We start from the raw sequence: 143,822 nt of genomic DNA on the forward strand, positions 1-143,822 counted from the left end.
GTTCATTTCCTCTTGATCACTTGGGAAGGTTAGGAAAAGGGACATATGTGTCTGTAAGCCCTCTAAAGTACACATTTTCTTCTCTTTTCTTCTCACTACGCGAAACACATACACATTCTTATTATCCTAAAGTCACTTGAAAAATACGGTGATTGCTTACAAATAGTGGAAAATACCAATAAGAGGCAAAGAAATGAGCACTTTACAGAGACAGAATTTGATGGGCTTTAACGTGAACCGTTTTATTTAAAACAGGGATCCATCCGAGGTGGTGAACTATCAGGGTCAATGTTCTAGAGCATGGCACGGATGGATGAAAGGGAATACTCACCAGCACCTCACACGGGACTAAAAGACAATGTCAGCAACACACCACGGAAGGAAAACAAACAAAATGGAAAAGGCACCTGGGGGGGAGGGGCTGCGGTGAGCACTGCCTCTCGGCAGGTCCACGCCTGTGCACTGTGGATAAGTCTGGACAAGCGACATTGGAAAGGGAACAAAAAGGTTCCGATCTGAAGCCCAGGATCCTACGTGGGTAGCTAACCTTTCCTCAGCCTGGTTTCCACCCACCGCTGTGTAGTTTCAGGTCCTAAAAAGGGGAGAAGGCTGCTAAAGTGTAACACAAACTCTCCCCCCCCCTTTTTTTCTCTAGGAAAAGAAAGAGAAACCTCCCCCAATTCAACCTCAGAGGTGGCTTCTGAAGGCTTGTAAGCATCCTGACATAAAAAATAAGAAACAACAAAATAAAAGACAGGTAAGTGGCCTGGACTTAAACCAGTCAGTCAAACGGAAAGGCAGATTCAGAAAAATAAAACCTGGTGACCAGTCCGTCAGCTGTCTGGTTGGCGCCCTGCCTGACTGAAGATGTTTAAACTGCATCCACAACACACGCACGCAAGCACAGAACTGCTTCTGGCAACTGAGTAAATAGCTACCCTCTCCTTTGAGCACGGTCCTGCTACCGGTGACCACGTGCCAAGTGCTGAAGTTACAAGAGACACCCGAGTGGCGAAGGACGCCCAGCAGTGGTCTGCCCCGTGTGGCCGGGTCTGTGGGCAACAAGACTTATGCTCTCAAATAATGACCCCTCCCAGCCCCCACTCCTTCCCGTTCACGCTATGCGTTTCGACCTCCCCGCAGGGAGGTCCAGCCGATTCCGTCCCCTCCCGGTTTGAGGCACTCCCTGGAACATCTTTGATTAACCAGGGTCCTTCATTTCTTTCCAACTCCGTTGGTGACTTTTGACTTGGAATGTCGATTCCTTCTTCTGGAAGAATGGCTCTCGTTGTTGCCTGGATGCTTGGGTGGGCCATCTTCAGAACCTGGCCAAAGGAATCGGGACACACCGTCACCGTGGGCTGTGGGCTCCCGGCTCGGGGCTTCTGAAGCCTCTGATTCTGGTTCTCCCTGCCCGGGCCGCCCCACCGCTCCTCCACTGGTCCTTGTGCGCCATCTAGTGGCCTCGTTAATGAATCAAGGCACAGAAGCCCCGGCACTGAGCTAGCACAGCCGGGGCCAGGGTGTGCAAGCCATGGCTCCACAAAGACAGGAGCGTCCTGAGGATGTTTACGTTCACACCGTAGGGCGGATCGTGGTCATGGTGATGGGGACCAGAAGTGAGAGCACAAATAACATCGAAGCACAAAGGAGGGACAATTAAAACAAACCACATGGGTGTCGAGTCTACCTTAGCAATCAAAGGACGCATCAACTAGTTGTCCACACCTTGACCTGCTACACACCATTGTTTCTAAATCCCTAAATGGGAATGGATTCTTGACTTGGCAAAAATCAAAGATATTACATGCCCTCAATGGTTTGATCTGGAAGCCACCTTTACAAATCTGCTGCTCATGACAGGCAGCCCCGGAGCCATACACTGAAGATGCCACATGCCCTCAAGAAGCTCACGGTCTGCTGGGATGGTGTCGTCTGTCACGCTCTATCATTTGTGTGGGAGCTTAGAGAAAGACGTCTACATTGGCTGAGTGCTGGGCAATCATCAGGCATCAGCCAGGTGGAGGGTGGAGCCAGGGCAGTGGTGGGGTGAGGGTGGGCATTCCGGGTAGGGGTGTGTAAGGCCTGGAGGGTCATCGGAACTTTCTGGCATTAGGCTGGCTCTGCCCTCGGGCTGAGAACATGGAAAACCTCTGGCTTAGCAGCTAAGCCAAAAGGTTCTCTGCTCCAGGGCTCAGATTTTTTTTTTTAAGCTGTCTACCTTTCATTTAAATATATCTCTACCATTGCTTGTTTCTTTTAGTCTTTTCAGTGGAGAACCCGGAATTGCCATGGACTGATCTCTAGGATGGTTCTGAATAAGGGAGCCCAGGGGAACCCCTGTGCCTACCTCCATCAGCATTCCATAATAGGTTGCTGATTCAGGAGAAATCATCTCAGGGTGACCAGCACTCGGTGGTGTTTTCCCCAGGGACAGCTGTGATCAGCTTCACCCCAAAAGAACTCAGGAGAGCAACTGCCTCAGCAGTGTTTTCCCCTCCCTTGTCCCCGCTTCTCTGAGCAATTCTGTGGGTTAAAATTCATGGTCTCTGACATTCAGTTCTCTTCCTTCAGTCAAGCCCACAATCAGCTCATAACTGACATGGAATTACTATCCAGTGGAGCCTCCTCTGGGTCATTGTTCTACGAGTCAAATTCTTTAAGATAACCAGGTGGCCTCAAATCTTTCCAAAATGCTCCTTGGAGAGAGGCCAGTGGGAGATCCCTGACTACACTGTTGAGATCCCTCTCATGCTGGCCCATCTCTTGAATGAACACGATTAAGTCGATCCACCTCTTCGGAAAGGTTTCTCCTCCTGGCACACAACTCTTCCTAATGCTTTTCACTCACAGTGAAAGCCAAGAGGAGGAACATCCCCATCAGGATGCTTGAGACAGTGGGATCTTGTTACGTTTTCCTGTCTCAGAAAAGGCAGAACCACGTGGCACCTCTTCTTACGAAGCAAGTTTCTTGAGCAGAACCTGTGAGCACTTTGCATGTTTCTTAGTGAGTAACAGGAGACATGCGATGAGTAGGTTTGAGACCCTTCAGGGCATATATTTATCAACATTCGGAAGATAAATACTGATGCTAAATCCCTTTACTGGGCCTTGGGAGGGAGAGGACCCAGGAGCGTTTTTAACAATGAGCAAGAGAGAGATACCTTTTGTACCTTTCCTGTGAGGCCAGGAGATGTCAGGGCTGTAGGTGCCATCTTCACACTCTGAGTAGGTCTAGGGAGAGAGGCAGGCTTAGTGGTGGAATTTCAAGTGCTCCCGGGAGGAGGGAGACCAGCAAACAAGCGAGGCTGCTCAACCCTGGCCTCTCCCGGGCTGGGGGTCCCCACCAGCAAGTGCAGGATCACCTCACGCTTATGCTCTCAGCTATAAGATCAAGGCTATATCCCAGGTGATGCAGATTACATCTTCTAGGAAGCGCCTTTAGCGCCTTAGACTAAAAGTATGAATAAAGGATGAAAGCTGTTATTTTTACTTAAAAATAATTACAGTTGACAAGACTGCTACAGCATTTTAAGCCCACTCACATCTATCCTCTACCTTAATCTTCACCTACTATGAAGTGGGCAGGGCAGGAGTTTCCAGATGGGAGCCCCAGGCTGGGATACAGGTAGAGGCCTGGACAGAGTGAAAAACCTAGCTTTTCAAAAACTGCTCTGGGGCTTGCCATGCAATTAAAAAAAAAAAAAAAATATATATATATATATATATATATATATAAACAAATAATTAAGCTTTAACCCCCTTAAGAAATGAGGATAAAAGTCCTGACCTATTGAATAGGGCAGTCACAAGTAAGGATGGCAACTGATAGGAAGTGAATTCTGAACTGGCTATGTTTCTAAAGCAGGGAGGCTGACACCCGGCTCTCACTGTGCCATACATGCCACATCCTCACGTGAATGTGGTCTGGGCTAAAGCGCTAAGCAGGACGTGGTTAGTTTAAATAAAAGGCCATCTCCACCTTCCCTTCTATACCTTTTCTCGGTGACCATAGTGCTCTGCATACCAAACCATGCCGTACAGACACAGGAAGGTAGTGAAAGCCTGGAAGAGAAAAACAAGCACAAAACCATTTTATAAGTGAGGGTGCACAAAAAAATGCCATTTCCCGGAACTTCAGGGTTTCAATGGGAATTCATACACGATGGCTCGATGCATTTCTGCCTTCTCTCCCGGGATGCCGGTTACAGAATGGCTGGATGCAGCAGAGGTGAACCCCGGGGGGCAGCACCCCTAAAGCTTTCGGCAAGAAGAGTTCCGATGAGGCCACAGTTACCACTGTGACTCCACTGTCAGAGTGAAGATCATTTCTAGATGTGGGATCAGGTGGGATGCATTTTCTGAACAGCTTTGCAGGTTCTGCCTAAGAAGACGTATAGGACTCCACATTGTATTTCTTTTTTTTCTTTTTGGCCTGATTTTCACAGCCTATCCTCTGCACCCTGCCGCCCATCACTGGAAAGAGTTAAAAGGACTTAGCTTGGGCTTCCCTGGTGGCGCAGTGTTTGAGAGTCTGCCTGCCGATGCAGGGGACACGGGTTTGTGCCCCGGTCTGGGAGGATCCCACATGTTGCGGAGCAGCTGGGCCCGTGAGCCATGGCCGCTGAGCCTGCGCGTCTGGAGCCTGTGCTCCGCAGCGGGAGAGGCCACAACAGTGAGAGGCCCGTGTACCACAACAAACAAACAAACAAAAAAAAAACGACTTAGCTTGTCAGCTTCTGAGGGGAAGAGGATTTCTGAATGAAAAAGCAGTTTCATTCAGTCTGGGGTCACAGTGGTGCCGGAGGGCATTGAGGACACACACCCACGTGTAGGTGGCAGACCCCAGCAGGGCACCGCTGCCCTGGGCTTGGCGCTGCTTTTTAGTCTCAGTGGCCCGGCTCTGACCCCAGCTCTGGTTGCTTTTGTTTTTCTCAGTTAAGTAGATAGGAAACTAAAGCGAAAATAAAAATGTCTTGTGAGCCCTGGTGTGAAAAGAGAAGGGCGTGGTCCACGGGTACCCAGAGGCCAGGATCACCTCCGCTTCCCCCCCATGTGTGCCCCACTGGCCCCCCTGCACCCTAAATTATACTCTAATTTAAGGAAAAAAATAGCACCTAAGAATCCAAAGTTTAAAAATGTGTCAAAAAACTACAAGTCGGGGAAAACTTCCTGGCTGTTTGGACTAAGCAGTGTGTTGGGCCAGGTCCTCCGGCCAGGCCTCCCCTTCCCCTCGCGACTGTAAGTGGATCACCAAAACCCAACCAAACCAAACTGCCCGTCCTGCCATGACATTTCTTCAGAATTCCTTGATTTAGGAACCCACTGACAGTGAATTCTCTTCAAGGATTCCTAACCTCCATCTCTTCCACTGCATTTCCTCTTGGGGACCTGTCACCTTGACCCAGTCATGGGAACAGTTGTGAATTCATGATGGACTCTTCCCTTCTTGAATAATTTTAATTCTTTCTAAGAATCATAACTTTAGATCTAGAGGCATTGCCTCAGAGATCGTTCATTTCAATTCCCCTCATTTCACAGCAGAGGAATGAAGGCTCAGAGGCGACTGCCTTCTCAAAAGACACACAGCTAGAGTGTGGCAAGACTGAAGCCAGAACACAGGTCTCTTTATATCCCTGGATCACATTTCAGGGATGGCTATCGAGATAAATACTGATTTTATGTCTACACATCTTTATATCTCTATTGATCTGTCCACTCATCCATTCCTGGAGGAAGCAAAACATCATGGGAAGAGCCAGTCCCATCCCATCCCTCTGCACAGCCCACAGCCTGGAGGGTAGAGCCAAGACTGCAGGGAAGGCTGGGCTGTGCGTTCTCATCACGGCAGCTTGTAGTCCAGCCCCGGCCCAGTTCCTCAGGTCAGTGATGTTCACTGAGTGTCTGCTGGGCGCACAGAGTCACCTTAAGTCTCAAGAAAGAAAGGAGTCCAAGCGCTCCAGCTGGCCATTCTCCTTCTACATCAGTGAAGTGTGAATAGCAGCATGGTGGAGAGGTAACATGAAATATAAGAAGACCCACTAGTTCATTTTATATTAAATCCATATACAAACTGGTATAAATTAGGAATTTTTTTTAAAAAGCTCATATCCCCCCATGAAAAAATTACGCAATGAATGAATATATTCAAATTACAGAATGAAAACTACTTCTAATCTTTAACATATTCCAGTACTTGTTCAGATTTCTAATATACAACCACCATTGAACGTACGATTTTCACGGCATGGCAAGAGTGGGAAGACTAGAGCATCCGCAGTGTGTAAACCTATGTATATGTCAGCTCCTTGACAAAGAGCAGAACAGGTCGGCCTAGGTTTCACAGGGAGGGCAGGGAGGACAGGTTCCACCTCCATGGACCAGTCAGTGGCTGCGGCGGGGGTGGGGAGTGGGGGCAGCGCCGCGCCGCTAGACCATGGGAGCAGTCAGGGCTGGGCTGACTGTCACTGTGCAACCCGCCCACCAGAGGGCAGGCGTGTGGGGCTCTTCCTCTTCGTCCCCCAGCTTCCTCCCTTCCCCTGGGAGGGCAGGCGGGCAGCTGGGGCTGCTCCAGCAGCAGACAGCTGAGCAGAGGTGGCTTTGCAGCGGGGCAGGCAAACACTGGCAGGTGCTGGGAGACAGATGCTTATCATCACGATCGCCATGCAAAGGGCCTGCCGCAGCTGCCAAGTTTACCACTTCACCTGGGTACAAGAGGCCCCTTTTTATACACTTGTCCCAGGAGACAAAAGCTTGTAATTTATGGGTTTGCAATCACACCTGTGGAAATCTAGGCACGTACCCACTTAAAATGTCAAGGCCTGGATTTAAAATGACAGTTGTACGGATTTTGTTTAAATAAAAGGAAGAAAGAAAGAAAAACGTGAGGGCTGAGAGCCAAGGCAGCACACACACCCCCGGTGTGGCTTCCACGCTATGGTAAGGTGTGCTCAAATTCACCCAGACTGATCAGACAACTGGTGCTGGGGCAGCTTATTAACCAGCATATGGGAGCTTTACTTCCACACTGATCTCAAATTCCGTGTACGTTCTCCTACCGGGCAAGGCGAATAATTGGGGCCTTTGTTTCTCTTAGTGTGGAGGCCTGTGTAACGCAACGCTCTCTTACTCGATAATGTTTGCCTCACTCCTAAGATTGAGAGCAATCTTGATCTCTAGTAAAGGCCATGATTATAAAAACGTGCCAGGACCTTATTTCCACTCTTTTTCTCTAACTGGTAAATGTGCAAGGCAGTGGGGACCCCTAATCATCCCAGCCAAAGGCCTCTTTTCAGGCCAGGTCCCCCTGCATGGCACTCATCACTGCTAACACCAACTGGGGGATTCTGCTTATCTTCAAAGTCCTCTTTCCTGTGGCTGTTTCTTGCCCTTGGCCTGGCCTCTAAAATGTGGCTGCTCCCCAGACGCCATTCTCAGCCAGCTTCTCCTTCCCACACTATGTTCCCCGACTCTTACCGACCCAACGGCTCCAACCATACCCTACAAACAGGTGCCTCCCACCTCTTTCACCTCCAGCGCCGACCGAGTCTTTCCAGTGCTACTGGACAGACCAGAATTTCCAATGACACAAGACACCTTCACCTGTAAAATCTAAGGGTCCCTCACACCTAACTCATCTCCTTTCGAGGGGCTTCTCTGATATCCTCCAACCTGTTACTAGCACCAAAAGCCACCAGTGGCACAAACAGGAAAGCCTGGAGTTGCCCTCCCCAGCTCTCAGAAGAGGACAGCGTCTACCGAGTTGGGCTCTGGAGCTCTCAGATCCAGCCCTTTCTCTGCATCTTCAAGGCCGCTGCCTTGGATAGGTTCTCACTGAGGTCCCTCCAACACCCTCAGGCTCAACCCTTCTCCAATCCGCCCCCCGCCATACTCTCCCACCCTCCAGTTGCCCCATGAGACAGTCATTCCTCTGAAAAACCTTCGAATCTCCAACCAAGACACACAGAGCCCATCCTACGCAGACGACCCCCTCTGCCTCCAACTCGCTCTCCTTCTTGCTCCCCAAACAGGTCGCCGTCCTCTTGTGACGCTGGCACGGGCATGGCTTTGAGTCTTTGGACGTGCTTGTCTCTCAACCTGCCTCGGTGTGTCACGGTCTTTGTCCCTTGACCTCAGTCTCTTCTCCTCCCTGCGTGTGCCGAGTGCTTCCTGTGCTAGCGTCCGTGGGGACAAAAGGACAATGGAACCTTATTCTTTGTGAGCAGGAAGTGCCACGTGGAGGAGACCGATATAAATACCCCAAATTACATCACACTGGGGCTAGAACTAAAAGAAACATGTACCAAATGCGACTGGTCCCCCGAGGAAGGGTTGTCTAGTCTGCCTCGCAGGTGAGAGCGTATTGCATGCAGGACACGGATTTAAGTTTGGTCTTGGCATTAAGATTCACCAGGTAGAGAACGCAGGGAAAAGCACTCAGATCGGGCAGAGGAAGCCTCCTGGGTGAAGGCAAGACAAGTCGGGAAGGATGGTGGGTTGAGGTAACTAGGAATAGTTTGGCGGAGCCCGAGCACAGGGTACAGGGGGTGGGTGTGGTGAACGATCCAGAGAATGACGGCCCTAAACACACAAGCAGGACTTCCTATTTCAGCTGGTAGGTCTGTGGCGGGGATGCGGCTTCCTTCTTGCTGTTTCTGTCTACACAGAGGGAGCTTCCCTGGTATAACACTCCTGCTTTCCCTCACCCCTTGCCCCTTCCCCAGGGAGGCAAGTATCTTAACGGGGTAGGGAATAACAGATAAGGAAGCTGGGCGTCTCCCTTCTTTCCCTCTGGGTGCGAGGCCACCAGCGCAATGTGGGGGGCCTGCTTCCTGGGGCTGCAGAGGAAGCGTGTCTGCTTCTGGGGTTCACTAATCCGAAGCCCCTTGCTGGCACGCACCTGAAGCTGATACTGAAAAATGTGGACTCTCAGTAGTAAAGCTGCCGTTCTGTCTCCATAGCCGTCGTCCATCCTGACTATCTCTAATTGCTCTGAACCTGGTGGGGGGAAATGCTGTACTGTTAGACCCTCTAGGCCCCAACGATAGGGAAAATGATTCTACGCAGGGCAAAGGGGTCCCGATCGGAATTATGGAAGATCACTCTGGCAGCAGTGTAGGGAATGGAGGTGAAGGGCAGAATGGAGAAAATGGGTGTCTAGAGGGCAGAGGCAGTGGGAACAGAGAGGAGGGGATGGAGCTGGGCCACCCGGGTGAATGAATAGAGCCGGAGGGCTGACATGGGGGCTGACAGAGGAGAGGAAGCAGCCGCCTGGGTCTTAGGCTGGGGCACCTGAGGGATGGGGGAGCCGTTCACTGTGATCCTTTGTGATCCTGAGCACACATCACCTCCAGGAGCTTCACCCCAGCTTGTCTGCTGCTCTCTCTAGGGCTCCTCTGGCTCCGTGCACACACATCTTTCTTTTTGTTTTTTGCACACCTTTATTGGTGTATAATTGCTTTACAATGGTGTGCTAGTTTCTGCTTTATAAAAAAGTGAATATAACAAAGTGTATCAGCTATACATATGCATATATCCACATATCTCGTCCCTCTTGCGTCTCCCTCCCACCCTCCCTATCCCACCCCTCTAGATGGTCACAAAGCACCGAGCTGATCTCCCTGTGCTATGCTTCTGCTTCCCACTAGCTATCCATTTCACATTTGGTAGCGTATATATGTCCATGCCACTCTCTCACTTCATCCCAGCGTACCCTCTCCCCTCCCTGTGTCCTCAAGTCTGTTCTCTACGTCTGCATCTTTATTCCCTGTCACTAGGTACATCAGTACTGCTTTTTTTAATTCCACATATACGTGTGAGCATATGGTGTTTGTTTTTCTCCTTCTGACTTACCTCACTCTATATGACAGATTCTAGGTCCATCTACCTCACTACAACCCAAACATCTTTTATGATATTTGCAATATAAGTAGTTTGCATGTGTAATTCCCACGTGGACTTGGAGATCCTCCGAAGGGGGACACCTGTGGAGGGGGAGCAGGAAATCTCCAGCCAGACTATCTGGGTTTGAGTCCTGGCTCTGCCACATGCTACCTGTGTGACCTTAGGTAAGTTAGTGAACCTCTCTGCGCCTTTATCTATAAAAGAGGGATAATAAAGTACCTCCCCTCAAAGCGTAAAGATCAAATATGCAATTCATGAAAAGTGCTTCAAACAGTGTCTGGCACCTAGTGAGCATGAATAAATCTTCACTATCACCTAGCTGTGTGGCTCCAGCACCAGGGCAGCTCTAACAAGAACGTGGCAACATGACAGACTTATAAGGGACTATGCTAAGTGATACAGAGACTGAGAAATGGGTCATGTCCTCAAAATAAGTTACTGTCACACAGACACCAAGGCAGATCAAAACTCACCAATGTAAGGAGGTATATGCTAAGTGTCTAATCAGTAAAACAGAGTGAAAGTCTCTAAAACTTAGAGAGAGACTGGAGGAGCCCCACCGGCTGGGTGACCAGGGATCGCTCCTTGGACACGCCCTTGGGGAGACCTTTCTGGCTGCTGATGCCCCAGGGGGAGGCCCACAGTGGGCCGTTGTGAGGAGGGCCTTTGGCCCACGTCCCAGGAGTCCCGCCTGCCTCAACCTCCCTGTGGTCCCAGCGGCGCCAGGTGAGGGCTGCACCCACACCTGCCCACTGCCATGAGTCACGCTACAATTCACAGAGCTGGGGTGCCCACGCCAGACAGAAATGTGAGGAGCGCATGGTGAGATCTCCTGGCCCATCTGACACACTGCCCCAACCAATCTTTATATCTAGTCACACTGCAACAGAAAAAATACTTCTGAGCGTTAATTCCGGAGCCTGAGTACAAAGGAGATCATTATTCCCTTTCATTGTTCAAGATAAAACAGGATAGAACAGGCTCAAGGTGCCCTGGCACAGTTAGGATTTCTAGCAAGTAACCCTAAAAATAGACACCACAAAAGGCAATAAGAAACACTTTAAAAATGCAGAGTTTAGGGGCTTCCCTGGTGGCGCAGTGGTTGAGAGTCCGCCTGCCGATGCAGGGGACACGGGTTCGTGCCCCGGTCCGGGAAGATCCCACATGCCGCAGAGCGGCTGGGCCCGTGAGCCATGGCCGCTGAGCCTGTGCGTCCGGAGCCTGTGCTCCGCAACGGGAGAGGCCACAGCAGTGAGAGGCCCGCGTACCACACACACAAAAAAAGAAATACAGAGCTTAGTTTTGCTCCCCGCCCCCCACCAATTAGACTTGAATCTGATTAAGCCTCTACATCCAGCTACCGATTTACAGAAAGTACAGAGGACAAAGAAATCTGTTAAGTTACAGTAAGGATGGAGTCAGTAAAACCAGACTGAGGGAAAATCTAGAAGACAAAAGAGCTTGTTTCTTCAATGTAAAGGAGAGAGCTAGAGACAGAGGGAAAACTGTAGATTAAAAGAGACCTTTTATTAAAAGGCATGCCAACCAATTGCAATCAGTGGGTGTTGACTCAAATAAACTGCTAAAAAATACAAAATGTAAGGAAACATTAGAAATGTGAACGTTGATTAGCTATTTGACAGTATGAAGGAATTAACTTTTTCAGGTGTGATAATGGTACGGTGGTTGCACCAACCAAAAAGCATTCTTATCTTCCTTAGAGATACGCCCTGAAATAGTAAAGTGGGTCTGCTTCAAAGTAACCCAGGGTTGGGGATAGTGAGTATGGAATATAAGGACATAAGACTGCCCATGGGTTGATAATTGCTGAAACTGGATGATGGGTGCATGAGGGGTGAGCGACCCCCTATCTACTTCCACATATGTTTGAAATTTTCTATGATCATTAAAAAAAAAAAAAGCCCGAGTTAATTTTCTGGACCAAGTAAGTAAGAGGGAAGAATCTTAAATGTAAAATAAGACTCTTCCCCAAAGTAACAAAACAAATTAAGAAGCGCAATCACAGAATTTTAAGCTAGGCAAGATCTTGCTTCATTTGAAAGAGGAGGGAAATGTCCCAGGACAATGGAGCTGGAGGCCCCCAGGGCTCTTCCCTTCCGAGAGGAAAACACATCCTTCACAGGCTTATAAAGTCGACAGCGGGGAAGAAACTGTATGGTCTGATTACCTCCAAAAACACCTCACCCGGCCTATAAACAACAGTCTGTCATTTTGTACATAAACCCTTGGACAGTAATACATATGTTACGGGGCACTGGAACTATCCTTATCCCCTCATGGCAGGCCTGACATTTTCAGCAAGTGTAGATGAATTCTCATAAGCGAAATAAATGAGAGTACGATGCACCTGCTGAGGGCATTTGACCAGAACCTGCAAAGGTGACCAATTTTAGGTGCCATGTGGTCCTATGTATTTATTCTTGAACTTCAGACTAGTGGCCAATCTTGCGTTACTACAGTAGAATGTCCTGTCTATAAATTTCTAAGGAACCTTGGTACACAAGAGTGTTTTGTTTTGTTTTGTTTTAGAAGACACCATGGGGACTTTAACTAACACTTTGGGGTAAAAAAGTAATGACTTACCACACAAAGAAGCCAAAGTACAACATAGAGTATTTGGGTCTTAGAGAAGAGATCTTGTCCAAATTTTATGCAGACAATAGCTTCCAGGAAACCAATGACCCTGTTAGACAGAACAAGAGGTTAGATACGAATTCATCTTATCAGAGCATTATGCATTACCAGAAATATGCATAATTCCATCAAAAAGTTCAAGTGGTCATAAGATTTCTGCCCCAAACACTGGAAGCAGGTCCCCTACAAAATGACACTGTACTTTCTTCAGGAATAATATATATTATTATATATACATACATATTTAGATTTAATTAAAAGTTTATTGTACTGTTACACCTCTCTTCTTTTCTGCAGACTGTATTTTTTAGAGCAGTTTTAGGTTCATAGCAAACTTGAGAGGAAGGTACAGTCACTATACCCTCTGCCCCGACACATGCACAGCTGCCCCCACTGTCAACATGTGTCACAAGTGATGAACCTGCATTGACATCACCCAAAGTTCATAGGTTATGTCAGAGTTCACGCTTGGTGATGTATATTCCATGGGTTTGGACAGATGTATAATGACATGTGTCCACCATTAGAGGGTCATACCGAATGGTTTCACTGCCCTGAAAACCCTCTGTGCTCTGCCTCTTCATCCCTCCCCAGAAATAATCAAATATTCTTTACATCTTCCTTCCTCACAGACTACAATCTCAACTCGTACGTCTTCATAGCTGGAGGCTGCCTGGTATCTAAGTCGGAGCTTATCACAACGGGTGGACAGTCACCCCCTTGGCTGGAGCCCTTGCAGGGCCAGGGAACCTACTGCCTCTGTGGGCAGCTGCCTCTGCTGCCCAGTTTCTTTAGCTGCTGGGAAGTCGTTCCTTGTCTCAGGCTGGTACCTGCCTCCTTCCACCCCTGGTCCTAATTCTGCCCTCCGCAGTCGAGTCTTTCAGTAACTTGAAGGCAGCAATCACATTCCCTCCTAGCCATCTCAGAATTTCCAGATCTAATATGCTCCAGTTCTGCTGATGATAAAAACCCTTTATCCTCTGCATCTGTAAGCAATTTTGCTAAATCCAAAAACGTTGGAAAAAATAACTTCCATGCTTTCCTCTTTAATTAAAACATTAGAGAAAAAAGCCAACCTTGTATAATACAACTTCATCTATGAATATTAAAATCAGACCTTTATTAAGGTTCAGAGCTTGAAGGTAAGAACGGATGAGGTGAGGGTAACATAGCCGGTCACGTGATCCCAAAGACTGCCCAGGAACAGCGATTTCAGATAAGGCCACCTTAGGTGTGCCTCGATCACAACGGAATCTGGAGGGACTGGTCTTGTTGCACAGATAATCTCTAAAAAGGCAGGAAGAGGCCCAGAAGGCCCCCGGTCCCCTCCCTACTGGCAGACAGAGGTCACTGCCATGGTCAAATGGATGGACGGCTCTAAACAACGGAATGCCCAGAGTCAGAGCCACCTGTGCAAAGCAGAAAGTCTCCTGGACACGCCTCTAAAGAATCTGGAGCTGTCTTGGCCCACAGCCCCAACGAAACAAGGTTAGGATTGGTTGCCTGAATCTTTACAGAGCACCCCCTCTTCCTCCCCAGCTCCCCGCCACAACAAAGGCTGGCACGTTGGAGAGCAGGGCTGAGGTCCACTGTCACACTGAAGTCGAGGCTGTCAGTGAAGCAGCGAGGGCAAGGGCGCCTGCCGGTGGACACACAGAGCATGTGCAACCTCTTGCTGGGACGTCTTGCTGGGTTGCAGAAGGACTGCATCAGAAACTGTTAAGCCCTGGAAAGAAGTGTGCCTACCTGCCCTTAAACCAGACAGAACACCCAGAGCTTACTGTGAGAGGTTTCTGGGTATTCAAGCCGACTGAGGCAGCTTTCAAGAGCTTGGTGACCAGCAGACTAGAGCTGTTTCTCCAGCTTCTGTGATCTGAGACCCACGGCAGGAAGCCTATTTTTCACTGTGGCCCAGTACACAGACACACGCGCGCGCGCACACACACACACGACTGAAACAAAAGTCACACAAAACAACCGGCCCCTTGCTCTGACATCTTCCGACTCTATTTGATTTTCAGAAAATGCTGTTCAGGACCCACTCAGTTGACTTCGTAACGAAGCAGAGAAGAGACTGGAGGCCGCGCCTCCTGTTTCACCGTCATGGGCTGACCGTGCTGACCGCCCAGAGGCAGCTCCTGCCCAAGTTCACGCACCAGGCAGGTCTGCCTTGCTTCACTTATGAAGAGGGACTTGCTCGTTTTCAGCATGGCCCACTAGTTCTCAAGGTTCACTAACCTTGATGTCACCATCCTGGGAGGACTCGAGTCTCTATAATAAAGCATCCTAAATTAGCCAACTGACCTCTGCATCTCAGATCATTTGCGTTTTACTTTCTTTTACCACTTTTCAGCAAGGCGCAGCTTTCCGGAGTGGCGTTTGCCACCATTCTCTGCCCTTGCTCCTCTCGGCCATTTCTCCCTCCACGGTGATTATAGTTTCAGACCGCCTGATCAGAAAAAAACTTTGTTGTAACACTGCCTCTCTCTCTGATCCGCCATCTCCTTTTCCTCAACAGGTAAGTAGAGAGTTCTGTGGAAAATATACCCACTCTCCGTAGAGTAAGACGCTGGCAAGGACTTGTAAACGTGAAGAGAAAAATGCCCGTGGAAAGAAGAGGCATGTGGTGAAAGAAGGAAGTGCGGGAAAGATCCCCAGTCCTCGGACAAGACAGTAGGAAGGCAGACCACCTTCCTCCTTCCTGTGACAGAAGTATATTAGAAATCTGGTAGATGTGTGAATTCTCTCTCCCGCCAGATCAGTAATCAGTGGAAATCCATCCTATCCATAGGATGGAAATTGAGTCCATCCTATCACCCTTTAAGCTACCTTGGGTAGGAAAATCAGCTTACATCACAGAATTTATGAGAAACAGTGACAACGGCCCTTTGTCTTTTGGAAAGAAGGCGGTGGGAAACTTGCCTAGATCAAACTTCACTAACTCCCCAGAATCTGGAGTGAGAGCTCCAGACACACACACACACACACACACACACACTTGGAATGAATGACAACGCAACATAAGCAGCAAGTATCTCTATCTAAATAGTTGATGTCTTTGGATGATGTTTCAATACGCATGTAATACAGGGAAAAAAAGTTACTCTGTTTAAAAATCTGTTAGGGTTTTCATCAGATTTTCTTTATGCTGTCACACTCCATTTAGAACCTAGGTTAGGTCCTGAATGTCAGCTCCCTGAGGGACTGAACTTCACCTACAGGTGTGCTGGATGTCTCTGGAACTTCAGTTGCTAAATGGCATGGTGAGATGTTGATGGTATTGAAGCAGAAGAAGCACTTATCTGAGACACTGAAGAGTATCTCACATTTAATATTGGGGGTTAAACTGGGTAACCTCTGCTTTCTTTCAAATCATTTAAATAATTGTAAATTCAGATACAGCATTTGTATCTGTAATGAGACAATAAATTGTCACCATGTGTTAGTTTTCTTTGGGACAATAAAATTAGACCCTGGTAGACAGCAAGCAGCCGCTTTGTGGGGTCTTTCTGGTGTGAAAGTAACGTAAAATGTGGTTAAGCCCATCACGATATGTTGTCCCAAACTCACCATCAATTTCACGGGGAATTCATATAACTCATTTTCTGATTTATTTCAAGAAACAAGGTCCCCAAGTTCTACATGGGAATTATTTTTTGATTTCCTAATATTTTTTTAAAAAACAGTTTCTACACCCTCTTTGTGTAACTTGCCAATTAACTCCTCTCAATTTAAATCAGAAAAGGAATGTTAAAAATGAAAGACACACAAAAACAAAACTGCACTGAGGGGCACTTAATGTAGGGTTAAGAAATAACCCAAGAAATTCAGAGGCTAAAGTGGTTTTATATGTCCACGATAAAAGATTACTCACCCAAACACCCAGCACTGGGTTCCCACACGCTTGCACTGTGTGTCGGTGAGGTAAGCATAGTACTGTCTGAAAGAACAAAGGTGGAATTCACTGAGAGCTTCTGGAAGACCAGCAAGTCAATATAGAATTAAATCACTTTGACAGCGTGAGTATAAAAAATGTCTGCCTTGTTCCACATACTTGGGCTGCCTGGTCTAGTTCTATTTAAGGGAGTAGGAAGCCAGTGCCTGTTGAAACCTTCCTGTAAGAGGCTAAGAATTTGGATTGGGTTGGAGGGGGATGGTTATTGGAGCCAGATTATTGGCAAAGGCAGTCTTGATTCAGACACAGACTCCCACAGCCTTGAGCCAAAGCCACCCCAGGTGGGTGCCTCAGTTTCCCTCCATGGAGGTGATTCCAGAAGGTCTCCTGCATGGTCACTGTCTCCTCTGGCTCTTTCCAGGATAAAGGTTGCTGATCGTAACCAGGCAATAAATATATACATTTGTGGCTCTCAGAAACTGGAATGGGACTGTAGCTGCACCTCACTGTCACTGAGGCCAATAACTTTGAATGTTACTGACATGATCAGAAAAGAGGCGATGACATGGAGGTGAGAGGCTCAGTGCAGCAACCATGCAACAGAAATACAGTATGAGCCTTAAATGCAATTTAAAGTTTTCTAATAACCGTGTTAAAAAAGTAAAAAGGAACAGATGAAATTCATTTTAATAATTTATTTATATATAATCCAATGTATTGAAAACATTATAAAGAAGCATTTTATATTGTGTTTGCACTAAGCCTTCAAGGTCTACACGTACAGCACATTTCAGGGTGACTGGCCACACTCCCAGTGCCCAGTAGCCACACATGGGAGAGGCTGCCTGTGGGACAGTGGAGGCTTAGAGTCTCATTACTGCCCCTAAAACTTAACTCATCGTCTTCTGGGGGGTAGGTGTGGAGGTGGGTTACAGACTCCTTTGAGGGTTTGATGAAAGCTATGATAAAGGCACATAAAACATGCACACAGAATTTTGCATTAAACTTTGGGGGGGTTCATGGATGCCTAAAGCTCATCCATAAACTATCACCTCTGTACCCCAAAGTGAAGAATTGTAACTATAAAGAATTCAGGTTTTCCTCTAACTTCACATTTTCATTACCTAATTTGCTTTTGCCAGTTCAGCTACTTTATTAATGCTGTCCATGTCCTACACTGCACATTATATTATCAGATTAAAAGAATGTTCACTCAAATATCTTCTCAAAGTAGAGTCATGTGAAAGTCTAAACAGGAGATCTGAAAACGGAGAGCTGGTATGTATGTATGATTTATACTGAAGCCTATGAGCTTTCTCTTCCTTTTAGGGCCTGGCATTTGCTAACTGGGACCTAAAACCCATCGGAGTACTTCCATCTTTCCAAGAAGCTTGTCAAACCATCTCCTTACATATGAATAGCCTCAAGTGGTGTAGGAGCACAGAAAGTGGCTAAGTTTTAAACAAAAAAGAATTGTGTGGAAACCCATAGGGTTTGGCAAAAATTTTAAGGAGCTCTCTAAAAGTCTGAACACTGGATTTTTAGTCTCTGGTCTAATCTCTAGTTTTTGTTGTGAAATGTTTAACAATATTAAAATTTTCATGATAAATCACATGTGATTTGCTGTTCTGTTTTATAAGACATTTCTTTCCCCACTTATTGACTTTGTTGATTGCTCGTAATTTTATGAAGAAACTGCTGCTAATCTTTCCTGAAAATAACTGGCAGCCTCAAATTAAATCAAATTATAAATACAGTAGGGAGGCTCCAACCCACCAAAGGAAAATTGCATGCATGAGATAACTACTTCGACGGACCACTGGTCTATAAAGTGACAAAAGGCTGTGGTTTACCAGCTGTTACTTTCCTGTATATATATATAAAATAAATATATTTGTAATAACGAATGAGGACAAGAAAAGGTGCTAGCTGGGGGTGAGGGCTATGTCTGACTAAGGAAAACACCCACTCTACGTGGCAAGTGAGACCTTCTACTTGTGTAGTTCACAAGTACATTACAAATAATGAATTAAGTTATCCTACAGCTTCTAAAGAGCAAACTCTTTTATCTGCTTGGTTTGTATTTATATCAGCTGTGCAGAGATCTTGGGTGTTTCTACTGATCAATGCCGGTCCTCCATACTAGATATAAAACCCCAATGCCGGGCTTCCCTGGTGGCGCAGTGGTTGAGAGTCCCCCTGCCGATGCAGGGAACATGGGTTCGTGTCCCGGTCCGGGAAGATCCCACATGCCGCGGAGTGGCTGGGCCTGTGAGCCATGGCCGCTGAGCCTGCGCGTCCGGAGCCTGTGCTCCGCAACGGGAGAGGCCACAACAGTGAGAGGCCTGCGTACCATAAAAAAACAAAAAAACCCCCAAAAAACCCAAAAAAACAAAACAAAACCCCAATGCCATTTCCAAATAGGAACAATGAAACAAATGAAAGTGTTTTGCTTTGAAGTCCACTGGAATCGGTCCACGTTGGGGACAGTCTCTGAACACCGCCTCATCTCTAAGACCTACATGAGTCATGAATCCAGCGGAAGGAGGGCATGGACACCCATCCTTGTCCCTGTTGTCCTGGAGGACCACAGGAAGGACATCTTTTTTTTTTTTTTTTTTTTTTTTTGCGGTACGCGGGCCTCTCACTGCTGTGGCCTCTCCCGTTGCAGAGCACAGGCTCCAGACGCGCAGACTCAGTGGCCATGGCTCACGGGCCCAGACGCTCCACGGCATGTGGGATCTTCCCGGACCGGGGCACGAAGCCGTGTCCCCTGCGTCGGCAGGCGGACTGTCAACCACTGCGCCACCAGGGAAGCCCAGGAAGGACATTTTTAAAAGGAAATTAACTTAATTGGCTCTAAAAGAACTAATAAAGTCTCATTCTAAAAATAACATAATTTATTACTTCAATCCACCATAAAAACGTTTGTTAGTTTTCAATAATCTCAGGAAGAAAACCTTAGCATTTCTGTTACTCATTTTGTTTTAAGTAGGATGCTACGGGGGAGAAAAGGACAGCAGTGAAGATCGTAAAGGGGTTTGAAAATAATGGTGCGGTGCTGGTCTTCATGTTACTGAGGTCTGAGAAGCAAAACGTTTTCTTCATATTCTGGATGTATAAGTCTCTTTTTTTCCCCCTGGATGTATAATTTTTCAGAATGACATTTTCACGGAAAATCTGCTAGCTTATGTGACTTCCTTTATGCTACATAGGAGAATACAAAGCAGGTAATCATGCTCAATTGACGGTCATGCTAACACAGAATTACCTCACTGTGGGAGCCGTGATGCCACCAATAAAGAGAATTCTACACCAACTTAACGGATGACTGGCTTGGAACACAAAGATATGTTTCAGGAAGAAGGTATTCAACTCAGTCAGCTGCAAAAGAAGGAGGCGTGAGTCAACCTGGTGCTTCGTGCTAAGTCATGAACATCTATTCCTTCAATGGACATTCTACAGCTAAAAATAACTGGTATGTTCAAAGCATTTCCAGAAGACATACCGGGTCTCTAAGGGTTGCTGCTTAAGCCCGGTAACAACCAGTACAACACAGGCACCAACCAAGCAGGGGTCCAGGGGAGGTGCTGGGTGTTGAGAGGGGCACAGGGGGCATCAGCCATCTGTTGTGTTTCCAGATTCACGTGACTGTCACCTGGCTCACGTGTGTGAGCTGCTGGGACAGTCGGGAGAGAGATGCTTTAAGAGCGAAATGATGACAACGAATCTGTACCATGGAACACCTCCGCAGCCCGGCAGAAATTAGGCCAGGTTGAAAAGTCTGACAGCAGGAAAGTAGGCTCTTCAATAACCAAAAGAAGCTTGAGGCGTGTGTGCGTGACTGAGAGATGACTGTGGACTCGGTCAGCTCGTGCCAGGGACCGAGCAGATCCTCAACCGAAGGCAGCTCTTAAAAGTGGGTGTGGGGTTGGTCCAGGCTTCACCTGGCAGTGGGACTGCTCCCTGAGGGTAGCGCCCAGTACCGCTCATCCCATGACCAGTCCTGGCAGCACAAAAGAGATGCCCACCGGGAAATCTGTGCTTAACGCCCAGAGGCCACTGCATTTCCCCTCCAGATTAAGCAAGGGGCAGAGATTAGGAAAGGTCACTGCTTTAAGAGCACATCACGTGGACCAGCAGGTTCATTTCAGTGACATAAAATGTGCGTCTTTCCCCGCAGTGCTGAGTTTAAGGATATAAAATAAAAATGGTTCACTCATCACCACATAAGGAAAGCTGATCACTGCACCGTGCTCACCATCAAGGGGAAAGTGGGCCCAGTGGAATTCTGCCGTTCTAGGAGCACATTCCGCTCTCTCTCCTGGGCAAATCCAAATTCCTCCTAGGTCCTCGTAATAAAAGAAAACCTCTACCTTCCCTGGCATTGCCCCATAAGGTAAAACTTAATCACACTCCATTTACATACACACTGACTTCCCCAAACCACGGAGACTATATAACTATTCACGAACACTTCTGTAGCCATAAACTCCATTTCTTGACATGGGCATTATTATTCTCCCTCTGTGGACAAGGACAGTCTATCTTTAAAGTGACACATGCCCATTTTCTCCTTATGTTGGGAGTATTTCGTGCATATGTGTTCAAAATATGTCTGATGATTCTGAAAGACCCTTCCGGTGAAAGCTGGTTTCCCTCAGCTAGTCTCCCAAAGTTGTGAAACAATTATCCTGGGGACAGGAGGGACAATAAAAAAACGGCTGCCTCTGGAAAACAGAGTTGTTGGGTAATCCCTTTCCAAGACCCCTGGCTGTCTGAATCACTTCAGTCTGCTTGGAGTGAGAGCCTCTCTCCACCACCGACACCACTCTGGAGCACCCAGGTCCCCAAAGGGCTCCAGTCCCCACAGGTAGCAGAGGGCTTCTGTATTTAGCGTTCTACAAATTACCCAAAGTGGTAACAGCTGAGGCACAATTTTAAAACTCAAATACTGAATTTGGACTGTAAGAAAAAGCCTTACGTTTGTTGCTGTAGTCCTGAAAACGATCATTCGAGAAGGTAATCGAATGCCTAACTCACTGGGTGATAGATGCCGAGCACAAGGTTTTTACAGGGAATTTTAATCTGTTTCCAATTTGTAATTCAAAGATCCATATTTTAAAACGTCTTCACGATGAAGCAAGACCTTAGGCGTAACAGCATCACTTTAATTCTATATGTCAGCTGCAGAATATTACATCTTCTAAAGCATCGAGCTGATAAGGAATGTCAACTAGCATGAACCCTAAGTTCCTGGATGGTTTTTATTTTGTTTTCCCCTACTTTTGAGCATTTGAAGAGATACCTGCCAGATGATCATGAAAAGGTATATTCCAGCCACTCTCTGAAATGAAGATTTGGGGTCAAACCACCGAACATAGGTCCAGCTAGCAGGAGTGAACTGGAGCACGGCTCTTTTGATTTTCCCGGTGGTGGTGTGGATGTCCCTGTGAGAAGAAAACAGCTCCGGTGAAAATCCAGAGAGATAGGAGGGGGAAGAAACAAAAAGCCAAAAAACTGTAAAAAATGCATTGACTATTTTACAACCAATGCTCAGAACAGAAAGATTCCTTTCTATTTGAACGTCTCTCCAACAGCGGCCTCTATTCACAGGTGATGCGCTGAGAGCAGCACGCCAGGTGGGGAGCATCAGTGGACTGGCCACGCCAGCACAGGCCACAGTTTGTGAACTGGTGACAAAAGAAGCTGAGGTACATTAAAGACAGCCATCTGGAACTAGGCCAGGAAGGACACCACTCCCACCCATGCCCCCGCCCCCAGGGCACCCTGGTAAAACAGAGAACATGCTCCATGTGTGAGGTGACCCACAGCATTTCCTCACTCTATAGCTTCCTCAATTAAGTGAACAGTTTGGAGTGACAGTGATTTTTAACCTTTCTTAGTTTCAATCCTAGAAATCACTCAATTTCATATTCCTGTGATAGAAACAAATAGTCCCACGTTTCACAAGTGACAAAATTGAGGCTCCGAGAAAGGGAATGGCTGACTCCGGCTCACTTTGTAAACCTCAGAGTTGGGGGTAGAGTCTGGTCCTCTTGTGCTAGACCAGGAGAGCCGAAATCCAAGGTCATAGTATTTAATAAATGGTAAAGATATTTTAGATTCAACAGAGATGTATATCGAGGACCTTTAGGTCATAGACACCGTTTTAAAGTGCTGACGGCATAAGGATAAAAAGGCCAGGCCTTTTATTCTTGGGGAGGGAGGAGGGAGATGGGAAGGGGGAGTAGAAGGAAACCAGGTTTGTTCCTTCACTCACTCACCCACCCATCAACAAGCATGCAGTGAGAAAATCTCCCAGCAAGAAGATTTGAGGCACAAGGGCAACAAAGAAACAGAGACTATCCAAAAATAAACAAGAATGATGAAGAACCTGTATATAAAAAATGGTGAAACTTCACGGAAAGAGGTAGAGGAAGATGGGAATAAACAGAGATACAGTGTGAGGAGAACTGGAATACTTAATGTAGTGAAAAGGTTAATCCAACCTGATCTATATACATTCATATGTTTAATGTAACTTAAGACCAACGGGACTTTTTTGTTCAGTAGTTGCACTTACGTCTTGGGAATTTGACAGGATGATTCTCAAGTTGAATTTGAAGCATAAATGTATGAAAACAGGGAAGCATTATGGAGTGTTTAAGGACCCAGACAGCCTGATGTAAATTCAGACTCTACTGCTTGCTTGCTGGGTATCCTCAGGCAAATTACTACACTGAAGCCTCAGTACCTTCAACCCTAAAGTGAACAGAATGGCAGTGTCTATCCCTAGGACTGATGTAAGGCTCAAATGAGATACTGCGTATGAAGCTTGCTTGGAGCAACACCCAGCACTGTGACAGATTTTGTTACAGTATATACTGTATGAAATATATTAAAAAGTGTCCTTTCAAGTCAGTGGCCAAAGAAAGGATTATTCATGAAAGGGATGGGGAAAACCGGTTAATCAAACACAATAACGTTGTGAAATCTACCCCTTACACCACATAACAAAATAAATTTGAGACAGAATAAGTGACTTATAATTGCCAAGTCTATGGACTTTGTCCTAAGGCCCATGAGAAGCCACCACAGGGAAATGACATGATGGATGTGATGTTCCTAAGATCATTCAAGCAATGGTGGCAGAAGGCTTAGAGGGGTTAACCTGGGGACAAGGGACTAATCAATCCAGCCACGGGAGTCTGAATTCAGGCTGAGGCATATGGATAAAAAGGAGGGGATGGATTTGAGAAACTCGTAAATGATTTAGCATTTTCTGGATCAATGCCTGAAACTGGGCTTATAATCATTTTTGAGTTCCAGTTACTAATGCATAATTTATTCCTTATCATCAGAGAACGTACTCATGTTGCGTGCTACTGAGGCAGTTAAATCTGCATTGTGAGAAACCGTGACTCAGGGCCCGGAGGAAGATGACTCACTTGAAGCTTGCCCAGTGGTAAGTCCTCATCTCTAAAAACCGGCAGACGACCATGCCCAGCCAGATACCACCACCGTTGCACAGCAGGATGTCCAGAATGACTTGGTCCCACCAGCACTCGGCAAAATTGGGCAGAAGATGCATGAAGAAAAGCTGAGAAACACAAGCGATGATGAAAAAACAAACGTGAATAAAAACAAACCTGGGGTACCACACAGAAAGATAACTTTCCTTTTAATAGTACATTCTCTTAGCAAAACTTGTTGACGTCTTAGGTTTTCCTGATGTATTAAAAAAAAATAAAACCAAGGTCTGTAATCAGGTTCTTGTTTATTTTGTGGATGGTTCGCAAATATTGCTAATCCAAACAGCTCCTCTTTTTTTGGACACAGGGCTTTAAAGAAATGATAACCCACCTTGAAAAATACTACCAGTAAATTACCTTGGCTAATGACAACATGACACGGACCCAGAAGAGGGAAGAGAGCAAAGTGTTCCTAACTGTCTACAGAGCACTGGCAGAATCCTCAAAATTAGCAGCTTGAGAATTTAAGCTGTGTATTTTAGAAACGGTCTATAGATATCTGGGGAAAACAGTGAGTAAGTGGTAAATTAGCTTAATAGGAAATCCCACGCTAACTGATTTGCAGTGATAACCTTTTAAGTGCCTACGACGTACAAGGTGGTGAGATAAAATGGATCAAGGTTCTTGATCTTAAGGGCAGAGGCCAGACGCTTATTCAGAACACAAAATCAGGTATGCTGTGGCAAGTGTTACAATGGTGACATAAATTGGGACACTGAGAGATTCATTCGGATAGATGGCAATGGCGGTAGACTTCTGGAAGGAAGACAGGGTGGAGTGGGATCATTAAGGACAGGAATGACTGATTTCAAGAGATGGAGATGAAGGTGAGGACATTCCAGAAAAAGGGCGCAGTGAGATCAAGGGTGGAACAGAAGTCTTTCACGGAAACAGTTTTGTCCAAAACAAAGGACCCGTCGGCTCTATCAAGCAGCATGGGGTGCTCTGTGAAGGCCCGCTTTAAGGTCTGAAATTACAAAGACAACGCCTGACAGTTCTCTGGAAAGAGGCAACCCCATGATTATAAACATCTGAGGTAATACAATAAATGCTACAAGTTAAAACTATTCATGAAAGCGTCGCATAGACTGTAAAAGAATACAAATATTGTACGAGGAGTTTGCCTTCCTGATGTGCCTGCTTCCGAGGAGATACTGAACAGCTCCCGCATGTGACAGCGAGGGGCTGTGTGCTAGCCCCCAGAGGGCCACGTACCACCCGGGACTGCATTCCCAGGTCCAAGCCATGACATGGAGCATTAACTCACACGGGGCAGAGAGAAACTTCTGCAGAAGCCAACGACAGACTTGCTGAAATAATACTGGGTAGGGGTTGTGGAGGACATACATCCGCCCGAGGAGCCTTTCTGGAAAGTACCGGATTTGGGGGTGAGACAGCCCAGAGAGAGAGGAGTCGGGGACCTGGAAGGAGCCACATCTGTTCACTCCCTAGGGATTCGGGAGCATCTGCCTGAATGTATGAGGCAGAGCGCTGGGGTCTGGGACTAGGCAGACATGGGCCCTGCCCTCTTGAGGCATAACGTTTAGCAGAAAAGAAACATCTATCAAGTATTTAACCTATGCTGAGTGTTTCAGAGGAGAAGAGCCAGGTGCTCTATTTCCAGGTGTACAAACATGAGCCCAGCCAGTACAGGGAGCAGGGCAGAGAGGGAGGAACTCAGAGGCAGGCTCCGTGGGAGGAAAGGACACAGCATCTTTGAAGTGAAGAATGCAAAGCTGGCTGGAGCAGAGGGCAGGTGAAAGGGTTCAAGGAGGCTTGGGAGGTGGGCTGGGCCAGTGAACACCAGGCCTCAGAGGTGGTTCAGAAGCCACCTGGATTTTGTCTTAAGAGCAATGGACCAACAGGGAGGAGTTTTTAGTAGAAGGAGGTGATTGGGCTGAGGGGTGAAAGGTTCACTTTGGCAAAAGATAGTGTGCAGGGAGGAGATGGGAAATTCAGATGAGAGGGGAGAGCGCAGCAGAGGGATAAACTGGAGAGGTGTTGAGAAAAGAGCCACCAGGAAAAGGGAGGCGCAAGAGGCCCAGTGGGCGGGGGTGGGGGGGTGGGGGGGGCAGGGGAGGAAGAAAGGGAGGCTGAGGAAGGCCAAGTGCCCTGCACAGGTCTCATGGCGGTAAGGTCCTGAAGATGCCTGCAAGTTAGAGGGAGCCCGTGGTACGAGGGCAGGACACGGGCCACGTTCCCCGTCAAGCACCTCTGGATCCACTCCTGGCTCTGAGCTCTGGTTCCCATCAGTACACTGGGAATACATACTGCCCTTCTGGGTTATGGTGAAGATTCAGGATGATGTATGAACAGTGCTGGGCACTGTTATGGGTTGAATCGTTCCCCCTCAAAAATCCATACGATGGAAGTCCTAAGCTCCGGGACCTTATAATGTGAGCTTATTTGCAAATGCAGTCACTGCAGATGTAATAGTTGAGAAGGGGTCGTACTGGAGGAGGTCGGCCCCTAATCCAACATGACTGGTGTCCTTATGAAAAGAATGCCATGTGAACACATGCAGGGTGAAGGCCACGTGAAGATGGAGGCGGAGACTCTGGTGATCTACAAGCCAAGGAACACCAAAGATGACCAGCAAACCATGAGCAGAGGCCTAAGAGAGGCTTGGGACAGGTTCTGAAGGAACCAACCCTGCCCACACCCTGAACTCGGGCTTCTAGCCTCGGGGCCATGAGAGGAACACTAATAGAAGCGAATATCTAACTGGCATGCTTTGCTAAAGGTTAGAGTCAGGACAACGGCAGGCATGAAGAAATAACTGTGCACACGACCAAATTCTGTCCCCCGGAATGCTTAAGAATAACATAATAACTGAACAATAAAATGAACTAGTTCCCAAAATATCATTTCAGTAATAGTTTTTCAAGAATATATCTCTTTCATTCATCGAATGAGACAAACTTTTGATGACCGTGATATTTAAGCTACACTGGGAATCCATTTTTAAGTGACGCAATGTCTTGGATGGCCTCATAATTCCCAAACACCAAAATTCTATCTAACTGGAAACTAGTTAGTGGGTAAACTACCTATTAACTTCTTAGCAGTTGTCCTCATTGCCACTGAATTATCTTGCTTAGGATTTTAACTTCATTCTTTAGCTTGATTCCATTTGTTTCTCTTTAAGACTTGTGAGACAGAGCAGACCTTAAGTTGACAAGGAGTTTCCCTGTTTGTTTGACAAAGGTATAAAATATCCCTTGGGGACTTAAACAGTTTTGTACCACAGGAGCTGCAGAATGGGTTACTTGACTCTTAACTGATGGACTACCTTCTTCCTGCATATAAACTGTCCACACTGTAGCATCTAGATAGCAGCCCACACCCCCTTCTTACCTCAGTCAGCTCCCAGGTAATACTGATTGTCCAGCAGAGACCATAACTACGGATCAGCAAGGCCTTCATAGCCCAGCCCCAGAAATGTCCAAAGGCAAATATATCAAAATGGCTGATAATCCTCTCCCAGGTGATAACATGGCAGTTCACAGCATACTCCTGTTTAAAATAATAAGGAAATAATTAGTAATACTCTAGAAATCAACTTGCTCCCAGGATTTGGACAATAAAATGAAAAGAACTGATATGATCTTGATAATTAATATATGTCCTACCCAATAAAAAGTTTTGGTAACTGAAGATGCTTGAGGAAAAATGGACAAGTATCAGAGTTTGTACACCAGAATTGCTTTGCTCTGAATTGCAAAAGCTTGGTTAAAGTGGGAAGCAAAACCATTTTACAAAGGCTTAACCCATCTTAAAGAAGTGGTATCGGGACTTCCCTGGTGGCTCAGTGGTTAAGAATCCACCTGCCAATGCAGGGGACACGGGTTCGAGCCCTGGTCCAGGGAGATCCTACATGCCACGGAGCAACTAAGCCTATGCACCACAACTACTGAGCCTGAGAGCCACAACTACTGAGCCTGCATGCCACAACTACTGAGCCCATGTGCCTAGAGCCCGTGCTCCGCAACAAGAGAAGCCACTACAACGAAGAGTAGCCCCCGCTTGCCGCAACTAGAGAAAGCCTGTATGCAGCAACGAAGACCCAACGCAGCCAAAAATTAAAAAAAAAAAAGATAAATAAATAAATTTATTTTTAAAAAAGTAGTGGTATTATATAGCCCGTGTCACTTGCCCATAGGGCAACTGTGTTAAAGCCATTAACAAAAACATAAATAGAATCCCAACAAATAAAGAATAAATAGAAACCCAATAGGTTCAGAAATTTTAAAACGTACCTCTAAATACGGAGTAAAAAAGAAATCATAATAGGAATTTAAAATATATTCAGTATTAAATGATAATGAAAACATTACACATCAAAATGATGAGATGCAGTTAAGCAGAAGTTAGAGGAAAATACAAAGCCTTAAATGTTTTTATTAGGAAAGAAGGAAAGCTGAAACATCCAACTTCAGAAATTAGAAGAAAACAGAATTACTCTTCCACCCAAAAATGTAGCAAATATTACATAATTTAAATATTAAAACATTATAAAGCTTTGAAGAATTTAGGTTCCGCTTCTAATCTTTTCATTTTTAATATATTTTAAAGTAATTTTAAATCAACTTCCTTATACTCCTGTGTTTATTATGAAGTAATTATCACATGACAACATTTCTCAGGAAGCTCTACATTTCACATTCTTTTTTCCCCAAATTAATCTGATAGGAAGGAGTTAAGATTTCAGCCAGCTGATGGAATTCTATAAAGTATAATATTTTCAAATTTTAGAAGCAATACTTTCTGAGGGAGCCAAAAGAGCACCATGGTGCTCCTCTGTCTCTTCTGAAACCTACCGCATCAGACTTCTGAAACCTTTCTCAGACCTAATCCATTTTAATTTGCAAAGCTCAAAGGACATTTTTAAAAACTGTATTTTTTTGAGAAACATTCTGATGTGGTATTATGATGTGTAAGTGGGAAATCTAGAGAAAAGAGGAAAAAAATCAATAGGGGTGAGTCAAGATAAGCCTTAAAAAGACCAAACTGCACTGCAATGAGATGAAAGTTCTCTTTCCAGGCTCTGGAGCACGTGCCTGTCCCACAAATCACAGACGGACAGAGAGAAACACCCTTGTGCTAAAGCAGTAACATGTTAGGTTAAGGACAGCTTAAAGGTTAAGGAGAGCTTAAGGCTCAGTCAACCCCAAATTCCTCACCCACCCTATCCTCTTATTTACTCCAGAGTGGGCTGCATAGGGTTAGATAAGAAAGGGCTAAGTTCTGTTTTCAGAAATCTGTTCTTAAGGGAATCATGGGTTGAAGACCACTTTGGAGGCCTTTCTACTGCCCTCTAAGAGAATATTTATGTGTTCAACAAATGTAAAGGGACTTTGAAACCCATAAAGAGCCAGATGTGTCTACTGGCATATAATTATTATGAACAAATCTGCCAATAATCACATCTGGAAAATCCCGAGATCCTGGTGCTGGGAGGGATGCAGGACACCGTGGTCTAATGCAGACAGGGAGCAGCACACGCAGGCACGAACCCCTGGAAGCGGGAGAACAAGGCATGAAATGAGGACACAGAGGTGGGGAAGGCAAGTCTGGGGAGGTGGAAGTAAGCAGTAGGTAAGGACAGATTCTGCCCACCTCCCAACTGGTGGATTGCTGATCTGGGTGGCTCCACCCTCTCCCTGGCTTGCCCGACACTTAACCAAACACCAAGTCCTATTCACTTTACCTCCCCAAGTGTTTTTTCCTCCGTCTATCTCACCACCACTGTTATTTCTTGCTTAGATGCCTGCAGTAGCTTTCTAAAACTATGAAATGTATACATGATGCTCTGATAAGCACCTGACTACCCAGCTCTAGCTGAAGACTGCAGATTTTAACTGATCTCTCTGTAATCGATTCTCTACACACAAAATGATTTTGCAGATCACAAATCAGACCATTTTGGGTGTGTGTGTGTTTTGGGGGGGCGGTGTCTGGGAAGACAGCCTTCCCAGTGTGGAAGGATCTCTGGGCCTCCTGCCCTGCTCTCTCGCTCCTTCCTCCCTGGGGAAGGTGGTGACCTTGGAAGCAGAAAGAACACATGTACCCCACCCTCTTTAGGGTCCTCTCTTTGGAAATTATTTGCCCACAGACAGCACAGGTTCCCATCTGCTCTTTCAACCTTGGAGGAATTTTTGTGAGTCAGGCTCTGCCTTGTGGAAAGAAGCCCGTGGTTGTCCAATGGGACAGGGGAGCAGAGGCCTAATTCAGGGCGGGGGATTAGCACAACCTCGTGGCTCAGGTCTAAAGCCATCTGTTTCACTGAGCTTCAACCAGGAAGAAATCAGCTGATCCTGTGCACCTTTCTTCCCCAGTTTCAACACTGGACTGGAGATGGGCGTAATGTTTACTGACCCGCTAAAGCACCAGTGGAGATCATGTACCTCCTCTGCTTATAAACCTTCAGGGTCTTTTATTACACTCACAGTGTAATCCTAACTCCTCACCAATGTCTCCCCAGCCTCAGGAACTGCCCTCCTCTGCCTCTAATTCCTACTCTCCTTCACTCTTGACTGATCCCAGCTCCCAAGTTGCGGCTTCCACGCAGGCTGTTCCTTCTTCCTGAATAATGGCCTCGGCCCCCTACTCGCACTTTGCTTGGCTAATTCCCACTCATGTTTTAGTTGTCAACTTAGACATCAGCTCTTACAGAGGCTTTCCCTGACCTCCCAGACTAGACTGGGGTTCTTTTATAAGTTCTAATAGCACCCATATCTTTTTCTTTATCACACTGCACTGTATACTGAAATCATTATGCTTTCATTCTTATTTTTTTTAGCTGTTTTATTTTTTTATTGGAGAATAGTTGCTTTACGATGTTGTTAGTTTCTGCTGTACAGAAACTGCTGTACAGCCATATGTATACATATATCCCCTCTTTCTTTCTTTTTTTTTTTTTTTGCGGTACGCGGGCCTCTCACTGTTGTGGCCTCTCCCGTTGCGGAGCACAGGCTCCGGACGCGCAGGCCCAGCGGCCATGGCTCACGGGCCCAGCCACTCCGTGGCATGTGGGATCTTCCCGGACCGGGGCACGAACCCGTGTCCCCTGCATCAGCAGGCAGACTCTCAACCACTGCGCCACCAGGGAAGCCCTCCCCTCCTTCTTGACCTCACTCTCCTAACCCAATCCCACCCTTCCAGGTGGTCACAGAGCACAGAGCTGAGCTCCCTGTGCTACACAGCAGGTTCCCACTAGCTATCAATTTTACAAATGGTAGTGCGTATGTGTCAATCCTAATCTCCCAATTCGTCTCAGCACCTACTGCCTCAGGCCCCCTGTGTCCACACATCTATTTTCTACATCTGCATCTCTACTCCTGCCCTGCAAATAGGGTCATCTGTACCATTTTTCTAGATTCCACATATATGCGTTAATATATGATATTTGTTTTTTTCTTTCTGACTTTCTTCACTCTGTATGACAGACTCTAAAAATCACATCTCTAAAAATGGCCCAATTTCATTCCTTTCTATGGCTGAGTAATATTCCATACATAGGTACCACATCTTCTTTATCCATTCCCCTACCGTTGGACATTTAGGTTGCTTCCATGTCCTGGCTATTGTAGATAGTGCTGCAATGAACATTGGGGTACATGTGTCCTTTTGAATTGTGGTTTTCTCAGGGTATATGCCCAGTAGTGGGATTGCTGGGTCATATGGTAGTTCTATTTTTAGTTTTTTAAGGAGCCTCCATACTGTTCTCCACAGTGGCTGTATCACTTGCATCCCTGGGATAAATCCTACTTGATCATGGTATATGACCTTTCTAATGTGTTGTTGGATTCTGTCTGCTAGTATTTTGTTCAGGATTTTTGCATCTATGTTCATCAGTGATACTGGCCTGTACTTTTCTTTTTTTGTGACATCTTTGTCTGGTTTTGGTATCAGGGTGATGGTGGCCTCGTAGAATGAGTTTGGGAGTGTTTCGCCCTCTGCAGCTTTTTGGAAGAGTTTGAGAAGGATGGGTGTTAGCTCTTCTCTAAATGTTTGATAGAATTTGCCTGTGAAGCCATCTGGCCCTGGATGTTTGTTTGTTGGAAGATTTTTAAATATAGTTTCAAGTTCATTACTTGGGATTGATCTGTTTATATTTTCTATTTCTTCCTGGTTCAGTTTTGGAAGATTGTACCTTTCTAAGAATTTGTCCATTTCTTCCAGGTTGTCCATTTGATTGGCATATAGTTGCTTGTAGTAGTCTCTTATGATCTTTTGTATTTCTGTGGTGTCAGTTGTAATTTCTTCTTTTTCATTTCTAATTTTACTGATTTGAGTCCTGTCCCTTCTTTTCTTGATGAGTCTGGCTAAAGTTTTATCAATTTTGTTTATCTTCTCAAAGAACCAACTTTTAGTTTTATTGATCTTTGCTATTGTTTTCTATCTCATTTATTTCTGCTCTGATATTTATGATTTCTTTCCTTCTACTAACTTTGGGGAGTTTTTTTGTTCTTTTTCTCTAGTTGCTTCAGGTGTAAGGTTAGATTGTTTGAGGTTTTTCTTGTTTCTTGAGGTGAGACTAAATTGCTATAAACTTCTCTCTTAGAACTGCTTTTGCTGCGTCCCATACGTTTTGGGTCATCATGTTTTCACTGTCATTTGTTTCTAGGTATTTTTAAAAATTTCCTCTTTGATTTCTTCAGTGATCTCTTGGTTATTTAGTAGCATATTGTTTAGCCTCCATGTGTTTGTGTTTTTTTTACAGTTTTTTTGCTGTAATTGATATCTAGTCTCACAGCATCATGGTTGGAAAAGATGCTTGATACAATTTCAATTTTCTTAAACTTACCAAGGATTGATTTGTAATCCAAGATGTGATCTATCCTGGAGAATGTTTCGTGTGCACTTGAGAAAGTGTAATCTGCTGCTTTCAGGTGGAATGCCCTGTAAATATTAACTAAGTCTATCTGGTCTATTGCATAATTTAAAGCTTGTATTTCCTTGTTTATTTTCTGTCTGGATAATCTGTCCATTGGTGTAAGTGAGGTGTTAAAGTCCCCCACTATTATTGTGTTACTCTCGATTTCGTCTTTTATAGCGGTTAGCAGTTGCCTTATGTATTGAGGTGTTCCTATGTTGGGTGCATATATATTTATAATTGTTATATCTTCTTCCTGGATTGATCCCTTGATCATTATGTAGTGTCCTTCCTTGTCTCTTGTAACATTCTTTATTTTAAAGTCTATTTTATCTGATATGAGTATTGCTATTCTAGCTTTCTTTTGATTTCCATTTGCATGGAATATCTTTTTCCATCCCCTCACTTTCAGTCTGTATGTGTCCCTAGGTCTGAAGTGGGTCTCTTGTAGACAGCATATATATGGGTCTTGTTTTTGTATCCATTCAGCAAGCCTGTGTCTTTTGGTTGCAGCATTTAATCCATTCACATTTAAGGTAATTATCGATATGTACGTTCCTATGACCATTTTCTTAATTGTTTTGGGTTTGTTTTTGTAGGTCCTTTTCTTCTCTTGTGTTTCCCACTTAGAGAAGTTCCTTTAGCATTTGCTGTAGAGCTGGTTTGGTGGTGCTGAATTCTCTTAGCTTTTGCTTGTCTGTAAAGCTTTTGATTTCTCTGTTGAATCTGAATGAGATCCTTGCTGGGTAGAGTAATCTTGGTTGTAGGTTTTTTCCTTTCATCACTTTAAGTATATCCTGCCACTCCCTCTGGCCTGCAGAATTTCTGCTGCAAAGTCAGCTGATAATCTTATGGCGATTTCCTTGTATGTTATTTGTTAATTTCCCTTGCTGTTTTTAGTATTTTTTCTTTGAATTTAAATTTTGTTAGTTTGATTAATATGTGTCTCAGCCATGTTCTCCTTGGGTTTATCCTATATGGGACTCTCTGTGCTTCCTGGACTTGGGTGGCTATTTCCTTCCCCATGTCAGGGAAGTTTTCGATTATAATCTCTTCAAATATTTTCTCAAACCCTTTCTCTTTCTTTTCTTCTTCTGGGGTCCCTGTAATTCAAATGTTGGTGCGTTTAACATTGTTCCAGATAGCTCTGAGATTGTCCTCATTTCTTTTCATTCTTTTTTCTTTCTTCTGCTCCTCCACAGTTATTTCCACCATTCTATCTTCAGGCTTACTTATTTGCTCCAGATTTGCTATATTTTCTGCCTCAGTTATTCTGCTATTGATTCCTTCTAGTGTATGTTTCATTTCAGTTATTGTGTTGTTCATCACTTTTTGTTTGTTCTTTAGTTCTTCTAGGTCCTTGTTAAACATTTCTTGTATTTTCTTGATCCGTGCCTCCATTCTATTTCTGAGATTTGGGATCATCTTTACTATCATTACTCTGAATTCTTTTTCAGGTAGATTGCCTATTTCCTCTTCATTTATTTGGTCTTGTAGGTTTTTACCTTGCTCCTTCTTCTGTAACATATATTTTTGTTGTCTCATTTTTTTTGATGGGTGGGGCTGCATCCTGTTTTGCTGGTTGTTTGGCCTGAGGCATCCAGCGCTGGAGTTTGCAGGCAGTTGGGTGGAGCCGGGTTTTGGTGCCGCGATGAGGACCTACAGGAGAGCTCACACCAAGTAATATTCTCTGGGCCTTAAGTTCTCTGTTAGTCCAGGGGTTTGGACTCAGTGCTCCTCCCAGAGGAGCTCAGGCCTGACCCCCCGCCTGGGAACCAAGACCCCCCCGCAAGCCGCACAGTGCCACAAAAAAAAAACAAGAAATGGGCAACAAACAAAAAGGAGCAGAACAATAACAAAGAATAAAAAATAAAATAAAGTTACAAAAATAAAACATATATTAGAAAAAATAAAAATAAGAATGAAACAAGAACAAAACAGGACCACAACAGAAAAAAAAAAAAAAAGGCCAGAAGAGGCTCTGGGCGGCAGGGCTTAGGCTCAGGACCTCTGTGGCCAGAGGCGACCCTGGAGGGCAGAGTTTCAGGCCCGGGGCCAAGCAGGCGGGGGAGCCGCTGGCTGCGTTCCCCTCCAATCCCCCAACCCCCTGAAGGTCTCTCCCTGTCAGCGCTGATTCCCTCACCGTGAGTGGGCCCTTCCAAGCGTGGGAACCCCTCCCCTCCCCCACATTGTGCTTTCTTGATTCTAGGACACATCTTTTTCACATTTAGCATTTTGAGAATTGGGTGGATATTTCAACATATTACAATGTTTGGTGCACATATAATATAAGGTTTCCCTTTTCCCCCTTCCCAAAGTCATACTTGTAATTGATGGTGCATCTTACAATTGATGCTGACCTCCTGACCCTACGATCAAGCTTAATGTTATAAAAGAGAGACACCTAGACACCGTGTGGCTCTTAGTGTGATACACAGCACCATATGTGAGCAGCCCTGCCACGGAAACTGGACTGGAATCTGGACCCCATCCAGCCTCTACATCTAACTTCCGTTTATAGAAAATACAGGGGGACAGAGAGATACGTTAATGACACCCTGGAAATGCAAGCTACAAAATCCAGACTCGAGATGCTCCATAAAATAAACAATGTGGCTTCTTTGACAAACAAACCTCGAGGTTGAAAAACGGTATGGAGGACTGCAGATTAAGAGCTGCAACAAAGGCAATATGGGGACCTTGCCTGGATACTAATTTGTACAAATCAACTGTAAAAAAACTTTACGAGGTGACTGGGGAAATGTGAACGCTGCATACTGTTACCTTTAAGCAACTGTAAACAGCATTGTGGTTATGTTTAAAAAAATCCATATATTTGGATATAATGTCTGATAACAATGCAAGATATGTGTGTGTTGGCGGTGGGGGGAGGGTGGAATGAAAGAAGATTGGGCCTGTGTTGATAAAATTTTTAAAAATTATTGGAGTTGTCTTAGACAACTCTCTTAGAAAAAGAGCCAATGATAATTTGTTTAATTTGCCTTCTTGTAAAGTCTAAGCTCCAAGGGGAGAGGGAGCGATTGGGCCTACCCTCTTCCCCACTACCACCAGCACAGTGTCTAGCATGTAGGAAAAGCTCAGTGAGTATTTACTAAACGGAAGACTGCTGCTCCAGACCACCCAATCTCCAATTCAGATGTGCTCACAAAGCTTGTCTGAAGCTTAGAACACTTTTTTTTTTTTTTTTTTTGCGGTACGCGGGCCCCCTCACTGTTGTGGCCTCTCCCGTTGCGGAGCACAGGCTCTGGATGCACAGGCTCAGCGGCCATGGCTCACAGGCCCAGCCGCTCCGCGGCATGTGGGATCTTCCCGGACCGGGGCACGAACCCGTGTCCCCTGTATCGGCAGGTGGACTCTCAACCACTGCGCCACCAGGGAAGCCCATATTTTTGAATAGAATAAATATTTAGGAACATAGCAAAGTTTACAATTATACAAAAGACTGCCTCTAACAGGATTTCAATGACTGCCTTCCCCAACTCCAAGTTATAATGTTAATTTTAAGGGAAAAGGGAGTCTGAATTTCAATGTGCGATACCAGGCACAGACTAGAGCCTGGTATCAGGATTAGAAATAGGTGGAAGCTGAAGGAATGGGGAAGGCAGAGGGTTCCTGGAGCCAGGCAACTAAAGGCTTCTGTCTTGCATAAAGGCGCTCTCCTTACCACAGGTTCTAACAAGGGAATGCGTTTCTCTAGAGCCATCAATGAACAGATCCTTAGAACTGTAAAAGATTCCTTTAAGGAAGTAAAAAGTGATAAGGGATTGGAGATGAAGACTGAGGCTGGTCTACCACCACCTGGAACTGCAGAAGTTGAAAACAGCTTCGGGTTTTGTTTGGCAAGAAAGAATTAGCCAATCCCTGAAAACTAGTTTTAAATGCCGGTTTCAGCTCTTTGGGGGCTGTGATTGTGACAATCGGATGTCCCTGTGATGTCAAATTCCTAAGGAAGGTAGATGTCAAAGTATTATTAGATTCAACCTCCCCCCACTGACTGTGAGAACAAGACTGAGAGACACAACAGCAAATCCACCTGAAGTTAGTTTACTTCATAATATGTCCAATTTTGCTTAAAAACCCAGGAAACTTGCGGGGAGAAACATAATCTGGGATATCCTTCTCCCGATCTCCATATTGTAAGATGCCTGGGAGTGTCGAACACTTGTTATTGTAATAACTATATGCTTGAGGCACCGGCCTGAGGGGAAATGTAGGTTTGGGACCCAGAGGGATCTTATATTAAGCTTCTATTTCCTCCTTGGTAAAATGGAGGCATTAACATGTAGACCGTATATAAAGCACCCAGCACACTACCTGGCAGAGCAGACAACGCACCATCAGCGACTGCTGTCAGCCTCACTGTAACTGTAGCATCATTAGAGGCTGTACATCACCCTGTACCATTCTCCTTCTCAGAGGAAGAAAGTCCAAGACGGACTTTTCTCCTTGACACTTTTAAATGATGTTTGGCATGCCTATTTTTGTCTTTAGCTTGTCCTTTACAAAAGATAGAGATAAAATCTGGACACACCATTCCAAGAAGGGTCTGACCAACCTCAACTATGCTGGAATGATCACTTCTTGGACTGTTTATCAAGTCCCTCTGTATTGCTTTTTTGTTTGTTACACAAGGACCCACCTACGGTCCAAATGCCTGTTCTCCTTTTCTGATCATCACTAGGTGTTTCTTCAATCTGTACTAAATGTTAGGCACTTTAAAAAGTAAAAAAGGAAAGGAACTGTATTATAGTATAAAACAGTCTCTTCACTAAAAGTCAAAGTACAGAGTAGTTTTAGCCAAGAAAAAAAGTATTTATTGTCATTTAATAAAGACAATGAATGAAATGGCCTCCATCATTACGAATGGCACCTTCATGGCAAGCAGGTGGGAAGAGTCACAGCATCAGGGCTGGGGTCAGGGAGCAGAGGGGTCAAGGGTGACACTGACACAGCAGTGCAGCTGCCATCAGAGGACCTGGTGTGTGCGAGGCATCGCGTTAGGCCTTCGTTTAGCTCACAATAAACTTCCAAGATAAGTATTATTTCACTTTACAAAAGAGGGAATAGGTTATAAGTTCGTAGCCCAAGGTCCTACAGCTTACAAGTGTCAGAGGCTCAATTCCCACCCACGGCTGCCGGATGATAATATTCACATCTTCCTACCACCCCCTTTGGGCCAAGAGAGGATTCATTTCCCTGGACTGTACCATTCATGGAACCACGCACGGCACCAACCTGCCCAGAGTCCTGGTGTTTAGATACCTACGTAGGAAATATGGAGAAGGACCAATTTAAAATGTGAAGTCAATTACCTGCTATACCCAAGAGTCAACCAGTTTCTCTAAGACACAGCAGACAAGTACGTACCATGATATCTGCTTCCCTTGTGGCGTATCGAAGGTTCGGATCTAGCCAGTACATCAGGGATTTAACCTGCTCAAAGTTCAGGAAGAGCAGGAACACCAGGAACAGGAAGTAGAGCACGCTGAGCCCTGAGGGAAACAGAAACATCCTCAAGTTGGGGAGAGAGCCAGTGTCAGACGCACAACACACACCGGGCTCAAACTGCTCATGGCCCAAAGCACACTGGTGCTGTAACATGGGCTGTGGAGACCCCCGTGACAAGCTGCTGGTCTTTCATTTTTTTTTGCGGTACGCAGGTCTCTCACTGCTGTGGCCTCTCCCGTTGCGGAGCACAGGCTCCCGACGCGCAGGCTTAGCGGCCATGACTCACGGGCCCAGCCGCTCCATGGCATGTGGGATCTTCCCGGACCGGGGCACGAACCCGCGTCCCCTGCACCGGCAGGCGGACTCTCAACCACTGCGCCACCAAGGGCAGCCCTGGTCTTTCCTTTGATGAGAGTCTGACGTACGGTCCTAGTTCAGACCGAGAGGCGTCGTCAGTAACCCTTTCTGAGAAGAGGATGCCGATGCTCTCATCAGCATCAGGAGTGGCAGACCATGGGCGAGAGCGTGGAGGAGCAGACGTGGCCTTCAGGCAGGCAGAGGCGAGCAGACAGGTCCCTGCAGTGAGGTCTAGGAGCCAGCACATGGCTGGGTGCTGGCAAAGAGGGGCACGGAGCAAGGCGGCTATGAAGCGACGGTCAGGGCTCGGGGCCACGGCGAAGACTGCAGGCTTGATCTTAAGTCAAAGAAGGAGCACCTGGGCTTCCCTGGTGGCGCAGTGGGTGAGAGTCCGCCTGCCGATGCAGGGGACACGGGTTCTTGCCCCGGTCCGGGAAGATCCCACATGCCGCGGAGCGGCTGGGCCTGTGAGCCATGGCTGCTGAGCCTGTGCGTCCGGAGCCTGTGCTCCTCAATGGGAGAGGCCACAACGGTGAGAGGCCCGCGTACCGCAAAAACAAAAAGGAAAGAAGGAGCACCTGACGGGTTTCAAATGGGGAAATAAGATGATGTAGGTAACATTTCAGGAAGTGGACTCTGGTCACTGGGTGGCGAGTAGACCGGAGATGGGCGAAGCCAGGCAGACAGGCCAGTTTGGGGTAGGGACAGACAGGTGTGGAGGCAAGAGGTGGCCCAGGGTCACTCATCCCCATCTTACACCCCACCTCAGTCCCTGGGGGCATCACATCACTGTCACATCATGTCGTAATTGGTATCCTAATAATCACCCCATATCATTTAGAAAAGAGAGTTAATAATCTACTTTAAGAAGGCAAAAGCCTGTAAAGACATTTTATAAAGACTTGAGAACCAGCCACCAGTGGCTTTGTCACTCCTTTTCCTGCTAGAATGAAAATGCGTATGTAGGACATCTAGATGCTGTGATACAAATGACCTTGGACCACAGTACCCCCTCCAAAGTGGGCTGGCACCAGTTCCCAGGGAGCTGCTCCAGAGGAGAGAATGTCCGTGGCTGAAATTCTCCATAGCGGCTGTAGCATAGGCCTTCAGAAGGGGGCTCTCCCGGTCCTTGGGGAGCTCGGGGGGCCTGAGAGTAGCACGACTGACTCAGTCATGCATCCCGGGGCCCAGGGCTCATGTGTTTTTAGGCAAGCTTATATGATTACCTTCTTATATATTATGTACCAGCTACTTTTACAGATTTTCACTTCAAACACCCCCCACTACATCCTTTTGAAATAATTATTTTAAGACAGAAAGAAGGTGTTTGTGGAGCAGAAGGCTCTTAACCTAGAGTTCACAGTTGGTCTTCAACATCGCTGAAGCCCCGGATATAATACACAGAACTCTGTGTGTGTGTGTGTGTGTGTGTGTGTGTGTGAGAGCACGTGTGTACTGCGAAAGGGTCTATAGTTCTCATCAGGTTATCCAAGTGTTCCATGATCCCAGGGAAGAAATAAAACTGCTCATTACTTATGATGGACCATTTGAAATCTGAAAAACTTAGGTGTAGCCAACTAGCTAAAAAGGACATAACTTCAAGCAGCAATATTAAGTCCATGAGCTATAAGTATAACGTACCCAGGACTATCTTTTAAGAAATGTAAATGAATCATGCACTTCTCTGCAAAAAAAAAAAAAAAAATCCTCCCATGACTTCCTCCTGCCCTTCACAAGCTGTGTGGGGTCCCATCTGTGCCCAACTCTGCCTCTCTCACTACTCCCAGGCCTGCTACCCTCCGGCCACACTGACTGGGGACACACCAAGCCTCTTCTAGCTGGGGACCACTTTGGCAGTCTTGCCTTAGCCTGGCCTTCCTCCCCGCATCTTTGCCTGGATCCTTCTTTCCAGGCGGGTTTCTGCTTAAGCACACTTTCTTCAAGCCACCCCTCACCTGAAAGTGAAAGCTACTTAGTCACTATTGCCTCTTGTGGTTTTAATAAACTTCCTAGCGCTTCGTGACATCAGCTATTTTTTGATTATTGATTTGTTTCACAGTGTTTGCTATAGCTGCCCTTCCTGCCGGGGGCCCCTCCACCTGCAGCCTCCGGGCCAGAGCAGCCACCCACGCAGAAGGACTTGGTGAACACCTGCTGAGCGAACGACCAAGACTCATTACTAAATTCAAAGAGATTTGCCTATAATCTCTGAAGGGTGAAAAATAAACAAACTTGAGCCAAATGTCCATTTTTCGGTCCTTTTGCATAAGATTAAATTTTCTGAACCTTGTATAACTTATTTGATGATTATTTAGGTAAAATGAAGCCAATATCTGAAGTTCTGAAGATATGCTTTAAATCCACTCAGGTGGTTTTACTCTTTGGACTAGAAATCAAGTAACCATAAGAGATCCAACATTTATATGAGATGCTTATCACTAAACCTTAGTTCAAATCAGGGCTCTTTGCTAAGACTTCTCTTTTTCTAAGCTCTTTCCCATTCACAACACTGGGGAGTTTGCTGGGGTTTCAGTCCCTCCTGGATGCTGATGAGACAAACGTGCTCATACGATGCACGTGAGCTTGCACCAGCGAATAGCAATGTCAGGAAGAACAAGCCACATTCCCTCGTGTCAAATCCTGTGCATTAACAGACAACAGCATGGGGGCGGGGTGGTGACAGGGGTAGGGGTGGGGGCTTGAAACAGTTCACGTGTATGAGAATTTCAGCTGTCACCAGCACTTTTTTGTGGCAGAGCATTTTAATAAATAATTGATATCAGGAACACCAAAAAGTAAAAAGTTATTAAGTTTTACAGTAGAGTGGTAAGGAAAACTGCTATAATATACAGAAAAAGATTTGCTTCAAGAAGAATGGATTTTTAAACAGACTAATGGGTAACTCACCGAAAACCATTCGCCACAAGGCCGGATGAGGTCGAGTAAACGGACCTGCAGAGATAACATTACAAGGTCAGACAGACTGCTTTCAAACCAAGACTAAAATAAAGACAGTGATGCTGATCTCCACAGAGATAAAGGGTTAAAAAAAGCTCTCCACTGTTAAATTTTTTTTTCTACATAAATACTCTGGGGTCAAAGTCTAAGTTGAAATGTTTTATCCACATTGTAACAACCATTCCCCACAATTGTAACAGGCATCAATCTCAACAGAGGCTTTTTTTTTTTTTTTAAGCTTAACTCAGATCATAATTTCCTGTGGACACAATGTTACAACAGCGAGTAGGTCACCAGGCCAGCCTTTAACTGTATGTAATACTTACTGGACATTAACAAGAAACCTCACAGTCCCCCAGGAGCTACTGGACATCGTGTGTGTGTGTGTGTGTGTGTGTGTGTGAGAGAGAGAGAGAGACAGAGAGAGAGACAGAGAGAGAGAGAGGGAGAGAGAGAGAAAGAGGGCGGACACTGAGGGGCTCTGACAGTAAAAGAGAGAAATACGGTGCCTGGAAAACAAGTGCAATGGGGAGTGACACTGAAAGCAAACCCTTGGAGCAGTGGAACACGCTGATGCAGGAGCTTTTGATCATGTCCTGTGGTAACAAAATACCTTTCACTAGCTCAGATACACAGATGCAGATTCCACGGGAGGGAAACCAAAGTTTCACGGGATGAAATTTACTCTTACTACAAGTGATACAACAATACTCTGTCTTCTATTTTATTTCATTAAAAAAAAATAATAGAAGATGAACGCAAGTAAGCTGGGCTTTGATCTGTTAAACTGATTTACCACCAACTGAAGGGTTACAGCTCGCAAATATTGACCATTGTCCTAGAGGGCACCTGACCTATTTGGGGCTGCCCACGCCTTCCTGCACTTGGAGGATTTCTAGCATTGTGATCCCGTATCTCCAGAAGAGATGTCAGAGCTTGCTGCACAGCTTCCTTATAAGCGGGTCCTGGTCCTTTCGTCGCACCCACGCCAGACAGCATCAGGAGTGGGTGACAGTGGAGGTAAGTGTGCAGAGCTCTCCCCTCCCCTTGGCCCAGGCCAGCAGGGACACTAGTGGGAGGTGGCACTCCTCACACTGATGAAGGTGGCACTGGCGACTGTGGCAGAGGCAGTTCCATTTAGAGTTCTCTGTACACGTTATGGTGGGACAGACTGTAGCCAAGGCTCACTCATTAGACCAGGCCTGGGTGATGTGCCGCCAGCTCCTAGAAGCTTAGCCTGGGGCCTGGTTTCCTAGCCCTCCTAGGATTCCTCCAGCCAGTCAGTCCATCACAGCTTCTGTTGCTTATGACCAGGAATCCTCTCTGCAGCAAACATTACATTGTAAATTTTATTCTGGGACTCATTCTAAAGGGCCCATCTCTTCTTAAAAAGACCACACTGAGGGCTTCCCTGGTGGCGCAGTGGTTGAGAGTCCGCCTGCCGATGCAGGGGACACGTGTTTGTGCCCCGGTCCGGGAAGATCCCACATGCCGCGGAGCGGCTGGGCCTGTGAGCCGTGGCCACTGAGCCTGCGCGTCCAGAGCCTGTGCTCCGCAACGGGAGAGGCCACAACAGTGAGAGGCCCGCGTACCGCAAAAAAAAAAAAAAAAAAAAAAAAAGACCACACTGAAACATTCTAACTGCTTTCTTTGGATGAATCAAGTTCATTTTAGTAATATCAGTTACAAGTACCCCCACCCTCCAAATCGATTCAGTTTCTGAGTTTAAATGAGGAGAGATCAGAAGATGAGTTAAGTTTGAGGGACTATACTTTATCCAAAATAATATGGTGTCTGAGTTTTGGATGGCAAGTTGAGAGAGCTCAGATAAGTGAGGGGTTTTTCTGAAAGTTTATCTGTGTCTGTTCGATTTCTGAGGTCTGACAGCAAAGGCTCAGACAGCACGGGACACCTGTATTCTTTTTAATCAGCTGTTTTCTCAAAAAAGGCACAGCAAAGCATAGAAACCAGAATCCCCTCCCAGGTAACATAACCTGGTTAAATTTCTTCACAAGTTATTGGAAAACTGATGGCTACATTTGTCTTCTTTTAAGTAATTTTAAAAGCTTGACTTGTCACCAGGAATGACTTGTCTTATGGTAGCAGTTTGGTTTGCAAGCATTACTTCATCCAAACTACTTTATTTTTTAACATCTTTATTGGAGTATAATTGCTTTGCAATGGTGTGTTAGTTTCTGCTCTATAACAAAGTGAATCAGCTATACATATACATATATCCCCATTATCTCCTCCCTCTTGCATCTCCCTCCCACCCTCCCTATCCCACCCCTCTAGATGGTCACAAAGCACCGAGCTGATCTCCCTGTGCTATGCGGCTGCTTCCCACTAGCTATCTGTTTTACATTTGGTAGTGTACATATGTCCATGCCACTCTCTCACTTCGTCCCAGCTTACCCTTCCCCCTCCCCGTGTCCTCAAGTCCATTCTCTACATCTGCGTCTTTATTCCCGTCCTGCCCCTAGGTTCTTCAGAACCTTTTTTTTTTTTTAGATTCCATATATATGTGTTAGCATACGGTATTTGTTTTTCTCTTTCTGACTTACTTCACTCTGTATGACCATCCAAACCATTGAATTAACCCCTCAGACATAACGTGGGACCCCAGCTTTCTCTATGACTTCTTCTTACAAGGTGAAACTCTGAAATTTTATGATTATTTGGCTTGCAACAGAATTCCATGCCCAATCGGTACTTGGCAGTGGGGTGGTGAGAGGACCACCATCATTCCCATTTTATAGATAAAGACACTGGGGCGTAAGGAACTCACCCAGGGCCACACGGCTCACAGGACTCCAGGTCTGAGTGAGCCTGGGGCCGGGGGGAGGGGAGGAGTTGACGGGCTGAGCCAGGACTGTCTCTGGGCCAGGAGAGGGGCAAGAGAGAGGCAAGCTAGTGAGTGGCGTTTAGCGCTGCCGCGATGTGGACTTGATAAGCAAGGTGAGGGAGAAGGCAGGGAACTGATACGCGTTCCGCGCATCACAATCCGCCAGTAGAAAGGCCTCCAAAGTCTTCGTCGGCCTTTGATTACTTTAAGAGCAGCCTTTGGAAAACAGAACTTGGCCTTTTCTTTCTTTTTTTTTTTTTTTTTTGCGGTACGCGGGCCTCTCACTGCCGTGGCCTCTCCCGTTGTGGACGCGCAGGCTCAGCGGCCACGGCTCACGGGCCCAGCCGCTCCGCGGCATGTGGGATCTTCCCGGACCGGGGCACAAACCCGTGTCCCCTGCATCGGCAGGCGGACTCTCAACCACTGCGCCACCAGGGAAGCCCTCGGCCCTTTCTTATAACTAACCCTAAGCAGTGTGCTCCATAGTAAATAAGAGGATAGAGTGGTTGAGGAATTTGGGGTTGATGGGGCCTTAAGCTCTCCTTAACCTAACAGGTAACTACTTCAGCCCAAGGTATTCCTCTCTGTCCGGCTGTGATTCCAGAGACAGACACACGTTCCAGGGCCTGGAAAGAGAATTTTCATCTTACTGCACTGCAGTTTGGCTTTTTAAAGGCTCATCTTGACTTGCTGCTATTGAATTGTTCCCTCTCTTCTCTAATATCCCATTTATACATCATCAGTGTTTACTTCATAAATGTTTCGCATAAAATACAATTTAAAAAAAAGTCCTTTCTGCCTTGCATTTGATCTGAGGAAGGCTTCAGAAATCTGATGCGGTGGGTTTCAGGACAGACAGCAGAGCACCAAGGAGCTCTGTCCTGAACCAGGGGGTGAGAACAGATCACTGGGCCCTTTTGCCTACAAAAGGCAAGATAAGGCCCTGGAATGTTAGGTGACCTTTCAGTTGCTAACTTTAAAACCCAATCCAGGCCTTACTTCAGTCATCCAATCTGTCCTCTTCTTTCTGAGAAGAAATTCTGAATCCTTTCATGTAGTATTTCCAGAAGTACATGCCTGTAGCTTTACTCACAAAGAGTAGCCTCTTCACCATCAAAGACAATAATATTGCTGAAAATACTATTTTGCTTTTTAAAATATCAAGGATGAGGCTGGTGTTTTCCTGTATGAGAAGCCTTGCTACTTATGCTCACCAGGTCACCCACACTTGATTACTCTGGTCAAGTCAACCTGAAAGCCTCCTACAGCATCCACCTGCCCAGGTGAGTATAGCCTTCCTGGAACATTTACCTCATCCCAGTACCTTGCCACAGGTCTTATTCCCCAGCAAACTATTTTCTCGGTGGTCTTCCTCTGACCAGTGTTATGGCCAGGACATCAGTAGGAGTGACCCATCTGACGGTGGGCTTCTTGTCTATACTTTATTTCTTATTTGGTAAAAGCTGCCTGGAAGAGTCTGGGTCTTCAGTTCAGTTATGCAGGAGAGATGCGGAAGGTGTCTCAGGGTGGTGATGGAGAGACAAGCGCTGGTTTTATTTACAAAGGTGGTTTTCTTACAAGGCACATTGAAAAATTACATGTTTTACTTTCTCATCAGTCCCTATGTCTAGAATACATCATTTCCAATCAGATATTAAGAGCAAGTTTTATTTCAAAAGAAAATAGAAACCAAACGACTTTGCCTTGAGAAAGCAAGCATTTAAAACACTTCCTCTGAAGTCAAAACATAAGATCACAGCTTGACTAGCCAGCAACCTATTGTCATATCCACGAATAAGGAGTTCCAGGGATCAGCCCTAGGGAGGCAGGATCCTTTTAACCAAAGTCAGAAGCTGCATCTTCGCAGCTGCACGTCTGTGCCTTTGGGTCCTCTCAGTCTGCTTCTTCTCTTTATTATCTCTTTTTCAGCTTTATGTGATATAACTGACAAATAAAATCATGAGATATTTGATTTGTATGATTTGAAAGTTTAAATTCCTCTAGGGAAAATCCTAGAAAAGGTGAATAAAATTATCTCTAAGCAAATTTCAAACCTAAGAAAGAATTTTTCTACAAGAAAAAGTAGTGGAGTGGGAGACAGAGAATGGGGGGACATAGTACCTTTTTTTCCCTCATTTTTATCACCTTCATGCCTCAAGGAGATGTGATTCGCTCTATCTCAGCTCAGAGAAATCAGAAGAGGCCGAAGGAGAAAGGGAAGGATAAACGCAGGAAAATCAAGAAATATTAGTTATCTCACTCTCTTCAAAATACCGTGAAGAAGTGCTGAATGGTGCTACTCTTACAGATGAGGAAAGGAAAAGAGAGGGCTAATCTGTGAACTTTTCTCCTGGCAGATTCATTCTTGATTCAACATATATTGATTGAGAGGCCACTCTGGGCCGGGCACTGGGGGTACAGGGTAAGGCTGTGGTGGTTTGGGTCGGGGTGTGTGTGTGGGGAAGGGCAGGAAGAGTCCATGGAGGCCCTCAGGAGCTGGAAAAGCACACAGAAGTCACCTGTTGAAAGAAATCTCACAGCCAGCTGGAGATGCAACAGGCTTCTAAATTTCACTCTAGTGACAGAGTGATGCAATTGTAATTACACTCCAATGACACAGTGGCATAGTTAAAATTACACTTATACTTGAGTGTCAGTTGCTATAAGGAGGTGGACGTGGCACTTAAAATATTTTTTTCAAGGGAACCGAAAGAGAGAGAATGGGAGAGAAGACAGCAGGAAAGAAGTGGGCATAGGTAACTGACCCTCTCCCTCCAAGGTCTCCCCTCAGGGTCCCTCTCCATGTCTGTTTGTAGGACTGAAGGAAGGAACTCTAGACCTCACCCCGCCGCCACTCACTCTGTTGACTGTCAAATGAAATTCTGAGTCTCCACTCCTCCCCCATGTAACTCAGGGGTAAATTCTAAGCCAATGGAGGCTATCCTGTTTCTCTTTTATTCTTTCAGTCAGTGAAGATCTCCTAGAGATCTATGATGTGCCTCTGATGTCCTCCAGCCACTGTAAACGCCTGTCCTCAGGTCTGCTTGGAGCAGAGGCATGTGGCCTAAGCCTGATCAAAGAGGAGTGAGGGCAAGTGTGCTGCGGGGTTTCTAGAAAAGGCCTCTTCACTCTTAAAAAGATGCATGGGAAGACGTGACCTCCTCTTCTGTTGGACACGGTCTGTGACTACATTTCAGCAGTGCAGCAGCTGTCCCAAGACCACGAGGGCAGCAAAGCACAGGCATCTTGCTGAAGATGGTGGAGCAGAAAACAGGTAAAGAACCTGGGTCTTCACGTGTCACTGAGCTGCTGAATTAGTCAACCCTGAACCACTCTATCTCAGAACTTCTTGTAATGTAAGAAAGCAAACATTTTATTTATCCTTTAAGCCATTTTGAAAGGGGTTTCCTATTACTTGTGGCCAAAAGCATCCTGTTATAAACCTCATAGAGAAAGTCAAGGGCCTTCTTTGCTATCTAGACTCTGTACAAAAAGAACCAGAGGGCCCCTCCTGTAGGAATTGATCAATTCTAGCACACAGAGAGCATATGTAAACTCACAGACATACGAGACATATGGACACAACCAAACTTAGGCCTATACTTAAACATTCAGGGCAGCCTTTACTAGGTCAAGGATAAATGCGTTTGAAGTTGCCAAAACAGAGCCATTCTGGGAATGCCATCCACTGCGGGCACTTCCCCAAAACTGCCTTTCAAGGACAAGGCAAATGCTGGGCTCCATTGCTCCCATTCATTCCATTACTTAATTTGAGAATTTGTGCCAAGGGTGGGGAGAGAGGAAGAGAAGGTGACGAGATTGGAACAAGAAGAGTCATGTCCGTTCCACTCGGTGAAGCATCCACCTAGCATCATGGCTCCTGAAAAGGCTGTAGTCTGAATGCCAGCTGCGGGGGGCAGCCACATGCCCAGGAGTGCCCTTTCCCAGTGCCTGCCAGCTCCTCCCATCAAATCTATGGCGCCCTCCAAGGCCACCCCCAATTTAAAAAATATTCAACAACAGCATTCTTTAATGTGGAAAACTTACAGTTTTACTAATCTGATGTAAAGTGTGAGCAAATGGCTCTTTAGAGAACAAGGCTGACACTGTGTTTGCTTTGTACACGTGGCTGCAAGACAGTCCCTCCAAGCACTGCTTCCCTAATGTCCTTATCCTTCCTGCACAGAATGCTGAATGGACTTTGTCCTTTTCTAAATCTGAGCCCTTGATTTTGGTGGCAGAAGGTTCAGCTCAATCTGTGGGCTGACATTTGGGCTCCAGAGGAGCAAAGGCACAACCACCGCCGCTGGGCGTGAGGTCCAAAGCACACTAGGCACGGGCCAACTCAGGCCCTAAGACTGTGCTCCTGGGAAAAAGAAAAGCCAGAGACTGACAGAGAGAAGAAGCAGCACAGGGAGATAGAAACATGTAGAAGACAGAGACGAAACACCTCACGATGGGCCTCATATGAGAAAAGGCCAGGACTCCGCCGAGTACAGGAATGTGTGGGAGCCAGAGCCGTAACATCAGGCCGGCATCAGAGGCCGGGTGGCAGCTCAGCGGTGACTGATGGCCTTGGGTTCAGCTTCCCGAGCCGTAAACGGAGCAGACTGAACTACATGAGCCCTGTGGGTCCTCCCCACTTTGTGTGTATCACAAAGTCCGGGCAGCCAGGATAAGAAAAGCATAAAACAAACAACTTTTATCTTTCCACGAGGAAAACAAAAGCCCAGTCCCATCATGAGAGACTCAGCCAGGTAAGTGGATATTGAAGATTAGATGTCTTCATGAAGGAAGAAGAGGACAAATCAGCAGAAATCATGCAAAATGTCACGTCCAACGGATTTAATCCCCCAACCTTCAGGGCTTTTGGAACCTTAAGAAAAACAGCTGCTAATGAAGCCCCAAAGCCCAGCTCCTGCCAAAGCTCCACAGAAGGGATATCTGTAAAAAATCATGGCTATGGAGAGACTGATCTCTGAGAATCCTCAAACTTCCAAAATGGCTCTCAGAAATAGCAAGTTTAAATTTTTCAAAAAGCAGAAAAGAAACCTCTGAAGCTGTGAAGAACTAGGAAACAGTTAACACACAGCCAAGGAAAGCTGGAGGCTTGAAGGACACACATACCTTTGGATTGATCAGTTTCCTGCACACGTACTATGTTCTGATTGACTGATTTAAAACTAAAAATTTAAAAAAGGATGGTAGGGCACGGACAAGATGAGAAATAGGAATAGAGGGCACAGAACAATAATGTTCATGACATCAAGTGATGGCCGGGAAGTAAGCAGCAGAACTTCACAGGATACGGAAGGTAGAAGGCTGAGGGGGGTGACGGTGACCACTACCTGAACTGTCACCTACTCACCTTCCCTGGGGACTCTGGTGGCCATAGACCTTGTGTTGGTATCAAATCTGAGATGCAGCTCACCATCTCCTTTTTCTGGGCTGTATTCTTACTCCATCTTTGTAAGGCCAGGTTCTAGAGCTCAGGGGGACCACCCATAGCCTCTGGTATTCTCAGTGTGTGTAAGAGGCTTGATGCCCCAAGTGGCCACTTAAGTTGCACTATAGCACAGCACCCTTGAAAGAAAGGATGGGCTCCATAAGGTCTAAGCTCTCCCTAAACCTAAAATCCTGAGATTTTATGTGAAGGAAGTGGTAGGAAAAAGAAAGTTGGCAAATAGCTAGAAAAGCTTTTCAACACTGGGGACTTTTCCTAGAAAGAGAATGCCATAGCGACCAATCCCCCTTCATTCCATGACCTGTCTATATTTTGAATATTTTATCTTCATACTCCAATCACTTTGCATTATCAGAAATTTCATCATTGTGGAAAGGCCAAACTCTGTTGGTCATACCTGCATAAGGTATGCAGGTGCTGGGCACTGAAGGTCTGCATCCCCCCCAAAATTCATATGTTGAAATTCTAACCCTGAAGCTGAAGACTGTTGGACCTCCTGGACCCTACAGGGCCAAACCATAGAGCTACCTGACTGTGAACATTTGCTATCCTTTAAGACATAGGAAGAAGGACTCCAAGGTGGCTCAGAGGTCATCCGGGCTGTCATTTCCACCACAGGGCCATGGGGGGAGGGGGGGAGGACTGCCTTCACCTTGGTTTCAAAGGGCAAGACCAACACCCGGCTCTGTTGGGCCAGGGGACCGGAGCGCTGGGGATTCGACCCCCACTGGGAAAGCTGTGGAGGCAGACTACTGCTCCAGTGGGTCTGGAAGGCAGAGCATCAAGCCGAAGAGGATTACTCTCGAGCCTTGAGAGATCTCCTAGAGTTTGCCTTCCGACGTTTTGGACTTGCCTGGGGCTTGTCACCCCTTCCTTCTTTCCTGTTTCTTCCTTTGGGAATGGGAATGCCTACTCTGTGCCTGGCCCACTACTGTGTTCTGTAAGCACAGAACTTGCTTGATTTCACAGGTTCACAGCTGGGGAAGAATTCTGCCCCAGGATGAACCTTCTGCTGTTTTAAGCCGCTCAGTCTACGGTATCCTATTATAGAGGCCTATACTAAGACAGAGGTTTTCATATCTTGAAAGGTTTTCACTAAAAAAAAATAATAATAACAATAACAAAAATAAAATAAAGGTAAAATTTAATCTAAAAGCTTGAGTGGTTAGAGAGCTAAATTCAGCTGCCAAATAACTTGGCTATCTAGAACAATCCATTCCCTGAAGGATTCAGAATCATGGTTTTACTGGTTGGATTATTATGCTACCAGCAGAACCCACAAAAATACAGAATGAAATTCTACTGCCAACGTTTTGGAAGGCCTAAAGGACTTGCCGTGTGTGATACTGTGATTTATAAGAAGTAAGTATTTGGTCTTTGTTCCCTTTCTGGAACAGAATCCTAAACTCCTTGGAAGTTCCTAAGTGATGACAGTGAGAAGCGTCTTTTGTTATGTTAATGAGCTGACTTTTGGGAAGCCGCTCAGGATGGGGGTCAGTGAAGCCAACAATGGGATTAGAGGGTAGGAAGCCTCAGTCCCACACCCCCTGAGCTCTGGGGAGCGGGGGGGGGGGGGGGGGGGGGGGCTGGCGGTTGAATCAATGGCCAAAGATTTAATCAATCATACCAACGTAATGAAACTTCCATAGGAAACTAAAAGGATAGGGTTTAGAAAGCTTCTGGGTTGGTGAGGGCGTGGAGATCTGGGGAGAGTGACGCGCCTGGAGAGGGCATGGACGCTGCTCGCCCCTTCCCACAGACTTTACCCAACGCATCTCTTCATCTGGCTTTTGATTAATATTCTCAGTCATCTAGTGAGCAAACTGGTTTCCTGAGTCCTGTGAGCTGTTCTAACAAATTAATCAAACCCAAGGAGGATTTATAGCCGGTCGGTCAGAAGCACAGGTGACACCCTGGACTTGGGATTGGCATCTGCAGCGGGGGCAGCAGCAGCCTTGTGGGACTTAACCTGTGGAATCTGATGCTATCTCCAGGTAGACAGTGTCAGAATCGAGTAGCACTGTAGGACACCCAGCTGGTGTTCAACTTGCTTGTTGGTGCAGGGACACCAACCCACCGCCACACACGCTGGAATTGGTATTAGAATCCTATCACCACAGTACAGCTTCAGACAACAATCAGTAACGTTCATAATGAGCTCCTAATATTACACATTATATTCTACGATGGGAGGATGGAGAAGAAGCACATCTTAAATCATATTTAAAACCTGAGCAGGGCCCATGGAGCATAGCTCATAAAAAAAGACAGAAACAGTTACAAAATATCCTAAGTGTAAAAGAAACAGGAGGGACTTCCCTGGTGGTCCAGTGGTTAAGACTTCGCCTTCCAATGCAGGGAGTGTGGGTTCGATCCCTGGTTGGGGAGCATGCCTCACAGCCAAAAAACCAAAACATAAGACAGAAAGAAGCAATATTGTAACGAATTCAATAAAGACTTTATAAAATGGTCTACATCAAAAAAACAAACAACAACAACAAAAAAACTTAAAAAAATAAAAGAAACAGGATATAAAAAGTGAGCGTTTAGAAATCACTCGTAGAGAATAAATAGAGAATATTCCAGGGAGAAAGTACTAAAGGGGAACAAGAAAAAATAAAGCAACTCATAAGGGACAATTCAGAGGAAAGGTATGAATCTTAAGTATGGCAAGATACCAAATTAGTTTTTAAACCCAGGCTTTTGCCTCACTCTATAATCATGATGGGGGAAAATTTCACGGTAATAATTTTTTTTAACCCAATAATGAAAATTCTTATCCCAACAAAGTTTACAGTTAAGACAACAATTATTTAAGTAATACTCTTTAGAGCACTGACTCTGTCCTTAGCAAAAAAGGAGTAACTGAACAGTAATTGAGTATTTTATGACTCGGCTGATAATAACAAACACAGCAACAAGAACAATAGTTGACATTCATTGAGAGCTTACAATTTGTCAGTCACTGTTCAGAGTATTTTACTTATTTTAATTCAGTTAACCCTTACAACTGTACTTCTCTCCATTTCAGAGAGAAATGGCTTAAAGAGGGACAGAGCTAGGAAGTGGCAGAAAGAGCAGTCTGTCTCGAGAGCCTGTGCCCTTAACCACCATACAACACTCAAGAGTCTTTTCTTATTCCACCCTCTAGTTTCATCTTCCAGATGACATGCATCTCAAAAATACTAACAAGGGCACAATGCACAGGAGAAATGCGATAAAACGTTACATCACTTACCATTGGGGAAAGCTAGTACACTGATGATAAGAAAGAAGAAAATTACGGAGAGGATACCCCTCCAGATGTTGTCTTCTGGGACAGAGTCATCCCTGAAAATAGAAAAGGAACATTGAGTATTCATTTTTGGATCTAAATAGTCAGCCTAGAAGGAATAAGAGTTCCATGTTCTAAAAACTGGGGGATTGCTAACTTTATTTTGCTGAGCTAAGTCATTACACACACTATTTACTATTCACTATCATTTCCTAAAATAATACAGTGTCATAGTCAAGTCCAGTTCTGGCGAGGAAGGCAACTGGCAACCTCACACCCCAACACACATTCTGCTCAGACAAGCATTTGAGAGTCACAGTTCTCTAAAAAAATTAAAAGTACCCAGGCTGTTCAAAGGTAAGGTTTATTTTGGAGAAATACCTTTTGGTTTTAAGACTAACTAAAGATGACCTTTACTACACAGACTGTGGCAGAAAAATTGTTCAGGAATCAGAAAGGAAGCATAAGATTATAAGGAATAAGGGTATAATGCAGTGAGATTATGCAGTCACTTGTCAAATATGGGCAGTTGGCTATCTAAGGGATGAATAAAAATGGGGCAGCGTGACATAATCAGAAAGCAGCAGTAAAAAATGTTAAAAGAAAAATTAAGAGAGTATGAATACGACTGGTTCACTTTGCTGTACGGCAAGAAACTAACACAACATTGTAAAGCAACTATACTCCAATAAAAATTAATTAAGAAAAAGAAAGAAAAATTAAGAGAAAACAAAATACAAGATTTAAACTCAGAGCAGAAGCAAAAGAACTGTAAATAGGAGATAAGCTTCCCCGCTCTCCTGCCTGGTCATTTCTAATGTATTACTGTGTTTAACTCCTCTATAACCCCAGTAACTGAAATGATTACATTTGTTGGTTTATATGTTGTCTATCTTCTCTGTAGAAAGGAAACTCCTAATGGCAGGGAATTATTCACTAATAGGCCCTCAATATATTTCTGGACTGATTATTGATTATGGAAGAAAATTTACTGTTTTAAAATGAAGTAAAATTTCCCCAATGGAAATTTTCTTAACATTGATGGTGAAGAATTTAGGTTTTGACAGTTTGCAACAAAAAAGAAGATTCTAGTAACATATCTGGGGCTCAGAGAAGCAAACAAAAGTGGGAAAACAGAAATACATGACAGTAAAATTTTCTGAAGTATTGATAACTATTGAGAAGCTTGGGAGAGGGAAGTTCAGTGTTTCAGTTTCGAAAGACGCAAGATGAGGAGACAGAAGATATGAGATGAAACAGAATGGAAGAAGATCGTTTAGAGATGAGGAGACTGGTGGCAATAAATCTTAAAATTATAAAAGAAGCTGGGTTTATCTAGAGAAGGACTGTAGTGAAACAGTTTTCAAAAGACAAATATTAAATTAAGATTAAATATTACTAAAGGAAAAGAGACAGGTCAAAAAAAAATCTTAGAAGAAAACCGATTTCGCGTAGAAAGAAGTTCTAGAGCGTCAGAATACATACATGAAAAGGTATGGAATGAAACAATAATGAATTACCTAGTTAAGGACTGGGTCCTGGGGTGTTGGTTTAAAAGCAGAAGTTAACTTAGATGCCAACTTCTGTTTAGGCTGCTCAGTTTCTGCACCCAATGAAATGATTTCCAGACTTATGACAGGATTGAACGTAAGGTTCTGAAATAAGAGATCATACAGATCTTAAACGTTTCCTAGATCATCCTATGGCCAAGTAACCCTAAACTAATGCTGGACAAATAATGCTTGGCTGTTAACTTCAGAGATCTGAATACAAAACCAAACTACAGAATCAGACAGACTTCCTTCTGCAGGGAGGAAGTGCCTTAAAAAGTACAATCTTATTTTAATGGACATACTAATAATTAAACACCTGCCCAGAGGTCATGAACGCAACCTAAAAATGCCAGCCCGACCATTACCAGGGCACTCGCCATGCCCCCCGGCTTATGCAGAGAAGCCCCATATCCAACTTTCAGGAACTTTTACTGAAGGATGGCTGCACACAGCGAGGGTAGGAACACAATGTCCTCATTCAGACCAAATCACACTACTGATATTGCTAATAATGACAGCAACGATAATAGCTCCTGTTTATCAAGTGTCTACTGTGTGCCAGGCACTGAACAGGCAGTTTCTAGACATTATCTCTAATTGTCACAACCCACTGGGCTATTATCAACCATCTGAGGTAACCAAGGCTCAGATAGGTTTAGTAACTTGCCCAAGATTGTGGAGGTAAGAAGTTACAGAGCCAGCATTCAAAACCAGGCCTGCTATACTCTGAAGATGATGATCTTTCCTCTTTGCCAAACTGCCTCATGAAAACTTATCTGTCATCCTAAATCAGCCTGACTCATGGTAGATGCACAGGGATGGCGTAAGAGGGTTTCACAGGGCGTGCAATTTGTAAGTTACAGAATAAAAGCAAGGCTAAAATGAATAAACGTGGCCTAGGAAAAGAAGATGGAGTCCCATAACTCACAACTTATACCAAAATATGTTCTGGATGATTCAAGAAACTAAAAGTAAAACCAAAACAAAATTCTAGAAGAAATGATGGGAGAATTAAAAAAAAAAAAACCCAAAACCCCCAAACAAAACACAACAATCTCAGAGTGGGGAAGGCCTTTCGAAAGTATGATACAAACCTCCGAAGTCATAAAGGAGAAGGCTGACAAATCTGCATGGCAAGGAAATCAGTAACAAAATCATAAACTTGGAAAAATTATCTGCAACTCACGTGAAGGCAAAGGGTTAATTCCCCTAATTACAAAGCTCTCCCCCCAAATCAATTAACAGAAAGAACAAATGGACAAAGAAAAGCAAATAGAAAAATGGACAAAAGATATGAAGGACAGTTCACAGAGCAGAAAAATCCATTGGCTCTCAGGCAAGTGAAAAAAAAAAGATGCTCAACCTTGTTCATGGTAAGAGATGGGGAAATGGAAACAACACAAAGAGACCATTTTTATCTACCTTATGGACAAAGGTAAAAATTTAATGACTGAGCCAGTGAGGCTATGCAGAAATAGATAAACAGGCATTCTCACATACCACCTTTATGGAGCGCCATGTGGCAACATTATTAATTTACAAATGCATATACCCTGTGACCCAGCAATTCCATGTATGACAATGTATCTCACAGATATACCTTCATTTATGCAAAAATGACATATGTACAAGGTTGCTCACTGTGGTATTATATGTATTAGCAAAACTTGGAAACAATTAAATGTCTACCGAAAAGGGACTGATTAAGTAAATTATGGTTCCGTCTCAAAATGGAGTACTAGGCAGCTGTAAAAAGAATGAAGCTTTCAATTAATTAACTGATACAGAATAAATGAAGAGATCATGAAGTAAACAAAGCAATTTGCAGAACAGTGAGTATAGTAAGCAACTTTCTATGCAAAAAAGAGAGCGTGTATATGTATATATAACTTGTAACTTCTGCTCATGGCTGCATAGCATGTCTCTGGAAATCCATCCAAGGTATGGTGACACTGGTTTTCTCCAAAGAGGATAAAAGAAGAGTGGGGCGAGACTTTTCACTACATACCCTTTGGGGTACCTTGGATTTTAAGCAATGTAGGTATGTTACGTTTCAAAAAAGTCAATTATACATCAACATTAAATTTGTAAGAACTTGAGATCAGTGATAAAACAATGAAACTGCAATTTTGTAAATTTTGAGCCATTTATTAGAAAGACAGGATCAAAAGAATGGCCTAGTTTCAGAAGTAAAAAAAAAGGCCAATTAAACCTGAATAAAACAGCAGCGAGTCTGAAAAGTTGGCCGTTTTATATTTGCCTAATTAGAAAAACAAAAAGTATCAAAGATGGACGGCAAGATCTTTGGCAAAACTGAAAATATACAGTACAGGAAGATCAAACTCCCGTGATCAAAGATTGAAGGCTAGGCAGGTGAGCTAAAGAAGAAATCTTGAGTCCTATCAGACTAGCAGCCCCAGATACACCCTCTGGCTTTCCTGAGAGTAGAGAGGGTGTACCCTCGGCATCCAGCACAGTCCCTGCAAGAGGTGGGCGCGCAGAAAGAACGGAATGCATGACGGAGGAGGCTGCCCACGCCACCGGCCTCCTGACAAGCTGACCACACAGGGCCGTTCCGTAAGCTCTGGTGTGGCCTCTTCTCTCTCAGCTCCCAGTAATCCAGAGACTTAACCATATGCCGAGGGACACAGGCATTTTGCATAGTTAACCATGAAAAGCAACTTGGCTGCAAAGGCCCCAAAGACCACACTACTGACTCCAGAGACCCTCAATTAGAGGACAAGAAGGGTTTATCTCTGGACATCCACTAGATCTGTGCTGCACTCAGAAAGCTAGCTAGCTGCTTTGCATGTTAGCTCTCTTAATCTTCCTAACATCCTCAAAGGGGGGAAATGATCATAATGTGCACTTTACTGACTCCAAAGTCTAAGTTCTTCCCCCTTTAGGAGGCTGTCTGGGGCAGTGACAAGGAAGACAGGCTTGTGGCCAGACGGCGTGGACCAGAATTCTGACTTCACACTTATCAGCCTGTGTGACCTTGGGTAGATTACTCAACCTCTCTGTGCCTTGGTTTCCTCCTCAGTATATCAAAGGGTAATAACAGTTCTACCTCACAGGGTTGTTGTGAGGATAAAATAACTCAACACGTGCGATGGACTTAGAACAGTGCCTGGCACAGAGGGCCTGTCAGTTATTAGTTTACAATGTCTGTCCACCCATTCCCTCAGCTAGCTGACACCTATCGCTGGGGACAAAGATGAACAAACTTGGTCCTGATTCTTGAGAGAATCATGATGAAAAGCACAATAAGACATAAAAATCAAATTATTATCTTAGTATAGCTTTGGCCTGAGAGAAAAGTTTTCAGTTCGCTGGCACTGTCTCTGATTAACCTGATAAGACACCCCCAAACCCAGAAAACCACCTCGATTGTTCACACAAGACTGGCCCCTGTTCGTGGGGTTGTTACCATCTCCTCAGGCTCTGAGGGGACAATGTAGTTCTCACGTCCCAGGGGAGCTCAGAACCTGCAGTCAGGGCTGCCAGTCCCCCATCTTGACTTTTCCTGGCCTCAGGATTCTTGCTCAAATAAGACATTTTACTTTACAGCAACAAAAAGGAAAAGGACTTCAAGCTTTCAACTGTGATGCCGTGGCAGTGCCCTGACCTCTTTCCTAGGTCCTCTGAGGCTCTAATAACAAGCGCCTCGGTCTCTGGGGCTCTGAACTTTCCAAAGGCCTTTCTGGCATTTGACTGAACTGCTCCACAGTTCTGTGGGGGAGTATTATCTCCACTGGAAGGATGAAGAAAATAAAGCTCTTGCTTTGTCTTGCCCACAGTTACAACAAATAGAGTGAAGCAGGTGCCAGGGCTTCTGGAATGCTGGCTCTAGGTCAAGGCTGCTACCCTTACCGGTATGATACCGACAAGCTTAGGGAGGCAGAGTCCTTTTCCCCGAAGTTCTGCTAAATTTAGGAGGAGCTCCAGAAGCACGCTGGGGTAGCCCTGACCATACTCAGTGAAAATACTGAATGGATTAGAACAAAATTGTAATTTCAGGCCCCATCTCATTCACCCACTGTATCTCCAGTGCCCAGCACAACGCTTGGCACGGAGCAGGCCTTCTCAATGTGGTGGGTGCCAGAAAGAGCAAAAGGCCGGGGCTGAGCGGGCCCGAGACCCAGGTAACGTGAGGGGGAGTCACGGCCTGGGTCCACAGGCTCCACTGCACCTTCCTGCCCCAGTGCTGACCAATCAAGTACTCAAACATCTCAACCCCTTCTGTCACCCCTGTCTGAGTATAGGTAACTACCCAGGAGAGAGCCCTAAAAGCAGGACAAGTATAAGGAAAGCCCTGAGTTTTTTTGTTAACAAAGGTTTGAACTCAAGGAGTTTTGGACTCAGATTCTTAAACTTGAACAACAGGCTACAGGCAGTGGGCAAGGAGACCGGGAAAACAAACTCCATTCACTCATAGACAATTTTTAGACAAGGCTGTCTCCCTGGGGCCAGGAAGGTAAGAACTCTATCCTGACTCCTAAGGCTGCAAAGTTGATTGTCCCCTCTCCCCCTCCTATCTTCTCCTTTCCATCTCTTTAAGAGCAATCCTTGAAACTGAGACACACCGGTAGGCTCGTGTTGATGGGGCTGAGGCTAGTCGCTGCTAAGGATCCTCTCTCCCAATGGAAAACTCAGTCCCGGGTTACCAGGTGGACCGATGTTAACTAGCTTTGGTATTATCTTTGAAGACTACATTCGTTTCATTTTATAAAAAGTTAGGATTCTTCTTAAGAATTATAGCTGACATATCAACTAAAAGAGAAGAGTGATCGTTTTTGAAAGTTCATATTGTATAAATGATTTTTTTATATTTGATTCATTTAGCATTTACTGGGTGTGTATTCTGTGATGATTGAGATATCTGGCCTCAAGAAGTTGATACAGAAACAAATACTAAAACAGGAGAGATACAATAATAAAAAAAATGTTTAGAAGTATATAAACATTTCTGCCTCTGAGCTTCCTGGAACAATCAAGAAAGGTGTCTGGAGGGGGACCATCCAGGTGCATTGCCAGGAATGCCATGGCCTCACGGGTAGGCAGGAGGTGCTCTCCAGTCAGAGAGAGGTGCCATCCTGGCATTACGGTCCAGCAACGTGCTATAGGTGATGGGGATCCAGGGAAAGAGTGTAAGCAAGGGACGGATGAGATCACGATCTCGATTTCAAAAGGTCATGAGGAAAGCAGTGTGGAGGATGGACTGGAGGGAAATGGAGTCAAGGCCTGCGAGTGTCTATCCCAGAGAGCAGAGGGTTTGCTGAGCCAAAGCCTGGGCATGGGCAGAGGAGGACAGCTCTGAAAGCTACTAAGGCCCAACTGGACCTGGTGAAGATAAACTAGATGAACTCCAGGATGGCGGAGACCTGGGATGGACGGAGTGCAGAGTGTTGAACTAAATTAAATGTGATGCCAGGACCTAGGGCTCAGGAAAGCAGTCCTAGCTGCCTGGACGAGTCCCTGGCTTCCAGATTTGTTGAGACTAAAATGCTGATAACTCCCCTATAGAAATCTGGGGCTAGAGGGATTATATCACAAGATAAACTATATTACACTTGGTAATAGAATTATACCTAAAATGCTAAACACTAGGCAGCAATACTAGGCATGTAAATTCTCTGAGGTAAGCATCATCTAAACTAAATAAATGTTTGAGTCACTCAGATGCTTATTTACTACAGAAGACCCCAAAGGAATATGACACATTTTCTCCTTCAATAAACGTATAATCTTATTAAGGACATAAAACACCAGAAATAAGGATAAGGGAGGATAATTAAAAGGTGCTTGTTTATTTATGGCCGCACCACGGGGCAGGCGGGATCTTAATTCTCCGGCCAGGGATCGAACCCGCGCCCCCTGCAGTGGAAGCGCGGAGTCTTAACCACTGGACTGCCTGGGAAGTCCCTAGAAGGTGCTTATTTAAATCCAATAAAAAATATGATTCAAATAGGAAGTGAGGAAGACAAATGTTATGATGGCTGTTAACTGGAACCTCTTTAGATGGCACCACCTAACACAGTGCGCTGCTTCGCCTCCAAGGCTGGTGTAGCCCCAGTACACAGCCGAAATGGAGGATCATTTAACATTGCTGGTGTCCTGGAACAAGGACAGCCAGGCCTTCTGTTATTGGGAGAGAAAGAACATGATGTACATAAAGGAAACAGGCTCAAGACAACTGAATCAGCAGGGTCAGGAGTTATTTTCTAATGGGAATTGATATGGTCTAGAGGGAAAGAACAGGAAGGCTGGCAGCCATCCAGGAGGGAAGACACACAGAAGGTGGAACTATGGCTCCGTGATAAGATGAAGAGCTGGAGCTCCAAAGCCACTAAAGGAAATGAAGTAAAAAACCAGTATCACAAACAAATAAAAATCAATCAATCAAAAGTCTGTCCATTTCCCTGCCCTCATCCGCGTCCTCAGTCCCATATCAAGGAGAAACCATGGGTAAGCAGATGATCCCTTAGGTGCAGGAAGCTGCAGGAAGGCAATCTCTTCCGGGTAAGTGATGACTTTTGCTGGACAAGTGTCACCGGAGAGACTGACGCCACTGTTTTACTGCCAGGTGCCTCTTAAGGAGACAGTGAGCTGCAACGAATGTGATCTCGTAAATTTTGGTGTTTTCAAATCTAAAGCCTGAGTTTTTGAACGTAAGGCCGTTCAACATTTCCAAGTTTGCCAACCTACGAAAGCAGCGTAAATATGAGGCACTCTGAGCGTAAGAGAAAGGCTCTCCTTGCCCTACTTTGGCTGAACAAACTTATAAGGCATAGGCCAAAGCATTTAATTTCTAAAAATACTTATCCTAAAATGTGGCAAAGTGAGCTTTTCCAATCTTAGGGGGAATGATTCAGTAACATCTGGCTTTATTGTTAGTGATGGGGACTGTAGGTTTAAACGCTATGATTTAACAGTGAGTTGGCCTAGTTGTTATTTAACAAAAGAACTGCTTGATAAGTCCAAACTTGTCTCAGACTTCTGTGAGAGGCATCTAATCCTTGCCAATCCTAAATTCTTGCTGTGTCTCTGCAGCATGTGACATGACCCAGGTACTGTTTCACACATACGGGTAACCTGACACCCCGAAAGTACTCTATCGCTGACTCTCTTCAACTACTAGTCTTTGAAAAACAAACTTTAAGAAGTAATTACTTTCAGTCTTTATGGAAGACAGAGCTATCACTGTAATGTCTCAGTTTAAAGGGTCACAAATCATTACAAAAAATGAGTAAGACACAGTAAGTACTAATTGTACTAATGGTGCTTATGATTTTCTGTAACATGAAACTTGTTATTAAGTAGTTCTTTAATATGTGACTTCTGTCTCTTTGAAATTAGTGGAAGAAGTAAAATTATCATTTTTGGAAAAGGCCATAGCCTGAGGTTCAGATTATGCCTTTTCTATTACGTTTGACAAGCTGTTACAATTCATATTCATTTCTTATAGTTTCACTGCTGTAATTTATTGAACGCTTTGGCAGAATATGCTGTAAAAGGGAAATTCCAGAAGAATGTGACTTTCTGTATTAGAAAAGAGGAAGAGAGATCTGTTCTGAAAGGGCCTAGAATAATATTAAAGATAAAAGTTTGAAACAAACTGCTCATTCTTGCTTCTCATTATTTAAAATAAAATACCATAATTACTTTTCTAAGTTCCAAAGAAACTCCTGCACTAATTCCATCTCTTGCCAGCCCACACGAGATGAAGTGAAACTGAAGTTAATATGAAACAGGGATGCATGTTATCCAAGCAAAGCACTGTCCATTTTCCCAAAGTCTTTATCCTTTTTCTTAATTATAGAGCACACCACACTCTCACTCAATGACAAACATAATTTAGAAGGCATTAGCATACAATGAAATGATGTAATAATAACAATAGCTGAGGTTTACTGAGCACCTACTATTTGTCATGCATTGAGCTAAATACAAATTATCTAAAAAAATGAATTGAGCCCTTGTAACAAAATCCTATTAGGTATTACTACATATTTTCACTTTACATACAGATAAGGAAACTGAGGCTTAGCAAAACTAAGCGGCCACACAGCCACTAGCTGGTAAAATCAGATGACATGATAAGTATTTGAGGGCAACCATAAATAGGGACAAGACTGATTTCTCTGCAAAGCTAGAAATACGTTCTTGGTTGGATACTGTGGAAAGATCTGGTCTTACCCCGCTGTAGAGCGTTAGCAGAATATTTTACAATAGTAGCTGTTTCCCTCAATTATTAAGAGTAATTGTTTATATGCTTTATGGCTTTAGATAAGAGTCATGCAAATAGATAAACACTGACAAAATAAGAATTAAGAGTCAAATGCACTGTGGAGATAAGGAACAAGTGTGATGTAGGAGGACATTATTAGTTTTATGAAAATCTGAAAAAGTGCATTGATTCTCAAGGGAGACACCATTGGCACTTGTGTGTATACAAGTGTGTAGGTGCCTATGTGTGCCTGTGTGTAAGGGACAACTCTTTGTCGTACAATGCTGTCCCTTGCGTTATAAACATTTATAACCCCCACCCACTAAATACCAGAAGTTCCCTCAATGCTTGTGGCCACCGAATATAACCCTGCACAGTTTCTGCGGATCTGGGCTGAGAACCATTGATTGTTGGATAAATATACTAGGAGAGAAGTAACTGATATTAATTATGCATCATGTGCCAAGTACTCTGCTAAGTGCATTCACACATATTCATTTAATCCTTATAACTCCGTATGAGGTAAGTACATATTTTATCCCCATTTTAGAAGTGGATCCTGAGTCTCAGAGAAAGGTTAAATAACTTAACCAAGGTCACGCGAATAGTCTTGAGACCAACAGTGTGGCTCCCAAACTCCAGTTCTCTGGGTTGGTCTTTTAAGCATGGTATAGGCACACATTTTCTTTCTTTAAAGAGGTTCATTCAGAAAACATAAATCCTTATAAGTAGGACCCAAGGTGTGCCTGTCATTTAGGCATGAATCAGTTCCCTGGCTTGGGGTTGAAGGGCCACATGTTCAGTGAGGTAGAGTTATAAGCTCTGGGCTGACAAAAGTTGGGCAGGGTTAACTCCTATGCACAGGCATATATTAGAAGTGCTTTGAGTGTGTGTGTGTTTTCAGGGGGATATGAGAGTTCTGCTACAGTGTGTGAGGTTTGTGCGTTTTATTTAATACTTTCCATAGCATTTATGATGCACCAGGCACTGCTACAATGGCCTGACAATGTCTCATTTCAGCATGTATGTTAGGTGATGAACAGAACAGAGCGTGCGCTGTGTGATGTGTGGTGGGTTCGTGTCTGTGTGGCAGTGCTGGAATGCCCGCTGTGATGTGTGTGTCCACGCCGCAGTTTCTGTTGTGGTATAGACAGTGGTGTTTGAGGCTGGGGGAAGGGTTACGCGAGATGATTTGCGTGCCATGCATACAGACTGGAGTGCACCGCACGTGTGCATTTTGTGCACGCGGGTAGTGCCGAACACTGGAGGAGTTCCGCGGGAAGGGGTCTGAGTTGTGTCCTGGGCCTGTGTATGGTGCGTGGAAGGCAGGGGTGTTTTCAGTGTGAAGAGGTATGTGCTGAAAGTGGTGCATACCAGATGATTCATGCGGTGTGCTAGGCAGGGACGGAGGCCGGAGAGGAGGGGGCCCGTGTCGTGATGTGTGTGGGGAGCGACGCTGAGAGTCGCGGGAGAAGGGCGGGGGAGGAGATCGTGCTAGGTGACCCACGAGTGTTCCTGATGTGGCCCGAGGCGCTGTATGGGGAAAGGTGGTATGGAGAGGGGTGGCGGTGGCGATGGGAGTGGGGATGGGGCTGGGTTGGAGGGTAGGGACGAACGCCGGTCCAGAGGAGCTGTCGGGAAGGAAGCTGGGTGCGCTAGGTGACATACCCGCCGGTGGAAAAGCGTGTGCGTGGAGCAATCAGCCCACTTCCTCACCCGGCCATGCTCCCCGCCACGGCCTCCATCCGCCCCTTCCCTTCGCCCAAAGGCGCGCCCCCAGCGCAGCCCGGCCCGCCTCACCTGGTGAAGGCAAAGTACATGAGGCTGACGATGGTGAAGCTGAGCAGAGTGATGGTGTGCGGCCGGTAGAAGAAGTCGATGGTGATGTCCTCCACTTGCTGCTCGTTGATCATCCGGAAATGCATCTTGTAGTTCACATCATCTTTGCTCAGGGTCCGGCTCCCCACGCAGGACGCCATGGCCCGCCTCCCCGTCCTGCGGCGGCGGCGGCGGCCCCGGCCCGTGGAGGCTGGGACCCCGGAGGTGACGAGCCGCAGCGAGGCTGGACGCCGGGGCCGGGTCTGGCGAGAAGCAAAGGAACGGAGCAGAGGGAAGGACGGGCGCGGGAGGGCGGGGTCGCGGCGCCGCCAACGCAGCCTCGGGCGGGGGACGCCGCTCGCCCGGCCCCGGCTGGCGTTGGGGGACGGGCATCTCTAGGACTCGCGGTGGCTTTAGATTCTAAGTGGAAGTGTCTGGAGGGAGGCGACGCGCAGGAGAAGGGAAACTGTGGCCCTTGGCCGGCTCTGTCCCCCGCAGGCCGCCCGCTCTCCCCCCGCGCAGCCTCGCAGATGGCCTGGCCCACTCCGGCCTCAGCCCACGTGGGCTAGGGAGCTAGGAGCAACCGGCGGGCGGGCAGACAAGTGGGGTATCTGTGCTGAGGGGCGGTTCGCGCGGCCCGGCCAGTCTGGTGGTCCCTGCGAGAAAGACCACGAGGCATAGGCCTCGCCACAGGTAAAGCGGAAGCCGCCGGAGCGCGAGGGGCGTGCGCCCTGCTGGGGTTTGGGTCCGGCCCTATCCTGCTGTAGGCCGCGTCCGGGGACCTCTTGGCCTTTAGGTCTTCAATTAAGGGTGAATAATTTCGTTTTGTTTTTTTGGCAGATGAAACGAAAACGCAATCATGTTTATTCGCGCGCTTTGCGGAGGACGCGGAAGGAAGGCCAGCATGTCAACCGCCTTCCTCCGGAAGTTCGGTTGGGGAACTAAAATGGTCTAGGGAGGGCGTCAATCAGTAGATGAGAGGCCCCTTATTACGAAGCCATCCTCCCACCCACCTTTCATCTCCTGATTTCATTTATTAGCCTTACACAGGTCGAAATCTTGAACCCTCGCCAAAGAATATTTAAGTGCCAATTCCTATTCCTAACGAGATACTAAGGCACGCAGTTGAGAACTAGTATATGACGTATTTTAATGGACTTCAGAATTATTACAGGTTTTTTTTCTTTCACTTTAACCTTCCTGATGAAAAGGGTCGTGTTAGAGAGCTGATCACGGGGTAGGGCTTTTATACACATGCGCAGATGCTTTACCGGGTTTAAATACTGTGTAAGCACATGAGCTAACCGTAGTTGCAACTGATTCATTTCCATCCTTAAAACATTGGAGCAGTGCAAGGCTCTGGGCTAGAGGGAATAGTCACTGGGAGGGTGGATCCAGAGATGAGACCCAGCCCTGCTCTCGTGAACGAACAGTTAATCAACTGTTAAGAGGTGTACACAACAATGAAATGATGATGTAGTGAAGATAGTGTGCTTGTAAATAAAAACAGAAGGATAAACATGAGTTGTTTGCATAAAGATCTTTTAATGAATATGGATAGAATTCAAAAGCAAATCGTTCTAATGTGAGAGGAGTTTTAATTTGAGCCTTACTCTAGAGGCTTCAGAGTGGGTTTGGGATTTCAGGAGTTTGCTTTAAAGTAGGACATTGCTCAGACAAACTGAGAAGTCAGAACACTTTGGAGCTTAAGAATCACCTTACTGTACCCGTAACCTTTTTTAAAAGTTGTCATTTAAAGAATGGTTATTGAACCCCCCATCACGGGCCAGTCATTGTGCTGGATCACGGTGAGAAACTTAGTCTTAACGCAGCGTAACAGGTCTTCTGGCTTCCAGCTCAATGCCCTTATGACATTGCTGTGCAGAGAATGAATATTGTAGGATTGAAGGGAAACACGGCAGATCTGGAGACTCATTTCCCACCAAAGTTTAACAAAAGTCACCTATCCCACAAGGCTATTTACTGTAAATACTTTTTTCCTTTCTAAGATCATTTCAGAATGGCAGTGAGACATTTCACTTCTATAAATTCCTTTCAGGAGACTTCCCTAAACCACAAATCTCTAAGAGGAGGTTAGACCCTCAAGCATTTATCTGGCCTAATTCAGAGCATAAAACAAGCTGAATTTCAGTATAGAGAGAAATCAAAAAGTTGTATGCAACAGTTAATTCAGAATTCATTTATGTTTGGTTGTGTAATCAATAATAATATTGATGATGGCTAACATTTGTTGGGCATTTTGCATATGCTGGAGTCTATGCTGTATTTTATATGGATTGTCTTACTTAATATAAAATAATATGCACCAAATTTACCCTTTAATTAAGCTGGCTAAATATAAAAGTCCTTTCCTGATAAAAGTCTCTTTTAAAAACAGCTGCTTTTTCGGTCAAAATACACGTATATTCATTGCTGGTTGCTTATTATTTCTGTCTGTTCATTTTGCTTATTAGTTTTGATCCCTTTTTTTAAAAGGCTTTTTCTTTTTTCCTACAAACAGAATTTGGCAAAACTGGTTTTGTTCAATTGTCTTTTGAGGAACAGCTTTATCTGTGTAATAATAGTGCTCAAGCCTGAGAATGAAGCAAGAAACAACCTTCTAGATAGCAATGATAATATTTTATGATTCATTTAAGACTAAGTAGAATTCTTCCTGTTTTTATTTTGTGATTAATGTACATACATAAAATGCATCTGAATAATTCAGTGTTATTTTGTTTTATTGGGCCTCTCACTGTTGGGGCCTCTCCCGTTGCGGAGCACAGGCTCCGGACGCGCTGGCTCAGTGGCCATGGCTCACGGGCCCAGCCACTCCGCGGCACGTGGGATCTTCCCAGACCGGTGCAAGAACCCGTGTCCCCTGCATCGGCAGGCGGACTCTCAACCACTGCGCCACCAGGGAAGCCCTCAGTGTTATTTTGATCAGCAATCTTCTTAAATGTCCTTCAAACCAAATTTCAAGAGCACTTAATTGCATCACCTGTTTTCTTTAAATATTAACAGGTTCAGCTGTAATTTGAACATTTACAGATTTCTGTTTTAATTGTTTTTCTTACGCCACTGATTTTGCTTTTTGTTTTTAAATTGCAAAGTATATCTTTATTTTTCCAGTTCAGAAGTTCCTGTCTTTTGGTTTGTAACTGAAACTGCCTTGTTTTGGGCTTTTCCTGAGCTTAAAAACGTCTGACTGCTTTAGGGATCTAAATTTATTAAACTCCTTTTAATTAGAAAAAAATAATTTCCAGTTTATCTTTTTGTTGTTTGAATACTGTTTTAAACATTTAAGTAAAGTACGTTTCTCTTTTTTGATAGTTATGTATTTCTTTTGTAGGCTACTTTAAGAAAAATGGCCCTGCTAGCCCAACAGATACCCAGATGGCTCAACTCAATTAAGTTGAGTAGCTTCCTTACTGCTATGCAACTCAGAAAATGTTTTCCCAGAGCAGGAAAAACATTGTTGCCTGGCTTTTTTGCTCAGCCTCAGCTGTCCTCTGACGATTGCTTTCTCCGGTCGGGGTTTAAGACTTATCGGACTTCCTCTGTGTGGAATGGTTCCCAGTTTACCAACTCAAGTACTCAAGAGATTAAGTGCGCCCCAAACACTCTGCTTCCTTCTGTGAATGAGCCGTCACAAAAGATACCCAGCTTTGATTCTGAACTGTCTCTAGAAGGTAATTTTCAAGTTTCAGAAAATTCCCCTTTGCCCCACTTCGGTAGATTGAACGACTACTTGTTTACATTTTGTTGGCCCATTTCAAGTCATACTTTGTGCCAGGAGAGAAAAAGAACAATGCCGCTTCTATTCATTTGCTTCTATTATGCCTCTATTTTACTGACTAAGGAAAAAGTTTAGAGATTAATATGTATAAGAATGTTTTATAGCTATATGAATAACACTTTCTAAGTTCGTTATTTAGATTCTTTAAATAAATTTTTTTCTGGTGGTAATTAGGTTTATTAGGATTTAATTTACCCTATTCTATATACCTAGTTAGGGTATAATTTTACCCAAGTAACAGTCCTCCTTTTTGGGTATACGGTCTTATGAATTTTGACATAATGCTTTTAGTTGTGTAATAGCCACCACAAACAAAATATAGAACAAAAAGAACAACAAATAGCACACCCTAAAAAGCGCCCTCATGTCGTTTTTTTTAGTCAGTCTTCTCCCTCCTGTGCTTCTCGTTCTAGGCACATTTCTATGCAAGGAATATTTCACCGTAAATGAGATAATATTAGGTTAAGTAGAAGACGAAAGCAAGCAAGCTGGGGGGTAAGGGCAGGGAGGGGAGGCTGGCTATGAGAAATGAGAAAGGGTAGTGATTAGAGACCAAAAATAGAATAAAAAGTCACGGCCCTGATTCCTTAGCCTAAGGTAGGTTACAGTTACCAGCATCTTCTATACTTAAGGGTTTGACTTAAGACAAACCAAACCTCAGACTCAAGGCTGTACTAGAGAGGTCATGTCCTTGGCAAAGGATTGTAGGTGATAGAAACAGAATCATAGAAGTCCTCTTACAGACATATTTGAGAATAACTTGGAGGAGAAGGGGTTGGATCAAAGTGAAGACACTTCAGGATGTGATGACTTGAGCCCATACAATTCAGGCTGGTATGTTGTACTTTTGGCCAACTTAACAAGCTATGGTAAACTCGATCTCTTTCTCAAAATGTACTTGAAGGTCAGTTGGTCTTTAGCATTCATACCTGTTGATTACAAGTGAAGGAAAGGAATTTTGTACAGGATTTCACCAACAGATTTCTTATCTTCGAGGAATAGTAGTTGATATCTCTAAATTAGAGTCTTAACCTTACCTCTTAGAAGGTAGAAAATATATGGAATTTTGAGATGTTTAATTCAGAAGTGATGCCAAGATTCAAAAAGAAGCAAACTAGGCAAGAGGCTGTCTTTGTAGAAAGAGCTTCAAGTGTACAGATTGGAGAGCTAACTCACTTCTCCTTTTCCATATCCTGGCTGCAAAGGACTGGACGATTTGCCTCCATTGTCTCCATTGCAGCCAATTTCCGAGGAGGAGGCTGTTCAGATTATTGCGGACCCTGCACTGCCCCCATCTTCATTCACACTTCGAGACTATGTGGATCATTCTGAGACTCTGAAGAAGTTAGTGCTTCTAGGTAAGTCTGAGTAACCAACACTTATTTTATTGCCTTACTTTTTTTTTTTTTTTTGTGGTACACGGGCCTCTCACTGTTGTGGCCTCTCCCGTTGCGGAGCACAGGCTCCGGACGCGCAGTCTCAGCAGCCATGGCTCACGGGCCCAGCCGCTCCGTGGCATGTGGGATCTTCCCGGACCGGGGCATGAGCCCGTGTTCCCTGCATCGGCAGGCGGACTCTCAACCACTGCGCCACCAGGGAAGCCCTATTGCCTTACTTTTAAAATTAGCTTTTTAATCTTTATCAAAGTACATACACATGCATAGAAGTCAAATAGTGGGAAAAGGCTTCTAGTGAAAAACCGCACTCCCAGCTTCATCCTTCCTGACTTCGCAGCCCGTTCCCTAGAGTGTCTACTTTCCTAGCTCTTTCTGTTTGTGTTTAACCTCTAAATGTGTGTGTAATTGCTTATGGTGCTGTTGCTTGGTTCATCAGTTTTAGACATCAGTTAATCTCTTACATGTACACATACTTTTCCCTTTCATTCTCTTCAATTCTCCCAATAGGCTGTATTAACAATGTTGAGGTTAATCATTAGTCACTGATTTCATTATAATTCTAAATATTGCTCGACTGCTGTCTAGGAAGTGTGCCATGATTGTTTTCCTTCCTTTTCAACCTTTCATTTTCTTGGAGTTAACAATTGCTTTGTTTTTCATTTGGTTAGTTTTCTTTAAATTTTCCTACAACTTCCAATGGCCTCTCAGGACAGTTTTTCCTACAGTCACCCCTATCAGATGATATATTACTTCCATTTCCCTACTACCCTGACCTTCCTTCTGGAGCCCGCTATCCTCCTGATGTGGACGGTTTCTCTCTAGGCCTGCTCCATAACTATCTTAGCTTGTCGACTGGTAGGATGCTCCTAGATCTGGATGGTTGAAGGCAGCCAAGAGATCTGCCTACAAACTTAGGTTCGTCCTCTTATCAATATTTTCAGTCTAGCACCTTATTGCTACTTTCTGCTTTTCCCATTATTTCTGGACCTGGCACTTCTCTTATTTGATTTTCCCAGATGAGAAACCTCCTTTGGGGGACTGAGAGGAACAGGATGGGCAAGGGATTATCTCAGATCCACTGCTTCTCTCATTGCTTAGTCACTGCCTTAGTTTTCAGTGAAAAGTTAGGAGCTTCCTGGCTTGATAGTCTTCCTTTCAGCAGTACTGCCCTGGTAATCTCTCTAACATTAGTGCTCTTTCTAAAATGCGAGTCTGCCTGTGTCAGTGACCTACGTGAAATCCTTCTAAGCTCTTCCTGGTCTGGCCCTTGCTTAGCCTTTCAGCTTCACTTGCTTGCCACTTCCCTCCTTTTTGTTGGCCAGGTCTGACAACTGGAGAACTTAACTCAGGTTCAAGTAACTTCCCAAATGTCTTCTCTGACCCTCCAGATAGAGTGACCCTCCTCTGGGCTCTTTGCATCACCCCCTGCTTACCTCAGTCCTGGCAATAATAACACTATTATAATTGTTTACTCATCTGTCCCTGTGCAAGTTACTCAAATGTATAGGGAATGGCCTTTGTTCTCAAGAAGCTTCAGGTCTTCAGGAGCATCTAAATACACATACATAAGAATAACAGGGGCTTCCCTGGTGGTGCAGTGGTTGAGAGTCCGCCTGCCGATGCAGGGGACACGGGTGCGTGCCCTGGTCCGGGAAGATCCCACATGCCGCGGAGCAGCTGGGCCCGTGAGCCATGGCCGCTGAGCCTGCGCGTCCGGAGCCTGTGCTCCGCAACGGGAGAGGCCACGGCAGTGAGAGGCCCGCGTACCACAAAAAAAAAAAAAAAAAAAAAAAAAAAAAGAATAACAAATCCAAAAATGCAAGGTGAAGTGATAAATTCCACACAGAGATACACATAAAGTGTTCTGTGGGTTCGAAGGAGAGAGAAAGATGACATCTGCTGCAGGCATGAAAGCTCAGGGCTTTCCCAGCCCTGTAAGAGGTGCTACGGGTAATGCCAGATAAACGTAAGACCCACGTGGTCCCTACATTTAAATAATTCACAGTATACCGAGAGCTTTGAAATATGTTTCAGCCACTCCTTCATCTGTATGCTGATACTTCAACAGCACGTCTTGGCAGTAACTTAAATAACAGTACCCTAGAGGAGCCATGATTGCATTGTTAAACAGTATTTTTGAGGACTCAAGTGTCCTGGTTCTTCTCTGCTTCTCAGATCTGTTTTCTCCCTTTCTCTGCTTGTTCTTTATCCCAGGAGGCTAACCTCTGCACTCGGCCTCCTTTGCCAGCTGGCTTCTGGGCAGCTTCAGCAGTGGGGGGCACTTGTAGGAGAAGAGGGAGGGCAGGTGGGAGTTGTTTTCCCTTTTCGCTCCCAGCCTTGGGTCATGGAACTGCCTTGTTCCATGGCAACAGCTCCTACTGAGCAGCCCTTTCTTTATAGCTTCCGGCTCCCTCTCGGTTCTCATAACACTCTTTCCTCCCTGTCCCTTTAGCGCTAGGGATGCCCTTGTTTGTTCCCTTGACTCTGCTCACACCACTGTACAGAGTCCCTTCATTAAAGTGTTTTTCATTTGAACTTTCTAGGACAACTACTGTTGCCTGCCAGTCCCTGATTGATGCGCTAAGTATGTGTAACCATAACTGAATACAGTGGTAATTATAGTTACTGAACTGATGGGGTAAAGCCAACTTAGGCTGTGGTCACCTAGAAGTTAGAATCATGTATTATTCATTTTTTATATCCGCATAAGTGCCTGGTCCCATGAGAGGCATTCAGTGACTATTTTTTCAAGTTAATGAAATCGTGAGTAAGCCCAAGTATTTGTGCTGACAGCAGTGTGCTCTCCTGGTGAGATTCTGCTCTCTTGTTGCTGTTAAGAAGCAGCTTTTCAGGAATTCGATTTCAGCACAGTCAGGGTGTGACGGCTCATGCTGAGTGAGGCACTTCAGCACATGCCATCTGTAATATTGAGTTAAGTTTGGAGTCCGAACCCTTTATGTTATTTTCAAAGCATCCCTTCCCACATTTATCACAGAGTTTTGGAACTAGTTTCTATCTTATTTATCCATCCATCGAATAATTTAATTTATTTTTCTATTAGTATTATTTTTAAATTATAAAAGAATTACATCTAGTTGTTAAAAGTGCAGACTGTTACAGGAGAAAGAACTCTTCCCATCTCTACATTTCTAGTTCCACTTTCCAAAGGTAACCACTGTCACCAGTTTGTTGAGTACAAATTTTCTACCCAAATACATACATTACCCCACCTTTTTCTATGCAAATACATGTATTACAGAAAGCCATACAATGGCTTGTGTAGTCATACTTAATATTATTTTTACAATTCTGTGTTTTCTTCTAGTAGCTTTAGAGTGGTAGTACATATGTAGATTCTTCATCTATCTGAAATTAATTTTTGTATCAGACATAGAAGGAATTATTATTTTTCAAATATATAGCTAGAGGTCCCATTATATTTTAATGAATAGTCCATCTTTTCCCTCATTGATTTGAAATGTCCTTATTGTATACTAGATTTGTAGTTCATCCTGGATCTGTTTTTGGTCTTCATTCTGTGTCTTCATTCTGTGTGTATGTGTGTGTGTGTAATCTGTTTTTCTGTTCATGATCTTATATCAATACCTGTTTTAATATCAAGAAATTTGGGTTTGGAATTATATTTGGATCTAATAATACATGGAATTATAATTTATTTTTCTGGTTGTAGACACCATTAAAAAACAGTGCTTTTATTTCATTGTTTTTATATTTAAGACTGTAAAGTTGCATCTAGAAATCGGTTTGAGAGTTACATTTTAACCTGAAGAAATATTTTTAGCAATATAAAACTTAAGTCTAAACTAAAGTTTTACATTATTTTCAAATGTTTATTTTAAAGATAAGGAATAGGCCTTTCCTATTCATGTTTAATTTTTAAAAATCAGGTAAAAGGAAAAAAGCGAGAGAATAAAATGCTTAGTGTTAATGAGAATTTTGAATCAAGGGTTACTTTGATTCCCTGCCTAATTAACGTGAACATCGAATTATATCCATAACCAAAGTAAAATAACAACTTGCTTTCTCCCCCTTCTTAATCTCTCCTGTCCCTTGTCTCATTTACTTAGATTACCTAAGATTCTAAGGATATGTGAAGGTTGAAGGTGGTATACTTTCTGCTTCATTTTGTACTTGAGGGCTGTGTATGTTCATCTGCTTCCTGCAGACATGTCTTGAGCTCCTTCAAGCTACTTGTCTTTATGCTAATAAAGCCCTGGAGAATACAATGAGTAAGACACAGGGTAACTTTGATTCCTTCTGTGGAGGGGATCAGAAACAAATTTTTAAAATAATGCTTATAATTAAAGAAATGATAAACTTCAAAGAAAGTAACAATTCATAGGGTTTGTTACCCTGCAGAAATTACCAGTTAAGCAGTTACTGTGGAGATCATTAGGGGCTCATAAGCATCCTGCAAACAATATTCAAGAAACCATCGGTGAAAATGATGATCCTAGGTCAATATGACGTAGTGAATTTGTTTTGGGTGGAAATTTAGCCCCAAATGCACTGTTTTCCTTTATACATGGCTTTGAAATAAGTACTACATTTTTTAAAAATTTATTTTTATTTCTGCAACCAAATTAGTTTAAAAATATTTAGAAGTTTCTATTGGCCTGTCTCAGGTCTCCTTGGGATGGGTTGTTGATCTCCATCAGTAATTTCTTGTGTTTCTGTACATAAAGTTTAATGACTCAGCCAAGCAGTTATCTTCAAATGGTGTTCGTAATTTATTACAGGAGTGGATTTATCCAAGATAGAAAAACATCCAGATGCAGCCAACCTCCTTCTGCGACTGGATTTTGAAAAAGACATTAAGCAAATACTCCTGTTTCTTAAAGATTTGGGCATAGAGGATAACCAACTGGGAACATTCCTGACGAAAAACTATGCTATTTTCTCTGAAGACCTTGAAAATCTTAAGACCAGGTAGGGCTTTTAGAATGATTTTCACATAATCCTAGAAGTGGCTATGAAGAAATATATGTGTAAGTTATTTTTTTAAGTCTCAGCAGCACAAGAATCTACTGAGGTAATTAATGAATGTGAATGTTATTTTTTTGTTATGGACCTTCTTGATCAAAATTAAGTATCTAAATCATTTCTTTTGTTCAACTACCCATCATTATTTTTATGATTTCAACTTAATGCTAAGTCAATCCTTTGGAAACTGGGATAAGTTTTTTTAAAAATCCATTAACAATGGCTAAATTATCTGATAGTACACTTAAAATTATGAAAGGCTGATCTTTTCTGTTGTTCTTTCTGGACAATTTTTGATGGTAGACATTTGACCTTGTTTTGGCAAATATTGTATAATTTGCTTAATCATTTCTGTCTATTTTGGTTTTTCCTTTTTTTCTTCTTTAAATAGCACTTTTATAAACATCTTTGTACTTCATTCAACATTCAAAGAGATAGTATTGATCTGTGAGGTAAGAATCCTGCTGGGCATTGGGCACACCAGAGAGTGAGACAGAGTCTGTGTCTCATAAGTTCACATCTTGGATTTATCATCACCCCCACCTCTCACGTAAATTAGGTCTTCCCAGATTGCCTGAATGAGAACACTGTTCACCCCGCTGCCCAGATCAGAAATACTGGTGTTAACTTTGGCTTCTCTTCTCTTATCATCCACATCTAATAAACTACCAAGGCCTGTTGGTTCTATTTTTATTGCTCTCAAATCAGTCAATGCATTTCTCTTAATCTTCACTTTGAATACTTTACCTCAGGTCCCCATCATTTCACGTGAAGAATACCGCAACTGTCTCCTAACTAATCTGCCTCTAATCTTCTCCCCCTAGACTATTCTCATACAGGTTTCAGAGAGCTTTGCAGTTCCTTGAACTATCAGAGTCTAGTCTCTGAACTAGGAAAAAACAGAACAAAAAAAAAACTACATTTCTTATATTGAATAGTTTGAACCCTTATTATATATGCAAGGCACTTAGATAGACACACTCTCTCCCTTCATGTGACTTACAGTCTGGTGTAATATAGACAGGCTATTACAATACAGGGGAGGGAAAGAATGATTCTAGGAGGCTCAGTCTGACATGTCTAGCTCTGCTCCTCCTGACTGTCTGGAACGCTCATTCTCTCCCCATTTCAAAACCAACTTGCCCTTTTGCTCAAGATTTAGTTCAAGAAAGAGTACATACCAGGAGGTGGAGATCATTGGGAACTGTTTCAGGGGCTGCCTACTGCACCATTATTATTAATATCCCCATTTTACAGGAGAGGCACAGAGAGGTTAAATAATTTGCCCAAGATTACCCAGCTAGTGTAAGTGGCAGTGGGATTCAAATCCACTTAGTCTAACTCCAGAGTCCTGGCTACTACACTGTACTGTCTCCCTACTTTTAAATCTATGAAGGAAACATAAGCTTAAAAGCAGCTTAAGTTAATTTGCTCAAGATCACACATGCTCCTAACAATTAAAGAATACTCTCATGTAATAGTATAGTCTAATGTTTCCTAAACCTGGCTGACTGCCAAAGTAAACTGGAGTATTTTAAAAAGTTACTTGGAAGTTTTTAATAGGTAATTTACCACATGTGCTCAAAAGGGTATACAGTGAAAAGTAAGCTTCTCCTGGAAGAGGCAAAGGTATGATAATCTTTTTTGAACTTACCTTCTGGCTCTGGTATGTACAGCAGTCTTATTTTCTAGAATTTCTATAATAGCACTGATCGCATATACTTGTTTTCTTTTCAATGAAGAGAATTTGAAATGTATTAAAAAGTTGGTTGATTCTTTTTAAGAATTTTCAAATAAATAATCTGCATTTAAGTTATTAGAAATTTTCTTTCAGCTGGGCCTTATATCTTAATTTTTTATTGGAAAAGTTATCACAGTAGATAACAGTTTCAATAATATTTTTATCAGATATTGATCTTTCCTGTGTCCAAAACAAAGGAAAAAAATGGTAATTCTCCTTCCCAACCTACATATTCCTATCCCTCATCAGCCTTGCAAGACCCATCTATGGAGGCAGCTACTATTATCAAGTTTTTTGTTCAACTAGGTAAGAATGTTCTATCATATACAAGCATGTATGTGTATCTATGTATACACATACACAAGAACACATGTACATACAGTATGTAGCATTTATGCATACCATTCTGCACCTCACATTCTTACCTTAACTCTATGTTGGAGATAGTTTTTATTGGCTCTGCCTATTTTAACCCTTTTATAGTTTATACTGTGGATGTGTCTAGTTCCCTTTTGGTAAACATGGTGGTTGTTTCTGGCTTTACTATCACAAAGAAGCTGCAGTGACTCCTCTTATATATACATCATGTCACATATTGGTGTATATCTGTAGGGTACATTTCTAGACGTAGAAGTTCTAGGTCAAAGGATATATGCATTTATAATTTTAATAGATATTGACAAATTGCCCTTCATACAGGTTTTCCAGCTTACACTCCCACCAACAGTGTACAGAAGTGCCAGTTTCCCTGTTTTCCACACTAATACAGTGTCATCAAACTTTATGATTTCAGTTCATTTCATAGATGAAAACATTACCTCACTGTTTTGGAAATGATGTTTGGAGCATCAGATGTTTGGAGGATCTTTTCCTTTTTTTGAGGATCTTTTCCTATGTCGAACTTCTGTTTACATTTCCTTTTCTATAAATTAGAAGTGTCCTTTGCTATTCTTTTTTTTTTTTTGCGGTACGCAGGCCTCTCATTGTTGTGGCCTCTCCCGTTGCGGAGCACAGGCTCCGGACGCGCAGGCTCAGTGGCCATGGCTCACGGGCCCAGCCGCTCTGCGGTATGTGGGATCTTCCCGGACCGGGGCACGAACCCGTGTCCCCTGCATCGGCAGGCGGACTCTCAACCACTGCGCCACCAGGGAAGCCCCCTTTGCTATTCTTAATTGGGCCTTTTTCTTTTTTTGGTAAGCATTTTTTTATATATTAACAAAATTAGTTCCTTCTCTGTGACATGTTGTAAATATTTTCCCAGACTGTCACTTGTCTGACTTGGTTGATGATTTCTTTTTTGCCTTGCATTTAAATTTTGTATGTAGTTAAATTTATCAGTTTTTTTTCTCTCATTGCCTCTAAGGGACTGGTTTAAAGGGGTAATAGTCACTGAGTATAAAATATAATAAGTTCCAATATATGGTATAAAAGTATCGTAGTCATTAGAAGTAGGCATCCCTGAGTTCAAGTTTCAGCTCTGTCATTAATTAGCTGGTGGTCTAACACAAGTTATTTAACTCCTCTGAGTGTGTTTTTTCAAATGCAATGTGGAAAATTTACCTGGCCCACAGGGGGTTGTTTTGTTTTTTTGTTTTTGTTTTTCTGATGAGAATTAAACAAGATAATGTCCAGGGATATTTCAGGCATTTAATTAAACTGCCTTTTACTATGTTTATAGATTTAAAAAAATCAGTAATTTTATAGTCAAACTTCCTGTATTTTGCTACCTTACTTTGTTTCCCAGAAATTTAGCAGGAAACTTCTCAGTTGTTAACAAAATAGATATTGAAGGACCGCAGTAAAAATTATTTATGAAAATACATTCTCGGGGCTTCCCTGGTGGCGTAGTGGTTGAGAGTCCGCCTGCCGATGCAGGGGACACGGGTTCGTGCCCTGGTGCGGGAGGATCCCACATGCCGCGGAGCGGCTGGGCCCGTGAGCCATGGCCGCTGAGCCTGCGCATCCGGAGCCTGTGCTCCGCAATGGGAGAGGCCACAGCAGTGAGAGGCCCGCGTACCGCAAAAAAAAAAAAAAAGAGAAAAAAAAAAGAAAATACATTCTCAGTAAATGTACTAAAATAAAAAATTCCAGGAATTCCCTGGCAGTCCAGTTGTTAGGACTCCACACTTCCACTGCTGGGGGCCTGGGTTTGATCCCTGCTCGGGGAACTAAGATCGTGCAAGCTGCACAGCGCAGCCAAAAAAAAAATTTCCTCTTTTCAGTCTTAGCCATGCTTGATGGTCTTTCTTTGTAAAAAGAGTTCTGAATCCCATCTTTTCTTAATTTGTGTGTTTTCTATTCTTATCAAAAAAAACCCAAAAAAACAAAAAACTTAAATAGAAGCTATTTCATTTTTTTCTACCAACTAATAAAATAAGTCAGATTAACTGAAAAGGGAATCTGTCTGTTAGCGGATTTCAGAAATATTTTCTGTTTCCAGTTATAAATGGAAACCATTCTAGAGTTGGATGGATGCTTTGTTTTAACCATATTTGGGGCCATTATAGAATGTTTTTACTTAAACTTTTTTTTGGTGTGGGAATATGACACTAGTAAATATTTATCATATGTGCATGTATTTTGTTTGTTTCTCTAGGGTGGCTTATCTACTGTCAAAAAATTTCAGTAAAGTGGATATTGCACAGATGGTCAGAAATGCACCATTTTTGCTGAGTTTTTCAGTGGAAAGACTGGATAACAGATTGGGATTTTTTCAGAAAGAACTTGAACTTAGTGTGAAGAAGGTAAAGAGAAGGAGAGAATTTGTATGTTTCCATGTCAGCTACATTTAGTAACTGTTAAATCTCATGTTTCTAACAGATACTTGGCCTGTATGAATTCTATAAATGCCTGATATTTTCTGTACAAGAATGAATTACCTTGCTAGGTTAATCATATAGCTATATCATTTTGTAATAATTCCATCAAGTTAGTTTCTTAAGTTTTATTCTGAGCACTGGTTTTTTTCCTCAAACAATATTAAGTTTATGTATTTTTGGGTTCCTTAGCATTTCTCTACTGGGTCATATTTTAAATTTTAGTTTTGTACTCCTAGTAATGCCTTGTTTTTTTCAAACCTAGTTGAATATGCGTACATATTAATAATAGATTGTTTTACAACTGTAGACTAGAGATCTGGTAATTCGTCTCCCAAGGCTACTAACTGGAAGTCTGGAGCCTGTGAAGGAAAACATGAAGGTAGGATGACTGTTCGTTTTTGGGAAATCAGCTTCTTTAAGTGGTTAAGTCCTCTGAAGAGGAGAGATTTGCTCCCATCATCTTAAAGAAAACTAGATTGTAAAAGAAGTTATTTCTAAAAAGATAGAGGAAATGATATAATAAATATCTAGCAAGCAGTTTACCTTAGTTTATAATTTTTTCACATGTCAACCAGGTGTTACATGAGTTAGTCTCCTTGCAGACATTGATACCCGTAATCCTAGCGGAGCAGGTTAGGTATCTGGATGGGACCTGGAAGCTGCTTCCTTTGCCCAGGGTGAGGGTCTGTGTCTTCGTCACCTAGGCGGGAGACGAGCTGTGGAGGGTGGAGCCAGAAGGCTTCTTTGAAGAGAGCAGTAGCCAGCATATTGCTCTCCTAGAACCTGTGCCAATTACCAGCTCTAGATCTATCAGAGAACATGCCAGACACTCCTTACTGTGCTCCCTCCAAGGGAATAGGATAGAACCAGGAGCAGCTGACTTGTTAGTATACAAAGCTGTCGGAGTATTTGAAATTATTATATTAAGCCTATTTTCTGAGGTGCCTAAAGTGTTTCATACTCGGCCGTTGAAGAAATTTTTATTGAGTGCCTGCCCATGCGCTGTGCTGGGGAGATAGTCGCTGCCATTGTGGAGCTTACGGTCCAGTGGGGGGAATCTCCCGCAGAGCGATGAGAGCAACGGATTGGTCAGGGAGCATGGGATACTATGAATGCACACAGAGGACCTAACCTACATTGGAGTGTTTTTTTTATCATCTCTGTTTAGAATTTTGACATGTAGTTCTTCCAGAGGACATGCATAGGAGTGCGCTTGGGAGCAGAGGCTCAGAAAGCACTTTGAGAATCTTGCTGTTGGTCTGTGTGGTGTGGGGCCCATACGGGTAACCTGCGCAGGCCTCCTGTGAGCACCGTTACTCTTATTTCGTAATTACGCTAGCTCCTTTTGGTGATCTTCATGGTGGTCATCAGGCTGTGATTAGCTCATCCTCAGGAGAGGGGTTTAAAATTCAGGTTACCCCAGAAGCAGGAAACTATGAACCCGTAAGATCATTGGAATAGCCATCTCCAGATTTTTTTTTTTTTTTCTTTTCTTTTCTGTGGTACGCGGGCCTCTCACTGTTGTGGCCTCTCCCGCTGCGGAGCACAGGCTCCAGACGCGCAGGCTCAGCGGCCATGGCTCACAGGCCCAGCTGCTCCGCGGCATGTGGGATCTTCCTGGACCGGGGCACGAACCCGTGTCCCCTGCATCGGCAGGCGGACTCTCAACCACTGCGCCACCAGGGAAGCCCCATCTCCAGATTTTAATGTCCTTATTTTAAATTTTGAAAGAATCAATGTGTCCCCTGGCATATTACCAAAATAACTATTTCTGTCTTTCTCTTAGGTTTACCGGCTTGAACTAGGTTTTAAACATAATGAAATTCAACATATGATCACCAAAATCCCAAAGATGTTAACCGCAAGTAAAAGGAAAGTTACCGAGACTTTCGACTACGTGCACAACGTGATGTGCATTCCGCACCACATCATTGTCAAGTTCCCGCAGGTGAGGAGCGCATAGCTCGCTGTTCTGTAAGAGCTGTCATCGCCCTTCATCTGGAGCTGCTCTCCATGTGCACAGTCCGCTTGTGAAAACCCCTTGCTGTTTGTGAAGGAATCAGACCAAATGCAGTAGAGTTCTGAGAGTGGTATTAAGGTCACATTTCTTTTTGCGCATCTTTTTAGCAAGACCACACCTAGCAAATGCAGTAGATGGATCACTTGTGAAAAGTTTACATCTTCTAGGGCATTCACGTACATCTCCAGCGGAGAAATGAGTGACGAATCTATTTCCCTGTGGTTTGTAACCTAGTCCTCGTTCTGCCTGTTGGAATCTAACATACTCTCTTGTGCTTTTCTCCCTTTAAATTTGAAATAGATCACTTCCCTTAAAGGTCCTTTCAATTCTAAATGTACTTTTCCATTCAGTCTATCTAAATCCATCAGTTAACAAGCCATGTTATAATGATCTCCTACCAAAGCATAAAACGCTTCCAGTTAGCTATCATGCGAAAGCCATAATTATATTTTCTAAGCTAATTAGGCTTTTTCCTGTTCTTTACTTGGTGAATGACATTATCTGCTTGTTCACAAGAATGTTAACTTTTTGAAAGCAGATCGTGTCTGATTTATACACTGCTGAATTCCCAGAGCCTGGAACTATAATGGGCCAATTAGTAGGCACTGGATAGATATTTGTTGAACACATGATTGATTGAATCTCATAAAAGTCATCCTTCTTTCCTGTTTGGCATGTGAATAGACACTCAGTGAGTATTCATTGGATAAATGAAAGATTGAATTTCATTAAAGTGATTCCTCTACTCCACTTGCCAAATGTGTTCTTGATGTAAAGGTGGGCAAAGAACTATGACTTTAATATAACTGTCAGAACTAGACTGCATTTGGTGCAGTTCCCTCACAAATAGTAGTGTTTATTTACCTATCATACTTCTCTCTGAATGGGCCCTTAATAGAGCATTTTTCTATTTCATCAAATGCATGTGTATTCATTATAAAAAGTGTTAGAAGCCTGCAGTGGTGAAAATTTGGCTTATAGAAACATTGTAAAGTAAGTAATCTTCAACTAAAAAGCAATGACAATTAGTTTTCCACTGGGTTGATAGATAATTCAGTGACAGTAGAGCATGATAAGAGAATATGATTTGAGGATAGAAAAATCAATGAGTCATGGTCTGTATTCTTGTGGAACTCATAATCTAGTGTGGAAGACAAGTTTTTAAAATGTAATTGCTTTACATAATGTTAGAGTCTTAACAGATATTGTATACAGCTATTGATTTAATTTAGGAGAGGTAGGAAAATCATAGAAATAATAAGTTATTGATTGTTCATTTACTGTATGCCAGCTCTGTCTTTACTGCTTTACTTATATTAATTCATTTAATCTTCACAACAACCACATGAGGTAGGTACTGTTATTGTCCCTATTTTCCAAATGAAGAAATTAAGCATAAAAAGATTCAGTAACTTGTCCAGGGGCCAGAGCCAGGATTAGAACTGTGGCAGTCAGTTTGAAAACCCACGCTCTTACCAAAGAACCCACACTCTAAGAAGTGACATTTGAGTTGTCAGTTGAATGAACTGGGTTTAACAGTGGACAGAAACTTTCCAAGTAGAGAAAACTATAAACTTGACTAGATGCATCAAAATCAGTTGTTTAAAAACACAGATTTTAGGCTCCCCAAATCCTAGCTTCTGGGAAGCCTGTTTATAGACCTGTGGCTTCCATATTGGGAGGATTCTCAGATTCTTAGGGGTCTGGGTAGGATTGCTTTTAAAAAAAAACAAAAAAAAAACCTCATTGGGAATTCCCTGGCAATCCAGTGGTTAGGACTCAGTGATTTCACTGCTGGGGGCCTGGGTTCGATCCCTGGTCCGGGAACTAAGATCCCACCAGCTGTGTGGCACAGCCAAAAAGAAAAGAACGAAAACAGCAACAAAAAACCTCATTAATGGAAAAATACATTAACTGACAGTGAGGGAATGGATGTAGACTTAAAAGTTTTGGCTGGAGCTTTAAAAACTTAGTGCTGTGAAACAGTTTTCTCATGCAGGTAACAGTTCTGGTTGGTACATAATTTTATGATTAATTAAAAATTGGGAAACAATTATAACTTTAAAACTATGGTTAGTCGTTTCAAAGCAGTGACCATGGTAGGCAAAGGATAACAAAAGCAGTGAGGGTAATGAACATGAGGAAACCACTAGTTCAGGAAAGAGGTTATATTCAGGATCCCCTGAAACCTTGTTTCTCCTCTTACCCTGTGGGTTTCTGTGAAGGCAGAGCTGGAGTCTATGTTAGGACAGGAGGCGATCAGTAATTCTTAAGTTAGGGTTTTTTTGGTGTTTTTTGTTTGTTTTAATCCTTGAGAACTTAACGGATCATTGATAGGATGAAACTTTTCTGACATTGCAAAGTGGCCCCTGGTGGTCAACAACAACAACAAAAGAGAGAGAAACTCAATCTGAGCCATGACTTTTGGACTTGAAAGATCACATAAAATCTGTGATACTAAAGTCACTTTGAACCACTGGGAAAGAAATATCTGGTCATAGCTGTATAAGTGCTTCAAAGTGTTACTATATTTAGGAAATGTAGTTTGGGAGCTTCAGAATCATTTGTGGCCTTGTCCGTATGTTGTATGATAATTTTGTAAGCCGAGAGTCACTGGAAGCGTCCTACTTCTAAAGAAATACATCTAAAAGCTTCTTACGTCTTTTGACCAGTAATAATGCGGTAATGGGAATTTAGTTACCAAAGTGAAGGCAGAGCAGCACATAATTTGTTTCTGCAGAGGGAGTAAAAGATGTTTTGTTCCAAAAGCAAGCCAATCCCACCTTGAGTTAGCACGCTATATTTCTTTGGTCACTGTTCTCAAATTACTTTAGTTTTCAACAATTGTTTTTCATAATGTCCTTTCCAAGTGATCTGTTATTTATTTTGTCTCCACTCGAATACAAAGAAAGACTCCTGGAGGTTATGTGCCATGTGGAGTGTCCCCAGTGTATCTTGATATACAGTGAAGAGAGGGACCTGAGACCTAATACTGAACGTGGGTTCATTGGGCCTTGCCAGGGAGCCTCACAGATGTCTCTTCAGCTTAGGGCTCTATTTCAAGTCTGGCCAGATCTCGCAATTCTCCCTTCTTCCTTGCAGCTGGCTTTAGGGGCTTAGCCTGCTTCTGACTCCCTTTTAAAGTGCTGTATTCACTGTATTCCTCAAGAGTTTAATCCCAAGGCGGGTCCCTTTGAACGCATGAAGTCCAGCTTCATTGCATTTTGGTACTAGTCAGAGGGAGCGACGGGAATTAAGAAAGAAAGAAAGGAAGAAAGAAAGAAAGGAAAATAGGGAAGCTTCACAGATTATGAAATCTTACACAGTTTTTGATGCCATAAACTTTGATCTCTGACTTTGGTTCTCCAACTTGGCAGGCATCAGAATCCCTTGGAGGACTTGTGGGTCCCACTCTCAAAGTGTCTGATTTGGTAGCTTTGGGCTGGGGCCTGAGGATTTGCTTTTTTAACAGCTCCTCTCGTCTCCCTGGATTCGTCTGGTCTTTGCCTACAAGGTAGCCCTTTATTATTTTACAATTGTTCTGCTTGTTAGTTTTGAGTCCCTTTTAAATCATCATTTCTTAGCAGAAGGCAAAGGATTTAAACCCTCTAGCATTTATAATAATTTTTGGTTTATTTTTTTCTTTTTAACATCTTTACTGGAGTATAATTGCTTTACAATGGTGTCTTAGTTTCTGCTTTATAACAAAGTGAATCAGTTATACATATACATATGTCCCCATATCTCTTCCCTCTCGCGTCTCCCTCCCTCCCACCCTCCCTATCCCAGCCCTCTAGGTGCTCACAAAGCACCGAGCTGATCTCCCTGTGATATGCGGCTGCTTCCCACTAGCTATCTGTTTTACGTTTGGTAGTGTATATATGTCCATGCCACTCTGTCACTTTGTCACAGCTGACCCTTCCCCCTCCCCATATCCTCAAGTCCATTCTCTAGTAGGTCTGTGTCTTTATTCCCATCTTGCCCCTAGGTTCTTCATGACATTTTTTTTTCTTCGATTCCATATATATGTGTTAGCATACAGTATTTGTCTTTCTCTTTCTGACTTACTTCACTTTGTAGGACAGATTCTAGGTCCATCCACCTCACTACAAATAACTCAGTTTCATTTCTTTTTATGGCTGAGTAATATTCCATTGTATATATGTGCCACATCCTCTTTATCCATTCATCTGTCGATGGACACTTAGGTTGCTTCCATGTCCTGGCTGTTGTAAATAGAGCTGCAGTGAACGCTGTGGTACATGACTCTTTCTGAATTACGGTTTTCTCAGGGTATATGCCCAGTAGTGGATTGCTGGGTCATATGGTAGTTTTATTTTTAGTTTTTTAAGGAACCTCCATAATGTTCTCCATAGTGGCTGTATCAGTTTACATTCCCACCAACAGTGCAAGAGGGTTCCCTTTTCTCCACACCCTCCAGCATTTATTGCTTGTGGATTTTTTGATGATGGCCATTCTGAACGGTGTGAGGTGATACCTCATTGTAGTTTTGATTTGCATTTCTCTAATGATTAGTGATGTTGAGTATCTTTTCATGTGTTTGTTGGCAATCTGTATATCTTCTTTGGAGAAATGTCTATTTAGGTCTTCTGCCCATATGTGGATTGGGTTGTTTGTTTTTTGATATTCAGCTGCATGATCTGCTTATATACTTAAGAGATTAATGCTTTGTCAGTTGCTTCATTTGCAAATATTTTCTCCCATTCTGAGTGTTGTCTTTTCATGTTGTTTATGGTTTCCTTTGCTGTGCAAAAGCTTTTAAGTTTCATTAGGTCCCATTTGTTTATTTTTGTTTTTATTTCCGTTTCTCTAGGAGGTGGATCAAAACGGATCTTGCTGTGATTTATGTCATAGAGTGTTCTGCCTATGTTTTCCTCTAAGAGTTGGATAGTGTCCGGCCTTACATTTAGGTCTTTAATCCATTTTGAGTTTATTTTTGTGTATACTTTTAGGGAGTGTTCTAATTTCATTCTTTTACATGTAGCTGTCCAGTTTTCCCAGCACCACTTATTGAAGAGGCTGTCTTTTCTCCACTGTATAGTCTTGCCACCTTTATTAAAGATAAAATGACCATATGTGTTTGGGTTTATCTCTGAGCTTTCTGTCCTGTTTTCTGTTGATCTATATTTCTGTTTTTTTGTGCCAGTACCATACTGTCTTGATTGCTGTAGCTTTGTAGTATAGTCTGAAGTCAGGGAGCCTGATTCCTCCAGCTCCGTTTTTCTTTGTCAAGATTGTTTTGGCTGTTTGGGGTCTTTTCTGTTTCCATACAAATTGTGCAATTTTTTGTTCCAGTTCTGTGAAAAATGCCATTGGTAGTTTGATAGGGATTGCATTGAATCTGTAGATTGCTTTGGGTAGTATAGTCATCTTCACAATGTTGATTCTTCCAGTCAAAGAACAAGATGTTGATTCTCTCCATCCGTTTGTATCATTTTTAATTTCTTTCATCAGTGTCTTACAGTTTTCTGCATACAGGTCTTTTGTCTCCTTAGGTAGGTTTCTTCCTAGGTATTTTATTCTTTTTGTTGCAGTGGTAAATGGGAGTGTTTCCTTAATTTCTCTTTCAGATTTTTCATCATTAGTGTATAGGAGTGCAAGAGATTTCTGTGCATTAATTTTGTATACTGCTGCTCTACCAAATTCACTGATTAGCTCTAGTAGTTTTCTGGTAGCATCTGTAGGATTCTCTATGTATAGTGTCACATCATCTGCAAACAGTGACAGCTTAACTTCTTCTTTTCCGATTTGGATTACTTTTTTTTGTTTTTCTTCTCTGATTGCTGTGGCTAAAACTTCCAAAACTATGTTGAATAATAGTGATGAGAGTGGACAGCCTTGTCTTGTTCCTGATCTTAGAGGAAATGTTTTCAGTTTTCACCATTGAGAATGATGTTGGCTGTGGGTTTCTCATATATGGCCTTTATTATATTGAGGTAAGTTCCCTCTATGCCTACTTTCTGGAGGGTTTTTATCCTAAATGGGTGTTGAATTTTGTCAAAAGCTTTTTCTGCATCTATTGAGATGGTCATATGGTTTTTCTCCTTCAATTTGTTAATATGGTGTATCGCATTGATTGATTTGCGTATATCGAAGAATCCTTGCATTCCTGGGATAAACCCCAGTTGATCATGGTGTATGATCCTTTTAATGTGCTGTTGGATTCTGTTTGCTAGTATTTTGTTGAGGATTTTTGCATCTATATTCATCAGAGATATTGGCCTATAGTTTTCTTTTTTTGTGACATCTTTGTCTGGTTTTGGTATCAGGGTGATGGTGGCCTCGTAAAATGAGTTTGGGAGTGTTCCTCCCTTTGCTATATTTTGGAAGAGTTTGAGAAGGCTAGGCGTTAGCTCTTCTCTAAATGTTTGATTGAACTCAACTGTGAAGCCATCTGGTCCTGGCCTTTTGTTTGTTGGAAGATTTTTAATCACAGTCTTAATTTCAGTGCTTGTGATTGGTCTGTATATATTTTCTATTTCTTCCTGGTTCAATCTTGGAAGGTTGTGGTTTTCTAAGAATTTGTCCATTTCTTCCAGGTTGTCCATGTTATTGGCATATTGTTGTTTGTAGTAATCCCTCATGATCTTTTGTATTTCTGCAGTGTCAGTTGTTACTTCTCCTTTTTCATTTCTAATTCTATTGACTTTAGTCTTCTCCCGTTTTTTATGGTTGAGTCTGGCTAAGGGTTTATCAATTTCGTTTATCTTCTCAAAGAACCAGCTTTTAGTTTTATTGATCTTTGCTATCGTTTCCTTCATTTCTTTTGCATTTATTTCTGATCTGATCTTTATGATTTCTTTCCTTCTGCTAACTTTGGGGGTTTTTTTGCTTTTCTTCCTCTGTTTGCTTTAGGTGTAAGGTTAGGTTGTTTATTTGAGATTTTTCTTGTTTCTTGAGGGAGGATTGTATTGCTATAAACTTCCCTCTTAGAACTGCTTTTGCTACATCCCATAGGTTTTGGGTCATCGTGTTTTCATTGTCATTTATATCTAGGTATATTTTGATTTCCTCTTTGATTTCTTCAGTGATCTCTTGGTTATTTAGTAGTGTATTGTTTAGCCTCCATGTGTTTGTATTTTTTACAGATTTTTTTTCCTGTAATTGATAGCTAGTCTCATAGCGTTGTGGTAGGAAAAGATACTTGATACAATTTCAATTTTCTTAAATTTACCAAGGCTTGATTTGTGACCCAAGATATGATCTATCCTGGAGAATGTTCCATAAGCACTTGAGAAGAAAGTGTATTCTGTCATTTTTGGATGGAATGTCCTATAAATATCAATTAAGTCCATCTTGTTTAATGTGTCATTAAACTTGTGTTTCCTTATTTATTTTCATTTTGGATGATCTGTCCATTGGTGAAAGTGGTGTGTTAAAAGTCCCCTACTATTTTTGTGTTACTGTCGATTTCCCCTTTTATGGCTGTTAGCATTTGCCTTATGTATTGAGGTGCTCCTGTGCTGGGTGCATAAATATTTACAATTGTTATATCTTCTTCTTGGATTGATCCCTTGATCGTTATGTAGTGTCCTTCTTTGTCTCTTGTAATAGTGTTTATTTTAAAGTCTATTTTGTGTGATATGAGAATTGCTCCTCCAGCTTTCTTTTGATTTCCATTTGCATGGAATATCTTTTTCCATCCCCCCATTTTCAGTCTGTATGTGTCCCTAGGTCTGACGTAGGTCTCTTCTAGACAGCAGATGTATGGGTCTTGTTTTTGTATCCATTTAGCCAGTCTGTGTCTTTTGGTTGGAGCATTTAATCCATTTACATTTAAGGTAGTTATCAGTATGTATGTTCCTATTACCATTTTCTTAATTGTCTTGGGTTTGTTTTTGTAGGTCTTTTCCTCCTCTTGTGTTTCCTGCCTAGAGAAGTTCCTTTAGCATTTGTTGTAAAATTGGTTTGGTGGTGCTGAATTCTCTTAACTTTTGCTTATCTGTAAAGGTTTTAATTTCTCTGTCAAATATGCATGAGATCCTTGCTGGTTAGAGTAATCTTGGTTGTAGGTTTTTCCCTTTCATCACTTTAAATATGTCCTGTCACTCCCTTCTGGCCTGCAGAGTTTCTGCTGAAAAATCAGCTGTTAACTTTATGGTGATTCCCTTGTATGAAATTTGTTGTTTTTCCCTTGCTGCTTTTAATACTTTTTCTTTTATTTAATTTTTGATAGTTTGATTATTATGTGTCTCAGCATGTTTCTCTTTGGGTTTATCTGGTATGGTACTCTCTGGGCTTCCTGGACTTGACTATTTCCTTTCCCACGTTAGAGAAGTTTTTGACTATAATGTGTTCAAATATTTTCTCAGACCGTTTCTTTTTCTCTTCTTCTTCTGGGACCTGTATAATTCCAATGTTGGTGCATTTAATCTTGTCCCAGAGGTCTCTGAGACTGTCCTCAATTCTTTTCATTCTTTTTTCTTTATTCTGCTCCCTGGCAGTTATTTCCACCATTTTATCTTTCTGCTCATTTATCCGTTCTTCTGCCTCAGTTATTCTGTTATTGACTCCTTCTAGAGTATTTTTAATTTCAGTAATTGTGTTGTTCATCACTGCTTGTTTGATCTTTAGTTCTTCTAGATCCTTGTTAAATGTTTCTTGTGTTTTCTCCTTTCTGTTTCCAAGGTTTGGGATCATCTTTACTATCATTACTCTGAATTCTTCTTCAGGTAGGTTGCCTATTTCTTCTTCATCTATTTGGTCTTGTAGGTTTTTACCTTGCTCCTTCGTCTGTAACATATTTTTTTGTTCTTTTATTTTTTTGGTGGGTGGTGCTGTATTCCTTTCTTACTGGTTGTTTGGCCTGAGACATCCAGCACTGTCATTTGGAGGCAGTTGGATAGAGCTGGGTCTTGGTACTGAGATGAGGACCTCTGGGACGCCTCACTCTGATGGATATTCTCTGGGGTCTGAGGTTCTCTGGTAGTCCAGTGGTTTGGACTTGGAGCTCCCACCACAGGAGCTCCGGCCCTACCTCCGGCCTGGAAACCAAGATCCCGCAAGCTTCGTGGTGCAGAAAAAAAAAAGGAAGAATGAAAGAAAAAAAGGAGCAGTACAATATCAAAGAATAAAAAACAAAATAAAGGGCTTCCCTGGTGGTGCAGTGGTTGAGAGTCCACCTGCCGATGCATGGGACACGGGTTTGTGCCCCAGTCCGGGAAGATCCCACATGCTGTGAAGCGGCTGGGCCCGTGAGCCATGGCCACTGAGCCTGCGCATCCGGAGCCTGTGCGCCGCAACGGGAGAGGGCACAGCTGTGAGAGGCCCGCGTACCGCAGAAAAACAAAATAAAATTAGAAAGATAAAAAATATATTAGGAAAAATAAAACTATAATTGAAACTACTGCAACAAGGTAAAATAAAACCACAGCAGGAAAAAGAAAAAAAAAGGCAGGGGGGAGGGCAGCAAGCCAAAAGGAGAGATCGCTAATAAACCATAAAGAATAAAATGAAATTAGAAAAATAAAAGATTTATTAGGAAAATAAAAATATAAAAGAATCAACAACAATGAATCAGCAAGTTAAAATAGAACCTCAGTCTAAAAGAGGAAAAAATAAAAGAAAAAAAAAAAAAAAAGAAAACCTTGGTTATGGGGGTGGAGTTTAGGTGGGGGGTGGAACTTAGGCATGGGTGGGGTTTGGGGGGCAGGACCCAGGCGGGTGGGGGTGTGACATTTGAGTGTGGGACGGGGCCTCTGCTTAGGACCTGTGCAGAAGGGGGAGGCAGCACGTGGGAAGGAGGGCTGTGGAGTGTGGGCTTCTGGAGTTAGGAGGAAGGGCCCTGGGTGAGGGTGTGTGGGTTCGGTTTAGGCCCAACTCATTGGAGGGGGTCTCCCAGTGTAGAGGTGGGGCCCTGTGTGGGGTGTAGGGGCGGGGCTTGGACTTTGCGCTTTAAGAGGGAGGCTCTGATGGCAGAGGATAGTCCTGGGAGCCCAACAGGCTTCCCGGTGCCTAAGTGGACAAGGAAGGCACTGGCCTCTTCCCTTACGTTCCTTCACGCACCTCCCCCATCATCTACCCCAGGGTCTCCCCCGTCGCCGCTGGACCCCTAACTGTGGGTGGGTCCCGCTGGGTATAGGAACTCCTCCCCTCCCCCAGCCACCCCTCAGGGGTGCCGGTCCCGGAGGTCCAGCCTTTACTTTTGCTCCCCCTTCCCTCCCTCCCACTCCCTCAGGACCCGCGCGGCTGGACCTCCTTGGTGGGCAGAGGATCAGGCCCGGGATCTCAGCAGGTTTCTGGGGGCCCAAGTGGGCAGGGGAAACCTGGCCATGCTCCGTTTTGATCCTCTGCCCTCCCAGTGGTTCCCCAATTTCCCCCTTCCGTCGTGGGATCCCTTCCCCTCCCCCAGCCGCCCCTCAGGGGCACCAGTCCCGTCCTGCCTCCACTTCTCCTCCCCCTTCACTCCCCCCACGCCCCACGTCCTACCCGGTCGCTGGGTTTTCCTCCCGTCCCCTTAGGTGTCCGTGGTCCCCCACCGGTGCCTGCTAGGCGACCTCGTTGTGAGGAGATGCGAATTCCACATCCTCCCAGTGCGCCATCTTGACTCCGCCCCCTCAATTCTTTATATTTGTTAGCTTATTAAAATTCTTAGTCAGATAAACATTTTTATAGTTCATCTTTCAGTGCACGGTGTTTTTTTAAAAACTTTTTTTTTCTTTTCTAGGTATTTAATTCAAGGTTGTTTAAAGTCAAAGAAAGACATTTGTTTCTTGCCTATTTAGGAAGAGCACAGTATGATCCAGGAAAACCTAACTACATCTCTTTGGACAAATTGGTATCTGTGCCTGATGAAATATTTTGTGAAGAGATGGCCAAGGCCTCAGTACAGGACTTTGAAAAATTCTTAAAAACTCTTTAGTTTTTGATAGATGTTAAAATGTAATCATGTAAAGTGAATGTACATATGAATAAATATATTTTAAATACCTCAAACCTCAACTGATATCGGAAACAATTTCTTAATATTATAAATTTGGGAACACTTCTGGTAGATGTTCCTTACAAGTTCCTGGTAAGTTAATTCATCTCTGACTCAATCAATTCCTTCTTGGGAAGGAGAGAATTAAAATATAGCAAGCTTAGCGGAAGAGAGTCAGTTTACAGGCTGGTGTGTTAAGAGGAGAACAGTAGAAGATTTTCCTTTTTATTTTCAAAGTCTTTTAAAGTGGTTTCATCACAAGACAGCTCTATTTTCTTTGAAGTGTTAGGAGTTTCTGGGGCAGGCTATATTATCCGTCTGATATCTGCTACTCACTTAGATTATGCTACAGAACACATTCGATTTGGGATTATCTACACTGTTATGTTTCTGAGCAAAGATAGTCACAGTTGCCCACAGCTGGCTACTGAGAATCAGGAAAGGAAAAGGGATAGGGAGGAAAGTTGTTTGAAGGTGAGCAGTGAGACATAGTAAGAGGCCATAACAGGCCTTTGACTTTTTGCCAGTGTGTGAAGATTTGAAGCATGAACGCTTGTTTTGTATTTTCCATTTACCATTTAGACATGTAATCCTGGGCAGGTGATTTAACCCGTGCGTCTGATTCTTTATTTGTAAGGTGAGGCATCCTGGCTTCACTTACCTGCCTTAGGATCACGAGATTGAGTAGGTTGTTAACACTGGTGGCCCCCAAGGAGCCACACCTGGTATCTGCGCTCGCACTGTAGCCCCCTCCCACGCTGACTCAGCCGGTGCGCTCTGCTTCATGGGACACTTGTGCATCTGTGCTTGTCCTCTTGGAACCCTGAGCCAGGATGGAAAGAGGTCTGGTGACTCTTGGAGAAATGAGGTGGAACAAGACTCCTGACCAAACCTCAGCTATTCCGGCTCTGCCACCTGGGCACCAGGTAAGGGAGTGAAGAGGCCGTCTTGGATATTCCAGCCTCAGAAGATACCACACGGAGCAGAGCTACCCGGCCGAATTCACAACTTGGAGAAACAAAGTGTTTTAAACCACTAACTTTGGGGGAAGTTTGTGTGCATTGGGGTTTTGTGTGCCTAGATATCCTGAAACCTTGTGAGAAACTAAATTCATAATTGGTCAGGGCCTTCCTGTTGGCGTATTTTATTCATTCGCTCAACAGACATTTGAGTTCCTAGAATACAGTGCTGAGTGTGGCATGGATATGTGCCTTCATGGAGTTCTCTAATGGATGAGATCAATACACAGGGAACAAGGAAGAAGGTTCAATCAGGAGGCAAAGCATGGAACCATCCTGCCTAGTCTTCCTATGGCTCAGAACCTCATTTTGCCTTTATTAACAACCCACTCAGAACAGGCTAGCTGTGCTGCTGTAATGAACAGCCCTAAAACCCCAGAAGTTTTTATTTCATACATGTCCAACTTGGGGCCAAAAAATTTCTGCTCCACGTCATCTGAGTGGCAGAGGTTGATGGAGCTTCCACCATGTCTGAAATGTAGCCAGTCTATGGAAGGGGAAAGGAATGTGAAAAACTGCTCTTAAAAACGTCTCACAGGGGCTTCCCTGGTGGCGCAGTGGTTGAGAGTCCACCTGCCGATGCAGGGGACACGGGTTCGTGCCCCGGTCCAGGAAGATCCCACGTGCCGTGGAGTGGCTGGGCCCATGAGCCATGGCCGCTGAGCCTGCGCGTCCGGAGCCTGTGCTCCGCAACGGGAGAGGCCACAACTGTGAGAGGCCCGCGTACCGCAAAAAAAAAAAAAAAAAAAAGTCTCACATTTTTCTTGGCCAAAGCATCACATGGCCATGCCTAGCTTTAAGGGGGCAGAAAAGTGCAATCCTGCCATATGCCAGAAGGAAAACCAAAAATAATTTTTGAATCAACACTAATGGCTACCAGCAAACATCCAGGCTCTCTAGGCTTAATGCCTGTAGGAGCTGGATTTTGTGACAGTCCTGGGTATAATCCCTTGACAAGGTCTTCCTTTTCTTGCCACCTTCACCCTGTAACCAGAAAACTGAAACTTGAAGGGTAAGGAGGGAGGGAGAAGAGTTTACTGAGTACTTCTCTTTTATTTAATAATTTCTTTAAAATTTATTTATTTTGGCTGCGTTGGGTCTTCATTGCTGCGCGCGGGCTTTCTCTAGTTGCGGCGAGCGGGGGCTACTCTTTGTTGCAATGCACAGGCTTCTCATTGTGGTGGCTTGTTGTAGAGCACGGGCTCTAGACGCGTGAGCTTCAGTAGTTGTGGCACTCGAGCTCAGAAGTTGTGGCTCACAGGCTTTAGAGTGCAGGCTCAGTAGTTGTGCACGGGCTTAGCTGCTCTGCGGCATGTGGGATGTCCCCAGACCAGGGCTCGAACCCATGTCCCCTGCACTGGCAGGCGGATTCTTCACCACTGCGCCACCAGGGAAGTCCCTACTGTGTACTTCTTGTAAGGTGATGTGCCAACTTACAAATGTACTGCATTTCTTCATATCTTCCAACTTCACTTTGGCTAGTGTAGTCTGGGAGCAGCCATTCATCACTTTTTAGTACTGCATATAACGCTGAGTAATATTGAGAATTTGTGGTGGCAGAGAGAAAAAGAAAAAGGCAGAAGGCAACAGAATTTTAGAATTGGAATGTGACTAAGACCATTAAACCTTTTGGATTTACAATTAGATTTACAATTAGCCATTCTATACTGTCCCAGGTCTCAGCTTAGGATGGAAGAAAACAGAAGTAGATATTGGTGGGTAGTTGCTCTGGACTGAATTGTGACCCCCCCCACCCCCAAATTCATGTAATGAAGCTCTAACCCTCAATGTAATGGCATTTGGATGGGGCCTTTGAGAGATAATACAGGTTTAGATAAAGTCATAAAGGTGGGGCTTTCATGACGGTATTAGTGTCCTTGTAAGGGACACAAAAGAGCTTGCTCGCTCTCTACCATGGGAGGACACAGTAAGAAGGCAGCCCTCTACAAGCCACAGGGAAAGAGTTCTCAACTAAAACTGACCATGCTGGCATCTTGATCTTACGCTTCTAACCTCCAGAACTGTGAGAAAATAAATTTATTTTTTAAGCTACTCAGTCTACAGTATTTTGTTACCATAGACTGAGCTGACCCAGACAGTAGTGGTTGCAGTTCATCAGTAACTGCATAAGCATCAGTCATCCTAACTTGGATTGTTTTCTGTCCCTAGAGTGGGTTTTTTTTTTCCAACTTTTAAATCTCTTTAATACACCCGGAGTTTATTTTGATGAAAGGTGTAAAGAGGGAGTCTGACTTGTCCCCTCTCCCTGCCTCACCCACTAACCAATTATTTTGTTCTGCATCCTTTAGTAAAATTCTCCTCCCTCAACAGTTTGTGATATTGCTGTCCCTAGGGTTTTTTTTTGTTTTGTTTTGTTTTTTGTCCCTAGGTTTTTATAGCTTAGACTTAACATGTTGGGACTGAGACCTTAAAAATGTACTTTGACCTTAAAATTGCATTTGAATTCTGCTATACATCTCAGATTTAATATTAAAATTTTTTTTCAACTGACCTTCCACTATAATGGCTTGAGGTAGAACTTCACCTGGAGAAACAAGGTGAGAGAGGGTTAGTGTCTCCTTGATTAGTGGTGTAGCATATAGCCCTAGAATTAAGGAGTGCCGAAGTTTTATCTGGATTCTCAGATTCTGGAAGATGAATCCGGATTCTTCCTAGCTTGTGTGCTCTTGGACAATTTATGCAACCTTTCTGAGCCTCCGTTTCCTCTTCTCTACAATGGGTACAATCATAGTATTTATCATATAGGTTTGGAATTAAATGAAAATATGTCCATAAAACGCTTAGCGTGCTGCTTGTCACAAAGGGCTCAATTTATGCTGCGCAAGCTCTTCGAGCTCGTCAGCAACAGAACCAGGCTGAAGACCGGGTGTCCTAATTCCTTGCCTAGTGCTTTTTCCATCTTGTCACATGGAATGCCTCTTGGAACCGGGGGCGGGTCCAAGCCTATGGGATTGCTGTAATTCTTGCGAAGAGGGGCGCGGGGCAGGTGCCAACGCCGGCCGCCAGAACTGCGCATGCGCGTGCACCCTCTCGCTCTCCCACCCCCGCCCCTCCTCGCGACGTTGACGTAACACGCCTGCGCACTGGGCCTTGCGCGACCTCTAGGACTTACCCAGCAAGCAACGCTTCTGTCTCGGGTTAAAATGGCGAGTAGACCAGCCGGTAAGTGAGTGGTGTCCTGCTTGGCGGGCATCGCCGTGCTCAAACTTTTATTCTCGCAGCAATTTGCTCTTCTTCCTCTGCTCTTTCTAAATGGCCAGGTTTGCGGCAAAAGGGAAGGCGGCGGCTCCAGGCCGCCTGAAAGAGGCCTTGGCCTCACCCCCCTGCTGTCTCCAGGCCCGGCTCGTTTGGGGATGGCACCCGCTGTTGGTGAAGGTGCCCGCGGTGTCTCCCACAGCACTGGCGTTCCGGCCTGCTAGAGCTCAGCAGCCCTTCCCCTCGGCCTTAGAAGAGTTCAGGGGAGATAATTAGTGGCTGACTTTCAACCCAAGTGAACTGAGTGCTTACTGTGAGCCAAGCGCTGTCATGTGCGTTATTAGCTCGATAAACTCTCCTGCCAGTGCGAGGAAGATGGTGCTAGTTTCCCTTTTCGGCTGGTAAGATAACCGAGGCGAAGTGACCGGAGGAAATAGGATTGGAAATGTCAATCTCGTTCCACCTCTCGCGCTTCTCAAACTGGGAATTAGAGGCAGCTGAGCAAGGGTTACAGCGAAACTTCAGTTTAACCTTGGCTTATCTGGAACGTCAACTTGATCTGTGGATTTGGAGAAATTTGTATTTATTGCAGGCACTGGGACAAATGTATTTATTATGGAATAGGATGCAGAAATTACCGGAATACTTAAAACAGAACGTGAAAAAAGTACAGTTTTCCCTGTGTGTGGGTGGTTTTTTTTTTTTTTTTTTGCCAATCCCTGCCCTCTGGCGGTATAAATTGGAATAGCTTTAAAAAAAATGTTGGTTCCTTCCCTGCCCCCAGCAATTGTGAAGCTATTAGGAAACATCAGATTGCCAGAAAAATTCGTTAACCTAAATGACATTGAGCTTTTGGGGAGTGGGGGAGAAATTTAAGAATTCATTATTTCATTAACTTGACAAATACTGTAGGCGTTCTGCTTCTGCCCTGTGTTTGGAAACTAGATAGACCTGGCCTCAGCCCTATTACTAGCTGCCTTTGATCTTGGATGGGATAATTTATGTAAGCCTTATTCCTCTTCAGCAAGGATAGGCGTGTTGTAAATAACTCTAGCTAATGGTGGTAAAGCAGATAGAATAGTGCCTAGCACACAGTGAGTGTTCAATGAATAGTAATCATTATTACCATCACTGGTAAATATGTTTACAAATAATTTATGTCCTATAAGTATGTTTGTATATTGTTGACTCTGGTAGTTGTCTTTCCAGAAATAACGATATACATGGTGCTTCATTTCCAAGGAGATTTACCAAAGCTGTGATGTACTAAGGAGGGGTTGAAGTAAAAGGAGAGTTTGTTTTCCTTCTTTGGTAAGGGGCTAACCCTAAGACAAAACTTTAAAAGAAAATTTAAACTTGCCATACCTCCCCTTCTGTACCACATGTCTCCTGTAAACATCAGGCACTATCATGTTGCCCTTAGGTCCTACTGGGTAACCCATCCTGCTCAGTCCTGTTCCCCAGAGAGTTTTAACATTACCTGTTTTTCCTCATCCATTTTCAAATATCCATTCCCTCAGTGGAAAGTTAGCTGTTTGGGAGTAGGAGAATGTACCTCTTTTACTAGTCCATATTAATATTAAATGACGGACTAATGGTATCAGAACCCTCCCAGAAATACATATATTTTTAAAGAGAGTAGCCAAGTGAAATAAAGATAATGTAGAATAAAAATTTTGGAGGATGGGGGTCATTTAGATTTGCCAGTGTATGCTGAAGTCTCATCTTTTCATACAACTCCAACTCCCTTGAAAAGTTTACAGTTATTTCCTATAACCTATTTCTGAAACTACAAATGATGGAGAAGTTCCCAGTTTCTTTTTCATCCCCCACCCCTCAATTCTGATGGTAGCAGGGGGACAAAAAGGAATGGGATGCTTGACTTTGAGAAGCTGGAGTGGCCCTCCGTATCCACAGGTTCCACATTCGAGGATCCAGCCAACCTCCTGATGGAAGATATTTGGGGGAAAAGTTCCACAAAGTTTAAAAAAGCAAAACTTGAATTTGTTGCTCTCAGGCAACTATTTACATAGCATTTATTTCGGGTTTACAACTATTCACATAGCATTTACATTGTATTATAAGTAATCCAGAGATTATTTAAAGTATACAGGAAGATGTGCTTAGGTTATATGCAAACACTACACCATTTTATATAGGGGACTTGAGCCTCTCGGATTTTGATATCTGAGGGGGGCGGGTCCTGGAATCAATCCCCTGAGGATATCGAGGGACTTATTGTACCTACAGATCTTTAGTACGTTAAGTGTTTGAGTTTATCCTTTTTTCCCCATGACTTAATTGCCCAATTTTTTTTGCCTGCAGTACTTTTGCTCATAGATAAAATAAGCTATTTTTATCTACAATACATAGGGTATATGCTTTGAAAAGAAATTCCTTCCTGTGTTGGCATTTTTTACCTGGTTGCTTACGTACTATATAAGTGAACTGTTAGCAGTTAACAGTGTGACAATATCAGTTTCAGCATCAAGCAAATGGCTGGAGGGTCTTCGAAAATGGTATTACAATGCTGCCGGGTTCAATAAACTGGGTGAGTATTTGTGCTTCTGTTTTTTTTTTCTTTTTCTGAGAGTAGTGCTTTTTTTTTTTTTTTTGAGAGTTGTGCTTTTACAAGAGTTTTGGATCCCAAAAATACGTTAACTAATTGCACCTGTGTGCACTAGAAATCTTAAAATTAGGTCACATTTTATTGTTAAATCCATTTCCTTTTTATTATTATGAGAAGAGAGGGATGGAATTGTCTCAAATGTATGAGCTGGAAATGATTTATGTTCTTGAAATATGGTAGCAGAACATTTTCCTTATCATATGTTCCCTCTCTCAACTCCTCCGCTTATCATTTTAAAATTTAAGTTGTATGAACTTTGAAAGTAGAGCTTTTTCAAATGTTAAAATTGTCTGACATCTTTACAGTTATTTGATGCCTGAACTATTTTTTAGAACTTTATACTTTGCCCTGAACTTCATCTTTTGTAATTGAAGCATGAAGGAAGCATCATTAAATGTTACTGGTTCCTTAGTACACTATCATTTTAAGCTTCTTTAATACCTTGATCTCAGAATTAAAGTATAAGAAAGTAGAGATATAGTCTATTGATATGTGTTTAAAAACAAAGTAGACATTTTAAATGATTTTAAAATTGCTATAGATAAAATGTGAATTTTGTGGCAGTAGATTTTAAAAGACTCATACTGTTTCCACAGTACCATTTAAGAAATAACCCATTAAATAACCCATTATTGTGTGTGAAATGAATTGAGTTTCCATGATACCTAACTCTTCATATTACCACCCAAGTTAAGTTAATGACTTAGGTTACAAGTCATAATTTTACTCATTTTTTAGAAATTCCTTATTTTTGAGATGCATATTCAATCTTACTCTCTTGTTTTTTATCATAGGCTTAATGCGAGATGATACAATATATGAGAATGACGATGTAAAAGAAGCCATAAAAAGGCTTCCTGAGAACGTTTATAATGACAGGGTGTTTCGCATTAAGAGAGCACTGGACCTGACCATGAGACAGCAGATCTTGCCTAAAGAGCAGTGGACAAAATATGAGGAGGTAAAACAGCTCTTTTGTATCTGATAATGTTGGCCATGAAGGATTGAGTATTAGAAACAGAGAACACATTCGTTTGTATAGTGCTTTAGAGTTCTTAAAGTTGTGTCAAATCAAAATCCTTATGACAGTCTGGTGAGGTTAGTAGAGCAAGTGTTAGTTCCATTTTAGAGGTAAACACATTGAGACTTAGAGATGAAGTGACTTCCAGAATCATTAAGCAGGCCGCTGATATAGAGATCCAGGACTAGAATCCAGGTCTTCTGCCTCCAAGGCCATTGTTCTCCCTCTACACTCTGCTTTCTGCTCGGACGAAAAAATGGTGGTGTTCATGTGATCGGCCCATTGAGTGGCCTTCTGGCTCCTGGGAAGGATGCTGTGAAGCAAACCCTCACCCCCTGAACTGCATTGAAACTAGGCCAAAGCTTGTAGACTCATTCCTTTTTCTTTTCTGACGGTCTTCTCTCTAATAACCTATCAGAGTAGCTTATTACAGTCTCTTTATGGGTTTTTACAGTTTAGAAAAGCAGGCAGTTTTTAGTCTGCTTGAGAATACATTTTCTTAAGTTGGAAATTAATTTTGATAGATTTCTTTTGTTGTTTAAGACCTGTTGAGTATTGGGGGTATATCAGTATGTAATGGTAGCATATAATATTTTTCTTTTATTCATTCTTTAGGATAAATTCTACCTTGAACCATATCTGAAAGAGGTTATTCGGGAAAGAAAAGAGAGAGAAGAATGGGCAAAGAAATAATCATGTAGTCTAAATCTGGATGCAGCTATCCTGAAGTATTTTTATGAAGTTGGTTAAACCTGAAATGTCCAATGTAGAACTATCTGGGCTGTAAATGTATTACTTTAAATAAATCTCTGTTATAATTGTTGGAGTTTTGGAATTCTAAACCTTATTCTGAATAACTACTGTATTTACTTCTCTGTTACAGTTTTTTCCAAACTTGTAAGATATTTTTTCAGTTAGTGGTTAACTGCCTCCTGGAGCCCAGAGAAGCCACTTGAATCAGTTTAAGTAGAATGGTCACATCTGGATTGTTAGCAAGATACTTAGAAGCCCCAACAGAGCCTCCCTTGCAAGGATGGAATAGAGCAAGAAACAAGCACCAGTGAGTTTATTTTACCTGAAGCAAACAGCACAAGCAGATTGGCTCTCAGACTTCAAAAGTTACTGAACGAAAGGAGAGAGGATTCATCCCTTAGTTTGCTAGGATTGGGAAACAGCCTTTTTTCAACCACTGTTGTCCAAATATAATTGCTTTTGCATCCTATCTTTAAAAAAAAAATTATGTATACAGCCCCAATATGAGTCTGTATAAGTTATATATATGTGCTCCTGTGCTAATATGTGTATTAGAAAATAAAAAACAGACATTAGAAAAATAGTCAAAAATGTAAAGACAGATCATACTTTCTTCCCAGATCCCAGTGACTTTCCACTTTGGAAATGATTATTAAAGTCTATAATAAGCATTGGATAGTAATAATATTTAAAAGTTTTAAGGCTATAGTCTAATTTTTTTAATATAAATTAGAACCATTCAATAATGTCATCATTCCCACCCCTAAATTCTGAAAAGGTTTTTTTGGTGGAAGCAAGAACATGGAACCACAGCGAGTGGGGAAGGAGCTGTGTGGAACCTGCAGTCTACACAGTGTCCCACAAGCCACTGCTGTGTGTGGTGTGGACGTCTGATTGGGGTCTTACCTTGAAGAACAAAGCAACAGAATGTGGAAAACAAGTTTTGTGTTATAGAGAGATACTGCAGGTTCAGTTCTAGACCACCACAATAAAGGAAATACCAAAATAAAGTGAGTCACTTGAAGTTTTTGGTTTCCCGTTGCATATAAAAGTTACGTTTATAACTGTGCAATTAAGTGTACAGTAGCATTGTGTCTAAAAAACCAATGTATACCTTCAGCAAGTTGTAATAACATCAAAAATCACTGATCACCATAACAAGCACAATAATAATAATAATAATAAAGTTTGAAATATTTCGAGAACTGCCAAAATGTGACAGAGACATGAAGTTCCAAATGCTGTTGGGAAAATGGCGCCAATAGACTTGCTGGATACAGGGCTGCCGCAAACCTTCAATTTGTAAAAAACACGATATCTGTGAAGCCCAATAAAAGGAGGTATGCCTGTAGTTAAAATTCCTAAAACAGAATCAAAAGCGGGTGTGTACATTTGGCATGTATTTTTTCCACGGAGTGTGATAAGATTTTGACCAACACGTTTGACTTTTGCAACAAGTACATCGTGTCTTTAAAAGTTTGCTAAAATATTAGGAAGCCTCATTAAATTCCCTAAGACCTATCTTCTCTTTGATACTCGAAACATCTATCCCGAAGTCATTCTTGTCAGTTTTTTGGGGGTCTGTCCAAGTTGCCTAGATCCTCATTTGATAATGGTTTTGATCATGATAAGAGCAGTTCTTTAACATGTTCAGTATTTTTGTAAGATTTGTGATTTTACTTTGTAATCTGAATTACACTTTTGGAGCAGTATTGCAAATCACAGAGCAACAGGAAGATGTAGGTAGATGCTCATGTTAAGGGACTGTTTGCTTAAGGGTCTGTTGATTTACTTCTGTCGTGATGCTTCCCTATTAGACCTAACTAGGTAACTAAGATAAATTCTCAGACGACCAAGGACCTCCCAGTGTTTCAGTGCTCCAATTTCTTTCTTTTCTCAGATCTTTTCAAATAAATTTGAATCCCATACATTGCTGGTGGCTCATCATCCTGTAGACAGAATAGTAGAATTAGTCAGAGCCAATTCTGGGTTAGACGGCCCAGATCTGAATCCATTCACTTACCGGGTAATTTTAGGAATATGGTTTAACCTCTCTGTGGCTCAGTTTCCTCAGCCCTAAAATGGGGCTAATGATAACCTACTTTAAGGGTTGTTGTGAAAATTAACTGACTTCATTGTATGTCAAGCTCTTAGAACAGTTCTTGGCACACAGTAAGCACTATTCTGACTTACTAAAAGGTTCAGTAATAAGAATAAAAACTGGGCCAAAGCCCCAAATTCCTATAGCCATAATAATTCTCTATTCACAAACGATGGTATCTTGTTAATATAGGCATCCCCACTGCGTGACTTTGAAAATAACCAAAATAGAATTCAAAGGTTAGGTAAGCATAAAACCTTAACCAAATCCTTGAGAGCCTGGTGGGTGAAATGCAAATGGGTTTACCCATTTGAGCGACGTGAATATTAGGAACCACAGTCACAGAGATGAATACAGTTAAAGGATGAATGAGACGACACAACAGGAAAAAGGTCCCTTTATTAGAGTGAGGTACTAAATTCAGCCACTAGGTGGTGATACACTACAACTTTCCTACTCAGGTGCACTGCACCAGCACTTCTGTAGATTTGTCCATTCTCTGCCCCCACCAACTCCTTCCCTTTCATTTTTCAAGTTGACAACACCTTAGAGGTTTATGGCCATCAGGAGGATTTACTACTAAGCTATATACTGATGTAATGAAATCTAATATATGCTGTGCAATGAATTATGAGATGTTATTTAGTTTCAGGATTTTATTACTTCAATCGGTTTTGACCGTATTTCCTTTTATATGATTGCTCACTCTTTAAACATACCAGATGACTGTATAAGGAACACCTAATAAAGCCTATAGATGTTAAAATATATATGTTTTAACTTATTTGCCATAATTTGTTTAAATTCTGGTTATACTGGTATTCATATTAAAAGCCATAACATGTTAGAATCTGAGATCTCAGGTCGGATGGTGCCTCTGAATTATATTTTGCTAAGAAATTTCATTGTATGTATTAACAATTGAGCAGGGAAGAAGAACTGGATCATTACAAGGTGGTTAATTTTTAGCATAGATTCCAGAAATCTTGTTAATATTTGAGTGGCTTATGTATTATGGCAAACTATTTTAAATGTTATTCTGGGTTCTGACTATATCTCTCCTACAGTTGAAAGAATGTATTATTTGTTTAACTTTGTATTTTAATACATTTGCCTATTTTTGCATAAAATGCCAAAAATGTAATTTCAAAATAAATCCCTGTGAAACTTCTGGTAACATTATTCAATTGAATCATCGTTCTATTAGTATTTTAACTATTTTAAAGAAAATTTTATACATATATATGAAATTGTATTTATAAGTCAAACCAAAAAAAAGATAATTATTTGTTTTACAAGAGTCAGCTTTTAATTCCTTTCTTATGCATGCATTTAAAGTATGGTTTGCCACTAAACTAGAAACTCAGATCTGATGCCAACACTTTAGGCAAGTCATCCTTTAAAGGCTTGGGCTCCTCAGCTATAAAATGAAGTGGTTTATGAAATGAGTCGTTATTTCAGGACCAAAACATCCCGGGTCTGTATTTTTAATTTATGCAATTATTGTTAGGATGAACTAATATTGATGGAGTATCAACTTTGTAACAGGCACCGTTCATATATGGTCCCTTTTTTTTTTTTTTTTTGAGGTACGCGGGCCTCTCACTGTTGTGGCCTCTCCCATTGCGGAGCACAGGCTCCGGACGCGCAGGCTCAGCGGTCATGGCTCACGGGCCCAGCCGCTCCGCGGCGTGTGGGATCTTCCCGGACCGGGGCACGAACCTGTGTCCCCTGCATCGGCAGGCGGACTCTCAACAACTGCACCACCAGGGAAGCCCCATATGTGGTCCCTTTTAATCCTCCCTGCAACCTTCTGGAATAGATATAATTACACCCATTGTACGGAATAAGAAACTGGGCTTGTTCATTATATGTATAGTTTTTGGTGTGTGCTTTTTATGTTTCATGCTAGGCAGAAGCTAGGTGAAGGATAGGGTTTCTGAACATTGGCGCTATTGACATTTGGGCTGGGTAGTTCTTTGTTTTGGCGGCTTTCCTGTACATTGTAGGGTGTTTAGCAGCATCCCGGTTTTCCCCCAGTTATGACTGTCAAAAATGTCTCCAGACATTTCTGGCTAAATGTCCCCCTGGGGGACAGAACTGCCTTCAGTTGAAAACCACCAGTACAGGGGGTACAGAGAGAGAAACCAAGATGGTGGAGAGTGATACGTAAATAGGTATATAAACATGTAAATATATGTAAACAAATGTGTAAATTATCTGTAAGCCTATATACACTGGGTGTTATGGAAACACGGAGAAGGGAAAACTAACTCAACTTGGCAGGTGATCAGAGAAGACCCTCTGACTACTTAGCTAATTCCAAAAGAGTAAGCAAAGCCAGCCAAGCCAAGCCGAGGGAAATCAACAGGAAGTGCTCAGAGGCAGGGAAGCGCAGCCATATGCCTAGGGAAGAATGGGTAGTTTCACATTGATGGAGTGGCAGATGTCAGCTGGGAGGTGGGGAAGTGAAACTTGGAAGGTATATGCCACATTGAGATGCTGTGAGCAGGAAAGTGTTTGAGTAGATTCTAGCAAGTAAAAATTCCCAGAATTTTCAAGTTGGGTTAAGGGAGATTCATTTTAAAGTTTCTCAATACTGAGCTGCCAATTTGCTTTTCAAGACTGTAATAATTTATACTCCTCTAGGCAATTCACGAGGGCTCTTTTCAATGCACCCCTGCCTGCACTGAGTATTCTCATTAAGAACAATCTTTGTGAGTTTGGTTGGAGAAAGGGTTTCTTGTTTAAATTTGCATTTCTTGGACTGAGTAGTTAAACATTTTTCCATATGCTGTTATCAGGTTGTTTTTCCTCCTTAATCAATCTTGTTCATGTCCTTTGCCTATGTGTCTATTTTTATTTTCACAGCATTTTCCTTATTTGTTTAGTTTTCTTCTTAGTTCCTCCCTCTCCCCCCAATTTGGGTCAGTTCTTATCTATTTGTATAAGACCTTTATATATTTAGACAGTACTCCTTTTACTTAAACTTGCTGAAATGATATTTTCTTATTTCGTTGTTTGAATTTTGTTTTGGTTATTTTTTGATGCCTTTTCAACTTTGTTCATGGTGGTTTTTGTCAAATGGAAGTTTCCAATTTTTATGTATTACAATCAGTCTTCTCCTCTGTGATTTTGCCTTTGAGGTCATGTTTGAGAAGTCCTCCCTTTACACCGTGGTTATATAAATATCCAGCAAGGTTTTCATCCAGTACTTTTAGCTCTAAGAAGTAAAACCATAAATCTTTAATCCCTATGGAATTAGGTATATGGTGTGAGCAGAGTATATTTTTGAGAGATACTAGGAAGTCCAGTTGGCAAGTCTGGTTGATCAATTACACGTGTAGGGCGTGGAGGTGGGAAGTAGAGAGGAAGGTGAGGAGGGGACCCACTAAGGGGGATCCCTTGAGGATGCAGGCTGGTGATCAGCCCCTTCTGTGGGCTTGTCATTCTGTCAGATTGTTCGCTCTGCTGGGCATTCCAGATCCACTCTCTGCACACCTCCATCCCGCTCTGAGACCCAGGGGCTGACCTGTATGGATTGCATCAGCGGACACCCTTGCCCTCTGGCTTCCGGCTTGGACTTGGCCAATGAGAATTCACCTGCAGAAGAGGGCAGGCAAGCAGAGAGACTAGGGTATGTATTCCCCCAGCCCACCCCGGCTACAGGTTGGCAGTCCCTCTCAGGACTCCTGCAGCATTCTCCCACCCACACCCATAACCCTGCCTGCCCTTTGTTAGCAGTTCCTTCGTTGAATGTTCCTTGGTTGCAGGAACCTGAAGGCAACCCAGGACCTTGACTCACACAGACAGAGCTGGGCTCCACCCCTCAACCCTAGGTAGTTGGGGGTTTCCCATGGGAGCACCAAGGGCTGCGGAACTGGTTTGTGGTTTGTCCCTGGGAAACCTTACAAGCTTGCTTCTTTGAGGCTGGCTAATTCATGGCCCAGAGTCAGCCTCCAAGAGGCCACGCCAGTTCCTGTCGAAGGCAGTGTCTCCCACCACCCCCACTTCTCTGCCTCTACGCCTGATGGATCTGCTTCCAATCAGAGACTTGCTCTCCGACACAATTTAATTCAGGGAAATGCCAGTGCTGAAACGATGCTGTATGACAGAAAACAGAAGGTTCGCCCATCCTGACATACTGCTGCACTGTCATTCTGGGCAAGCACTTTCCTCTTGTTTAACTCCCTCTTCCCCAAACGCACTCTGCAAAAGTCTACCTCTGATCTTTGTCTCTCCTGTTCCCTGTCTCCTGGCATGCCACTCGCAACCCTCACCATTCTCTCCTCTTCCCCGTATTCTAGCTTTACTTTAAGGCAAAAATTAAATTCTACTTACTTGCAGAAGCCCTCTCTGATCCCCAGACACTTGCCATTTTCTATTTTCTTGGAATTCTGAAGCATTACTGCTTCAAAAAATCATTTTGTTACTTAACAATAGCTAATACTATTTACCTAGTGTTCATTATGTGCCATGTGTGGTCTTGTTATTCCTTAAAAAACTCTTCAGGGCTTCCCTGGTGGCGCAGTGGTTGAGAGTCCGCCTGCCGATGCAGGGGACACGGGTTCGTTCCCCCGTCCGGGAGGATCCCACATGCCGTGGAGCGGCTGGGCCCGTGAGCCATGACTGCTGAGCCTGCGCGTCCGGAGCCTGTGCTCCGCAAAGGGAGAGGCCACTACAGTGAGAGGCCCGTGTAATGCAAAAAAAAACAAAACAAAAAAACTCTTCAAGGTGGGTATGATTATCCGCTTTTCATATAGGCTCAGAGAGAGTGGGTAACTGCTACAAGAAGATCACAGTTAGCAAGTGAGCAAACTGAAATTTAAATTCCATCTGCCTTTATATTGCTCTGTTGTCTTTTCAGCGTATGCCATCTCATACTTACCATCTTTATGTTTACAAATTCAATTTCATTTTGTACTCATCTTTTGCTTATATCTTTCTTTTTCAACTCTACCAGTTATCTATCTTTGGTTTGAAAAGTAGTATAATCATCGTTTCTCTGAGGAGGTGACATTTGAACTATACCCTGAATGTTGGAGAGGAGCCACCAGGTGAAGCCACCCTGGTTCTCAAGCTGGGCTGTTCAGGGAATCACCTGGGAAGCTTAAAAACAAACAACCCAAACCAAAACCACTTTGGTGCCTGGGTACCACTCTGGAGATTCTGAATTGATGCCTGGGTACGACTCTGGAGATTCTGAATTGATGCCTGGGTACCACTCTGGAGATTCTGAATTGATGCCTGGGTACCACTCTGGAGATTCTGAATTGATTGGTTTGGGATGCGGCCTGGAATGCAGATGGTTTTACTGTGTGACTAAGGCTGAAAAACGTTGGTCAAGGGAAGAACATTCCCAGCTGAGAAAACATCAAGTGCAAAGGATTTGTGGTGGCAGTGAGCGTGAGTGGGGAGCAGCGAGGGGACACTGATGGAGAAGGCCATCCTGCTGAATCCGAATGGAGGAGGGAGAATGCAAACTCCAAGATCAGAAAGGCAGGCACAGCCCCCCGTGGAGGGCATTTTATCCTGGGGAATAAGTTTGAATTTTATGTAAATGAAACTGGAAGGCCTGAAGGGTTTTGAGCAGAGCAGTGAACTATGATTTTGAAGCAAGTACTATGTATAAAACTACCTCATTCTTTTTAAGGAAAGCATAGCCCTCCAGATTATGTATATCCCATAATTTATTCAACCACTTTCCAGTTGATTGACATTTGGGTTGCTTCCAATGGAATGCTATTACAAATAGAGCTGCAGTGAAAATCCTCGTGCACTTGTGCTTTTGCATTTTTGTAGGATAGAGTCCAAAGGCTTAAAAAATTTAGACAGGGAACACTGTGGTGGGGAGGGGAAAAAATCCTTTAAAACTCCGTATCATGCAAGGGAGAGAGATCTCTTAAGCCCAAGTGTCTCAAATGTGTGTTCCACACCAGCCTGGATAAAGCCAGGTTTAGCAGACCATCAAGATTTTGCAAACAGCCGCTGAAGTGTCCTACAATAATACTGAAGTGTAAGAAACATGGACACGCCCAGCGTTACTGAAACGGACATTTCATTTCCCCTTAGGTTTTAATAATATCATAAATTGATTACATTCGCTCTGCTTTCAGTCCTATCCAAGTGATTTAGCTAAAATATTGTATGTTTAGTATTTCATGTTCACATGAAAGTCAGTTTTTAAAAATCCTGTCATAAATCAGAACAGAATTTCCCTTTCAGATAAGTATACCATTTTTTATAATTTCCATTGTCTATACAAAAGGAGCCTAATACAAAATGTTTCTCCATCGATTCAAATCTTTTCTTTTTTTTTTTTTAACTTCTCAAGGCGTTTTCACCTTTCTGACACATTTGTGTACAAAAAAGTTCTGATCTGTTCATTTCACTAACGTTTATTCATAGGTTGTGCTAGCTGCTGGGCTCCAAAGATAGAGCACACTCAACCCTTGTGCTTGTTGGGTTTGCAGTCTAGAGGGGGAGGTAGCCCAGCAGGTAGAGAGTCACAACTCAGGGTGAGCCGGGCTTCTTCAGGGAAAGCAGGGGATGATGTGGGAGCAGAGAAGGTGGACCAAACACCGTGCTGAGGGCTGGAGGGGGGTGATAAGCAACTGGAAAGGATTGTGGCTAAATTAAGCAGACATTTGTATTGGGAGACTATCATGAAATCAATGGAAGGTGTATGAGTTTCCTATTGCTGCTGTAACAAATCATGGCAAACCTAGCTTAAAACAACCCAAATTTATCATCTTATCATTCTGGAGGTCAGAAGCCCATAAGTCTCAGAGAGCTAAAATCAAGGTGTCATCAGGGCTGGTTCCTTCTGGAGGTTCTGGGGGGAAAATCTGTTCCTTTAATCTTGCAGCTTTTCGAGGCTGCCAGCATTGCCTGGTTCATGGCCACATCAGTCCAATCTCTGCTGCTACCAGCTCACAGCCTTCTCCTATCATTGACCCCCTCCTCCTCTTGTAAGAACCCCTGTGATTACATTGGACCCACAGATAATCCAGGATAATCTGCCCATCTCAAGATTCCTTTTTTTTTTTTTTAGTTATTTCTGAGATATACATTTTAAAGTAATAACTAGAATTATGACTTATAACATTATACCAGAACATATAAGAATTTTAGAAATTTCATGTAATGTCTGAAACACTGCTGGGGGCGTCATCCTGGAGGAAGAGAGGCCTGGGCTGGAGGCCCGAGGAAGTTGTAAGCGTAACTCAGGTGAGTTCTTCTGTCCTTCTTCTTCAGGTAGTTCACTTAAGGACACTTGGGCCCTTTATCAGGCTGACATTTTTAAAAATTTTTATTTATTTATTTTTGGCTGCATTTTTGGTCTTCGGGGCTGCACGCAGGCTTTCTCTAGTTGCTACGAGCAGGGGCTACTCTTCATTGAGGTGTGCGGGCTTCTCACTGTGGTGGCTTCTCTCGTTGCGGAGCACGGGCTCTAGGCGCGTGGGCTTCAGTAGTTGTGGCATGCAGGCTCAGTAGTTGTAGTGCAGGGACTTAGTTGCTCCGTGACATAGGGGATCCTCCCAGACCAGGGACTGAACCCGTGTCCCCTGCATTGGCAGGCGGATTCTTCACCACTGCGCCACCCGGGAAGCCCCAGGCTGCCATTTTCCAAAAGAACTTTACTAATAAAAGACTTGAAAAGAAATCAAAGACGCACAGTCTGTTCTAAAAGCATACCAGTAAAAAACTAGAGCCACTCACACTTTAATACACTCCTGGTGGAGGTGCAGATAGACAAAATCTTTCCCAAAATGAAGAGATGCCAAGAGTCTTTCGAAGGACATACCATTTGACCCAGGGATTCTGGGTCATCTCAGATACATCTCAGATTGAGGGGAGAAGGAAATAGACAAAAATGTAGAGATTTATGTATGTGGCTGTTAATTCCAGCATTGTTTATAGTAGCAAGTATGGGTAATATCACTGTCCAACAATGTGGGGGATGGCTGTTGGAATTTTATTCTTTCTTTACAAGTGATATTCTCAAAGGATTCTTAAGGCTATGACATATTAAGAATATGTCTTGTTAACTAAAAGAAGGCAATTTCAAAACAAAATATATAATATGCTACCAACATTTTAAAAGCCATGTATATGCTTAGGGGGAAAAATGCACAGTAATTTTCCATAAATTTTCAGAGGTTTAGGCCATGGACCCTCTGAAATCCATCCTAGGGTTCTAGATTTAGATACCCTGGACTAAAAGGGATATCTCTGGCTAATGGGTTTAGAGAAAATTTTAGTCTTTTTATGTGCACTTTTTCAAGTGTTTCAAATTTTCAGTGAATTGTTTTTATAATCTGAACATTTTCTTTTTAACTTAATGGCATTGGAAAAATTAAGCTGTGGTTTAGGAGAAAATAAGGAAGAAAAATGTGTATGCAGCACAAATTTTCTTAACCAGGGATGTGTGTGTTAGAACCACCTGGGGTGATTTTTCCACAATACACACCTACCCCCCACCCCAGAGATTCTGATTCAGTATGAAAAAAAAAAAATCCTCAGAATCATCGGGGCACCCCTGCTCAAGGGTCATCAATTTAAAATATGTATGTATTTCCTATATGAAAAAGCAAACTTCAAACCTCCCTCAGCAGTAATGCCTCTCTCTCTTCATTTCTTCATAATTAAGATATTTGATGATTCTCTGGTACTTAGCTTCATTTCTTCACCTCTCTTTTACTTCTTAATAGCATGCATCTCACCAGAAAGCACTATTCTAACTTAAATCTTGGAACTCTCTTACCCTTTAATATGTCTTGTGTCACTGTTATCATCTATAAAGTATTTTGGATCGTACTTGCTGGCAGAGCTCTCAGTATATAAGCCATTGCTCCTTTGCCACCATTTCAGTGATGTTCAGTACCCAACTAGGAAAACGTTGTTTTGTAGTCCTTCCTTGGAAATTTGCCGACAGCGGAAAGACTAAGTCCTAATTGCCCTCCAAAGCAAGGGTCAAATCTTAATACCGTTAACTGGAAAATTGCAAGACTCAGTTACTTAACTTGGTGAGCAGAACTTGGCATAAAAGCAGCACAATCAGATGCCTTTTCTCAGAGGGAGAGCTTTCTACTGGAAATCGATTGAGAAGATGAAGAACATGCTGACCCATTGGCGGGAACTTTTCTCCGGGGTTAGAGAGAGTACCTTACGTCTCTATTTTACTCATATATTTACGGCACAAATGGGTGAGCCAAAAGAAGGAACAGACATTTTTGGGCAATGGTTCATCTTTTTTGTCCCCCAGTTGCTTTTGGTTCCAACCTGCATTGACATTTTGATATAAGATTTTGTTGGTTAACTAACTCGAGTATCAAGACCTTAAAACATAGCTTAGCTCACTGACCCACATTTTAATCTTTTAATTGTTGAGACTGTTATCTGAAGATCAGGAAAAAGGAAGAAAATCGATTTGCCGATGAACAACTGTTTCAAATTATGACTTGGTTGACTTAAAAAGCAAAATATCAACATTAGACCTTAACACTTCAACTTGGAACTTGGTCCTGGGGCTTGACTGAATTTATAACCTTAATTCCATAGCTTCATCATTCCTAGGAGAAAAGGGTCTATGGACTTGGGTCCAGAGATTTCAGATAGGGGTTTGAGAGTAGGGAGATTGATGAAGGCAACCGTTTAAATATTTGAAGAGAGTCTTTCACTAGACAAACAAATTTGTTTTTTAAATGTAGGGGTTGTGACTGAGTTAAACAAAAATAGAGATATAGTATTTTTAGGTTTCTCTCTGATAGTTTGGAAAATCTTTAAATTCATCTTGACACAGTATTATCTTTACTCTGGAAGCTTTACTTCCTTTCAGTAATGAAAATACTGGTGATAACTACAAATTGTAGCCACCTCTGCTGTGAGTCAGAATCTAGAGACACCGTGTGAGGTTTGGACACACTGGAAGTTTCGGGAAGAAGGTATAGATGGACCTTGATTACATGGAGCAATCTGGGAAAATCTGAGTGACTGAATTCAACAATTCTAGCTGATTACTTCTATATTCTAGGTAGTGGAATATTGGGGAGACAGTATAGTGGCACAGTGACTACAATGGGTCAATTAATTAAACGTTCTGGCTGCATGAGGGTTGGGTACATGTGCTCATCTGTGAGGCCGAGCTCTCTCTGAGCTCAGTTCAGGCCTGTGCATTTTCTGTGTGTGTGTGTGTGTGTGTGTGTGTGTAATTTTTAATGGTGCCGATGAAGACTTATAGGATGGCATCTGCTATGGACCAAATGTTTGTGTCCCCCGAAAATCCGTATGTTGAAACACTAATTCCCCCACTAATTCCATATGTGATGGTATATGGAGATGAGTATATGGAGTATATGGATGGTATATGGAGATGAAGCCTTTGGAAGGTAATTAAGTCATGAGGGTGGAGCCATCTTGATGGGATTAGTTCCTTTATACGAAAAGATACTAGAGAGCTTACTTCCTCTTTTTCAGCTCTCTGCCATGTGAGGCTACAAGAAAATAGCCATCTACAAACCAGGAAGTGATTTCTCACCAGACGCTGTCCTTCTGGTACCTTGATCCTGGACATCCTTCTGTGAGAAATAAATGTTTATTGTCCAAGCCTCTCTATGTCTGTGTATACTATTATAGCAGCCCGAGCTGACTAAGACCACAACCAAGAGACCTTTAGGTTGTATAATGAGCAGCAGGCTGTTTATTTTCTAGTTCACAAACTGAATCCAAGCTACACATCTTTGGTGGGTCACTGGATGACATACAAACTTTGCTGCCTTTGCCTTCTCTCCCACCAGGGTGAGCATCCATCAGCAACAATGCAGTGGTGAGGCACCTCTCAGCCCTCTCTGAGTGCTTGGTTGGCGTCCTGGCATGCAGGGGCCCTACGCCTGGCTCACCACAGTGATCCCTGTATTCTTGTCCGGTCCAAGGAATCAGGGCTGCTGCTGTCCTCTCCTTGTGTGCTTCTCTTTGCCCTTCCGGGCAACCCTGATTTGCTGCCCTTTATTCATGGGAATAAGTGAGTGTGTGTGGGAGTGCTTGGGGGAGTGTTGTCCAGGACACTTGGCCATTGGTCATGTACCTTTACTGAGGGGCCAGGCCAGGCCTGTGTGGGGTGCTGAAAGAGCATGGGCTCTGAAGTTAGACTGCCTGCATTCAAGTTCCAGCTTTGTGACCTGAGACCAGTTGCTAAGGCTCTCTGTGCCTCTGTCTTCCCATCTATAAAAAGTGGGACGATGATAATATTACTCATCTCATAAGATTGTGTGATAAGTAGGTAAACGTGAAGGACAGTGCTTGGCACTTAGTAAGCACTTAATACATGGTGCCTATTATGATTTCACAGGTGTTGACACAAAACTACTTACCTTGGCCTTTCCATTTCCAGCACTGAAACAGATTCTTCTCCACGTTTAGAGTCTTTTGTTTTTATGTGAGGGGAGGTGACAATAGTGGGAAGAGAAAAAGGGCTTATTTTACTGACCTGGAGTAAAGCAGCTGCAGGGGCCCATGACCGGGGAGCAATGCCAGGAAAGGAGATCTGTGTCCCAAGAAGTTGATACCAAGTCTCCCAGATTGACCAGCAGGTCTGTGGATATCTAGGCCCCTGCCCGCTCCCATGTACCCTTACTTTCTTGCCCTTCTATGGGTGTGACTGCCTGTGAGTAGCGGAGGATGAAAAAAACAGGGAGAAGAGGCAGGGGTCAGTTTGGGTGTTTATTAACTAAAGAACAGATCTTGACCTATCTATGGATTCTACGTGTTCATTCTACCTGCACATCCATCCTGCCTTCCCCTCCCCCGCCTAGCCGCTGGTACCAAGCTATCAACAAAGGATTGCTTGTATGTTGGGTTTTTAAGGAAAGAAAAGTCCTAGATTCGCACATTTGTAAAGAAAAAATTATCTGGCCCATATCTTTGCCTGCCGTTGTCAACAGCAGATCAGTGGCTTCCAAAGTTTCCCCAACCACAAAAAGCTGACCTTCCCAGCTCCAGCTTTCCGAGTAAGGTGAGACTGACCTCAGAGTTTTGTATTTATCACTGGATTTTGCCAAACAAGCCAGCTTAACGAAAAACATGGAATTGAGACCATCTCCACAGGCCAAAACCTGAACAGTAACAAGAACAGAAACTTGGCGATTGGGGCTCCATTTGTTTCTGAAATCCTTCTCTTGTCCTCTCCTTCCCTTCCCCCAGGAGTGTTTAAACCGTTGAATAAAGATTTCATTCAAAGGGAACTGATTGGCTCTCCCACAAAGCGGGTGGGAGATGCGTCATCTGGCGTCAGCAACCTCACCGAGGGGAGGAAGGTGGTATTGCTGGCACCTTTTATGTCAGGAGATCAGCTTTCTCTTTTGGCTGACAGTGTTTTGTTATTAGAGTTTGTTTAAAACTGGAGTCCTTAGGGTCCCTTTCTGAATAACACTATCAGTGTCTCTCTAAGCAGCAAAAGATGTTTCTTTCCCTACTTCAGATCTGGCCTTAAAAAACCAGACCCTATCTGTTGGCTTGTTTTGGTCTTTTAGACAACAGAGTTTTCAGACTTTTTGAAGTTTTAGAAATTTCACCTTAAAAATAATGAGAACCTTGATTAAAAGACGTTTCAAAGATATAAGGCAAATATTCATGAAGCACAAAGTACAGCTCTCTGTAGACAATAATCTATGTTAAAAAGGGACCCTAAGAGTGATAACTTAATAAAATATTAGGGTGGTACGTTTGGAGATGGAGGTTAAGGGGCTGTAATAAAATTCTTTATTTTTTTTATTGCGATTTTATTGCTATGCTGTTGCCCCCCAGGGAATTGTGAGGAATATGGAGAGAGATGGAAAACAGGTATGACTTTGGAGTTGTAAGTGTTAGCAGGTGGTGGGATGGCGGTGTCTTTAGCTGGCAAAGAAGGAATCGATTTGGGGATAGAGGATGGTAATAATATATTGGACGTGTTGAGTTTATGTGCCTGGACGACATCCTCCACCCAAACATAGACTCCATGGAGACAACCAGATGTCTCATGTATGTTTGTATCTAGAACACTTATTACCCAATAAATGTCTGATAAATAGTTGAATTAATGATGTCATGTGGAAATGTTTACCACACAGTTGGGAAAGTAAATCTGATGCTCCGGAGAAGACCGGGGTCTAATGATCCTGAGAAAATCCACAGAGACATTACAATCGGATCCCTGGGAGCAGATACACTGGTGAGTGAGCGTGAGTGGGGCGAGAATGGTGCCGAGAACAGATTTGGGGGATTGCTTATGTTTCCCTAGGGTCAGCCCCCTGGGCATTTCTAAACCTTCCAGACCACTAGGGCTGTGGTTGGCCTTTCACAATTGCTAGACTAATTTGGATAGAAGTCTGAGGACTAGAGGGACATGAGAAGTGTATGGTCTCTCCTACAAAATATCTCCATCAGGAGGTATGTTACAATGGAAAAAGCAAGTCTCAGAGGATGCCACACATGTTTGTTAGCAGGTGCAGAAAACGGCACACATTCAACATTTTCTTTTAAGTTTGGTGGCGTCCTAGATTTCCAGCAATACTTGGCATGTAATGTTCTCTTGAGGCAGATGTGACAATGGTGGGGAATCAGCTTCTAGGCTAATAGGATGAATCCTCCTTGAAGAAGGAACACACAGGACCAAGTGGAGCCCAAGGCCTAGGGAGCCATGTGGTCTAAAATCAAGGGCCCATATTTTGTGCTGTCTTGGCCTCTTGTAAAACCAAGAGGGCCTTGAATGGCCTAACTGCAAGTTCCCCTTCCTGCTCTGCTCCAGTGGATAAGATCCCCAGGCCAAACAAACCTCCTTGTCACAGAGACCAGCATGGTGGGTGCTTATCCCTGAGTAGCGGGCTTCAGCTCCCTGCCGGCCCACGAAATTATTCCAAGAGGCCAACCACCTCCTCCCGAGAGAGCCAGGGGCCACTTCCCCATCTTGGTGCTACAAAGCCTGCCTCCCACTGTCCCTGGCTGTTCACTCTGTTCCTGAGTGTGATGCCCGCGTGGCCCTGTGTGGCATTCGGGGTCCTCATCGCACGCTGTGAGCATATGTGACTAATACATTGCTGTCCATCTTACCTGTCCGGTGTGGAGTGTCACCTGTTTGGTCATCTCCATAACCAATGGGGTGAATAGGGGGTGATTGAGACAGGCCCCCCCAAAGGCATTCAGCTGCCGGATCCACCAGATTTGACATCCCCCTCAAGCAAGGCGTGTGTACAGCATTTCAAGCCGATTCCCATATCGTCAGCACCACTCGTGTCCATAGTAAGATATTCTATAAAATTCGTAATGCTTGTTTACAAACCTGATTGTAGCATTGAAACTCCTGGTGCAGCTGTTTCTACTAATGTGCATGTAAAACTGTTTCTAGAGTGTAGATACCTAATAGGGTCTTCCAAAGGCTAACTATATTTCCGACAGGGTATTCCCAGAGTGCTAGGTTACATCTGTATCACTGCCTTTGCTGAAATAGTCTAAATTATGTTACAGATGCTATGAGTGATTGTTTCCTTTCATACTGAAATCAATTGGCTTGAACTGCTTTTCATAAGGTAGGTACATTGGTTCATCTTTTTCCAGATCTGTGGGGATTGGCTGGGTGGACTTACCTTTCTCCTAGTCAACTGCCCTCTCTGAATTTACAGTCTTTTTTTTTTTTTTTTTTTTTTTTTTGGCGGTACGCGGACCTCTCACTGTTGTGGCCTCTCCCGTTGCGGAGCACAGGCTCCGGACGCGCAGGCTCAGCGGCCATGGCTTACGGGCCCAGCCGCTCCACGGCATGTGGGATCTTCCCGGACCGGGGCACGAACCCGTGTCCCCTGCATCGGCAGGCGGACCCTCAACCACTGCGCCACCAGGGAAGCCCTACAGTCTCTTGTGTGTGTTCTCCCTTCCTCAAACCCTTGGCCACTTAGGGCACCACCCCGGTTCCCTCACTCCCCAGATCACCACTGACGGTGAGTAACAGACATTGCTGAAGACGCAAAGTAAGGACAGGCCATTCACCTAAACTGAATACTAATGGGGTTGCCAGATTTAGCAAATAAAACTATAAGACTCAATTAAATTTGAGTTTCAGATAAACAATGAGAAATTGTTTAGTATAAACGTGTCCCCAGTATTGTGTGGTAACCTGTATTTTATCTGTCAGTCCTAAATGCTAATCCTAAACACTAAATCAAAAAAAAAACCCATCACTTCTTACTCCAACAAACAGAAATTACCCCCTGAGTGGCTTTTCCGAGGAGCATCATCTTGTCAGAGATGAGCACATGGCGTAAGGTGAGAGCAGGCGGCGGGCTGGGCACCGGGCGATGGTGGGTGAAGGGGTGAGGAAGGTGAAAGAAGCCACCAGCCTGGGCTTTGTGACTTTTGCAAAAGCAATTCCAGCAGGTGTTGGGAGGAGAATGATTTGAAGTGATGAAAAAAAACCAGGAGAGACTTTTTTAAAGTTTGGCAGTGAAGTGGCGAGTGGATACGAACTTGAAGGGGATGGAAAACCTCAGAATTAAAAAAAAAAATTGAATGGGTTTATATGTTTTTGTGGGCAGAAGAGAAGGAGCCACTAAAGATAGGCAGATTAAAGATGTCAGAGAGGGCTTCTCTGGTGGCGCAGTGGTTGAGAGTCTGCCTACCGATGCAGGGGACACGGGTTCGTGCCCGGGTCCGGGAAGATCCCACATGCCACGGAGCGGCTGGTCCTGTGAGCCGTGGCCACTGAGCCTGCGTGTCCGGAGCCTGTGCTCTGCAACGGGAGAGGCCCCAACAGTGAGAGGCCCGTGTACCACAAAAAAAAAAAAAAAGATGTCAGAGAGGAGTGAAGTACGGATCAAGCATTTAAGAAGAGGGAAACCCTTTGTTTTGTCAGCTGTCTGATGGAGAAGTAGTGTTATGGGCTGAATTGTGTGCCCCCAAATTCACACGTTGCAGTCCTCCACCCCAGTGCCTCAGAATGTGACTGTATTTGGAGATAGGGCCTCTAAAGTGGTAATTAAGATAAAATGAGGTCCTATGGGAGGTCCCTAATCCAATATGACTGAGTGTCCTTATAAGGAAAGGAAGTTAGGACACAGACACACACGGCAGGAAGGTCATGTGAAGACACAGCGAGGGGACAGCCATCTACAAGCCAAGGAGAGCGGCCTCAGAAGAAACCAACACTGACCATATCTTGATTTCAGACTTCCAGTCTCCAGAACTGTGAGAGAATAAATTGCTGTTGTTTAAGCCACACAGTCTGTGGTGCTTTGTTATGGCAGCCCTAGCAAACTAGTACAGTGGTATTTGTAGTCACTGTGCACACAGGCCTTGGGGTCAGACAGGGTAGGTTTGGACCCAGGCAGGACTTCTTTCTGGCTGTGTGATCTTGAGTGACTTACTAAACTTGGAAGCCTCAGTTTCCCCCTCTGCAAAATGGGAATAACAGTTTGCATCTTGTATTGTGAGAATTAAAATGAGGTAATGCATATAAGACCCTTAGCAAGTAGTTAAGTGCTTGATATTTCTTTTTTTTTTTTTTTTTTTTTTGCGGTACGCGGGCCTCTCACTGTTGTGGCCTCTCCCGTTGTGGGGCACAGGCTCTGGACACGCAGGCTCAGCGGCCATGGCTCACGGGACCAGCTGCTCCGCAGCATGTGAAATCTTCCAGACCGGGGCACGAACCTGTGTCCCCTGCATCGGCAGGCGGACTCTCAACCACTGCGCCACCAGGGAAGCCCAGTGCTTGGTAGCTTATCCCTTCAACAAATATTTACTGAAAGACAATGTGCCAGACACTGTTCTAAGTGCTGGGGACATAGTGAATTAGAAGAAAACCCATGTCCTCAGGTAGTTTTCATTCTGGCGAGGGAAGACAGACAATAAACAATTATGTAAAATTGATAATATGTTAGATAAAATGGCAAAGTCTACAATGTAAGTGCTGAGGAGAAAAAGTAAAGCAGGGAAAGGTTAAGTGAAATGCTAGGGGGTATTTAAATTTTAGATAGGGTGACCAGGGAAGACCTCACTAAGAAGGTAACTTTTGAGTTAAAACTGAAGTGGAGGAAACAGCATTCTAGCAGAGGAAACGGCAAATGCAAAGGCACTGTGGCAGAAATTACCTTGGTCTACATAAAGCACAGCGAGGAAGCCAGTGAGTATAGAGAGGATCAAACAAGAGAAAGAGAACAAGAGATGAGTCCAGAGAGGAGACAAGGGCCAGTCACGCAGGGCCCTATGGTGATTGAACGATGGCCCCCCCAAAATATATGTCTATGTCTTAATCCCTGGAACCTGTGAATATTCCCTGTTACTTTATATGACAAAAATATGATTAAGCATCTTGAGAGGTGAAGTTTATCTTGGATTATCCAGGTGGACTCTGAACGCAATCACACGTATCCTTATAAGACAGACACACAGAGAAGGTGATGGAAAGACATAACAACGAGGGGATGAGTCACAAGCCAAGCCAAGGAATGCTGACAGGCACTGGAAGCTGGAAGAGGCAAGGAATGCATTATCCCCTAGAGCTTCCAGAGGGAGTGCAGCCCTGACGATACCTCGACTTCGACACCTGGCCTTCAGAACCGTGAGAGAATAAATTTCTGTTGTTTTTAAGCCACCAATTCGTGGTAATTTGTTATGGAAGATCTAGGAAAGTAATACAGGCCTTAGAGGTCATATTAAGGAAGTTGACTTACCTTCTGAGTGATATGGGGGACCACTGGAGAGTTCTGAGTAGTAGAACAACATGATCGGACTTTTGTTTAAAAAATCACTTTGGGGACTATGTTGGAGTGTGAGGCACAAGGGACAGAAACAAGGGCATCAGTTAGGAGACAAGTGTTGGAGTTCAAGTGAGCTATGATGGTAGGTAGGGCCAGGGTAGCAGAGTGAAGGTGGGGAGAAGGGGCCAGATTCTGGATGTATTTCAAAGGTAAAGCCAACAGGATCTCTGGTTGGCCAGATGTATGGTGTGAGAGAAGGGAGGAGTCAAGGACGACTCCAAGATTTCTGTTTTGAGCCATTGGAAGAGTAGAGTTGCCGCTACTGAGATGGGGCAGACAGCAGTAGAAGCTGGTTTTGGTGGGTGAGGTGAAGGGCCAGTTAAGTGCTCAGTTTGGGATGTGTTATCTCTGAGATGCCTATTAGACATCCAAATGGAGATACTGAGTAGCAGCTGACATATGGATTCGGAGTCCATGTGAGGGGTTCGGGCTGGCAATGTAACTGACAAGTCAACAGCACACAGGTTCTATTTAAAGCCAAGAAAAGTTAGCTCTTAAAAAGTGCAGGCAAGTGTTTGTTTCATTTCCTGTTGTTTCGTTTTAATTGACAGGACGACCACACTGCAAAGCCTTTATTGAGTCAAAGAAGCACAAGCAACCACTTCTAGATGTCTGCACTCAAGCTTGGTTGGCTCCTGACATGTCCTTAGTTGACTCTGACCCCATGGACCACAACCACCAGGATAACGGCATCATCTGGCAATGGTGCTGACTACAGACTTAGGAAAATGCAAGATATTTAAAAATCAGTAACTATAAAAATCAGTCCAAGCTCCACTCCTCTTGCAAAATACCCCCAGTCTGCAAACAGTCCTCCCTGAAGAGTTTGAACAAGAGCTCTGTCTGGAGTTGCATTCTTGCTTACACCCCAGAAGGGCACATCCCGAACAGCCACCTATAAGAAAAGGAAGTCTTTCACTGAGACCTGGGGAATGGAATGTATTTGAAAATCCCTTGGTGTTTTTAAGCAATAAATTTAGGTTAAGTTTGAAAGAGCTGCACAGGCAAGTTAATTTTTCTGAGAAAGATGTGGCTAATTTGAAAGCAATAACAATGACTTTAGCCTCACCATCGTTGTGCTTTATACAGCACTTTATATTCACAATCGGTTTCAAGGACTGTCGTGTTTACGGTCATAATCACTTCCATTCTATTCCCTCTTGAAAGGAAAGCTGAAAATATCACTGACCTATGGGAAAAATACATTTAAAAATCAGAGGAAGAAAAATAACTTACTTAGAAAAAAGTTTTCTAAATTTTCTACTTTGATTTACTTCATGAATTACAAGACTGTATATGAGTCAAATATCCATTTGTTTGAAGGTAGCCGGTGTCTCAGGAGAGGCAAGGTGGAGGAAGGAATAGAGGTGTTGGTGTGAGAACTGGGTTCGAATCCCAGCTCTGCCCTTCACTAGCTGTGACTCTAGTTGCATTCGCGCTCTGACACTGAGTCTCCTCCCCTCTCAGGTGGAGCCATACCAACTGCCTTAGGAAGTTGTGAGGATGAAACAAAGCATTATACCCAAGGCACGTAGCAGAGACCTGTCACAGGGCAGACATTCGGGAAAGGCCAGTTGCTTTTCTGCACCACGTACCTCTGATTTGCATCAGAAATCAAGAAACAAGCTCATGATTTGTCATAGGCCGACCATTACTAGATGCTGGAGGTTAAAGAGTGCATAAGACACATTCCTGGCTTTGAGGCTCTCACGGTCCTTCAGGGAAGTCCTTCCTCCCTTCCTTCCTTCCTTCCTTCCTTCCTTTCTTCCTTAACACATATTTATTAAGTGGTTATTATGTGTCAGGCGCTGTTCTAAGAGAGCATAGATGAAATTCCTGTCCTCAAGGAGCTTATGTTTTACTGGAGGTGACAGTAATCACACAGACAAAGAAGTAGATAATGTCAGACAGGTAAGGGTCAGTGCTATGAAGGAAACTGGGGCTGGAGAATAATGGTCAGGGTTGCTATTTTGGTAGGAGGCTTGGGGCAGCCTCTCTGAGGAGGTGACCTCTGAGAAGAGACCTGATGGAAGTGAGGCCATGTGGCTCTGGGGGAAGACAGTTTCCAGAAAGTACAAAGCTCTGAGGCGGGAATGTGCTTGGTTGAGAAATGGATGGGAGGCCAGTGTGGCTGGAGCAGATAAAACAAGGGGACAGTGAAGGAGGTGTGGTTGGAGGGACAACCAGGGGTCAGATGGCAGGGGACAGACAGACACTCATTTCTCTGGAACACAAGTGCTTTGCTGGTGGTACCAACAAGGTGCTTTGGGGACACAGAGGAGGGCTTTGTTAGCTCTGCTTGTGGGTGAGAGGTGGAGGTGTGTTGGTGTGAGGGAAACCTTCTCAGAGAGCTGGGGATGTAGCTGAGCCTTTATCACAGGCTCAGGCTCTGCTAAATGCTGGGGGCAAAGACAGCAAGACACAGTGTTGGTCCTTCAGGGATTTACAACCTATTGAGATTATGAAACAAAATACTTGACCTGACGAAGCCTGAATGGGGTGCCGTGAGCCCTGCAGAGCAGGAGGTCAGCCGCCTGTACTGTGGGGTCACCATATGTGGCGGCCTCATGGGGGCCAGAAAAGCCCTTTGAGTGGTAATGTGATTGGATCACACAGTGAGTGGCGTTGAAGGTGAATTGGAGGGGGGACAAAGTTGGGTGAAAAAACTAGGCATTTGCTGAAATTAATTTGAAGATACACATTACATATCCTCTACTCTGTCCAAAGGAGGTCTTTGCCAGCATGATACAACATGCCCTATCTTGTCCCAGGGTTGTCGGTGAGTGCAGCTGTTGGTGTCTTTTGGAATCAGGGGGCTTGCTCTTCTAATTGCAGCTGTGTTCCCTCATGATTTTGGCCTCCAGCTGGGAAGCCGGTCTGCAGGCCTCTGTCCACACCGAGAACTATAAGGAAATGTAAAGGGACATTGTTTCAGGGAATGACCATGTGTCTTCTTGCACTGGGCCACCCTGTTAATATGGGAGATGGGGAGGGGAGGGGGGGCATGGTTAGTGGGCCTGCTGAGAGACTGCAGGCAGAGAAGGCCTAAGGTCGATCAGGCAAACCTAGGTCTGATTTCCAATTCCGCCCTGAGACAGCTGCCTTTGGGCCAGTAACTGAACAGATTTGGGCTTTATTTTGCTCATCTGTGACCTGGGCTGATAAGTGTATAAATTTCACACTGTTGTTGTGAGGACAGCAACACATTAGGTTGTCAATAAAGGTTAGCTATATTTTCTCATTGCAATACATCTCATTAAAGAGGTAGAAATGACCTCAGTTCACGTGAACAGTTTGAATTGTTTGCACTTGATATGGTGGACCCATGGCAGCCAAAGTAATATGATTAGATCTCACAGTAAGTGGTGTTGAAGATGAGCTGGAGAAGGGACAAAGAAGGGTAACAAATAAGGCAGTAAGCATTGGTTTCTGTTTCAAGCCATTTGGTTGCAAAGGGAAGGAAAGACCACTTGAGGGGAATTTTTTTTTTTTTTTTGCGGTACGCGGGCCTCTCACTGCTGTGGCCTCTCCCATTGTGGGGCACAGCCTCTGGACGCGCAGGCTCAGTGGCCATGGCTCACAGGCCCAGCCGCTCCACAGCATGTGGGATCTTCCTGGATCGGGGCACGTACCCGCGTCCCCTGCATCGGCAGGCGGACTCTCAACCACTGCGCCACCAGGGAAGCCCCTAGGGGAAGCTTTAAGACAGACTTTAAGGGAAGGTTGCAAATCTAGGCTGATGGAGCTGCTGTGACGTGCCCTACCGTGGACAACATTCACGTCCAAAGAGGTGGGTTTTGTCCTTTACTCTGGCCCAGGGGTTCGTAGAGAAAAAGAATAAAGTCGTGGTCATCCTGAGCTGGTACCAGAAGAGTGGAACAAGGATAGAGCCCTTGCTCAGACACTACCCACTGGGCTCCAATAGACATCTCTGTCAACACCCGTTGTCATGGGAACAGCTTTACCCATAACCCCAAAAGACTTTTACTCTTTGGTCAGTTCATTTAGGGAAAAAAACAACCAACCAACACCCTCACTACCCTTCACTACACCTGGCACATCACACATACCCAACAATTATTTCCTGGCTGCATAAACCAATCTATGTTTTCCTCTAATCAAAAGCTAAATCATAATCTATTATTGGATGAAGTTCAAATTCATCCTGATGGCTAAATCTGATGACGAGATTATCTGGCCAATGAATAGTCAGTTCAATTCATGGTCATAAACTAGAAGTACCTTGCAAAAAAACTACCAAAGATTTTCCAGGTCACATGCATTTTATTAGCCCATGTTTGCCGGAGGAGTGACACAGATGGGACAATAATTGAAGTCAGCCTTTTAAATTTGGCTGTTGAAAGTCATTACTCACTCTGGGCATAGAAATGGTAGGAAGGCTATGTAGCATTTGAGAAATGTGAGACACTAAGGCTTATCTGCTGAATTTTACAGCTGGAAAAGTGATGGCATATGAAGGTTAAGTGGCTTGGTCAGTGTGCCAAATGTGGGAACACACGTTAGGGATTATTAGTGATAACTTGCTATGAAATTCATCAACAGACCCCCAAGCAAATATTATTCCATTGTTCCAACACAGAACTCACTAGAAGGGAGAGGTGGCAAGAGGAGGATGATTAAGCGGTAAAACCCTTTCTAGAGGAAAGTGAAAATGTGTCCAAAGTATATAGACAAGCAGCAATATTAGAGTCAGCCAGAAGAGACCCAAGGAGCTACAACTGTTTAAATAAAATTGCCATTTTATATTCACAATGGGCCAGATTTTATCCCAGTATAGCTCCGCAGGAATTCTTTGGAAAGTTTCCTAACTCTAGAATTACTTGGTGTGAGTGAATTGGGGCCCTATGAAAACGATACTTGGTGATGATTTTATGCAACTGCTTTTTAACCACCTAGTAGACATAGAATTACTTTTTACCTAGTCCCACACTGGCACAGCCCTGGGATGAAGATTCAGCAAATCCCATTATATGTGGATTTGACTTTTCTTTCAGTTTGATAGCTTTGGGGAAAGAAACTCCAATGAGCTGTGTATTTATACAACTAACTCAGCATAAATATTCATTTCTACAGAATATGTGTGCTATGCAAAGTTGGCCCAGTCGTTTAAACTTATAAAAGTCCAGCACATGCTGTAAGAATCACTTAAGTAATGAGAATAAAAACCCCAGCAATGTCTATACCTAGAGAATCAGATTGCTTCTACTGTTGCCTGTTCCCTTGCTACAGGCAGCGAATACCAAGAAAGTTCATTCTGTTCCCTCCTGTCTCTTCTCTCTGTTGGTCCTATTGTAATTACATTCTTTCCTCCGATATTTTAAAATGTTCCAGCCAACTTAGCCTTTCCTTAAGTTGTCTCCCACTTTTGGGAACTGCTACCCTCTTTCCTTACGTTTCGCTGTCCCAAATTCATCGTCTGTGGAAAACCTCTCTCTCCCTCCCTTTTTTTCTTTTCTAAGCTCCCATTGATATGGTGACACAAAGATGAATAAGTCACAATTTTTGCCCCTGAGAAACTCATAGCTTAGTGGAAGGCAGAAATGTGGTGATCAAGAGAACACATGGGAACCCTAAGTAGAACTGTATTTGCCAGGCTGGAAAGAAATCCAGGAAGGCCTCCAAAAAGAGGTGGCATCTAAACTGAGTCATAAGGTATAAATAGGAGTTGGGGGTGGGTAGGCAGAGGTGGAGCAGGAAAAAGGGATCCAGGGCAAAGGGGTCCATGTGAGCAAAGATAAAGAGGAGGGAGATAGGATAATGGTGATGTGGGGTCAGATGTGGAGGACCACAGGTCCTCTGAGACATCTGGCAAAGTAGGTGGCAGGCAGTTGGGGAGATGCAGCTGGAGAGGTTGACAATAGCCACATCACCTGGCCTAGTCATGCCTGGAGGTCTCCTTCCACAGCTCTCTTGTGCTAAAACTTCAAGAGTTCTATTCCCAAAAGAGAGCCTGCTTTCTTCCAGTCATGGCTCCATAACAATACATGGTCAGGGGGATGGAAGAAGGAATCTCTGAGAAAGCATTTTCATGGTGAGACTCACAGAGTCATGAAGTAATATGTATGAAGTTCCTCAATGCAGTTCATATCCAGAATTTGGTTCCTGTGTAGATTAGTTTAGACTCACAATCACTTTGCTTATTGATTTACTCAGTTTTCATTACTTACATTATTAGCTACAATGTGCCAAGTCTTGAGCCAGACATTAAGGATATGAAGGTAAATAAGACACCAGCCCCAGGGTAGAGTGTTCTCCTTTGAAGGTATGGTCTAAGAAAAGTTCCTGCCTTCATGCAATTCACGTTCTGGGTGCAAAGACAGGCAGGAAAACACTGTTTGACTGCTGTGCTCGAGGCTTGCCTTAAGCAGGGTTTGGTGACGCCACTAATTTACAAGTGAAAAGGCAGTAGCACGTATAATAGATCAGGAGCTGGGAAGTCCAGACTTGATTTTACAGACTGTACTCTATTACCAGCTGTGTGGGACCTTGAAGAAGTTATTGAACCTCTCTGAGTTTGCTTTCCTGTCTATAAAATGGGGGTAATGACAACTACCTGACAGAGTAGTTTCCAGTATCACATGAGACAATGCTTGTGCCTGGAGCATTGTAGGTGTAACAAAGTTAGTTTCAACTAACATTCCTCGAACATGCAATTTGTATTTAAGTCATATGCTATTTCTTTTTTTTTTTTTCTTTCTTTTTGCGGTACATGGGCCTCTCACTGCTGTGGCCTCTCCCATTGCGAAGCACAGGCTCCGGACACACAGGCTCAGCGGCCATGTCTCACGGGCCCAGCAGCTCCGCAGCACGTGGTACCTTCCCGGACCGGGGCACAAACTCGTGTCCCCTGCATCGGCAGGCGGACTCTCAACCACTGCGCCACCAGGGAAGCCCCATATACTATTTCTTAATCCTCAAAACTCTAAGGATTCAAAGATGAATATGAGAACTGCATCTACATTTCTCACCTTTAAGGAACTCTCCATCAGGTGTTAGCTTTCTCCTCATTAATACAGACATTCACTTCTATTTTCGTGTCTCAGTTTCTCATCCAGGAAATGAGGTTAGTCTTCTTGCCTCCCTTCCCTCCTCCATAGAAAGCCTCAGGGCCTAATAGAACTTAAATACTCACGCACGCGTGGGCACACGCGCGTGCGTGCGTGCACACACACACACACACACACACACACACACACACACAGTGTGGCATTAAGCACACATTCTGGAAATAACTCACCAAACAAACAAAGCTTCTTTATGCCAGGAATTGTTTGGGGCTGGGGCTGCTGGCTCATAGAGCTGTAGGTTGCAGCATGGTTAGTTCTAGGACATAGAAATGTGTAGGCAAGTTTTCTGGCTTACGTCCAGAATCCCTTTATGGCTCCTTGGTGAGGAAAAGGCGGACAAAGTCACAGGAGCCTCTCCCAAATGCTGGTGCTGTCACCGGGCAGGGAAACAAGAATCCCACGTGCCAATTGCCTATGGATGATCATGATGAGGTTGGGGGCTTCTTCCTTTAGGCTTTTGTTTCTTTCTTGTGATGTGCTACACTTGTTCATCTGTTCCATGTGTCCTGTCAGGCAGCAGCTGTTTCTAAGTTATATGGGCCAATCCACAGGGACACTTAAGCATCTAGAGAACATTAGTGATAATATACCGGATAAATCCATTTCTGTTACATGGTTTTCCTGCAGAGAAACAGGGAAAAGACCAGCATTCTGTTGATATTCTAGCTTGTGAGACACATCTGCCACACATTAAACAACTGTTTTAGGGATTCATTTCTGAGAATGATTTCCTTTCATTTTGGAAGGACAGCTACAGCTGTGTCTCCCTGCAGCTTGTATTATATCAAAGGCAGCCCAAATGTAGGAGTTGTTGAAAATTTCAATCCCATTCAGTGATGTGCCAATGAGTTTCAGTGAAGCAAAATCTGTCAAATGATGTCATTGTGTATATTTTTTCATTTATTCCTTCCTTTCTTCTTCTTTTTTTTGAAAATGAATTTTTCTAGGTGATTCAATTGACTTCTAACTCGTCATAAATATTGTCCCAGAGTCAAGAGAAACCAGTGAAATGGATGATCTGACTGGAAACTTTTGTAGTTCCTCTGCGCAAAAGATGGTTTTGGGAATCTAAGACAAAGATCAAAGTTTAAAAGTAGAATTTGAAAAGCACAGTGTGGCTGACCTGCATATGTAAAGCATGGTCTGTACCCACCTTGACCAGAGTATATAATACAGGAGATTTCAAGTATCTTGTAACTCTCAAAGTTCAGGGTAATTCTAGAGCAACCTGGTCAGTCTACTGTCAAAAATAAATCAACAAGAATGTATTCAGTCTCCCCTCCTCTTCTTGTTTGTCCCAGGACCCAACCTCATCTCATCTCTCGTGCTAGCTCCTGTCAACATAATTCAGGGGAAATAAAACAGAAACTTGATTATTTTTAGTGGAAAATAGGAGGAACTCCTGGTGAACTCTGATTGCAGCATTATGGTTACAAGGAATGGAAACTCAGCGCACCTGCAGAGATGGGGATTCCTGTAATAAAGACTGAACTTCAGGGAAATCACAAAACACTGTGGCATAAGTAGGACTTGGGGAGCCAAAGATGGCTCAGAGCATCTCTGAAGCTGGGGTTTCTGAGCCTTCACTCCTGTCATCACTTTTTTGGCTTCAGCATCCATATAGATAATACACTCAACACTCTGGCCTCAGTCCCTTGACCTCATCACTTCTCATGCCCTTTTCCTGCAGCCCCTGTTAACCGCCTACTCCTGTGGTCTTACCCTAAATCTTGCCACTCTCAGTAATTGCCCCGCCTCCAAAATTGTGATTTCCAGCGTCCCACAGTCATTCCTTTGTTTATTATTCCCACACCAAAATTTCTTTATTCCTATCAGCACCTCAAAACCACTGGCCTCACCACTTTTTCACTGTCGCTCGCCACTGCCTCTTTCTCTCCCAACTCTCTCACTTCCCTCTAAACCCAGCGTGGACTCTGTAGTCCATGACGGCAGTCACTCTCTTACATGTGCCCTCAAATTCTTGGTCTTTCTTTTCCTCCATGATACTGGAAAAACCCCAGTTCTAATTAAACCCAACTCTCTGACTGCTCTGCTGTGTCTGCACCTCAGCAGTTAGTTCAGCTGGGAGAAAACACACAAATATGCTGATTTTTCCTTCTTTAAAAGTATGACCAATAGGGCTTCCCTGGTGGCGCAGCGGTTGGGAGTCCGCCTGCCGATGCAGGGGACACGGGTTCGTGCCCCGGTCTAGGAGGATCCCACATGCCATGGAGCGGCTGGGCCCGTGAGCCATGGCCGCTGAGCCTGCGTGTCCGGAGCCTATGCTCTGCAACGGGAGAGGCCGCAACAGTGAGAGGCCCGCGTACCGCAAAAAAAAAGAAAAAAAATTATGACCAATAAATCTCAAGTGGGCCCTCTGTACCACCCGGTGATCTTACCTTCTTTCTCTCCTCAATTCATTTTGTTTTCCCCAAGACAACTATTTTATACCTTCTCTCCTCTCCTTAAGCAACTGTCCCCCCTTCCCCTTCCTCATTCTTCCTGAGGACCTCTAAACTCACATCACTGAGAAGAGAAATTAGAAGGAGTCAGAAGAGAACTACATCTTTCTACCATTAGAACAACTACCTGTTTATACATCTCCCCACATGCCCTGCCTTCCCTCTTGTTATAAAAGACAAACTTTTGTTGTGTTTTTCTGTTCGTTTGTTTCCAATCTCAGGTGAACCCCTCCACTTGTGCCACTTCTCACCTACCTAAGAACTTTGCTGTTGATGTTTTCCCCTTTCTCTGGTTCACCATTCCCTTCTGCTTACCAACATTCTATAACATCTTCCATGTTTTAAAAAACTACCTTCACCCGACTTCCCCTTCTGGATACAGCCCCATCTTTCTTTTTCCTCTCTGGCAAAATCTTCAAAGGAGTGTTTACAGTCACTGCTTCTACTTCCTCATTTCCCACTCTTTCTTGAATTCTCTCTAATTTTAGGGGGTCTATCACCATCAGTCCTCTGAAACCTCTCTCAAAAAGCTTGTCAGTCACCTCCATGCTCCCACAGAGGTCCACCTTCAGTCTAAATCTTCTCTTTCTCTGCAGCATTTGTCCTAGTTGGCGACCCCTTCCTTCTCAAACACTTGATTCACTTGGTTACCACATCCTTCCATTTGCTTCTTTCTTCCCAACCTCTACATGTGGCATTCTCCTAAAATCATTCCTCTTTCCCTCTCTATCCATAACTCCCTCGGCGGTCTCAGTAACATGGTCTAAAAAAATAGAAACACAGCATTTATACTGATGGGTTCCTGAATGATAGCTCCAACTCTAACCTTTCTTTTGAGCTGCACATTAAACATTCTTCCTTCTCCGTGTGAATGTCTCCAAGCCATGTCTAACTTAACACGTCCACCACCAAGAACTAGGAATCATCCTTAATTCCTTCCTTTCCCTGGCAGTCCTCATCCAATCCATCAGCAAATCTATGAGCTTTAACATTCCTGGGCCTCAATGTTCTCAGCTACAAAATGACGGTATCAGGATCTACTTTATAGCTTGGCTGTGGAGATTACGTAAGGTAAGAGAGACGCGCTTAACACATAGTACCTACTCAACAAACATCGATCTCCCTTCTCTTTCCAATAACCTATAACAGTGGTGCTGCCCCTTTTTCCATTCCACGCCTCCACGTGGCATTTGAGGCTTGTCATAGTCTGGCCCCACCCTATCTCTCCACCCGTCAGGCTCAATAATTATATTTCTATTATTATTTTGACTTCACAGAGCTTTTAAAAAATTTTATAACTTTAATTTTTTAATTTTTAAAACGAATGAATGAATTAACTTATGGCTGCTTTGGGTCTTTGTTGCTGCGCGCGGGCTTTCTCTAGTTGTGGCGAGCGGGGGCTACTCTTTGTTGCAGTGAGCGGGCTTCTCATTGTGGTGGCTTCTCTTGTTGCGGAGCATGGGCTCTAGGCACGCAGGCTTCAGTAGTTGTGGCACACGGGCTCAGTAGCTGTGGCTCACGGGCTCTAGAGTGCAGGCTCAGTAGTTGTGGCACACAGGTTTAGTTGCTCGGCGGCATGTGGGATCTTCCTGGACCAGGGAACGAACCCGTGTCCCCTGCATTGGCAGGCGGATTCTTAACCACTGCGTCACCAGGGAAGCCCTCACAGAGCTTTTTGACATATCTTATTCTTATCATTTCTTTAAGAAATAGGTATTATCAACTCCATTTTAAAAGTTGGAAAACTGAGAGAGATGCTACGTAAATTGCTAAACATCATAAGGCAGTCAATGTTAGATCTGGAAATGAAACAAAGCGCTTCCATTATGAGCTGTCTTGCTTTTTCTCCCAGGCCACGCTGCCTCTCCAACACAGAACTTTATCACCCTTACTTACCTGAAACCCACTCCATGCCCTTCCCTACCCTGCTTCTCCTTCCAAGAAGTCCCTCTCTTCCTTTCTTTTCCTTCATCATTCCTGTGATGGACTGAATGTCCTCATCCTGCTGAGGACTTCAGTATACAACGGTCTCTCAGATTACCAGTGTTTATTGTTTCACTAATTCACTTAGTCATTACCTTCCTCCTTCTCTCACTCATCAAATATTTAAAGAGTATCAACTCTAGGCAATTCTCTGTGCTGAGGATGGATCACAAGGATGAAAAGGAGTCAGACCTTATGACTGAGGAGCTCACAATTTAGGACACTTGTTCTTAGCAGGGCAATAGCACACCTGCGGGGGTGAAATTGGTTCTTGGGGGACAAAAAAATTAGTACAATTCTTTGTGGCCCTCCAAAGCTCAACTCTATTTGACAAAATCTTATTCCTTACTATTTAATTTCTCTCGTTGGGTTTTCTTGGGTACCAGCACTTTTGACATTGACTTCATGGAAAATACACAAAATGTATGGAAGGTCAGTGCTACAAAACTGTGGTGATTAGATGGCTATGATTGGAGGTCTTTCTCTCAATTGACCGCACCATCTTGGAGTTGCATTTGGAGAGGTGGCCTACATGTTCATCTTGGCTAATACTAGCTGCCTTGTGAATATTGTTTGTGTTTGCTCTTCGGAGCCTTTCTCTTGGAGAATTAAATGAAAATATGTTTATTGTTGAACTTTACAAAAATTAGTCCACCGGTAATTACGTCAAGTGCTGAAAAGAAAAAAATTCTACAATGACAAGTGAATATCTAGCAGCTAAAGCTATTTTCGCATATTGAGTTAAAATTAAAAGTTAAATTCACTGAAAATAAGTCTAAGAAATTAATTTAACTTCCAATTGTTTTACTTTTGTTGGAAAAATAAGTCTGAATGATATTTTTAAAAAATTGATTACACTGCTATTATATATTTATATCAGTTGATTTTCCTAGGTAATTTTATATATTACAACTTATTTAAGTAAATGACATTAAAAGTCACTCAGCAAGAGTAGTTATGGCAAATGTTACTGGCTTTTAATTTTTAAAAATTGAACGTTTTATTTAGTCACCTCAATTTTGCATTGAAGAATAAGTAGGCCTTGTTCTTTTTAAACATACACACAGCATTAGACACTGTATATACTGTATGTATATTTGTACACAGCACAAACATGTGCAAATGTGTGCTGTGTACTGACATATATATGACATATCCATAATGCCCCCTCCACTTCCTCTCCTAGAACGTTAAAAACAGGAAGAAGTGGCCGTGGTTAAATATAGTGATCCTTAGGCTGAAAGGGACCTGCCCTGGGCTCCAAGGTCTTACTTGAAAACGTTGTGGCGATTTATAATTATGCACAAGAGAAGGAAGAGAAGCTGTCCTTTCAGGAAAAATCCATTGTTTGTGTCATCAAGAAAAATGACGATGGTGGGTACAAGGGACTTATGAACGTGCTCTTTCCCAGAAATTATGTTGTGTTTACCAGGCATTATTCTGAGCTAAGCTCAGCAGGGGATAGGGAGGTCCTTCCAAATTATTAAAAGGCTCTGGGGATTCCCCTCCAGTGCAATGAAGGAAAGATACAAATGATAAAAACCACTTATTTTTTTTGGTTTACCCACAGTATCAAGACAAACAAAACAACAAGCTAAATCTGAACTAATGGATCTTTCTGCTGTCATGTGTACTGTACTGAGCCATCTGGATTGAAATAAAGGGACCATTTCCAAACATGTTAAAAAAACATATGACATATTTCATGGAAAATACACACACAAAAATAAGACACATGTACAAATATACGTGCAGCATATAAATACACGGTAAATCTGTGGTGTTAAGCTACCACATGCGGATGAGGCCCGTCCACAGCTCCGTCAGCACTACCCAGTTGCAAGTCAATTGTGTTTTTGTGACACCAAGCGTCATTATACGCAGCGATGTATAAAAGAACACTATGACACTGACAGCGCAGGAAGAACTCGCAGCAGCCCGGGTTTTGGATCCAAGTGCCCCACTTTCCTGAGCTGGTCCATCAGTTCCTGACTCAGTGATTTGCTTCCAATGAGTTAAGCCATTCCCACCTCCAGGCCTTGGCCCTCGCGGTTCCCTCTGCCTAAAGAGCTCTCTCTGCCAGAGCAGGGCTCTCTCACTGGGGTCAGAGAGCTCTGCTCAAAATTCATGCCCTGCTGGCTCCCACTCTCAATGATTTACTCTGTTCTTTGTTTGTTTGTTTGAACTTATGCTGCTGTCATAGTATGTGTCTGTTTGGTTATTTTTTTGTTTACTGTCCATCTCCCTCATTAGACTGTAAGCTTCATAGGGCCGGGCTTTTGTGTGCTGCTGTACCTCTGACGTGCGGACTCAGTATTGGTTGCATGTGTCAATGAATACATGAATGAATAAGGGAGCCCACTTTGATTTTTGGCTTAAATGGAGTACAGCTTGAACGTTTCTTTTTCATTATTATTATTTTTATTATTATTTTTTTTTGCGGTACGCGGGCCTCTCACTGTTGTGGACTCTCCCGTTGCGGAGCACGGGCTCCGGACACTCAGGCTCAGCGGCCATGGCTCACGGGCGCAGCCGCTCCGCGGCCTGTGGGATCTTCCCAGACCGGGGCACGAACCGTCGGCAGGCGGACGCTCAACCACTGCACCACCAGGGAAGCCCTCTTTTTCATTATTTTAAGCAACCTTTCCTCCTGATAGTGGTGGCAAAGCACCTGAAGGAAACAAACATCTCTTTCTCCCTGTAGTTCTTTTTCTCTCTTGTACATCCCCCCTCCTTCTCCCTCTCCCCACCTCCCATTCACTTTTCACATTACAAATGGCTGATACGGTCCAGGCCCTGTGGGAATAAATTCCAGTGTACTCCCTCCTAACCCTTCCTCCTCTCTCTGCCCTGCTTAGAATAAGTTTGTAAGGAAGTGTCCTGGGCATACAACCTTTGAAGGTGCTTTCTTCACCTGGTTTCAAAGGGAGAGACACCCATCACTTAGGCACATACCACTGGGATGACCATGGGCCCCTTGCCCAGTCCTACTTACTAGGTCCCGTTGTCAGGTGTGAATTACTGTGACCTCCCAGGTCTCACCCAAGAGTGATGACAGTCTCCTCCAGGAAGGCCATGCAGAACATTTCTCCTGGAGTATATTGCTCTGATCAGTTTCAGACCTTGCCTTAGATGTCCTCAAAGCTCCCCAGGAACTATCTGAAAATACATTCTCATGAGATTCTGGCTCAGGACACCAGAACGCTTTGAAATTAAACTGCCTGATGAGTTTAGACATTGCTATGTACATATTTCTGGGGCGATCTGAAAACACAATAAATTTCTATTGCGGGACAGAGGGTTGTGTTTGTCTGTTACGTGAAATGGTAGAAAACGAAACACATACTGATTCTTGCAAATGTATAGTTTTTTATAGTCTCTAAAGAAATGAAAGAAATCAGAGGCTTGGTTTACTATTGCCATAAGGAATATAGTGTGAGAAAAATTTACCAGCCTGCAGATCTACCGTTTCTGGTCTTAAATCTTACCTATGAAGTATGTTTTTCTTCTTACATATGGAAATCCCTGAACATTTAGATGGGGATTCACTTGCTTGTCCCCTGAATTATAGTTCAATGCAGAGACACTTTTCACTGGATTAGACCATTTAAATCCCTCTAGCTATGAAAGCGTTTTTCCTTGTCATCTATATTTCTTTCAGGAAAGTGAGTAGGTCAGGAGGAGAGACACCAACCTGACTTAACTTTTGTGTCATTGACACGAGTAGTACAGCATCCTAGTAAAAGGCTGAGCTTTGAAGTTGGGCAGATGTGGAAGGGAATCTTGTGTTCTTCACCAGCTCTGTAATCAGGGAAAGTTATTGAGAGAGGTGGTACTGAAAGGCGGTTAAGGACATGAGCTTCTAGGTATGACAACTTAAACTTGAATCTTGGTTCTGCTCTTGGGCAATTGACTTGACCTCTCTGAACCTCAGTTTCTTCTTCTGTAAACTAATATTTACTTTTCTGAGTGGTTGTGAGGATTGAGTGAAATAAAGCATGTAAAGCTCTTAGCATAGCTTCTGGCACATGGTAAGGGTGCAGTCAATGTAAGCTGTTACCAGCATCCATAATATTAGAAATTGTGGTGTTAGTTAAGATCACACAACTAGTTAATGATGGAATCTAAAAAATCCCTAAATGCCTTATTTCCAGTCAAGTGATTTTTGTGTGCTGTCAAAATTTGTAGCCTTGGGAGAAGATGTGGCAAGAAGTTAAATAAATGAGCGTGGAGATAAGGATGGTGGAGATCTTAGAAATGACAGTGATCGCCTGAAACACAGCTTTCTTTACAGCAGTGGTCCTCATCCTTGGTTACATATTGGAATCACCTGGGTAGTTTCAAAATACCAATGCCCGGGCTTCCCTGGTGGCGCAGTGGTTGAGAGTCCGCCTGCCAATGCAAGGGACATGGCTTCGTGTCCCTGTCCAGGAAGATCCCACATGCTGCGGAGCGGCTGAACCCGTGAGCCATGGCCGCTGAGCTTGCGCGTCCGGAGCCTGTGCTCTACAATGGGAGAGGCTGCAAGAGTGAGAGGCCCACGTACCGCAAAAAACAAAAAAACAAAAAACCAATGCCTGAATTTCACCACTAAAGATTCTGATTTTAATGGTTTGGAGTGCAGCCTGCGTGGGATTTTTAATATATCTCCCTAGTAATTCTAATGGATAGCCAGGTTGAGAACCCCCAGTTTAGAAGCACCTCTTGCAGCTTGCAAATCCTAGTGACAACGGTTAAGATCAGGCTCCGATGTCTCCGTGGAGGAAGACCAGCAGAAAAGCTTCGTTCCCCGGTGCCCAACTCCCACTGCTACAAGACCGAGAGGGCATGAACTTATTGCACCTTGCTGGGTGTCTAAAGAGGGAACACGGTAGCTGGCTACCTCCTTACTGGAAAGCAACAACCCTGTATTCTCTGTGGGTGTCTCTCCCTGCACCCGGCTGTCAAAGGCTAACTCAGAAGCAGAAAATGCACCCACATGCAGACCCACACATGTTTAAAAGCGTAGTATCTTGGAGATTGCTATGGAATCTCAAAAGGCTGGTGTGTGCGCATGTGTGTGTATGCATGCACGAGTGTGTGTGTGTGTAAACGGAATCACTACAATTTCAGACTCCCTTATATTCAACCAGTCCACGTAAAACAGCTGAATATTGTTATTTTATGGCTATTACGGTTATGGTTGTGGTTTTATGGTTATGTTATTTTATTCTTTCATGGTCTTGAAAGAAACTTGAGATTGTTCTGAACCACCAGCCGGCACCACGTTGCCCATCTAGCTAACGGCCTTCCATTTAAGAGGGTTGGTCAAGTCCACTTCAGGGTTCGTGGCCATCATTCATCAGTGCCTGATCCCCCTCTACCCCGGGGCGAGTGATGGGAGCAGGGCTAGCCCTGCTTGAGCAGATCTTGCAAAGCTGAGCTGACGTCTCAGTGCTGGGATGTGTCCAGCTGGAGGAAAGAGACTCAGAATCATGTCCTCGAGGAGTGGAGAGGGGGAGCTGGGGTAGCAAACCCCAGGGCCAGGATTCTGGAGCGGCAATCAAGGTGAGGAGTCCGAAATGGGTGTTGAGACACCAGGATGGTAGAGGATGAAGATTAGAGGAGCTAGAGAGGTGGAAGGGGTTTGGGAGCAATTCTGGTAAAATGCACCAAGGCGCCTTCCTTTTTAGGAAAGCAGGGGCTAGAGTGCAGTGCACAATTATAATTGTCTATGCATCTATTATAAATTATTTGGCTTTTGAAACCCCGGATACCTCAGCTAGCTGAAGCTGGTGAGTTTCTCAATCCACCAATCTCTTTTAAGCCACTGTGGGGTCTTGTTCATGGATGCCAGGACCTTCCGGAGTCCTTGCCAACCTCCGTTTAGTTACCACTTCTCAAGCCAACCTGCCTTTCTCCCTTCCAGGTGTATCTTCCTCTGAGGAACCATTCCTGCCCTTGCTCTGATCAGGGCCCACGGCATGGGACTGCCGTCTCTGTTCTGTGCCCTGATCATTAGGCAGCTGTGTCCCAGCCCAAAATTCACCTCTGTGACTAGCTTAGAAAAGCTAAGTCTGTTACTCTTTTCTCGAGGGTATTTGCATTCTTATAGGGAAGGATATTATAGGCTGAGGAATTTTAAAATAGAATAGCAGGTGCTCGTCATTTTACCAGTAACAGGTGATTCAAGATACTTTTGTAAGAAAAGAGGGTTTATCAGAATTTTTTAAATTCTCATGGCCACTTTCTATGCTTCTGAGACAAGAACTGTCCAAATTGAGTTCCATTTCTCCCACACGCACGTCTGCACAGAGGTCTGGGTAGGTGAGGCAGTGACACAGGAAGAAGGAGCTGCATGTAGAATCCGAAACCTGGGCCTGAGAACATGCTGGACACCAGCCATTTGTGGTCCTGGCAATGGACCTGGCCTTCCTGAGCCCTGGGTCCTCATTTGAAAAATGAGCTCAGCCACCATGATTGAATGCCCGCTAAGTTCCAGCGAAGCTTGGGGATCAAGGACAAGCAGCAGTTACTGAGGGGGACTGTGCCCCACGACAACGCTTTTCTAGACGTGCCTACGAGAGGAGTGGAAGAAATGTATTAACTCTGCAGGGGGAGCTAGAGATGTTGTCACAGAGGAGAACTGCATGCTGGAACCAACACTGGGGACTGTGTGACATGGGGGTTAGGAGCTATGACCCTGGTGTCTTAGAGCTAGCCCGAATCCAGGGTCTGCCACTTGCTATTGGGAACGTGATCTGAAAAATGGGGATGATAATCATATACATCCCATAGGTGAGAAGTAAGATGATACAAGTCAGAATGGTGCCTGGGTGCCTAGGAAATGCCAGTCTTCATCATTTACTATTTATATATTTAATATATGTATCATATATTTATAATATATATATACATCATTTACTATATATAATATATGTTATATATATTTATAATATATATACATAATTTACTATATATATATTTTATATATCTATGTACACTTTGGGCATGCTGCAGCTTGTGGGATCTTAATTCCCCAACCAGGGATTGAACCTGAGCCCTGAGCAGTGAAAAAGCAGAGTCCCAACCACTGGACTACCGGGGAATTCCCTATCATTTACTAGTTTAAAAAAAAATATTTATTTATTTATTTATTTTGGCTGCGCTGGGTCTTAGTTGCAGCAGGCGGGATCTTTAGTTGCGGCAGGCAGGCTTCTTAGTTGCAGCTCGCAAGCAGGATCTAGTTCCCCAACTGGGGATCAACCTGGGCCCATGGCATTGGGAGCCCGCAGTCTTACCCACCGGACCACCAGGGAAGTCCCTCATTTACTACTGAGTAAACAATAAAGAGGAGAGAAAAGATATTGGGGCAGAGCATTCTAGATGCAACCTGAGGCAAGGCAGAAATACAAAAAGGGAATGCAGTGCTTGGGGACTAAAGGAGACGATAGGAATCGAGGACCTGGGACCCGTGGGGAGAGGGTGCGGACAAGCCTGCAGAGGCAAGTGGGGGCCAGACCTGAGCAGGCCCTGCAGGGGCCCTGAGGAGGGGGTCTCTCTCGGGAGAGTGAGGGGAAGCCATTCATGGCGGGTGGGAGGGTTCTAGGAGAAAGACGTCTCCCGCGGCTCCAGGCAGGTTGGGCTGAGGAAGAGGGACTGGTGACAGGGTGTGGGAACATCAGATGGGATAATGAGTGTACAAAAAGCACATGTGAATGTGCAAAGTGCAAGGTGAATACGAGTGGTACGGAGAGACCAAGGCGGGTCTGAGAGCCTCCTTTCCTGAGAGAACCTTGGGCAAGAACTATTGTTTTCCTGCACTGGAGGGGGGAGGGGGAGGGGGGAGGGGAAAGGGGAGGGGTGGGGAGGAGAGGGCAGGGGGAGGGGAGGGGGTGGGGAGGGGGAGGGCTGGGGTCAGCCTCCCACCTCCCTCAGCCTGCTCCCGAGCTGGTGGCAGGTGGCTGCAGGCCACGGGACGCAGAACAGAATCATCAGAAAGGTCCCCTCTCGACTCAGCCTTCCTACCCTACCGCCGGCACACAGTCTCTGAGATGCAAAACTCCCCGGAAGTAGACTAACGACGAAAGCCCTAGAGGCAGCCTGAACTTGAATCTGCTTCTCTCAGCTGCTAGCTCTGTGACCCAGGCAAGTTGCTTAACCTCATCTTAACTGCCTTTGGCTTCAGTTTTCACATCCATAAGATGGCGTTAATAATAACACCCACCGCATAGGATGGCAATGAGGATTAAGTGAGTTAGTATGTGGAAGGCACTGGAATGGTACCTGACACACAGTAAGTGCTAAATACGACTTTGTTCATTAAAATATGTAAAATGATAATAACTGATGGTGTGCAGCGTGGCCAAAAAAAAAAAAAAGATAACTGTACCTACTTCAAAATGTATCGTGAACATTCAAGTATTTGGGGCAATGTCTGGCATATCATAAGCCCTCAGTTAAGTTAGGGGCTACTATTACTATTCTAAGGGATGCCCCAGAGCTTAGGGGAGAGCCAGGGGGCAAGGTAAAGGTATGCAGGGAAGGATATTTTCCCTGTTTCAGACAATCTACTTGAACATGGGCCTGTCTTTGTTGCATTTCTACTTGAAATTTACTTTGGGTGTATTTATTTGTTAATCATTTTTTGCATTTATAGATTCTGCCCTATACAATCAGCAAGTTCCATCTATGAAGAGATATTTAGCCCCCATTCCTTGCGGTAGGACCAGGTCTTTATCCGCCTGAAGCTGTTTGAATCCCCTACTGCTCTGAGGCAGAAGGATGGAGTAATGAACTCCTCTCACCCTAAAGGTTCTTTTCCTGAAAGGGATGTGACAGGTTGGATTTCCTTCACTGTCTCACACATCGCCCCACACCCCTCATCGCATTCATCTCAATGGTCTTGCAAGATAAATGTGGGATCCCTTCTCATTTTCCTGGGTTTGAAGAGAGAAGAACCATAGGGATGGAGCCTCAAGGAGAAGAGAAGTTGATCATTTCGCAAAAGAACAGCGAGGAAACCAGGCTAATGGAAAGCTCGGGGTATTGGGAGGGGGTATTGGGACACTGTGGCCATACAAGGGCTTTGTGCCCCTGCCCTCTTCCACAAAGAACAGCGTGACCACCTGCAAGAGGGCTGGTTTCCTCAGGGAAAGCCCAACTGTGGTCCCAGCTCCATCTCTTGAGCTACAGGGTCTGGGGCTACTTGCTTAACCTCTCAAGCTTTTTCTCATCTGGAAAATAACAACAACAGCAATAATATGTCATGAGCAGTTATAAGGATTCTTTCTTTCTGTTTCCCAGACGTGCCAAGCTTCTCACCTTGGGGCCTTTGCACGTGCCGTTTCCTTGGCAGAGGGCTCTTCCACCAGACTTGTGTGGCGAGTTTCTTTTCCTCATTCAGGCCTCAGAGCAAATATCCTCTCCTCAAAGAGGTCTTTTCTGACCACCCTATCAAGAATGGCCATCCCTGGACACTTTTATCACACTGCTTCATTTTATTGTTTACATAACACTTATCACTACTTGAAATGATCTTTCCTTGTTTGTTTACTTGGTTATTGTCTGTTTCCCCTGACTAGGATGTAAGTTTCACAAGTACATGTTCACTGCTATATACACCATGCTTGACACATTCAATGAATGAATAATGTATTAAAAGCACTTGTACTTTCACTTAAAACTCAATGATATTAGTATCATTATTATTATCATTAATTTCATTCCCAGAAAAGGATGTCAGTTTGAGTATTCCTTTGTTTTATTTCTAAAACTCCAGAATTCTCTAGGCTTTGATCATAGACAATAACTTCAAACTCTGTCCTATTCAAGTCTCATGAAAACCCATCTTTGGTGAAAAACACCTAAAGAGACATACCATTCCTTCATTTTTCTAAACATTCCAGATGCTACACCATCAGAAAAACTAGAAACTTTCCCTTTTCAAAGAGCGGCTTAAACTAAGGCTTTCACTGAGGGATGCTATGAGAAACCACCTTAAGAGTGAAAAGTATTAGGTAGACGGTACATTACAGTCCCAGGAGCAACTATGAGAAACTCTAGTGTGAGAAATTCCTTTCAAAGTTCAACCCTTAGCAAAATATTCACTTCCTTTGGGGAGCTAGTATGTATTTTTGTCTTCACAAGTTGGGTAACAGGTTGCTTGCCTTTTCACTTTAGCTGCCAGGAAGCTCAGGGCCAAATATTTAACTCATATATAGAAGCTATATAAGCTTTAACGCTCTGCATATTTGCATCTCTCTTTTCCTTCATCTTTACCTCACACTCTATATTCATCTTCACTATGATTAATCTCTGGGAAGATTAAAAAATTGGCTTAGAAAAGGGCAGGTACCAATGGAAGCTGGATAGTCAAAACCACAGCCTAATCTTATCACAGAGACAACCTGGGCAGGACACTGCTACCATGGTCTCAGGACTCATGTAGAGTCCTTAGGGGAAGCATCCACTTGGACAAGACCAGTCACATGTGCAGAGCAAAGCAAGTATCTGACCTCCTAGGCGTCTGCATGAGAGACGGCCCTGCCTGCCCCCCAGGCCCATGCCATAAGGAATTCCTCAAACAGGAAAAGGGTTCAAATATTAGACACCCCCATAAATAACTGTTCATTAGAGTTTATTTTTATTTGAGGGATTTTTTTTTCTTATCTACCTCAAAGCCTTTGTGGAATGAAGGGGGATGGGAGGAAATCAGTAACTACATATAACAGATGTGAACTGCTCCATGTCACAAAGTGAAAGAAACCTTTCATTTCCTTACTTTTCTAAATGAAAACTTGCTCTGGGCTCCATTCTCCAACATGGGTGAGAAGTCCAGTGTGTTACTTTCGGCTCCTTCCTCATTCCCTGGACCATGAGAGCCCCGTAGCTGCAATTTTCGGAACAATTGGACGGGCAGGATCCATCCTCTGGTGAGCTCTCCCTGTGGTTGCCATGAAGATGCCCACTGCCAGATGCTGGGGCCCATTCTGGGGTGGGCAGTTCCCCTGGTAGCACCCATTCCGCCTGGGCCAGGCTCACGTGCTGCATTTGTTGCTGGCTGGGCCACTCTGAGGTGAAGGTGGAAAGCTCACGTACCTTTTGATGGGTAGAATCACTTCCGAGTGGGAGGAAGTCAGGCTGTGCACTGGATTCCCCGCCTTACAGGCACATGGAGACCAGAACACAATGCTGAACCTCACTGTGGTTCTTCTCTCCCCAACCCCTCTC

The 143,822-nt window shown here is 43.7% G+C and overlaps 3 protein-coding genes across 9 annotated transcripts; 2 read left to right on the forward strand and 1 right to left on the reverse strand.

Moving 5' to 3' along the window:
- Window positions 1–216: 216 nt before the first annotated feature.
- Window positions 217–65,113, reverse strand: PTDSS1 (phosphatidylserine synthase 1). 3 transcript variants are annotated; one of them, XM_089898878.1, is made up of 14 exons: window positions 64,817–65,113; window positions 53,198–53,289; window positions 41,600–41,644; window positions 38,255–38,379; window positions 38,123–38,149; window positions 27,346–27,504; window positions 23,905–24,056; window positions 21,762–21,903; window positions 19,725–19,837; window positions 16,433–16,498; window positions 12,508–12,607; window positions 3,997–4,065; window positions 3,174–3,234; window positions 217–1,325 (listed from the first exon to the last, which is right to left on the reverse strand). In XM_089898878.1, the coding sequence occupies exons 1-14, from the start codon at window positions 64,993–64,995 to the stop codon at window positions 1,216–1,218; spliced, it is 1,440 nt and encodes a 479-aa protein (XP_089755004.1). In that variant the 5' UTR covers window positions 64,996–65,113; the 3' UTR covers window positions 217–1,215. The 3 variants fall into 3 exon arrangements, with proteins under 3 accessions (XP_089755004.1, XP_089755003.1, XP_022440464.1); XM_089898877.1 differs by having other exon boundaries at window positions 3,165–3,234; window positions 64,817–65,112; XM_022584756.3 differs by lacking the exon at window positions 38,123–38,149 and having other exon boundaries at window positions 3,165–3,234; window positions 64,817–65,112.
- Window positions 65,114–65,264: 151 nt separating this feature from the next.
- Window positions 65,265–92,576, forward strand: MTERF3 (mitochondrial transcription termination factor 3). 5 transcript variants are annotated; one of them, XM_089898881.1, is made up of 9 exons: window positions 65,265–65,644; window positions 68,187–68,526; window positions 69,839–69,991; window positions 74,791–74,980; window positions 79,372–79,519; window positions 79,902–79,973; window positions 81,381–81,542; window positions 90,264–90,307; window positions 92,302–92,576. In XM_089898881.1, exons 2-9 carry the CDS (start codon window positions 68,202–68,204, stop codon window positions 92,357–92,359), a joined length of 1,152 nt encoding a protein of 383 aa, XP_089755007.1. In that variant the 5' UTR covers window positions 65,265–65,644; window positions 68,187–68,201; the 3' UTR covers window positions 92,360–92,576. The 5 variants fall into 5 exon arrangements, with proteins under 5 accessions (XP_089755007.1, XP_022440463.1, XP_089755005.1 ...); XM_022584755.3 differs by lacking the exon at window positions 90,264–90,307 and adding an exon at window positions 65,675–65,766 and having other exon boundaries at window positions 65,274–65,527; XM_089898879.1 differs by lacking the exon at window positions 90,264–90,307 and having other exon boundaries at window positions 65,274–65,527; window positions 65,675–68,526.
- Window positions 92,577–96,657: 4,081 nt separating this feature from the next.
- UQCRB (ubiquinol-cytochrome c reductase binding protein) lies at window positions 96,658–101,267 on the forward strand. Its single transcript, XM_022584757.3, has 4 exons — window positions 96,658–96,758; window positions 99,271–99,342; window positions 100,215–100,381; window positions 101,057–101,267. The coding sequence occupies exons 1-4, from the start codon at window positions 96,740–96,742 to the stop codon at window positions 101,132–101,134; spliced, it is 336 nt and encodes a 111-aa protein (XP_022440465.1). The 5' UTR covers window positions 96,658–96,739; the 3' UTR covers window positions 101,135–101,267.
- Window positions 101,268–143,822: the final 42,555 nt, after the last annotated feature.

Source organism: Delphinapterus leucas, chromosome 17 (genome assembly GCF_059928025.1).
Source record: "Delphinapterus leucas isolate spDelLeu-1000000601 "Yukka" chromosome 17, BTC_Dleu_Yukka2, whole genome shotgun sequence".
Classification (NCBI taxonomy): Eukaryota; Metazoa; Chordata; class Mammalia; order Artiodactyla; family Monodontidae; genus Delphinapterus; species Delphinapterus leucas.

Excerpts from the sequence above, each read along its gene's own strand:
- PTDSS1 (XM_089898877.1), bottom strand. The coding sequence starts at position 64,995 with ATGGCGTCCTGCGTGGGGAGCCGGACCCTGAGCAAAGATGATGTGAAC. Across the intron at positions 27,505-38,122 it reads AACACCAGGACTCTGGGCAG|GAGTATGCTGTGAACTGCCA; the intron begins GTTGGTGCCGTG and ends TATTTTAAACAG. Across the intron at positions 1,326-3,164 it reads TCACAGGAAAGGTACAAAAG|GTTCTGAAGATGGCCCACCC; the intron begins GTATCTCTCTCT and ends TCCTTTGGCCAG.
- MTERF3 (XM_089898879.1), top strand. The coding sequence starts at position 68,202 with ATGGCCCTGCTAGCCCAACAGATACCCAGATGGCTCAACTCAATTAAG. Across the intron at positions 79,520-79,901 it reads TTGAACTTAGTGTGAAGAAG|ACTAGAGATCTGGTAATTCG; the intron begins GTAAAGAGAAGG and ends TTACAACTGTAG. Across the intron at positions 81,543-92,301 it reads TCATTGTCAAGTTCCCGCAG|GTATTTAATTCAAGGTTGTT; the intron begins GTGAGGAGCGCA and ends TTTCTTTTCTAG.
- UQCRB (XM_022584757.3), top strand. Across the intron at positions 99,343-100,214 it reads TGCCGGGTTCAATAAACTGG|GCTTAATGCGAGATGATACA; the intron begins GTGAGTATTTGT and ends TTTTTATCATAG. Across the intron at positions 100,382-101,056 it reads AGTGGACAAAATATGAGGAG|GATAAATTCTACCTTGAACC; the intron begins GTAAAACAGCTC and ends TTCATTCTTTAG.